The following is a 132,500-nucleotide window of genomic DNA, read 5'->3' as shown; positions in this document are numbered from 1 at the left end:
TGTCCTAGTTTCAGGGGGAAGCTTGTTCCACCATTGGGGTGCCAGGACAGAGAAGAGCTTTGGCTGGGCTGAGTGGGAGCTGTAGGGTGGGGAGGGCCAAGATACCAGAGGTGGCAGAACTGAGTACTCCGGTTGGAGTGTAGAGTAGTTGAGTGTCATCCACACAGTATTGATAGGAGAGACCATGTGAGGATATGACGGAGCTGAGTGACTTGGCGTATAGAGAGAAGAGGAGAGGGCCTAGAACGGAGCCCTGGGGGACACCAGTAGTGAGAGTATATGGTGCAGACACAGATCCTCTCCACGTCACCTGGTCTCAATGTTTTTAGCTCTTAGGAAACTTTGCACTATTTTGTTTTTTATGTATTATTTCTTACATTGTTAGCCCAGAAAATGTTTTGTGTTATTACATACAGCTGGACCATATATTTTTTAATTACATTCCTTTACTTATATGCGTGTGTATTGGGTATATGTTGTGGAATTGTTAGCTATTACTTGTTAGTTATTACTGCACTGTCGGAGCTAGAGACAGAAGCATTTCACTACACCCACAATAACGTCTGCTAAACACGTGTATGTTACCGATAACAGGCAGTCTTTTCTCTCTGTTTCTCCTTAGTGAAGCTAGCCAATGAGAAGATCTCTGTTCCCATCACCTGTAAGATCCGTGTGTTTAACAAGATGGAGGAGACTGTTCAGTACGCTCAGATGCTGGAGAAGGCTGGCTGCCAGGTAGGAAACATCACACACACAAGTGTTTTATTTTGATCTTCTATGAAACATGACCTAAAATGAGCCAGATTATATTTAGAGGTTCTATGCACCTGGGATGGGAACACCATGGAGTTGTCAACTGTGATTGAGAGGTCTTGGAGCAGGCAGGCCTTTCCCGGAAGGAAGAGCAGCTCCGTCTTGTCGAGGTTGAGCTTGAGGTGGTGGAGGTAGTTTGTGTAGTCTAGTATGTCTCTGCTGTGTAGTTGGAGGTAGTTTGTCTATCTGGGTGATGTTTTCTCTCTCTCCTGAATGATCTGAATGTAGGAATACAGGGACAAAATTGAGGCTATGATTAACAAGTTGGAGCTCTTCTCTGTCTGCATTAACAAGGACAACACACAGGTCTTTCCATCATTGTATGATTTTTTTGTGTTCTAAATGAACTCAAGCTTACGGACAATGTAAAATGTGATTTAGCGAAGCACCTGAGTGAGTTGGGGGGTGCAATGACGCAGGTTCTTTCCCGAAACGAATGACACAAACAACTGGATTCGTTATCCCTTTCATGCCCTGCCTCCAGTCCACTTACCGATATCTGAACAAGAGAGCCTCATCAAAAACTTTCCTTGTAGTACTGCAGTGTCACCTATGCTGTCTCCATAGCAACACACAGACAGACTCATTTAATTTTATTTGTAATTTAATTTTTATTTAATCGGGTAGGAAGTCTTTTCATTCAGACCTCTCCATCTCTGTCTCAGCTGCTGACCGTTCACGGTCGGACCAAGGACCAGAAAGGACCCGCGACAGGCATCGCTAGCTGGGAACACATCAAGGCTGTACGGTAAGCACACTGCAGTTCCCTCACAGTTCAATTAAGACTACAGAGAATAACCAATATTATGTTTGTCAGGTAGAAACAGTTTGTGTAGTCTAGTAGGTCTCTGCTGTGTAGTTGGAGGTAGTTTGTGTAATCTCGTAGGTCTCTGCTGTGTAGTTGGAGACCGTTTGTGTAGTCTAGTAGGTCTCTGCTGTGTAGTTGGAGACCGTTTGTGTAGTCTAGTAGGTCTCTGCTGTGTAGTTGGAGGTAGTTTGTGTAGTCTCGTAGGTCTCTGCTGTGTAGTTGGAAACAGTTTGTAGTCTAGTAGGTCTCTGCTGTGTAGTTGGAGGTAGTTTGTGTAGTCTAGTAGGTCTCTGCTGTGTAGTTGGAGGTAGTTTGTAGTCTAGTAGGTCTCTGCTGTGTAGTTGGAAACAGTTTGTAGTCTCGTAGGTCTCTGCTGTGTAGTTGGAAACAGTTTGTAGTCTAGTAGGTCTCTGCTGTGTAGTTGGAGGTAGTTTGTGTAGTCTAGTAGGTCTCTGCTGTGTAGTTGGAGGTGGTTTGTAGTCTAGTAGGTCTCTGCTGTGTAGTTGGAAACAGTTTGTAGTCTCGTAGGTCTCTGCTGTGTAGTTGGAGACAGTTTGTAGTCTAGTAGGTCTCTGCTGTGTAGTTGGAGGTAGTTTGTGTAGTCTAGTAGGTCTCTGCTGTGTAGTTGGAGGTAGTTTGTAGTCTAGTAGGTCTCTGCTGTGTAGTTGGAAACAGTTTGTAGTCTCGTAGGTCTCTGCTGTGTAGTTGGAGACAGTTTGTGTAGTCTCGTAGGTCTCTGCTGTGTAGTTGGAGACAGTTTGTGTAGTCTAGTAGGTCTCTGCTGTGTAGTTGGAGACAGTTTGTGTAGTCTAGTAGGTCTCTGCTGTGTAGTTTGTGTAGTCTAGTAGGTCTGCTGTGTAGTTGGATACAGTTTGTGTAGTCTAGTAGGTCTCTGCTGTGTAGTTGGAGACAGTTTGTAGTCTAGTAGGTCTCTGCTGTGTAGTTGGAGACAGTTTGTGTAGTCTAGTAGGTCTCTGTTGTGTAGTTGGAGACAGTTTGTGTAGTCTAGTAGGTCTCTGCTGTGTAGTTGGAGACAGTTTGTGTAGTCTAGTAGATCTCTGCTGTGTAGTTGGAGGTAGTTTGTGTAGTCTAGTAGATCTCCAAGAAGTTTCTTCACAGGAAAACATTATATTATATTCTACTGTACAGTACTCTATTCTATTGTCACATAGCTGACCATGTGATTGTACTGGGTTTATTAAACAGTCTCTCTATCTCTCTCTGTGTTGTTGCTATAGGAACGCTGTTAACATCCCTGTGTTCGCTAACGGTAACATCCAACACCTGAGTGATGTGGAGCAGTGTATGGAGGAGACTGGAGTACAAGGGGTGATGAGTGCAGGTACACACCTCCGCCTCACCTTGAGTAATTAGTCTTCCAAGAGTCATAACACCTACTAATTTGTGTTTATCACTTTCTCTCTCTCTCTCTCTCTCTCTCTCATGTGTCTGTGTGTGTGTGTGTGGTTCTCTGTGTGTTTCTCTCTTTCTCTGTGTTTCTCTCTCTCTCTGTGTTCCTCTCTCTGTGTGTGTTCCTCTCTCTGTGTGTGTTTCTCTCTCTGTGTGTTTCTCTCTCTCTGTGTGTTTCTCTCTCTCTCTCTCTCGCTCTCCCTCTCTGTGTTTCTCTCTCTGTGTGTGTTCCTCTCTCTCTGTGTTTCTCTTTCTCTCTCTGTGTGTTTCTCTGTGTTTCTCTCTCTCTCTGTGTGTTTCTCTCTTTCTCTGTGTGTGTTTCTCTCTTTCTCTGTGTGTGTTTCTCTGTTTCTCTGTGTTTCTCTCTTTCTGTGTGTTTCTCTCTTTCTCTCTGTTTCTCTCTCTGTGTGTTTCTCTCTCTCTCTCTCTGTGTGTTTCTCTCTCTCTCTCTCTCTGTTTTTCTCTCTCTGTTTATCTCTTTCTCTGTGTGTGCTTCTCTCTTTCTCTGTGTGTGTGTGTGTTTGTGTGTGGTTCTCTCTGTGTTTCTCTCTCTCTCTCTCTCTCTCTGTGTTCCTCTCTCTGTGTGTGTTTCTCTCTCTGTGTGTGTTTCTCTCTCTCTGTGTGTTTCTCTCTCTCTCTCTCTCTCTCTCTCTCTCTCTCTCTCTCTGTGTGTTTCTCTCTCTCTGTGTGTTTCTCTCTCTCTCTGTGTGTTTCTCTCTCTCTCTCTGTGTATGTTTCTCTCTCTCTCTGTGTTTCTCTCTCTCTGTGTGTATGTTTCTCTCTCTCTGTGTGTATGTTTCTCTCTCTCTGTGTGTGTGTTTCTCTCTCTGTGTGTTTCTCTCCCTGTTGTGTTTCTCTCTCTCTGTGTGTGTGTTTCTCTCTCTCTGTGTGTGTTTCTCTCTCTCTCTGTGTGTGTGTTTCTCTCTCTCTGTGTGTTTCTCTCTCTCTGTGTGTTTCTCTCTCTCTGTGTGTGTGTTTCTCTCTCTCTGTGTGTGTGTTTCTCTCTCTCTCTCTCTGTTTCTCTCTCTCTCTGTGTTTCTCTCTCTCTGTGTGTATGTTTCTCTCTCTCTGTGTGTATGTTTCTCTCTCTCTGTGTGTGTGTTTCTCTCTCTGTGTGTTTCTCTCCCTGTTGTGTTTCTCTCTCTCTGTGTGTGTGTTTCTCTCTCTCTGTGTGTGTTTCTCTCTCTCTCTGTGTGTGTGTTTCTCTCTCTCTGTGTGTTTCTCTCTCTCTCTGTGTGTTTCTCTCTCTCTCTGTGTGTTTCTCTCTCTCTGTGTGTATGTTTCTCTCTCTCTGTGTGTATGTTTCTCTCTCTCTGTGTGTGTGTTTCTCTCTCTGTGTGTTTCTCTCCCTGTTGTGTTTCTCTCTCTCTGTGTGTGTGTTTCTCTCTCTCTCTCTGTTTCTCTCTCTCTGTGTGTTTCTCTCTCTCTGTGTGTTTCTCTCTCTCTCTGTGTGTTTCTCTCTCTCTCTGTGTGTTTCTCTCTCTCTCTGTGTGTTTCTCTCTCTCTCTGTGTGTGTGTTTCTCTCTCTCTCTCTGTTTCTCTCTCTCTGTGTGTTTCTCTCTCTCTGTGTGTTTCTCTCTCTCTCTGTGTGTTTCTCTCTCTCTCTGTGTGTTTCTCTCTCTCTCTCTGTTTCTCTCTCTCTGTGTGTTTCTCTCTCTCTCTGTGTGTTTCTCTCTCTCTCTGTGTGTTTCTCTCTCTCTCTGTGTGTTTCTCTCTCTCTCTGTGTGTTTCTCTCTCTCTCTGTGTGTTTCTCTCTCTCTGTGTGTTTCTCTCTCTCTCTGTGTGTTTCTCTCTCTCTCTGTGTGTTTCTCTCTCTCTCTGTGTGTCTCTTTCTCTGTGTGTGTTTCCAGAGGGGAACCTCCATAACCCAGCTCTGTTTGAGGGCCACAGCCCTCCTGTATGGGAGATGGCTGAGGAGTATCTAGAGGTGGTCAGTCAGTACCCTCCCTGTACCCTGTCCTATGTCAGAGCACATCTCTTCAAGCTCTGGCACCACACGTATGTAACACACACACCCAGAGGGACACACACACACACACACACACACACACACACCCAGAGGGACACACACACACACACCCACTCAGTACTTCACTATCGCCACAATCTGTGTGTGTGTTTTATTTGTTAGTGTTTCTCCAGGCTGCAGATCCACAAGGACCTGAGAGAGGAGCTGGCCAAGGTGAAGAACCTGCAGGGGCTGACAGAGGTCAGCAGACAACTCAGACTACGCTGCCAGGTACCTAGGGTTAGCTACGCTGTCAGGTACCTAGGGTTAGCTACGCTGTCAGGTACCTAGGGTTAGCTACGCTGTCAGGTACCTAGGGTTAGGGTTAGCTACGCTGTCAGGTACCTAGGGTTAGCTACGCTGTCAGGTACCTAGGGTTAGCTACGCTGTCAGGTACCTAGGGTTAGCTACGCTGTCAGGTACCTAGGGTTAGCTACGCTGTCAGGTACCTAGGGTTAGCTACGCTGTCAGGTACCTAGGGTTAGCTACGCTGTCAGGTACCTAGGGTTAGCTACGCTGTCAGGTACCTAGGGTTAGCTACGCTGTCAGGTACCTAGGGTTAGCTACGCTGTCAGGTACCTAGGGTTAGCTATGCTGTCAGGTACCTAGGGTTAGCTACGCTGTCAGGTACCTAGGGTTAGGGTTAGCTACGCTGTCAGGTACCTAGGGTTAGCTACGCTGTCAGGTACCTAGGGTTAGCTACGCTGTCAGGTACCTAGGGTTAGCTATGCTGTCAGGTACCTAGGGTTAGCTACGCTGTCAGGTACCTAGGGTTAGCTACGCTGTCAGGTACCTAGGGTTAGCTACGCTGTCAGGTACCTAGGGTTAGCTACGCTGTCAGGTACCTAGGGTTAGGGTTAGCTACGCTGCCAGGTACCTAGGGTTAGCTACGCTGTCAGGTACCTAGGGTTAGCTACGCTGTCAGGTACCTAGGGTTAGCTACGCTGTCAGGTACCTAGGGTTAGCTACGCTGTCAGGTACCTAGGGTTAGCTACGCTGTCAGGTACCTAGGGTTAGCTACGCTGTCAGGTACCTAGGGTTAGCTACGCTGTCAGGTACCTAGGGTTAGGGTTAGCTACGCTGCCAGGTACCTAGGGTTAGCTACGCTGTCAGGTACCTAGGGTTAGCTACGCTGTCAGGTACCTAGGGTTAGCTACGCTGTCAGGTACCTAGGGTTAGGGTTAGCTACGCTGTCAGGTACCTAGGGTTAGCTACGCTGTCAGGTACCTAGGGTTAGGGTTAGCTATGCTGTCAGGTACCTAGGGTTAGCTACGCTGTCAGGTACCTAGGGTTAGGGTTAGCTACGCTGCCAGGTACCTAGGGTTAGCTACGCTGTCAGGTACCTAGGGTTAGCTACGCTGTCAGGTACCTAGGGTTAGGGTTAGCTACGCTGTCAGGTACCTAGGGTTAGCTACGCTGTCAGGTACCTAGGGTTAGCTACGCTGTCAGGTACCTAGGGTTCATTCTTTCCTTCCCTCCTCCCCAAAATGTTTTACTCCTTTTTAGTTTCTCTTCCTCACCAATTGCTCCTCCTCTTTTTCCAATCTTCTCCCCCTTCCCCCTCTTCTCCCCCCTCCCCCTCTTCTCCCTCCTCCCCCTCTTCTCCCTCCTCCCCCTCTTCTCCCCCCTCCCCCTCTTCCCCCTCTTCTCCCCCTCTCCCTCTTCTCCCTCCTCCCCTTCTTCACCCTTCTCCCTCTTCTCCCCCCTCCCCCTCTTCTCCCTCCTCCCCTTCTTCACTCTTCTTCCCCTTCTCCCTCTTCTCCCCCCTCCCCCTCTTCTTCACCCTTCTCCCCTCCTCTCCCCCTCCCCCTCTTCTTCACCCTTCTCCCCTCTTCTCCCTCCTCCCCTTCTTCACCCTTCTCCCCTCTTCTCCCTCCTCCCTCTTCTTCACCCTTCTCCCTCTTCTCCCCCCTCCCCCTCTTCTTCACCCTTCTCCCCTCTTCTCCCTCCTCCCTCTTCTTCACCCTTCTCCCCTCTTCTCCCTCCTCCTCTTCTTCACCCTTCTCCCCTTCTTCACCCTTCTCCCCTCTTCTCCCTCTTCCCCTTCTTCACCCTTCTCCCCTCTTCTCCCTTCTCCCCTTCTTCACCCTTCTCCCCTCTTCTCCCTCTTCCCCTTCTTCACCCTTCTCCCCTCTTCTCCCTCCTCCCCTTCTTCACCCTTCTCCCCTCTTCTCCCTTCTCCCCTTCTTCACCCTTCTCCCCTCTTCTCCCTCCTCCCCTTCTTCACCCTTCTCCCCTCTTCTCCCTCCTCCCTCTTCTTCACCCTTCTCCCTCTTCTCCCCCCTCCCCCTCTTCTTCACCCTTCTCCCCTCTTCTCCCTCCTCCGTCTTCTTCACCCTTCTCCCTCTTCTCCCCCTCCCCCTCTTCTTCACCCTTCTCCCCTCTTCTCCCTCCTCCCTCTTCTTCACCCTTCTCCCCTCTTCTCCCTCCTCCCCTTCTTCACCCTTCTCCCCTCTTCTCCCTTCTCCCCTTCTTCACCCTTCTCCCCTTCTTCACCCTTCTCCCCTTCTTCACCCTTCTCCCCTCTTCTCCCTCCTCCCCTTCACCCTTCTCCCCTCTTCTCCCTCCTCCCCTTCTTCACCCTTCTCCCCTCTTCTCCCTCCTCCCCTTCTTCACCCTTCTCCCCTCTTCTCCCTCCTCCCTCTTCTTCACCCTTCTCCCCTCTTCTCCCTCCTCCCCTTCTTCACCCTTCTTCCCTCTTCTCCCTCCTCCTCTTCTTCACCCTTCTCCCTCTTCTCCCCCCTCCCCCTCTTCTTCACCCTTCTCCCCTCTTCTCCCTCCTCCCTCTTCTTCACCCTTCTCCCCTCTTCTCCCTCCTCCTCTTCTTCACCCTTCTCCCCTCTTCTCCCTCCTCCCCTTCTCCCCCCTCCCCCTCTTCTCCCCCCTCCCCCTCTTCTCCCTCTTCCCCTTCTTCACTCTTCTTCCCCTTCTCCCTCTTCTCCCCCCTCCCCCTCTTCTCCCTCCTCCCCTTCTTCACTCTTCTTCCCCTTCTCCCTCTTCTCCCCCCTCCCCCTCTTCTTCACCTTTCTCCCCTCTTCTCCCTCCTCCCCTTCTTCACCCTTCTCCCCTCTTCTCCCCTCTTCTCCCTCTTCCCCTTCTTCCCCTTCTCCCTCTTCTCCCCCCTCCCCCTCTTCTTCACCCTTCTCCCCTCTTCTCCCTCCTCCTCTTCTTCACCCTTCTCCCCTCTTCTCCCTCTTCCCCTTCTTCACCCTTCTCCCTTCTTCTCCCTCCTCCTCTTCTTCACCCTTCTCCCCTTTTCTCCCTCCTCCCCTTCTTCACCCTTCTCCCCTCTTCTCCCTCCTCCTCTTCTTCACCCTTCTCCCCTCTTCTCCCTCTTCCCCTTCTTCACCCTTCTCCCCTCTTCTCCCTCCTCCTCTTCTTCACCCTTCTCCCTTCTTCTCCCTTCTCCCCTCTTCTCCCTCCTCCCCTTCTTCACCCTTCTCCCCTCTTCTCCCTCTTCCCCTTCTTCCCCTTCTCCCTCTTCTCCCCCCTCCCCCTCTTCTTCACCCTCCTCCCCTTCTTCTCCCTCCTCCCCTTCTTCACCCTTCTCCCCTCTTCTCCCCTCTTCTCCCCTCTTCACCCTTCTCCCCTTCTTCACCCTTCTCCCCTCTTCTCCCTCCTCCCCTTCTTCACCCTTCTCCCCTCTTCTCCCTCCTCCCCTTCTTCACCCTTCTCCCCTTCTTCACCCTTCTCCCCTCTTCTCCCTCCTCCCTCTTCTTCACCCTTCTCCCCTCTTCTCCCTCCTCCCCTTCTTCACCCTTCTTCCCTCTTCTCCCTCCTCCTCTTCTTCACCCTTCTCCCTCTTCTCCCCCTCCCCCTCTTCTTCACCCTTCTCCCCTCTTCTCCCTCCTCCCTCTTCTTCACCCTTCTCCCCTCTTCTCCCTCCTCCTCTTCTTCACCCTTCTCCCCTCTTCTCCCTCCTCCCCTTCTTCACCCTTCTCCCTCTTCTCCCCCCTCCCCCTCTTCTCCCTCTTCCCCTTCTTCACTCTTCTTCCCCTTCTCCCTCTTCTCCCCCCTCCCCCTCTTCTCCCTCCTCCCCTTCTTCACTCTTCTTCCCCTTCTCCCTCTTCTCCCCCCTCCCCCTCTTCTTCACCTTTCTCCCCTCTTCTCCCTCCTCCCCTTCTTCACCCTTCTCCCCTCTTCTCCCTCTTCCCCTTCTTCCCCTTCTCCCTCTTCTCCCCCCTCCCCCTCTTCTTCACCCTTCTCCCCTCTTCTCCCTCCTCCTCTTCTTCACCCTTCTCCCCTCTTCTCCCTCTTCCCCTTCTTCACCCTTCTCCCTTCTTCTCCCTCCTCCTCTTCTTCACCCTTCTCCCCTCTTCTCCCTCCTCCCCTTCTTCACCCTTCTCCCCTCTTCTCCCTCCTCCTCTTCTTCACCCTTCTCCCCTCTTCTCCCTCTTCCCCTTCTTCACCCTTCTCCCCTCTTCTCCCTCCTCCTCTTCTTCACCCTTCTCCCTTCTTCTCCCTTCTCCCCTCTTCTCCCTCCTCCCCTTCTTCACCCTTCTCCCCTCTTCTCCCTCTTCCCCTTCTTCCCCTTCTCCCTCTTCTCCCCCCTCCCCCTCTTCTTCACCCTTCTCCCCTCTTCTCCCTCCTCCCCTTCTTCACCCTTCTCCCCTCTTCTCCCCTCTTCTCCCCTCTTCTCCCTCCCCCTCTTCTTCACCCTTCTCCCCTCTTCTCCCTCTTCCCCTTCTTCACTCTTCTTCCCCTTCTCCCTCTTCTCCCCCCTCCCCCTCTTCTTCACCCTTCTCCCCTCTTCTCCCTCCTCCCCTTCTTCTCCCTCCTCCCTCTTCTTCACCCTTCTCCCTCTTCTCCCTCCTCCCTCTTCTTCACCCTTCTCCAATCTTCTCCCTCCTCCTCTTCTTCACCCTTCTCCCCTCTTCTCCCTCCCCCTCTTCTCCCTCTTCCCCTTCTTCACTCTTCTTCCCCTTCTCCCTCTTCTCCCCCCTCCCCCTCTTCTCCCCCCTCCCCCTCTTCTCCCTCCTCCCCTTCTTCACTCTTCTTCCCCTTCTCCCTCTTCTCCCCCCTCCCCCTCTTCTTCACCCTTCTCCCCTCTTCTCCCTCCTCCCCTTCTTCACCCTTCTCCCCTCTTCTCCCCTCTTCTCCCTCTTCCCCTTCTTCCCCTTCTCCCTCTTCTCCCCCCTCCCCCTCTTCTTCACCCTTCTCCCCTCTTCTCCCTCCTCCCCTTCTTCACCCTTCTCCCCTCTTCTCCCTCCTCCTCTTCTTCACCCTTCTCCCCTCTTCTCCCTCTTCCCCTTCTTCACCCTTCTCCCTTCTTCTCCCTCCTCCTCTTCTTCACCATTCTCCCCTCTTCTCCCTCCTCCCCTTCTTCACCCTTCTCCCCTCTTCTCCCTCCTCCTCTTCTTCTCCCTTCTCCCCTCTTCTCCCTCTTCCCCTTCTCCCCTCTTCTCCCTCCTCCTCTTCTTCACCCTTCTCCCTTCTCCCCTCTTCTCCCTCCTCCTCTTCTTCACCCTTCTCCCCTCTTCTCCCTCTTCCCCTTCTTCACCCTTCTCCCCTCTTCTCCCTCCTCCTCTTCTTCACCCTTCTTCCCTCTTCTCCCTCTTCCCCTTCTTCACCCTTCTTCCCTCTTCTCCCTCCTCCCCTTCTTCACCCTTCTCCCCTCTTCTCCCTCCTCCTCTTCTTCACCCTTCTCCCCTCTTCTCCCTCCTCCTCTTCTTCACCCTTCTCCCCTCTTCTCCCTCTTCCCCTTCTTCACCCTTCTTCCCTCTTCTCCCTCTTCCCCTTCTTCACCCTTCTCCCCTCTTCCCCTTCTTCACCCTTCTTCCCTCTTCTCCCTCTTCCCCTTCTTCACCCTTCTTCCCTCTTCTCCCTCCTCCCCTTCTTCACCCTTCTCCCCTCTTCTCCCTCCTCCTCTTCTTCACCCTTCTTCCCTCTTCTCCCTCCTCCTCTTCTTCACCCTTCTTCCCTCTTCTCCCTCCTCCCCTTCTTCACCCTTCTCCCCTCTTCTCCCTCCTCCTCTTCTTCACCCTTCTTCCCTCTTCTCCCTCCTCCTCTTCTTCACCCTTCTTCCCTCTTCTCCCTCCTCCCCTTCTTCACCCTTCTCCCCTCTTCTCCCTCTTCCCCTTCTTCACCCTTCTCCCCTCTTCTCCCTCTTCCCCTTCTTCACCCTTCTCCCCTCGTCTCCCTCCTCCTCTTCTTCACCCTTCTTCCCTCTTCTCCCTCCTCCTCTTCTTCACCCTTCTTCCCTCTTCTCCCTCCTCCTCTTCTTCACCCTTCTTCCCTCTTCTCCCTCCTCCCCTTCTTCACCCTTCTCCCCTCTTCTCCCTCTTCCCCTTCTTCACCCTCTCCTCTCTTCTCCCTCCTCCTCTTCTTCACCCTTCTCCCCTCTTCTCCCTCCTCCCCTTCTTCACCCTTCTCCCCTTCTTCACCCTTCTCCCCTCTTCTCCCTCTTCCCCTTCTTCACCCTCTCCTCTCTTCTCCCTCCTCCTCTTCTTCACCCTTCTCCCCTCTTCTCCCTCTTCCCCTTCTTCACCCTTCTCCCCTCTTCTCCCTCCTCCTCTTCTTCACCCTTCTCCCCTCTTCTCCCTCCTCCCCTTCTTCACCCTCTCCTCTCTTCTCCCTCTTCCCCTTCTTCACCCTTCTCCCTTCTTCTCCCTCCTCCTCTTCTTCACCCTTCTCCCCTCTTCTCCCTCTTCCCCTTCTTCACCCTCTCCTCTCTTCTCCCTCCTCCTCTTCTTCACCCTTCTCCCCTCTTCCCCTTCTTCCCTCTTCTCCCCTCTTCTCCCTCCTCCTCTTCTTTACCCTTCTTCACTCTTCTTCCCTCTTCTCCCTCCTCCCCTTCTTCACCCTTCTCCCCTCTTCTCCCTCTTCCCCTTCTTCACCCTCTCCTCTCTTCTCCCTCCTCCTCTTCTTCACCCTTCTCCCCTCTTCTCCCTCTTCCCCTTCTTCACCCTTCTCCCCTCTTCTCCCTCCTCCCCTTCTTCACCCTTCTCCCCTCTTCTCCCTCCTCCCCTTCTTCACCCTTCTCCCCTCTTCTCCCTCCTCCCCTTCTTCACCCTTCTCCCCTCTTCTCCCTCTTCCCCTTCTTCACCCTTCTCCCCTCTTCTCCCTCCTCCCCTTCTTCACCCTTCTTCCCCCTCTCCCTCTTCTCCCCCCTCCCCCTCTTCTCTCTCCTCCCAACACAGCTAGATGATGACACTGGTTCTTTTCTCATTTGTTTAACCTCTGCAGGAGGAGATAACCAATGGAGGAGAGGAGGCGGGGCAGGTGGTTGGGCTGCCATTCCCTCATTGGATCTGCCAGCCGTACGTCAGACCAGTGTGAGTGACAATTTCCTGTTGAGAATCCTAACTTGAGATCTGTGTACATTCCTTCACTGAGATGTGTGTGTATCAGGTAGTTGTTGTGAAATTATTAGATACTACTGCACTGCAGTCGGAACTAGAAGTACAAGCATTTCACTACACTCGCATTAACATCTGCTGACCGTGTGTATGTGACCAAAACACCTGCTGACCGTGTGTACGTGACCATTGACATCTGCTGACCGTGTGTACGTGACCATTGACATCTGCTGACCGTGTGTACGTGACCAATAACACCTGCTGACCGTGTGTACGTGACCATTGACATCTGCTGACCGTGTGTACGTGACCATTGACATCTGCTGACCGTGTGTACGTGACCAATAACACCTGCTGACCGTGTGTACGTGACCATTAACATCTGCTGACCGTGTGTATGTGACCATTAACATCTGCTGACCGTGTGTATGTGACCAATAACATCTGCTGACCGTGTGTACGTGACCAATAACAATTAGAAGATCAAAGTCGTCAAGTCCACACACACATAGAAACCGTAACGCGTTGCCATGACGATGAACATTGTTCCTGCCAGGCCGAAGGCTCCGGTTGCTAACAGCAACGGTACGGAGGTGAAGGCAGTGTGTCACAAGAGGGCGTTGTCACAGGAGGACTCGGACGGGGCGAGCGATGCCCTCTCCAAAAACAAACAGAAGAAGAAAGCCAGAAACCCCTACAAGAACTTCTGTCCCGAGCAGAAACGTGAGTTATTTTTCCTCGTAGTACTGCAGTTACCTAGACTCTCTACCCAGTCTAATTAAGCAATGAGGCTTTTAGCCGTGGGATATTGGCCATATACCACACACCCCCAACGTGCCTTATTGCTGTTATAAACTGGTTATCAACATAAGTAGGGCAGTGAAACGAAATGTTTTGTCATACCCGTGGTGTACGGTGACACCAGCTGTCAGCCAATCAGCATTCAGGGCTCGAACCACCCAGTGTATGACAAAACATTTGTTTTAACTGCTCTAATTACGTTGGTAACCAGTTTATAACGGCAATAAGACGCCTCTGGGGATCGTGGTATACGGCCAATATACCACGGCTAAGGCCTGTGTCCAGACACTCAGCGTTGCGTCGTGCGTAAGAACAGCCCTTAGCGGTGGTATATTGGTATATGTTTTGTCATACCCGTGGTATGCGGTCTGATATACCACGGCTGTCAGCCAATCAGCATTCAGGGCTGGAACCACCCAGTTTATAATGCTACAGAATGTACAGAGCCTCAGCCGACACAAACAGTACAGTAGATAACCTCTGTTTTACCCTTGTTTTCTCTGCAGCAAAGTACATCAAGTGTGAGCAGTGTGGAAATCCAAAGGTGAGTGGAGGGACGACCTCTTCACCCTGTTCCTCCTCTTCACCCTGTTCCTCCTCTTCACCCTGTTCCTCATTACCATGTGGAGCAACCTCTTCACCCTGTTCCTCCTCTTCACCCTGTTCCTCCGCTTCACCCTGTTCCTCATTACCATGTTCCTCATTACCATGTGGAAACACCTCTTCACCCTGTTCCTCATTACCATGTGTAAACACCTCTTCACCCTGTTCCTCATTACCATGTGGAGCAACCTCTTCACCCTGTTCCTCATTACCACGTGGAGCAACCTCTTCACCCTGTTCCTCATTACCATGTGTAAACACCTCTTCACCCTGTTCCTCATTACCATGTGCAGCAACCTCTTCACCCTGTTCCTCATTACCATGTGGAGCAACCTCTTCACCCTGTTCCTCATTACCATGTGGAGCAACCTCTTCACCCTGTTCCTCATTACCACGTGGAGCAATCTCTTCACCCTGTTCCTCATTACCATGTGTAAACACCTCTTCACCCTGTTCCTCATTACCATGTGTAAACACCTCTTCACCCTGTTCCTCATTACCATGTGGAGCAACCTCTTCACCCTGTTCCTCATTACCACGTGGAGCAACCTCTTCACCCTGTTCCTCATTACCATGTGTAAACACCTCTTCACCCTGTTCCTCATTACCATGTGGAGCAACCTCTTCACCCTGTTCCTCATTACCATGTGGAGCAACCTCTTCACCCTGTTCCTCATTACCCTGTTCCTCATTACCATGTGGAGCAACCTCTTCACCCTGTTCCTCATTACCATGTGGAGCAACCTCTTCACCCTGTTCCTCATTACCATGTGGAGCAATCTCTTCACCCTGTTCCTCATTACCCTGTTCCTCATTACCATGTGGAGCAACCTCTTCACCCTGTTCCTCATTACCATGTGGAGCAACCTCTTCACCCTGTTCCTCATTACCCTGTTCCTCATTACAGATGAAGTTTAGCCCTGGACTAAGAAACGTTCAATGGAGAACCTGTCCTGACTGTGTATAGTGGTGTTACGTATGCAGGTCAGATTCTTAGGAGCTAGAAGCAGAGCTGCCATGTCTGTTGGCGCAATTTTGTACTTCCAGGTCCCTAACCCGTCTCTCCCCCTCTCCGGGTCCCTAACCCGTCTACCCCCTCTCCCTCTCTCCAAGTCCCTAACCTGTCTCCCTCCCGCTCTCTCCTGGGCCCTAACCTCCTCTTCTGGGCCCTAACCGCCCCCCTTCTCTCCAGGTCCCTAAACCCCTCTCTCTCTGTAGGGTAATCGGTGTGTATTCAACCTCTCTCTCTCTCTGTAGGGTAATCAGTGTGTATTCAACCTGTCTCTCTCTGTAGGGTAATCATTGTGTATTCAACCTGTCTCTCTCTCTGTAGGGTAATCAGTGTGTATTCAACCTCTCTCGCTCTCTGTAGGGTAATCAGTGTGTATTCAACCTGTCTCTCTCTCTGTAGGGTAATCAGTGTGTATTCAACCTGTCTCTCTCTGTAGGGTAATCATTGTGTATTCAACCTGTCTCTCTCTCTGTAGGGTAATCAGTGTGTATTCAACCTCTCTCGCTCTCTGTAGGGTAATCAGTGTGTATTCAACCTGTCTCTCTCTCTGTAGGGTAATCAGTGTGTTTTCAACCTCTCTCTCTCTGTAGGGTAATCAGTGTGTATTCAACCTGTCTCTCTCTCTCTGTAGGGTAATCATTGTGTATTCTACCTCTCTCTCTCTGTAGGGTAATCAGTGTGTATTCAACCTGTCTCTCTCTCTGTAGGGTAATCAGTGTGTATTCAACCTGTCTCTCTCTGTAGGGTAATCAGTGTGTATTCAACCTCTCTCTCTCTCTGTAGGGTAATCAGTGTGTATTCAACCTCTCTCTCTCTGTAGGGTAATCAGTGTGTATTCAACCTCTCTCTCTCTGTAGGGTAATCATTGTGTATTCAACCTCTCTCGCTCTGTAGGGTAATCATTGTGTATTCAACCTCTCTCTCGCTGTAGGGTAATCAGTGTGTATTCAACCTGTCTCTCTCTCTGTAGGGTAATCAGTGTGTATTCAACCTCTCTCTCTCTGTAGGGTAATCAGTGTGTATTCAACCTCTCTCTCTCTCTGTAGGGTAATCATTGTGTATTCAACCTGTGTCGAGGCTGCTGTAAAAAGAAGGCCCACAAGGAGGTGGCAGACTGCCCAAGTGAGTCCCTCCCCCCCACGCCACACACACACACACACACACACACACACACACACACACAGCTGTCTTTCTCAGATATATCATTTATTTCCTCTCGTCTGGTTTAAAGGTCACGGGCTGAGGTTCAAGACCAAGGCAGAGAAACAGAAGTCAGAGCGGCAAGAGGAGGAGGAGGAGGGAAAGAGCAGAGGATTACAGGAGGAAGAGGATGGAGGATTGTTGAACGGGACCCCCAGCCCCCCAACAGACCCCCCACAGAGGACAGACTGTGGCCTGAGACATGGACTAACAGGGACATAGACATCCATTCATACGTAGAGCAGTACACACACACACACACACACACACACACACACACACACACACACACACACACACCAGGATGTGAGAAACTTTATCCATCAACAGTATACAGAGACACAAGAACGTATTGTAAGGAACACACGCGTGCATCCATACTGTCTCAGACATACTCACCACTGTCCTCCATTGCTGCTGTGCTGAACTGGCTTTGATGGGGTTTCACCACTACACCCTCCTCCTACCTGACTGACTGGGGGAGTCTTCCTGGACTGATGTAATGGATAGACTCCTCCTACCTGACTGACTGGGGAGTCTTCCTGGACTGATGTAATGGATAGACTCCTCCTACCTGACTGACTGGGGGAGTCTTCCTGGACTGATGTAATGGATAGACTCCTCCTACCTGACTGACTGGGGGAGTCTTCCTGGACTGATGTAATGGATAGACTCCTCCTACCTGACTGGGGGGGAGTCTTCCTGGACTAATTCCTCTCTTGGACTTTAGCATAACAAGTTAAGCTTTGAAGTCAACGGGAGATTCACCCCAAAAAGTCCAGTTCCAAGTGGGTCTTCCTCGTTGGTCTGCAGCCGTTTCTGGAAGAAGGAAGAGCTCATGGAGTCGTAACAGTACAGGAAGGAGGAAGAGCTCATGGAGTCGTAACAGTGCAGGAAGGAGGAAGAGTTCATGGAGTCGTAACAGTACAGGAAGGAGGAAGAGCTCATGGAGTCGTAACAGTACAGGAAGGAGGAAGAGCTCATGGAGTCGTAACAGTACAGGAAGGAGGAAGAGCTCATGGAGTCGTAACAGTACTGCTCAATCTCTACATTTATTTGTCATTTTGGTTGTGGTCAATAATGGGACTATTTCCTGGTGATCTTTGTCATGTTTTTTCTCCCCCTCTGAACTAGAAGGATATTTTATCACCTGACTGTTAGAATGGCGACAGTCTGTTTTTCATATCATTTTTCATCAAGCTCCTCGTCTTAATGTGTGCCTGTGTGATGATGTGTAGGGCTTGGAGTTTGTTTTTTTCTAGGCCTGTCTCCAGAAAGTATTTTAGGGTAGGGATGCTGATCTGAGATCTGTTCAATATAATCATATTCATTATTGTTGGGGCGGCAGGTAGTCTAGTGGTTAGAGCGTTGGGCCAGTAACCGAAAGGTTGCTGGATCGAATCCCTGAGCTGACAAGGTAAAAATCTGTTGTTCTGTCCCTGAACAAGGCAGTTAACACACTGTTCCTAGGCCGTCATTGTAAATAAGAATTTGTTCTTAACTGACTTGCATAGTAAAATAAAGGTTAAAAAAATAAATTTGACCCATACAAACACAGAATATCATTCACTACATGGAACAATGGATAGTCCCCCAAAAAACAACCAAAATACAGTTTGTTCTGAAGTGTCTGACCCATAAGAAAATGATCTGAGATCTGTCCATAATCATTATGATCTGAAAGGCTAAACTGATCCTAGATCAGCACTCCTACTCTGAGACGCTTGGTGGATACGGGCCCTGGTCTGGCCATGAGGTGAAACTCCTGGTCATTCTGATGGTGCATTCATGACAAGTCGGAAACGTTAAACTTTGAGTTATTTGCATAGAGCTTCCTATTTGTTGATTCTGATATTTTCCAAGTGGGGAACCTGGGGCCTCATCTTTCTTCAAGTTTCCAAGTCGTCTTGAACACAGCAGTACTAGGAACCAAACGTAACAAAACGTTTTCCATTGTGAAATAGTTTTGCTATGGTTTGCACAAATGAATACACCCCAGGTGAGAACTCCATGCCAAATCACACGTGGAAACTATTTCACTTCAAATAATATATAAATGATTTATGAGTCATATTTGATTTTAATTTCTCTTTGTGGTGGTTTTATTTATTTTATGGTGGTTGGGGGGGGGGGGGTTGCTTGCATTGAGTTCAGTGCCTTCTGGTAGACATAACACTTGGCCTATCCAGTCATACAGTGCCTTGCGAAAGTATTCGGCCCCCTTGAACTTTGCGACCTTTTGCCACATTTCAGGCTTCAAACATAAAGATATAAAACTGTATTTTTTTGTGAAGAATCAACAACAAGTGGGACACAATCATGAAGTGGAACGACATTTATTGGATATTTCAAACTTTTTTAACAAATCAAAAACTGAAAAATTGGGCGTGCAAAATGATTCAGCCCCCTTAAGTTAATACTTTGTAGCGCCACCTTTTGCTGCGATTACAGCTGTAAGTCGCTTGGGGTATGTCTCTATCAGTTTTGCACATCGAGAGACTGAAATTTTTTCCCATTCCTCCTTGCAAAACAGCTCGAGCTCAGTGAGGTTGGATGGAGAGCATTTGTGAACAGCAGTTTTCAGTTCTTTCCACAGATTCTCGATTGGATTCAGGTCTGGACTTTGACTTGGCCATTCTAACACCTGGATATGTTTATTTTTGAACCATTCCATTGTAGATTTTGCTTTATGTTTTGGATCATTGTCTTGTTGGAAGACAAATCTCCGTCCCAGTCTCAGGTCTTTTGCAGACTCCATCAGGTTTTCTTCCAGAATGGTCCTGTATTTGGCTCCATCCATCTTCCCATCAATTTTAACCATCTTCCCTGTCCCTGCTGAAGAAAAGCAGGCCCAAACCATGATGCTGCCACCACCATGTTTGACAGTGGGGATGGTGTGTTCAGCTGTGTTGCTTTTACGCCAAACATAACGTTTTGCATTGTTGCCAAAAAGTTCAATTTTGGTTTCATCTGACCAGAGCACCTTCTTCCACGTGTTTGGTGTGTCTCCCAGGTGGCTTGTGGCAAACTTTAAACTACACTTTTTATGGATATCTTTAAGAAATGGCTTTCTTCTTGCCACTCTTCCATAAAGGCCAGATTTGTGCAATATACGACTGATTGTTGTCCTATGGACAGAGTCTCCCACCTCCGCTGTAGATCTCTGCAGTTCATCCAGAGTGATCATGGGCCTCTTGGCTGCATCTCTGATCAGTCTTCTCCTTGTATGAGCTGAAAGTTTAGAGGGACGGCCAGGTCTTGGTAGATTTGCAGTGGTCTGATACTCCTTCCATTTCAATATTATCGCTTGCACAGTGCTCCTTGGGATGTTTAAAGCTTGGGAAATCTTTTTGTATCCAAATCCGGCTTTAAACTTCTTCACAACAGTATCTCGGACCTGCCTGGTGTGTTCCTTGTTCTTCATGGTGCTCTCTGCGCTTTTAACGGACCTCTGAGACTATCACAGTGCAGGTGCATTTATACGGAGACTTGATTACACACAGGTGGATTGTATTTATCATCATTAGTCATTTAGGTCAACATTGGATCATTCAGAGATCCTCACTGAACTTCTGGAGAGAGTTTGCTGCACTGAAAGTAAAGGGGCTGAATAATTTTGCACGCCCAATTTTTCAGTTTTTGATTTGTTAAAAAAGTTTGAAATATCCAATAATGTCGTTCCACTTCATGATTGTGTCCCACTTGTTGTTGATTCTTCACAAAAAAATACAGTTTTATATCTTTATGTTTGAAGCCTGAAATGTGGCAAAAGGTCGCAAAGTTCAAGGGGGCCGAATACTTCCGCAAGGCACTGTAGATGAACTTGAGGTTAAATAAATGGAAGTGAGAAATGGTGCATTTGATATTTCTCTCTTAACTATGATTTCTCCGTTCATACATTTTTGGTGCCAAAATGAGCCCCTTTGGACCTTTCTGCTGAATATCAAACTGACACGTCATCTTGTATTTTTTATTGTGGATTTATTTTGAAATGAAAGAAATCTTTGGAAAGAAATAATCCCCATCTGTATCGCAAGTAGTAGTAGATTTAATTACCATCCTGCATTCTATTTGCTAGGTAAAGCCCCGCCTTATCTCAGCTCACTGGTTACCATAGCAACACCCACGCATAGGACACTCTCCAGCGGGTGTATTTCACTGGTCATCCCCAAAGCCAACTCTTCCTTTGGCCGCCTTTCCTTCCAGTTCTCTGCTGCCAATGATTGGAACGAATTGCAAAAAAATCTCCCTCTCTTAACTTTAAGCATCAGCTGTCAGAGCAGCTTACCTTTCTATTTCTCTTTGTGTTATTGTGTGTTATTGACTCTACGTTTGTTTATGTGTAACTCTGTGCTGTTTTTGTCACACTGCTTTGCTTTATCTTGGCCAGGTCGCAGTTGTTAAATAAATGTAAAATAAGATGACTTTTATTTTGAAAGTCGTGAGTATCAGACGAGACGTCATTCCCGAAATCCCACACTTGTAGCGTTTTTATCAACGTAAATTCAGGCGGATTAGAGCAGAAAGTTTTGGTGGACTTTTGGCTAAACATTCTAGCAAAGAAAGTAAAACGGATCCAAATGGATAAAACGAACGGTCCGACGTTTATTGCCCCCGAAATGTCCAAACTACAGTGGTTAAACGTGTTCCTCACGGAGCGGCTAACCGCAGCTGCTATAGGGATTTTTGGCGCCGTGGAAAAAACGATACTCGAGTATCAGGAAGAGATCGTCCGTTTGAGACAGGAGAACAGTCGCCTACGGCCTAATAACGCATTGATCCAACCAGAGAAGTTACCAGACCCCCAGCAGCAGCTCACGTTCTCCGTCTCCGAAGAGGTTCTCCTGGACTTGGGAGGAGCAGCACGGTGAGCAGAGCCAGAGGTGGAGCGCCATTCTGGGGAACGAGGGCCCAGAACCCACACAGAGTCAGACAGAGGAGGAACAGGATTGCATGACCAGCACAGCTTCAACAACTGGAGTTTGCTATCAAATCGACTCCTGTCTATCGTGTGGAAAATTACTGTGATCAGGACCAACCTCAGCCCGGTACACCTTGACCTGCCACAGACTGTGGAGCTTCTGTCTCAGAAGATAATGGAAGTAAAATGTAATACAGACTGCACTTCATGGGAGAAAGTAGAACAAAATGGGTATAAATCACCCAGCCACACACACAACATATCCACCAGCTCACCATGGAGTTGACAACCCAGCAGCTACACCAGCTGAGGTATCAAACATCCAGATCTACAGAGCTGTCATGAATCTGAGCCCAACGACAGCTCAGGTGACAGATGACTTGAACTGTGTGGTTGAAGGACTGAAAGAACACGCCGTCTCACTGAGACTCCAACCCTGGTCCTCCAGTATCCCCCAACCCTGGTCCTCCAGTATCCCCCAACCCTGGTCCTCCAGTATCCCCCAACCCTGGTCCTCCAGTATCCCCCAACCCTGGTCCTCCAGTATCCCCAACAGTGTTTCCCAACTCAGAGTTGGGGGTACTGGAGGACCAGGGTTGGGGGTACTGGAGGACCAGGGTTGGGAACCACTGCTCTAGATTACCTTAACGTAATTGTGGTAACAGGAATCTGTGGCTGTATTGGAAACTTCATCTAAACACCACCAAAGAAAGAGTCCGTCTCATTTAGTATGTATCTTTATTAAAAGCTTGTTCTGTGTCCAGGTTGTGTTTTTCCCTCCCAATGTGTAGTCAGTGTTTGTCACCAGGTACAGAGCAAAGTGCATCTCTTTACAAAGAACCAGCCAGCTACAGCTGGAAGTGCCTCGTCTCTTCCAAAACGTTCCATTTATTTTAACTTCATTTGAGTAAACAAGGTGTTGTTGGGTCTCGTGTGTCAACAGACATCGTATCTTCACCAACTTAAAGTATTTTCATTGTGTTTGTTCTCGTCTTCTCTCCCGCCAGGAAACGTAGGCCCTGGTAAAAAGTAGAGCACCATAGGGAACAGGGGGCCGTTCGAGAGGACGGGGGGGGCGTTTGAGGGGGGGGGGGCGTTTGAGGGGACGGGGGGGGGCCGTTTGAGGGGACGCAGGTGTTTTTTTTGCTAACGTTGGGGCCATGTCATAGGCTGCTTCTCAAATGACACCATGTGCCCCACTGTTGGCCAGACTCCAGCTTAGCAGTTGTAGCTTTGACTTGGCCAAAAGAAGGACCTGAGGCCTGTTGTGGACAGGCACCCCACACTCCCTCTGTTCATTCAAAGGCACCAGGTATCGTCTGTGTACCAAATGGCACCCTATTCCCTACATAGCGCCCTACTTTTGACCAGGGTCCCATAGGGTAGTGCACTACATAGAGAGCAGAGTGCCAGACACAGCCAGCGATGGTGTCATGACGGGACGTCCCTGTCACATGGTGCTGCTCATCCTGGTTGTTTGGCTGTTGGCTGTTGATAGCTCCCCCAGGTTGCCTTCTCTAGGAGGGGACTGAGGGAGGAAGAGGGAAGGGAGAGAGGAGAAGGATGAGAAGAGGGAAGGGAGGGAGAGCGGAGGAGAAGAGGGAAGGGAGGGAGAGAGGATGAGAAGAGGGAAGGGAGAGAGGAGGAGGAGAAGGATGAGAAGAGGGAAGGGAGGGAGAGCGGAGGAGAAGAGGGAAGGGAGGGAGAGAGGAGGAGAGAGAGAGGATGAGAAGAGGGAAGGGAGGGAGAGAGGAGGAGAAGAGGGAAGGGAGGGAGAGAGGAGGAGAGAGGATGAGAAGAGGGAAAGGGAAGGGAAGGGAGGGAGAGAGGAGGAGAGGGAAGGGAGGGAGAGAGGAGGAGAGAGAGAGGATGAGAAGAGGGAATGGAGGGAGAGGAGGAGAAGAGGGAAGGGAGGGAGAGAGGAGGAGAGGGAAGGGAGGGAGAGGAGGAGAGAGAGAGGATGAGAAGAGGGAAGGGAGGGAGAGAGGAGGAGAGGGAAGGGAGGGATAGAGGAGGAGAGAGAGAGGATGAGAAGAGGGAAGGGAGGGAGAGGAGGAGAGGGAAGGGAGGGAGAGGAGGAGAGGGAAGGGAGGGAGAGAGGAGGAGAGGGAGAGGATGAGAAGAGGGAAGGGAGGGAGAGAGGAGGAGAAGAGGGAAGGGAGTGAGAGAGGAGGAGGAGGAGAGAGAGAGAAGTGAACAAATGTAGACTTAACAGTGAAATGTTTAGAGAGGAGAGAGAGGTGGATAAATTGTCTCGAGGGGCACACAACAGTTGATTTCAAACTGACACAGTACTAAAACAATACATCACCTGATAAATGAAAAGCTCTGACAACATGATCAAAACACCCGGTGAACTATCCCAAGGTTTCCCCATAAACTGAGGGATATAGAGGAAGCAGCTTAATCCCCAGGGGTCCGGTTTCCCAGACATAGATTAAACCTAGTCCTGGAGTGAAGAATCTCCATTGACAATGCTTCTATTCAGGACTTCATGTGTGTCTGGGAAAGATCCATCTCAGTAGTCTAGACTGGGGCAGTGTGGTAACAGCTGTAGTCTAGACTGGGGCCGCGTGGTAACAGCTGTAGTCTAGACTGGGGCCGCGTGGTAACAGCTGTAGTCTAGACTGGGGCCGCGTGGTAACAGCTGTAGTCTAGACTGGGGCCGTATAGTAACAGCTGTAGTCTAGACTGGGGCCGTATAGTAACAGCTGTAGTCTAGACTGGGGCCGTATAGTAACAGCTGTAGTCTAGACTGGGGCCGTATAGTAACAGCTGTAGTCTAGACTGGGGCCGTATAGTAACAGCTGTAGTCTAGACTGGGGCCGTATAGTAACAGCTGTGGTCTAGACTGGGGCCGTATAGTAACAGCTGTAGTCTAGACTGGGGCCGTATAGTAACAGCTGTGGTCTAGACTGGGGCCGTATAGTAACAGCTGTGGTCTAGACTGGGGCCGTATAGTAACAGCTGTGGTCTAGACTGGGGCCGTATAGTAACAGCTGTAGTCTAGACTTAGGCCGCGTGGTAACAGCTGTAGTCTAGACTGGGGCCAGGTGGTAACAGCTGTGGTCTAGACTGGGGCCAGGTGGTAACAGCTGTAGTCTAGACTGGGGCCGTATAGTAACAGCTGTGGTCTAGACTGGGGCCGTATAGTAACAGCTGTGGTCTAGACTGGGGCCGTATAGTAACAGCTGTGGTCTAGACTGGGGCCGTATAGTAACAGCTGTAGTCTAGACTGGGGCCGCGTGGTAACAGCTGTAGTCTAGACTGGGGCCAGGTGGTAACAGCTGTGGTCTAGACTGGGGCCAGGTGGTAACAGCTGTAGTCTAGACTGGGGCCGTATAGTAACAGCTGTAGTCTAGACTGGGGCCGTATAGTAACAGCTGTAGTCTAGACTGGGGCCGTATAGTAACAGCTGTAGTCTAGACTGGGGCCGTATAGTAACAGCTGTGGTCTAGACTGGGGCCGTATAGTAACAGCTGTGGTCTAGACTGGGGCCGTATAGTAACAGCTGTGGTCTAGACTGGGGCCGTATAGTAACAGCTGTGGTCTAGACTGGGGCCGTATAGTAACAGCTGTGGTCTAGACTGGGGCCGTATAGTAACAGCTGTGGTCTAGACTGGGGCCGTATAGTAACAGCTGTGGTCTAGACTGGGGCCGTATAGTAACAGCTGTAGTCTAGACTGGGGCCGTATAGTAACAGCTGTAGTCTAGACTGGGGCCGTATAGTAACAGCTGTGGTCTAGACTGGGGCCGTATAGTAACAGCTGTAGTCTAGACTGGGGCCGTATAGTAACAGCTGTAGTCTAGACTGGGGCCGCGTGGTAACAGCTGTAGTCTAGACTGGGGCCGTATAGTAACAGCTGTAGTCTAGACTGGGGCCGCGTGGTAACAGCTGTAGTCTAGACTGGCCGTATAGTAACAGCTGTAGTCTAGACTGGGGCCGCGTGGTAACAGCTGTAGTCTAGACTGGGGCCGTATAGTAACAGCTGTAGTCTAGACTGGGGCCGTATAGTAACAGCTGTATTCTAGACTGGGGCCGTATAGTAACAGCTGTAGTCTAGACTGGGGCAGTGTGGTAACAGCGGTAGTCTAGACTGGGGCCGTGTGGTAACAGCGGTAGTCTAGACTGGGGCCGTATAGTAACAGCTGTAGTCTAGACTGGGGCCAGGTGGTAACAGCTGTAGTCTAGACTGGGGCCGTATAGTAACAGCTGTGGTCTAGACTGGGGCCGTATAGTAACAGCTGTAGTCTAGACTGGGGCCAGGTGGTAACAGCTGTAGTCTAGACTGGGGCCAGGTGGTAACAGCGGTAGTCTAGACTGGGGCCGTGTGGTAACAGCGGTAGTCTAGACTGGGGCCGTATAGTAACAGCTGTAGTCTAGACTGGGGCAGTGTGGTAACAGCTGTAGTCTAGACTGGGGCCGTATAGTAACAGCTGTGGTCTAGACTGGGGCCGTATAGTAACAGCTGTAGTCTAGACTGGGGCAGTGTGGTAACAGCTGTAGTCTAGACTGGGGCAGTGTGGTAACAGCTGTAGTCTAGACTGGGGCCGTATAGTAACAGCTGTAGTCTAGACTGGGGCCGTATAGTAACAGCTGTAGTCTAGACTGGGGCCAGGTGGTAACAGCTGTAGTCTAGACTGGGGCCAGGTGGTAACAGCTGTAGTCTAGACTGGGGCCAGGTGGTAACAGCTGTAGTCTAGACTGGGGCCAGGTGGTAACAGCTGTAGTCTAGACTGGGGCCGTGTGGTAACAGCTGTAGTCTAGACTGGGGCCGTATAGTAACAGCTGTAGTCTAGACTGGGGCCGTATAGTAACAGCTGTGGTCTAGACTGGGGCCGCGTGGTAACAGCTGTAGTCTAGACTAGGGCCGTGTGGTAACAGCTGTAGTCTAGACTGGGGCCGCGTGGTAACAGCTGTAGTCTAGACTGGGGCCGTATAGTAACAGCTGTAGTCTAGACTGGGGCCGTATAGTAACAGCTGTAGTCTAGACTGGGGCCGTGTGGTAACAGCTGTAGTCTAGACTGGGGCCGCGTGGTAACAGCTGTAGTCTAGACTGGGGCCGTATAGTAACAGCTGTAGTCTAGACTGGGGCCAGGTGGTAACAGCTGTAGTCTAGACTGGGGCCGTATAGTAACAGCTGTAGTCTAGACTGGGGCCGTGTGGTAACAGCTGTAGTCTAGACTGGGGCCGTATAGTAACAGCTGTAGTCTAGACTGGGGCCGTATAGTAACAGCTGTGGTCTAGACTGGGGCCGCGTGGTAACAGCTGTAGTCTAGACTGGGGCCGTGTGGTAACAGCTGTAGTCTAGACTGGGGCCGTATAGTAACAGCTGTAGTCTAGACTGGGGCCGTATAGTAACAGCTGTGGTCTAGACTGGGGCCGTATAGTAACAGCTGTAGTCTAGACTGGGGCCGTATAGTAACAGCTGTGGTCTAGACTGGGGCCGTATAGTAACAGCTGTGGTCTAGACTGGGGCCGTATAGTAACAGCTGTGGTCTAGACTGGGGCCGTATAGTAACAGCTGTAGTCTAGACTGGGGCCGCGTGGTAACAGCTGTAGTCTAGACTGGGGCCAGGTGGTAACAGCTGTGGTCTAGACTGGGGCCAGGTGGTAACAGCTGTAGTCTAGACTGGGGCCGTATAGTAACAGCTGTAGTCTAGACTGGGGCCGTATAGTAACAGCTGTGGTCTAGACTGGGGCCGTATAGTAACAGCTGTGGTCTAGACTGGGGCCGTATAGTAACAGCTGTGGTCTAGATTGGGGCCGTATAGTAACAGCTGTGGTCTAGACTGGGGCCGTATAGTAACAGCTGTAGTCTAGACTGGGCCCGTATAGTAACAGCTGTAGTCTAGACTGGGGCCGCGTGGTAACAGCTGTAGTCTAGACTGGGGCCGTATAGTAACAGCTGTAGTCTAGACTGGGGCCGTATAGTAACAGCTGTAGTCTAGACTGGGGCCGTATAGTAACAGCTGTGGTCTAGACTGGGGCCGTATAGTAACAGCTGTAGTCTAGACTGGGGCCGCGTGGTAACAGCTGTAGTCTAGACTGGGGCCGTATAGTAACAGCTGTGGTCTAGACTGGGGCCGTATAGTAACAGCTGTAGTCTAGACTGGGGCCGTATAGTAACAGCTGTAGTCTAGACTGGGGCCAGGTGGTAACAGCTGTGGTCTAGACTGGGGCCGTATGGTAACAGCTGTAGTCTAGACTGGGGCCGTGTGGTAACAGCTGTAGTCTAGACTGGGGCCGTATAGTAACAGCTGTAGTCTAGACTGGGGCCGTATAGTAACAGCTGTAGTCTAGACTGGGGCCGTATAGTAACAGCTGTAGTCTAGACTGGGGCCGTATAGTAACAGCTGTGGTCTAGACTGGGGCCAGGTGGTAACAGCTGTAGTCTAGACTGGGGCCGTATAGTAACAGCTGTAGTCTAGACTGGGGCCGCGTGGTAACAGCTGTAGTCTAGACTGGGGCCGTATAGTAACAGCTGTATTCTAGACTGGGGCCGTATAGTAACAGCTGTAGTCTAGACTGGGGCCGTATAGTAACAGCTGTAGTCTAGACTGGGGCCGTATAGTAACAGCTGTAGTCTAGACTGGGGCCGTATAGTAACAGCTGTAGTCTAGACTGGGGCCGTATAGTAACAGCTGTATTCTAGACTGGGGCCGTATAGTAACAGCTGTAGTCTAGACTGGGGCCGTATAGTAACAGCTGTAGTCTAGACTGGGGCCGTATAGTAACAGCTGTAGTCTAGACTGGGGCAGTGTGGTAACAGCTGTAGTCTAGACTGGGGCCGTATAGTAACAGCTGTAGTCTAGACTGGGGCAGTGTGGTAACAGCGGTAGTCTAGACTGGGGCCGTGTGGTAACAGCGGTAGTCTAGACTGGGGCCGTATAGTAACAGCTGTAGTCTAGACTGGGGCAGTGTGGTAAAAGCTGTAGTCTAGACTGGGGCCGTATAGTAACAGCTGTGGTCTAGACTGGGGCCGTATAGTAACAGCTGTAGTCTAGACTGGGGCCAGGTGGTAACAGCTGTAGTCTAGACTGGGGCCAGGTGGTAACAGCTGTAGTCTAGACTGGGGCCAGGTGGTAACAGCTGTAGTCTAGACTGGGGCCGTATAGTAACAGCTGTAGTCTAGACTTGGGCCGTATAGTAACAGCTGTAGTCTAGACTGGGGCCGTGTGGTAACAGCGGTAGTCTAGACTGGGGCCGTATAGTAACAGCTGTAGTCTAGACTGGGGCCGTATAGTAACAGCTGTAGTCTAGACTGGGGCCGTATAGTAACAGCTGTAGTCTAGACTGGGGCCGCGTGGTAACAGCTGTAGTCTAGACTGGGGCCGTATAGTAACAGCTGTATTCTAGACTGGGGCAGTGTGGTAACAGCTGTAGTCTAGACTGGGGCCGTATAGTAACAGCTGTGGTCTAGACTGGGGCCGTATAGTAACAGCTGTAGTCTAGACTGGGGCCAGGTGGTAACAGCTGTAGTCTAGACTGGGGCCAGGTGGTAACAGCTGTAGTCTAGACTGGGGCCAGGTGGTAACAGCTGTAGTCTAGACTGGGGCCGTATAGTAACAGCTGTAGTCTAGACTTGGGCCGTTTAGTAACAGCTGTAGTCTAGACTGGGGCCGTGTGGTAACAGCTGTAGTCTAGACTGGGGCCGTATAGTAACAGCTGTAGTCTAGACTGGGGCCGTATAGTAACAGCTGTGGTCTAGACTGGGGCCGCGTGGTAACAGCTGTAGTCTAGACTGGGGCCGTGTGGTAACAGCTGTAGTCTAGACTGGGGCCGTATAGTAACAGCTGTATTCTAGACTGGGGCCGTATAGTAACAGCTGTAGTCTAGACTGGGGCCGTGTGGTAACAGCTGTAGTCTAGACTGGGGCCGTATAGTAACAGCTGTAGTCTAGACTGGGGCCGTATAGTAACAGCTGTAGTCTAGACTGGGGCCGTATAGTAACAGCTGTAGTCTAGACTGGGGCCGTATAGTAACAGCTGTAGTCTAGACTGGGGCCGTATAGTAACAGCTGTAGTCTAGACTGGGGCCGTATAGTAACAGCTGTAGTCTAGACTGGGGCCGTATAGTAACAGCTGTAGTCTAGACTGGGGCCGTATAGTAACAGCTGTAGTCTAGACTGGGGCAGTGTGGTAACAGCTGTAGTCTAGACTGGGGCCGTATAGTAACAGCTGTAGTCTAGACTGGGGCAGTGTGGTAACAGCTGTAGTCTAGACTGGGGCAGTGTGGTAACAGCTGTAGTCTAGACTGGGGCCGTATAGTAACAGCTGTAGTCTAGACTGGGGCCGTGTGGTAACAGCGGTAGTCTAGACTGGGGCCGTATAGTAACAGCTGTGGTCTAGACTGGGGCCGTATAGTAACAGCTGTGGTCTAGACTGGGGCCGCGTGGTAACAGCTGTGGTCTAGACTGGGGCCTCGTGGTAACAGCAGTAGTCTAGACTGGGGCCGTATAGTAACAGCTGTGGTCTAGACTGGGGCCGTATAGTAACAGCTGTAGTCTAGACTGGGGCCGTATAGTAACAGCTGTGGTCTAGACTGGGGCCGTATAGTAACAGCTGTAGTCTAGACTGGGGTCGTATAGTAACAGCTGTAGTCTAGACTGGGGCCGTATAGTAACAGCTGTAGTCTAGACTGGGGCCGTATAGTAACAGCTGTGGTCTAGACTGGGGCCGTATAGTAACAGCTGTAGTCTAGACTGGGGCCGTGTGGTAACAGCTGTGGTCTAGACTGGGGCCGTGTGGTAACAGCTGTGGTCTAGACTGGGGCCGTATAGTAACAGCTGTAGTCTAGACTGGGGCCGTGTGGTAACAGCTGTGGTCTAGACTGGGGCCGTGTGGTAACAGCTGTGGTCTAGACTGGGGCCGCGTGGTAACAGCTGTGGTCACCTTGACGTGTATCTGGTTGCGCAGCACAGCAGCTCTGAGGATCGTGGCTTTGGCTCGTCTCTGGAACTCCTTGCCCATGTGGACAGACTTCTCAAATGTGTGGCCCCTCTGGTCCACGTCCCTCGCATACAGGATCTGACATCACACATACAGGAAACAGGAAGTTACTTACTCACACGGGAACTGGGGAGAGACTGGTGTGTACCTCTGTAGTGATAGTTGATGTGTAGAGAGACTGGTCTACGGCTAGTGTGTGTGACCTTGCTGTGCGAGTCTATACGTGCGCGTGTGTGTGTGTGTGTTACGTTGCTGTGAGAGTCTATACGTGTGTGACCTTGCTGTGTGAGTCTATATGTGTGTGTTACCTTGCTGTGAGAGTCTATACGTGTGTGTGTGTGTTACCTTGCTGTGAGAGTCTATACGTGCATGTGTGTGTGTGTTACCTTGCTGTGAGAGTCTATATATGTGTGTGTGTTACGTTGCTGTGTGAGTCTATACGTGTGTGTGTGTGTGACGTTGCTGTGTGAGTCTATACGTGTGTGTTACCTTGCTGTGTGAGTCTATATGTGTGTGTGTTACCTTGCTGTGAGAGTCTATACGTGTGTGTGTGTGTGTGTGTTACCTTGATGTGAAAGTCTATACGTGTGTGTGTTACCTTGCTGTGAGAGTCTATACGTGTGTGTTACCTTGCTGTGAGAGTCTATACGTGTGTTACCTTGCTGTGAGAGTCTATACGTGTGTGTTACCTTGCTGTGAGAGTCTATACGTGTGTGTTACCTTGCTGTGAGAGTCTATACATGTGTGTGTTACTTTGCTGTGAGAGTCTATACGTGTGTGTGTGTGTGTGTGTTACCTTGCTGTGAGAGTGTGTGTGTGTTACCTTGCTGTGAGAGTCTATACGTGCGTGTGTGTGTGTGTTACCTTGCTGTGAGAGTCTATACGTGCGTTGATCAGTCCCTCCAGTATGAGCTGGGTCAGTTCATCCTCCAGAGATAACACTGTGGTGTTGAAGGACTGGGACATCTTAGTCATGTTTGCAGACACATACGGGCTGAAGTACTGACACACACACACACACACACACACACCGGGTTAACAACTTGGGCTGAAGTACTGACTCAGGACTCAGGTTAACAACTTGGGCTGAGGTACTGACTCAGGTTAACAACTTGGGCTGAGGTACTGACTCAGGTTAACAACTTGGGCTGAAGTACTGACTCAGGACACAGGTTAACAACTTGGGCTGAGGTACTTACTCAGGACACAGGTTAACAACTTGGGCTGAGGTACTGACTGACTCAGGTTAACAACTTGGGCTGAAGTACTGACTCAGGACACAGGTTAACAACTTGGGCTGAGGTACTGACTCAGGACACAGGTTAACAACTTGGGCTGAAGTACTGACTCAGGTTAACAACTTGGGCTGAGGTACTGACTCAGGTTAACAACTTGGGCTGAAGTACTGACTCAGGACACAGGTTAACAACTTGGGCTGAAGTACTGACTCAGGACACAGGTTAACAACTTGGGCTTAAGTACTGACTCAGGACACAGGTTAACAACTTGGGCTGAAGTACTGACTCAGGACACAGGTTAACAACTTGGGCTGAAGTACTGACTCAGGTTAACAACGTGGGCTGAGGTACTGACTCAGGTTAACAACTTGGGCTGAGGTACTGACTCAGGACACAGGTTAACAACTTGGGCTGAAGTACTGACTCAGGGCACAGGTGATGTAGGGATATGAAGGAAAGGAATCCAGGTGTAAAACACTGTTGTCATGGTGCCATGACGGTCTCACCTGTATAAGGGCTCTGTTTCTGATCTGTGTGTACAGTGTTCTAACGTGGGGGGCCAGGTACAGGTCCAATAGAAGGTTATCCTGCAGGAGAGAGAGGAAGGGTATTGGTGTTCGGTGCATGGAGCGGCAGGAAGCCTAGTGGTTAGAGCAGGTAGCCTAGTGGTTAGAGGGGCGGCAGGTAGCCTAGTGGTTAGAGCAGGTAGCCTAGTGGTTAGAGGGGCGGCAGGTAGCCTAGTGGTTAGAGCAGGTAGCCTAGTGGTTAGAGCAGGTAGCCTAGTGGTTAGAGGGGCGGCAGGTAGCCTAGTGGTTAGAGGGGCCGCAGGTAGCCTAGTGGTTAGAGGGGCGGCAGGTAGCCTAGTGGTTAGAGCAGGTAGCCTAGTGGTTAGAGCAGGTAGCCTAGTGGTTAGAGGGGCGGCAGGTAGCCTAGTGGTTAGAGCAGGTAGCCTAGTGGTTAGAGGGGCGGCAGGTAGCCTAGTGGTTAGAGCAGGTAGCCTAGTGGTTAGAGCAGGTAGCCTAGTGGTTAGAGGGGCGGCAGGTAGCCTAGTGGTTAGAGCAGGTAGCCTAGTGGTTAGAGGGGCGGCAGGTAGCCTAGTGGTTAGAGCAGGTAGCCTAGTGGTTAGAGCAGGTAGCCTAGTGGTTAGAGGGGCGGCAGGTAGCCTAGTGGTTAGAGCAGGTAGCCTAGTGGTTAGAGGGGCGGCAGGTAGCCTAGTGGTTAGAGCAGGTAGCCTAGTGGTTAGAGCAGGTAGCCTAGTGGTTAGAGGGGCGGCAGGTAGCCTAGTGGTTAGAGGGGCGGCAGGTAGCCTAGTGGTTAGAGCAGGTAGCCTAGTGGTTAGAGCAGGTAGCCTAGTGGTTAGAGCAGGTAGCCTAGTGGTTAGAGCAGGTAGCCTAGTGGTTAGAGCAGGTAGCCTAGTGGTTAGAGCAGGTAGCCTAGTGGTTAGAGCAGGTAGCCTAGTGGTTAGAGCAGGTAGCCTAGTGGTTAGAGCAGGTAGCCTAGTGGTTAGAGGGGCGGCAGGTAGCCTAGTGGTTAGAGCAGGTAGCCTAGTGGTTAGAGGGGCGGCAGGTAGCCTAGTGGTTAGAGCAGGTAGCCTAGTGGTTAGAGCAGGTAGCCTAGTGGTTAGAGCAGGTAGCCTAGTGGTTAGAGCAGGTAGCCTAGTGGTTTAGAGGGGCAGCAGGTAGCCTAGTGGTTAGAGGGGCGGCCTAGTGGTTAGAGCAGGTAGCCTAGTGGTTAGAGGGGCGGCAGGTATCCTAGTGGTTAGAGCAGGTAGCCTAGTGGTTAGAGCAGGTAGCCTAGTGGTTAGAGCAGGTAGCCTAGTGGTTAGAGGGGTGGCAGGTAGCCTAGTGGTTTAGAGGGGCGGCAGGTAGCCTAGTGGGTAGAGGGGCGGCAGGTAGCCTAGTGGTTAGAGGGGCGGCAGGTAGCCTAGTGGTTAGAGGGGCGGCAGGTAGCCTAGTGGTTAGAGCGTTGGGCCAGTAACCAAAAGGTTGCTGGATCGAATCCCTGAGCTGACAAGGTAAAAATCTGTTGTTCTGCCCCTGAACAAGGCAGTTAATTAACCCACTGTTCCTAGACCGTCAATGTAAATAAGAATTTGTTATTAACTGACTTGCCTAGTTAAATAATAAAGGTTAAATTACATTTTAAAAACAACCCCAAGACTAATTCAATCAACATTACTGAGTGGCAATATAGTTTTCCCATTTATATTTAGCAGTTAGCCTGTAACAGCCAGCTCTGTCTTCTCCATTATCATCTAGTCAGCCTGTAACTGTCCACATTAAACTGTCTTCTCCATTATCATCTAGTCAGCCTGTAACTGTCTTCTCCATTATCATATAGTCAGCCTGTAACTGTCCACATTAAACTGTCTTCTCCATTATCATCTAGTCAGCCTGTAACTGTCTTCTCCATTATCATATAGTCAGCCTGTAACTGACCACATTAAACTGTTTTCTTCCTTACCTTCATCTCATCCAGTAGTTTCAGACAGGATGCGTACTTTGATTCGTAAAACTTGAAGATTATGTCACGCACCTGGGGCTCCAACTCTAAAAACAACTTAAAGGAGCTGGAGAGAGAAGAGACAGGGAGAGAGACAGGGAGAAAGAGAGAGAGAGACAGGGAGAGAGAGAAAGAGAGAGGGAGAGAAGAGACAGGGAGAGAGACAGGGAGAAAGAGAGAGAGAGACAGGGAGAGAGACAGGGAGAAAGAGAGAGAGAGACAGGGAGAGAGAGAAAGAGAGAGGGAGAGAAGAGACAGGGAGAAAAAGAGAGTGAAAGAGAGAGAGAGACAGGGAGAGAAAGAGAGACAGAGACAGGGAGAAAGAGAGAGAGAGACAGGGAGACAGGGAGAGAGAGAGACAGGGAGAGAGAGACAGGGAGACAGGGAGAGAGAGAGACAGGGAGGGAGAGAGAGAGAGACAGGGAGAAAGAGAGACACAGGGAGAAAGAGAGAGACACAGGGAGAGAGAGAGAAAGAAAGAGAACAGAGAGAGAGAACAGAGAGAGAGAGAGAGAGAACAGAGAGAGAGACAGGGAGAAAGAGAGAGAGACACAGGGAGAGAGAGAGAAAGAGAGAGAGAACAGAGAGAGAGAGAACAGAGAGAAAGAGAGAGAGATGCTGACGTTTCAATATGTACTGAAATCTGTCATCACCCAACAAGCTGCTCCTCTCCATAACAGTTCTCATCAAGGCCTTCACTTGGAGAGAACAATGAAGCTCTTCAAATAACAACAGTTAGCATTTACCTGAAGTGTACTTCTTAGGAGGGGACGACTAAGTGTGGTGCACACTGCGTAGGGAGCCTACCTGCTTGAGATGATGTTCTTCTGTAGTTCCTGTCTGTCGAAGGTGGCCAGGGCACACATCCCTCCATACAACGCTACATTACTGGGGGACAGGAGCTGGGGAGGGGGTCCACAACAGGTTACAACTCCTCAATCCTAAAACACTCCATGTACACAGCAACATCATGGCTCAGACCAGATATGGTGGAGTTGGGGGGGGGCGGGGTCAGGTGGGTTGGGGCCGGGGTCAGGCGAGTTGGGAGCGGGGTCAGGTGAGTCGGGGGCAGGGTCAGGTGAGTTGGGGGCAGGGTCAGGTGAGTTGGGGGGCAGGGTCAAGTGAGTAGGGGTCAGAGATAGGGGGATATATTGATATCTGACCTCTGGGAAGTCGCAGTGGTCAAATGAAGCCTGGAGGAAGCACTTGGCGGCCGGTTTATACTTTCTAGAGGCCAGCTCTGCCAAACCTGGAGGGGGTGGGGTTAAGACAAACATTAGAAAGCACAACTCACAATTTAAAAATAGGTTTAATGACCTATTATGACCTAAGACTTCAGTGGTCCTCCTAACAGTATAGTATAATGTCTTAGCTGTAGACTTCAGTGGTCCTAACAGTATAGTATAATGTCTTAGCTGTAGACTTCAGTGGTCCTCCTAACAGTACAGTATAATGTCTTAGCTGTAGACTTCAGTGGTCCTCCTAACAGTATAATGTCTTAGCTGTAGACTTCAGTGGTCCTCCTAACAGTACAGTATAATGTCTTAGCTGTAGACTTCAGTGGTCCTCCTAACAGTATAGTATAATGTCTTAGCTGTAGACTTCAGCGGTCCTCCTAACAGTACAGTATAATGTCTTAGCTGTAGACTTCAGTGATCCTCCTAACAGTACAGTATAATGTCTTAGCAGTAGACTTCAGTGGTCCTCCTAACAGTACAGTATAATGTCTTAGCTGTAGACTTCAGTGGTCCTAACAGTACAGTACAATGTCTTAGCTGTAGACTTCAGTGGTCCTCCTAACAGTACAGTATAATGTCTTAGCTGTAGACTTCAGTGGTCCTCCTAACAGTACAGTATAATGTCTTAGCTGTAGACTTCAGTGGTCCTAACAGTACAGTATAATGTCTTAGCAGTAGACTTCAGTGGTCCTCCTAACAGTACAGTATAATGTCTTAGCTGTAGACTTCAGTGGTCCTAACAGTACAGTATAATGTCTTAGCTGTAGACTTCAGTGGTCCTCCTAACAGTACAGTATAATGTCTTAGCTGTAGACTTCAGTGGTCCTCCTAACAGTACAGTATGAGGTCTTAGCTGTAGACTTCAGCGGTCCTAACAGTACAGTATAATGTCTTAGCTGTAGACTTCAGTGGTCCTAAGAACAGTACAGTATAATGTCTTAGCTGTAGACTTCAGTGGTCCTCCTAACAGTACAGTATGAGGTCTTAGCTGTAGACTTCAGTGGTCCTCCTAACAGTACAGTATGAGGTCTTAGCTGTAGACTTCAGCGGTCCTCCTAACAGTACAGTATAATGTCTTAGCTGTAGACTTCAGTGGTCTTCCTAACAGTACAGTATAATGTCTTAGCTGTAGACTTCAGTGGTCCTCCTAACAGTATAGTATAATGTCTTAGCTGTAGACTTCAGCGGTCCTCCTAACAGTACAGTATAATGTCTTAGCTGTAGACTTCAGTGGTCCTCCTAACAGTATAGTATAATGTCTTAGCTGTAGACTTCAGCGGTCCTCCTAACAGTACAGTATAATGTCTTAGCTGTAGACTTCAGCGGTCCTCCTAACAGTATAGTATAATGTCTTAGCTGTAGACTTCAGCGGTCCTCCTAACAGTACAGTATAATGTCTTAGCTGTAGACTTCAGTGGTCCTCCTAACAGTATAGTATAATGTCTTAGCTGTATACTTCAGTGGTCCTCCTAACAGTACAGTATAATGTCTTAGCTGTAGACTTCAGTGGTCCTCCTAACAGTATAATGTCTTAGCTGTAGACTTCAGTGGTCCTAACAGTACAGTATAATGTCTTACCCGCAGCACATTTTAGTTTGGTGAGGACAGATTGGTTCTGACTGTCTCTCTCTCCTCGTTGCTAGAAGAACAAGCAAGCGGGAGGTAAGTCAGTGATTTTCTCTCAGTGTGAAGGCTATATTAGAGTCTACTATACACACACACACAACAATTTAAAAAGGAGAACATCTATTGAACAAATTCTCATACTGCTTGGTTTGACAAGTTTCTCTCACTAGGAAGGTACGATGGAAAGGTCATATTTCATGTGATTCAGTACTAACCTCAGCTATCTCTGGAGTGGATTCTGCCTTGCTGACGTAGCTAAGCACATGGGACCAGTTCTGGAGGTAAACGCTAACCTAGCGAGAGAGAAATACACAGAGAGAGACATGAGACAGACAGAGGAGAGAAAAGGTTTGAGAAAACTTCCAAGGATGTTAGGTCAAGACAATCCACGTTTATAGACTTGACCAAGTGAAGACACAACTTGACGATAAAAGTTGACATGAACATTCATAAACATTCATTCCGGAGGCACCGTGTTGATGATGTCATAGTACCTTGATGACGTTCAGACACATGTTGATGACATGCTTGGCACTAGTGCAGTAGTCTCGGGCTCGGCTGTAACACTTCAGGGCGTTGCTGAGATCTCCACAGTCTAAATAGTGGTCCCCAAGGTCATCATGACCCCGCCTGAACAGACAGAGAGGGAGGGGAGAGGGGGAGGAGGAGGGGGAGGAGAGAGAAGGGGAGGAGGAGGAGAGAGAAGGGGAGGAGAGAGAGGGGGAGGAGGAGGAGAGAGAAGGGAGGGGAGGAGAGAGAAGGGGAGGAGGAGGAGAGAGAAGGGAGGAGAGAGAGGGGGAGGAGGGGAGGACGAGAGAGGGGGAGAGGGAGGGGAGGAGAGAGAAGAGGAGGAGGAGGAGAGAGAAGGGAGGAGAGAGAAGGGAGGAGAGAGGGAGAGAGAAGGGAGGAGAGAGGGGGGGAGGAGAGAGAAGGGAGGAGAGAGGGGGTGAGGAGAGAGAAGGGAGGAGAGAGGGGGGATAGGGGGAGGAGAGAGAAGGAGGAGAGAGGGCGGAGGATAGGGGGAGAGGAGAGGGGGAGAGGAGAGGGGGGAGGATGAGAGAGAGAGGGGGAGGGAGGAGAGGGGCGAGGATGAGAGAGAGGGGGAGGGAGGATGAGAGAGAGAGGGGGAGGGAGGAGGAGAGAGGGGGAGGGGGAGGGAGGAGGAGAGACGAGGAGGGGAGAGGGGGAGGGAGGAGAGAGAGGGAGGGGGGGATCCAGAGAGAGAACTTGTTGAGTAGTAGACTGGTTCCATTTGGGTTTTGAGGCCCTTCCTCTCCCCTACCACATCACTGGCTGTGTCCACATCCTCCAACCTTATCCCAAAGCGTGCACTTTATTTAACCAGGTAGGCTAGTTACACAGGGAATAAACAAAACATGTTCTACTGTATTATTGACTAAAAGAAAACAAAAAGTCTATATACAGTGAGTGCAAATGAGGTAAGATAAGGGAGTTAAGGCAATAAATAGGCCATGGTGGCGAAGTAATTACAATATAGCAATTAAACACTGGAATGGTAGATGTGCAGAAGATGAATGTGCAAGTAGAGATACTGGGGCGTGAAGGAGCAAGATAAATAAATAAACACAGTATGGGGATGAGGTAGGTGGGCTGTTTAGAGATGGGCTGTGTACAGGTGCAGTGATCTGTGAGCTGCTCTGACAGCTGGTGCTTAAAGCTAGTGAGGGAGATGAGAGTCTCTAGCTTCAGAGATTTTTGCAGTTGGTTCCAGTCATGGGCAGCAGAGAACTGGAAGGAAAGACGCCGCTCCCTCTCATGGAGCTGAAATCACTGGGTGTGTGTAAACCCAGCAGATGTCCTAGGTTCTAGCCATGCATGTTGTCCGAGTTCCATCTCCACTGCTTGTGACACAGTCGAGTTCCATCTCTACTGCTTGTGACACAGTCGAGTTCCATCTCCACTGCTTGTGACACAGTCGAGTTCCATCTCCACTGCTTGTGACACAGTCGAGTTCCATCTCCACTGCTTGTGACACAGTCGAGTTCCATCTCCACTGCTTGTGACACAGTCGAGTTCCATCTCCACTGCTTGTGACACAGTCGAGTTCCATCTCCACTGCTTGTAACACAGTCGAGTTCCATCTCCACTGCTTGTGACACAGTCGAGTTCCATCTCCACTGCTTGTGACACAGTCGAGTTCCATCTCCACTGCTTGTGACACAGTCGAGTTCCATCTCCACTGCTTGTGACACAGTAGAGTTCCATCTCCACTGCTTGTGACACAGTCGAGTTCCATCTCCACTGCTTGTGACACAGTCGAGTTCCATCTCCACTGCTTGTGACACAGTCGAGTTCCATCTCCACTGCTTGTGACACAGTAGAGTTCCATCTCCACTGCTTGTGACACAGTCGAGTTCCATCTCCACTGCTTGTGACACAGTCGAGTTCCATCTCCACTGCTTGTAACACAGTCGAGTTCCATCTCCACTGCTTGTGACCCACATGTAACACAGTGAAAACAATGTCTACTTGAGTCCCCCCCCCCCCCCCCCCCTCCCCGTAGCTAGTTACCTGATGGAGTTCCCCTCCCCGTAGCTAGTTACCTGATGCTCTCTTTGATGGAGTTCCCTCCCCGTAGCTAGTTACCTGATGCTCTCTTTGATGGAGTTCCCTCCCCGTAGCTAGTTACCTGATGCTCTCTTCGATGGAGTTTCCCCCCCGTAGCTAGTTACCTGATGCTCTCTTTGATGGAGTTCCCTCCCCGTAGCTAGTTACCTGATGCTCTCTTTGATGGAGTTCCCCTTGTAGTTCTTGAGGTCAGTGTCCAGCTTCTCCAGTTTGAGAAGGGCCTTTTTCCTGGTGCTCTCTGCCCAGGCTGTGTCCAGGAGAGGGGCCTCCGCCGGCCCATCAGGCACCGCGTCAGGGACACCCTGCGCCTGTCTGGGGAATAGACAGAGATGTTAGGGTCGTATGCACACATGCGGGATCTCTCACACACACACACACACACACACTTTTGTACCTTATATAGGCTCCACTTCACTCTCACACACACTCTTTCTCCTCACCGCTTGGCGTCGGAGAGTCTGCGGTGGATCTCCTCGTACACGTCTACGTTGAAGGTCCTCTGGACGAAGGACAGGGCCATCTTCAGGGCCTCGGCACGGAGCTGGGGACAATGTTGTGCTATGAACTGCAGTCTCTCAATACGCATCAGACCGCTGTAGCTGGAGGCAAACTGCTCCAGGTCCTAGAGAGGGAGACCAGGAGAGATGAAAGACAGGGAGACAAAAGAGGGTTTTTGTGAATTGTGAGTGAGACAGCGAGAGGCAGTGAGACAGGGAGATTGAGAGAAAAACAGAGAGAGAGACAGAGAGCGAGAGACAGCGAGATTGAGAGAGAGAGAAAGAGACAAAACAGTGAAAAGATAACACATGATAGGAGTAGACCACCATGTGACAGACTGACTTCATTTAGTTCAGTGTTCAGCATAGAATATAGAAGAAGAACTACAAAGCTAAGGAAGATACTGTCAGTAACGTCCCAGTGCTAGGGCTAGCTTAGTGCTATAGTAATGTACCAGTGCTAGGGCTAGCTTAGTGCTATAGTAATGTACCAGTGCTAGGGCTAGCTTAGTGCTATAGTAATGTACCAGTGCTAGCTTAGTGCTATAGTAACGTCCCAGTGCTAGGGCTAGTTTAGTGCTATAGTAATGTACCAGTGCTAGGGTTAGCTTAGTGCTATAGTAACGTACCAGTGCTAGGGCTAGCTTAGTGCTATAGTAATGTACCAGTGCTAGCTTAGTGCTATAGTAACGTACCAGTGCTAGCTTAGTGCTATAGTAACTTACCAGTGCTAGCTTAGTGCTATAGTAACGTATCAGTGCTAGGGCTAGTTTAGTGCTATAGTAACGTACCAGTGCTAGCTTAGTGCTATAGTAACGTACCAGTGCTAGCTTAGTGCTATAGTAACGTACCAGTGCTAGGGCTAGCTTAGTGCAATAGTAACGTACCAGTGCTAGGGCTAGCTTAGTGCTATAGTAACATACCAGTGTGGGGTTTTCCACCACATAGTTGGTGTCTGGAGCATTCTGCTGGTCTTCCTGGGGGTCAGCATCGATCTGCATCGGCTCAACAGCCCCCTGGAGGAGAGAGAGGGATGGAGAGAGAGAGAGAGAGAGCGGGGGAGATGGAGAGAGAGAGAGAGCGGGGGAGATGGAGAGAGAGCGAGCAGGGGAGATGGAGAGAGAGCGAGCAGGGGAGATGGAGAGAGAGCGAGCGGGGGAGATGGAGAGAGAGCGAGCGGGGGAGATGAAGAGAGAGAGGGATGGAAGGGAGCGGGAGAGAGACGGTGAGATGGAGAGGGAGCGAGCGGGGGAGAGAGAGAGACTTTTAGAGGTTAACCCCCTAAGGTCAATGTCCGGGCACCTACTGAAATCAAATTAGCATTTAAAAAAAGAAAGAAATCCATCCATTTCAGCTAGAGCAGTGTTTGTCCGACCACGAGACATCCCAATTGGTCTTCTCACTTCTGTAGCGTCCGAACAGCCTACAAACGATTGACCCTTCAATGGAAAGATGAGACCCTCACAAACATGACGGTGTTCTCCGTTTTGATCTATGACCCCGACAAGCTACTTGGGACTCATCTGGAGTCGGTACAGCCGATCTGCCAACTGTCTGAAGTGTCTGAACAGTTTGGCCTAGACACTAGACCCTCACACACATTCTCACCTGGTGGTTTTGTTCTAGGAAGCCCACAGGCCTCACAAGACTGATCTGAAGGTCCCCAGGTACGAAGTTAAAAACATTTATGGAAGTATATATGGAGACTGGATTAGTACCAAAAATATGGGGTTAAATACATGTCAAAAACAACATTTTTATTTAAACTAGGCAAATCAGTGAAGAACACATTCTTATGTTCAATGGTGGCCTAGGAACAGTGGGTTAACTGGTCTAGGAACAGGGGGTTAACTGGTCTAGGAACAGTGGGTTAACTGGTCTAGGAACAGTGGGTTAACTGGTCTAGGAACAGTGGGTTAACTGGTCTAGGAACAGTGGATTAACTGGTCTAGGAACAGTGGATTAACTGGTCTAGGAACAGTGGGTTAACTGGTCTAGGAACAGTGGATTAACTGGTCTAGGAACAGTGGGTTAACTGGTCTAGGAACAGTGGGTTAACTGGTCTAGGAACAGTGGATTAACTGGTCTAGGAACAGTGGGTTAACTGGTCTAGGAACAGTGGGTTAACTGGTCTAGGAACAGTGGGTTAACTGGTCTAGGAACAGTGGGTTAACTGGTCTAGGAACAGTGGATTAACTGGTCTAGGAACAGTGGGTTAACTGGTCTAGGAACAGTGGGTTAACTGGTCTAGGAACAGTGGGTTAACTGGTCTAGGAACAGTGGGTTAACTGGTCTAGGAACAGTGGGTTAACTGGTCTAGGAACAGTGGGTTAACTGGTCTAGGAACAGTGGGTTAACTGGTCTAGGAACAGTGGGTTAACTGGTCTAGGAACAGTGGGTTAACTGGTCTAGGAACAGTGGGTTAACTGGTCTAGGAACAGTGGGTTAACTGGTCTAGGAACAGTGGGTTAACTGGTCTAGGAACAGTGGGTTAACTGGTCTAGGAACAGTGGGTTAACTGGTCTAGGAACAGTGGATTAATTGGTCTAGGAACAGTGGATTAACTGCCTTGTTCAGGTGCTTTGTCGGAACCTTGTCGGCTCGGGGATTCGATCTTGAAACCTTCCGGTTACTAGTCCAACGCTCTCTTACAGGGCAGACACTTCAGAACAAACTGTCTTTTGGTTGTTTTTTGGGGGACTATCCATTGTTCCATGTAGTGAATTATATTCTGTGTTTGTATGGGCCAATTTTTAAACCTTTATTTAACTAGGAAAGTCAGTTAATAACAAATTCTTACAGTGGAGGGGAGGCAGGAGAGGGGGAGATGGAGGGGAGGCGGGAGAGGGGGGAGATGCAGGGAAGGCGGGAGAGGGGGAGATGCAGGGAAGGAAGGGGGAGATGCAGGGAAGGCGGGAGAGGGGGAGATGCAGGGAAGGAGGGGGCAGAAGAGTGATTTCTGTCCTTGATGACTGCCTTGTTCAGGGGCAGAACAACCGATTTTTACCTTGTCAGCTCGGGGATTTGATCCAGCAACCTTTTGGTTACTGGCCCAACGCTCTAACCACTAGGCTACCTGCTCTAACCACTAGGCTACCTGCCGCCCCTCTAACCACTAGGCTACCTGCTCTAACCACTAGGCTACCTGCTCTAACCACTAGGCTACCTGCTCTAACCACTAGGCTACCTGCTCTAACCACTAGGCTACCTGCCGCCCCTCTAACCACTAGGCTACCTGCCGCCCCTCTAACCACTAGGCTACCTGCCGCCCCTCTAACCACTAGGCTACCTGCCGCCCCTCTAACCACTAGGCTACCTGCCGCCCCTCTAACCACTAGGCTACCTGCCGCCCCTCTAACCACTAGGCTACCTGCCGCCCCTCTAACCACTAGGCTACCTGCCGCCCCTCTAACCACTAGGCTACCTGCCGCCCCTCTAACCACTAGGCTACCTGCCGCCCCTCTAACCACTAGGCTACCTGCCGCCCCTCTAACCACTAGGCTACCTGCCGCCCCTCTAACCACTAGGCTACCTGCCGCCCCTCTAACCACTAGGCTACCTGCCGCCCCTCTAACCACTAGGCTACCTGCCGCCCCTCTAACCACTAGGCTACCTGCCGCCCCTCTAACCACTAGGCTACCTGCCGCCCCTCTAACCACTAGGCTACCTGCTCTAACCACTAGGCTACCTGCTCTAACCACTAGGCTACCTGCTCTAACCACTAGGCTACCTGCTCTAAGCACTAGGCTACCTGCTCTAAGCACTAGGCTACCTGCTCTAACCACTAGGCTACCTGCTCTAACCACTAGGCTACCCTGCTCTAACCACTAGGCTACCCTGCTCTAACCACTAGGCTACCTGCTCTAACCACTAGGCTACCTGCTCTAACCACTAGGCTACCTGCTCTAACCACTAGGCTACCTGCTCTAACCACTAGGCTACCTGCTCTAACCACTAGGCTACCTGCTCTAACCACTAGGCTACCTGCTCTAACCACTAGGCTACCTGCTCTAACCACTAGGCTACCTGCTCTAACCACTAGGCTACCTGCTCTAACCACTAGGCTACCTGCCGCCCTAATAGCAGTAAGGACAAAAATGATTTATCAAAAAAACATGTTTTCGATTTTATTTTATACTTTAAAGGGTCTTAAAATTCAATATGAAATAGCAAAATGATCCTTGGTAATGACCTTAATACAACTCCATATATCAGAGCTTCGCTCTGTCTGCTCTGGTGGTCCTACCTCTGGGAGCAGGGAGCATGCTGAGAGGCTGGAGCTGAGGACGTAGTCCCCTGCAGTGAACGCTGACAGCTGATTGGGTCTGCTGCTGCTATGGGCGGTACAGGGAAGCTCTGAGGCCGAGGTCTGGGCCAAGCTAGCCCTACTCTTATCCCTGTCTCTGGCCATGGCCCTGTCTCTTACGCTGTCCTGAGCCTGAGCTTGTTCTGCCCCTGCGGCAACCTCCAGCTCTGACACTGAGCTGTCCTGGAGTAGGGAGGGGAGGTGGGAGATGGAGGGGAGGCGGGAGAGGGGAGATGGAGGGGAGGCGGGAGAGGGGAGATGGAGGGGAGGCGGGAGAGGGGAGATGGAGGGGAGGCGGGAGAGGGGAAATGGAGGCAGGAGAGGGGGGAGATGCAGGGAAGGGGGGGGGGCAGAAGAGTGATTTCTGTCCTTGATGACTTAAAGCACTTTGCATGATAAGTCATGTCAGTTAGCTAGCCAGAACTCTCACCACATTAGCTGGATGTTATTTGGGGTTGTGTATTGTAAGTAATTGCCTACCTCCTCATGCCTTTTGCACACAATGTATATAGACTCTTTAAAAAAATTATACTGTGTTATTGACTTGTTTATTGTTTACTCCATGTGTAACTCTGTGTTGCTGTCTGTTCACACTGCTATGCATTTATCTTGGCCAGGTCGCAGTTGTAAATGAGAACTTGTTCTCAACTAGCCTACCTGGTTAAATAAAGGTGAAATAAATAAATAAATAAATAAATAAAATAAACTACATGACCAAAAGTATGTGGACACCTCCTTGTCAAACATCTTATTCCATAATCATGGAGTTGGTCCCCCTTTTGTTGCTATGACAGCCTCCACTCCTCTGGGAAGGCTTTCCACTAGATGTTGGAACATTGCTGCTATAACAGCCTCCACTCTTCAATTCAGCCACAAGAGCATTAGTGAGGTTGGGCACTGATGTTGGGCGATTAGGCCTGGCTCGCAGTCGGCGTTCCAATTCAATTCGATGGGCTTGAGGTCAGGGCTCTGTGTAGGCTAGTCAAGTTCTTCCACACCCATCGACAAACCATTTCTGTATGGACCTCGCTTGGTGCACGGGGGCATTGTCATGCTGAAACAGGAAAGGGCCTTCCTCAAACTGTTGCCACAAAAAAATAAGCTACTGTTGCGTAAACATTTCCCTTCACTGTAACTAAGGGGCCTAGCCTGAACCATGAAAAACAGCCCCAGACCATTATTCTTTCTCCACCAAACTTTACAGTTGGCACTATGCTTTGGGACAGGGAACATTCTCCTTGCATCCACCAAACCCAGTTGGACTGCCAGAAGGTGAAGTGTGATTCATCACTCCAGAGAACACGTTTCCACTGCTCCAGATTCCAATGGCAGTGAGCTTTACACGACTCAACAAAAAAATGTAACGGGTTTCCATGGCCGAGCAGTCGCACACCAAGATCACAATGCCAAGCGTCAGCATGGAAACCCATAGAATTTTTTTTTTTTTTAACCAGGCAAGTCAGTTACGAACAAATTCTTATTTACAATGTCAGCCTACACCAGCCAAACCCGAACGACGCTGGGCCAATTGTGCGCCGCCCTATGGGACTTGGTCGGTTGTGATACAGCCTGGAAACAAACCAGGGTCTGTAGTGACACCTCTAGCACCAAGATGCAGTGCCTTAGACCGCTGCGCCACTCGAGAGCCCAAGAAGCTCCCGACGAACAGTTCTTGTGCTGACGTTGCTTCCAGAGGCAGTTTGGAACTTAGTAGTGCTTCAGTGGTCCCAGCCTGTGATCTTGTGAGGCCTACCACTTCGCGGCCGAGCCGTTGTTGCTCCTAGACATTTTCACTTCACATTATCAGCACTTACATTTGTCCAGGGCAGCTCTAGCAGGGTAGAAATTTTACAAACGGACTTGTTGGAATAGTGGCATCTTATGACGGTGCAACGTTGAAAGCCACTAAGCTCTTCAGTACGGGTCATTCTACTGCCAATGTTTGTCTATGAAGATTGCATGGCTGTGTGCTCGATTTTATACACCTGTCAGCAACGGGTGTGGCTGAAATAGCAGAATCCACTAATTTTAAGAGGTGTCCACATACTTTTGGTGATGTAGTGTATATTTGTTGCTGTACAAACAAGGTGGGTCACACATGTGAATTGGTGGAAGAAGCAAGGTCTGAGACATAATAAGAAACATGGAAGTCCTGCTTCTTGCATAAAAGGGATGTCAATTAATGCGTTGTATCTACAGCGCCTAAACTGAACTGCAAGGGTTGGTGAAAGGTTTCAGGGTGATAGTAACTTCTGCCAGTCCGGTGGACGTTGTTTATCTAGTTGATTATAACAGATAATTTAAGAATTGTTTCCATGGCAATCTTCTCTAGCGAACTAAATTTTTATTTAGCTAGCTAAATAGCTTGCATTTTAGGTGGCCACGCTAACGTTTGACACAGATGTAGCTATGCTAGTAAGGAATTACTAACTGCAGTCAGGTTTATTTTTAAATGAGCAAATTACAGTAACGACTCAACACGAGCCATCAAACTGTCTGTTTACATTTTCTATAACTAATTTAGCTACACCTGCTTTTTCTATAAATAAAGATTTATAATTATAATAAACCTAGTTCAATCCGCCCTAACGCTAAATTTATTAGCTAATAAGGACTAACTTGATGTTGAGACCCCAGCATAGCTTCTTAGCTAACATTAGCTAGCAAGATTAGCTTGTTAGCTAACTCTAGTTGAAAACACTTTGTTGGAGGACCAAATAGATCAACTCAATCTAAACAAAAAATATAGTCATTCAAACGTGTTCCCGGTTATATAAACTGTTGAAAACACAAGTTTACCTGAAAGTTAAAGACCTGTACGGGCAGAGGCATCTCCTTCTCTGCCGACACAAACACAATAATCACATCCGGGGTATGGGAGTGCAACTTGTATCCAAATCCCTGTGGAGCAAAAGTCACTGCCTAAAATCAAAATATGGCTAGCTGGAACAAACCCAACTTTGGCGCTGTTATGAAACATTTTAATACCCACAGTCATACATTATCACACATGGTTACAACGCCTAGTATATTGGACTAGTAAATAAAGCCTAGTATCCGCCGACTGGTTAGCTATACACCGCATTCGGGAAGTATTCAGACACCTACACTTTTTCCACATTTTGTTACGTGACAGCCTTATTCCCTCAAAACCAAGAATTCCTGATTAGTCAGGGAAAACCCCATGTCTAGTTGACTGTGAGCATCCGAAATGTCACCCTAATCCCTATATACAGTGGATTCAGAAAGTATTCAAAACCCTTGACTTTTTCAAATATTTTGTTATGTTATTCAGTTGATTGGACATGATTTGGAAAGGCACACACCTGTCTATAAAAGGTCCCACAGTTGACAGTGAATGTCAGAGCAAAAACCAAGCCATGAGTTTGAAGGAATTGTTTCGAGGCACAGGTTTGGGGAAGGGTACCAAAACATTTATTTATCATTGAAGGTCCCCAGGGACACAGTGGCCTCTATCATTATTAAATTGAAGAACTTTGGAACCACCTAGACTCTTCCTAGAGCTGGCTGCCCGGCCAAACTGAGCAATCAGGGGAGAAGGGCCTTGATCAGGGAGATGACCAAGAACCCAATGATCACTTTGACAGAGCTCCAGAGTTCCTCTGTGGAGATGGGAGAGCCTTCTAGAAAGATAACCATCTCTGCAACACTCCACCAATCAGGCCATTTTGGTAGAGTGGCCAGACAGAAGCCACTCCTCATTAAAAGGCTCATGACAGTCCGCTTGGAGTTTGTCATAAAGCACCTAGAGAACTCTCAGACCGTGAGAAACAAGATTCTCTGGTCTGATGAAACCGAATGCCAAGTGTCACGTCTGGAGGAAACCTGCCACCATCCCTACGGTGAAGCATGGTGGTAGCAGCACCATGCTGTGGGGATGTTTTTCAGCGGAAGGGACTGGGAGACTAGTCAGGATCGAGGCAAAAATGAACGGCCCACAGTACAGAGAGATCCTTGATAAAAACCTGCTCCATAGAGCTCAGGACCTCAGACTGGGGCAAAGGTTCACCTTCCAACAGGACAACGACCCTAAGCACACAGCCAAGACAACACAGGAGTGGCTTCGGAACAAGTCTCTGAATGTTCTTGAGTGGCCCGGACTTGAACCCAATCGAATATCACTGGAGTGACCTGAAAATAGGTGTCTGACAGAGTTTGACAGGATCTCCAGAGAAGAACGGGAGAAACTCCCCAAATGCAGGTGTGCCAAACTTGTAGCATCATACCCAAGAAGACTGTTGTTATCGCTGTTATCCAAAGGTGCTTGAACAAAGTACTGAGTAAAAGGTCTACATTCTTATGTAAATGCAATATTTCCATTTTTTGTATTTGTATACATTTGCAAAAAATATCTAAAAGCCTGTTTTTGCTTTGTCATTATGGGGTATTGTGATGTCATTATGGGGTGTTGTGATGTCATTATGGGGTATTGTGATGTCATTATGGGGTATTGTGATGTCATTATGGGGTATTGTGATGTCATTATGGGGCGTTGTGATGTCATTATGGGGTATTGTGATATCATTATGGGGTATTGTGATGTCATTATGGGGTATTGTGATGTCATTATGGGGTATTGTGATGTCATTATGGGGTATTGTGATGTCATTATGGGGTGTTGTGATGTCATTATGGGGTATTGTGATGTCATTATGGGGCATTGTGATGTCATTATGGGGCACCTGTGTGTCAGTATAACTGGGGATAGTTAGTCTACTGGAGGCTCACACAGCGTATGGATCTGTGCAGACTGCTGCAGAAAGTGTATAGATTTTACCCTACGGATAGTAAGGCTTTTCAAGAGCTGATAAGTACTATACTGAATGAAAATATATAAACTCAACATACAACAATTTAACTGATTTTACTGAGTTATAGTTCATATAAGGAAATCAGTCAATTTAAATGAATTCATTAGGCCCTAATCTATGGATTTCACATGACTGGCAATACAGATATGCATCTGTTGATCACAGATACCTCTAATGGGCCTCAGGATCTCGTCACTGTATTTTTCTGCATCGAAATTGCCATCGATAAAATGCAATTGTGTTTTCGTTGTCCGTAGTTTATGCCTGCCTATACCATAACCCCACCGCCACCATGGGGCACTCTGTTCACATCGTTGACATCAGTAAACCCGCTCGCTCACACGACGCCATACAACGCTGTCTGCGGTTGTGAGGCCTGATGGACCTACTGCCAAATCCTCTAAAACAACATTGAAGGAGGTAAAGAAATTAACATTAAGTTCTCTGGCAACAACTCTGCTGGACATTCCTGCGTTCAGCATGCAAATTGCACGCTCCCTCAACTTGAGACATCTGCACATTTTAGAGTGGCCTTTTATTGTCCCCAGCACAAGGTGCACCTGTGTAATGAGCATGCTGTTTAATCAGCTTTTTGATATGCCACACCTGGTCCTGTGGATGGATTATCTTGTCAAAGGAGAAATGCTCACTAACAGGGATGTAAACAAGTTTGTGCACAAAAAATTGAGAGAAATACGTTTTTTTGTGCGTATGGAACATTTCTGGGATCTTTTATTTCCGCTTATGAAACATGGGACCAACACTTTACATGTTGAGTTTATATTTTTGTTCAGTGTGTATATATGAAGGTTAGCACTTATTAGTGTTCACTAATACGACCCCTTTTTTAAATCACAAGTTCAGTGAAGAGCTATCTTTTGGCAACATTAAAACAGGGGTGTATTCATTCCACCAATTCTGCTGCACAACGGAACGTTTTGTAACTGTTTGGAGTTTCTATTGGACAAATCCAGGTAAGTCTCTCCCCGTTTTGTTCCGTCTGCTTCCGTTTAAGAAATGTTTTGCAACAGAATCAGCATAATGAATACACCCCTGGTCATCAAAAACAGACTGTTCCTTTTTTCTGTTAAATGTTACATTTGTTGTTTTTGTTCCCGAGTTCTTCCTTTAATCAAAGTTCAGTAGAATATCACTGATGCAACAACACAGAAGCACGGAGCTGGTAAAAACAACACAGAAGCATGGAGCTGGTCAAAACAACACAGAAATCCTACTGCTAAAATAAATAACACTGGCAAAGGAACATCTCTCACCCTCTCTTTCTCCCTCCCTTAACCCCCTCTCTTTCTCCCTCCCTTAACCCCCTCTCTTTCTCTCTCCCTCCCTCCCTTAACCCCCTCTCTTTCTCTCTCCCTTCCTTAACCCCCTCTCTTTCTCTTTCTCTCCCTCCCTCTACCCCCTCTCTCTCTCTCTCCCTCCCTCTACCCCCTCTCTCTCTCTCTCCCTCCCTCTACCCCCTCTCTCTCTCTCTACCCCCCTCTCTCTCTCCCTCCCTCTACCCCCTCTCCCTCCCTCTACCCCCTCTCTCTCTCTCTACCCCCCTCTCTCTACCCCCCTCTCTCTCTCCCTCCCTCTACCCCCTCTCTCTCTCTCTCCCTCCCTCTACCCCCTCTCTCTCTCCCTCCCTCTACCCCCTCTCTCTCTCTCTACCCCCCTCTCTCTCTCCCTCCCTCTACCCCCTCTCCCTCCCTCTACCCCCTCTCTCTCTCTCTACCCCCCTCTCTCTCCCTCCCTCTACCCCCTCTCCCTCCCTCTACCCCCTCTCTCTCTCTCTACCCCCCTCTCTCTCCCTCCCTCTACCCCCTCTCCCTCCCTCTACCCCCTCTCCCTCCCTCTACCCCCTCTCTCTCTCTCTACCCCCCTCTCTCTCCCTCCCTCTACCCCCTCTCCCTCCCTCTACCCCCTCTCTCTCTCTCTACCCCCTCTCTCTCTCTCTACCCCCCCCCCCTCTCTCTACCCCCCCTCTCTCTCCTTCCCTCCCTCTACCCCCCTCTCTCTCCCTCCCTCTACCCCCCCTCTCTCTCCCATCATCTCTCATATGATTAGAGCAAACTATCAAAAGATGGAAAACTGAAAACCCAAGGTAATTGGGGCTGCAAACAGACATCGTCCTCTGACACTGGTGCACAGTGCTCTGACACATCTCCGTCAAGCTCTGATACCTCAGCCTGCCATCTCCTTTTCACTTTGTTGTTTCTGCCGGACTCTCTCTTCTCTCTCGTCCTCTGCAGCTCCTCCCTCTTCCTCTTCCTCTCCTGCTTCTCCTTCTCTCCAGCCTCCTGTTGATGAAGGAGTTTGTTGTACTCCTCCGGCAGGAGGAGTCGACGCTTCACTTTCTGCCGGTTAGATGTTTGGAAGACTGGGGGCACCAGGACATTGGCCGGGTCTGGAGAGACGAGTCCTGCGGCCACCAAAGGGTTTGTGGGAGGGGCACGCTGCCCGCAGGTCGAACAGCAGCCACCCGGGACAAGAAATGTGGTCGTTGCTGGGGTTGCGGGGGTCTCTGCTGCTTTGGAGTCGGGGGTTCCTGCAGTGGCCTCTGAGGTTGATGCATTGGGGTCGGGGGTGGTCGGCTCCAGCTTCACCAGCTGGCAGGAGTCAAAGGCCTCTCTGTTGAGAGGGAAAATCCCTGCCTTCTTGAACCCAGCGATAATGTTTTTTTTAGTGACCGCCTGGGGATAGGCCTCTCGCAGCATGGCGGAGAAGTGCTTCTTGCCGATGACAAGATCGCCCCGCACCAGACCTAGACGTGCAGCATTCCTGCCGAACACAGTCTTCAGTGGGCCAAAGACGCTGATTTCCAATGGCTGCAACACGTGGGTATTCGCCGGCAGACAGACCACCTCCACCTGATTTTCCCGGCAGAACTTGACCACCTCCCTGGACAGATGAGTTTTATGGTGGTCCACTACGAGCACCAGGGGCCTCTCCTTTGGGGCGTGCTTCACGAAGAAGAGCAGCCACTTCAGGAAAAGTTCGGCGTCCACGTAGCCTTTAGGGGACACACCATACAGGGCCTTCGGTGGACCCTCGAGGGCATAGGCCGTACTGGGGAGGCGTTTGTGGAAGATTATAAAGGGCGGGATACTCTCACCAGCTGCACTCACACAGCAGCGCATGGTAATATGTTCCCTAGTGGTGTGCTGCTGCTGCTGTCGTTGATAGATGTGTTTCCTGCCTTTTCCACAGAGAACCTTCTCCCCGGACTTGAGCTCGTCCGAAAACCCCATCTCGTCGCAGTTGAAGATGAGGTGCGGCTTGTGTTCTAAGCCGTGGCTGACGAAGATAGGCTCGTAGACATCAAAGAAGCCCTTGATGGCGGCAGGAGTAGCTCCCTGTACCCTGGCCCGGTGGAGCGGGTCGGGCACCCTGGCGCTCAGCTCAGGGTGGCGAGCCCTGAATCTAGACCACCAGTTGTCACTCAGTCCCCTTTCCAGATTGACGACGGTGCTACGGCCACTCTCCTTGATAATGGCCACAGCCAGAGCCTTCACCACAGTCCTGCTGATAGGGAACGCATGGTCGGCCATCCAGAGGACATACGATATTAAGGAGTGCTCTTCCTCTGTGGTTATTGCCAGGTTGGGGTGAGGGGCAAAGGCATATTTGTTCTTTTTGTGATCTTGGAGAGTGGTGTGAGGAATCCCTGACTCACGGGAAGCTTCTCTAAGGCTCATTCCAGCTTTTACTTTTTCTACAGCTGTCTCTAGTGCCTCCCTGGAATATTGTCTCCTTTTTGCGGTCCCTTTCTTTCCATGTCCTCTTTCATTTCTACTTCCATTTAGTGACATTATTTCCTTTCAAAATAAAATCGGTTTCGTTTAACGTTATTTATTATACAACGGTAATATTTCTAAAATAATAAACATTTACAATTACCTTCGCCTTCCTTAGGCTAAACATAGATCATCTAACGTTCTCCCGATTATACAAAACGGTGCGCCGCGAAAATAGTTTGAAAAAAGTTGCTCAAGTCACTTCCGGGTCACGAAATTGTAGCATTTCAAAATAATAGTCCCCGATGTCATAGTGAAAAGTGTTTAAAAAATATAGATGTTTATGACTTATGAAAAACGTCTATTAATTAACAATGATTCATGTTTGTTTATATTTAAGTGATATTTTGGTTTTAAAAAATGTCCGTGGTTAAATAAAATAATAACACATTACTGTATATAGTGAGCTGATACAAAACACACGTGTGTCCCATAAAGCTGTAGTTCAGTCTACTCACTTGAGTCCACACAGTATCCAAAAACTAGTGTTTGAACATAAAGCTGTGTCATAGCAGGACACTGTTATTATAAACCAAATAGCATAGAAAGGCATCACTGGGTCATATGTAAAAGAAAATATGTACATTAGATATTTATTTGGTAAATGTTTAATATTTCATATATATTTTTACTACCATAATTTACCAGCAGGGGGAGGTTACTGTAATCTAATATATATATATATATATATATATAATATATATATATATATATATAGGATGCTACAATGCACTACAGTACTGTTGAGTGAAAACCAGAATCAATACTGCAACACCAGATGATTACATTAGCACATCATCATCATCATCATTAATATGTTTCTAGGCTGTATCTTTTACTCTCTCTCTGCATGCGTGCGTGCGTGCGTGCGTGCGTGTGCGTGCGTGCGTGCGTGCGTGTGTGTGTGTGTGTGTGCGTGCGTGCGTGTGTGTGTATGTGTCACAAGCACAACAAAGAAAACAGAGCTACAGCGTTTGATACTTTCAGATGTTTATTTATTAATAGATTATTAAAATCACTTTATACACATGTTTAATGAAGATGTTTATTTATTAATAGATTATTAAAATCACTTTATACACATGTTTAATGAAGATGTTTATTTTGGCAAACATTATGGCAGATATTAAAAACAGACCTTTGTTTGTTTAGAGTTGTTTCTTAATCAAAGTTCAGACAATCGCAGAAGCATGATGGGGGATAATTAACAAATATACACTCTCTATCTCTCTCACACACACACACACACACACACACACACAGAGAGAGAGTAAAAGATACAGCCTAGAAACATATTAAGACCGCATGTCCTCTTGGGAGCCTTTAAAGGAGATAGGATGTATCCCAAATGGCCACCTATATCCTATATAGTGCACAACTTTGGACCAGGACACATAGAGACATATATAGGTAATAGGGTCGCCATTGGAGACACACCCATACTTAAGTAGTCTGGGTTCTCTAGCGAGAGAGAGAGAGAGAGAGAGAGAGAGAGACATAGAGAGAGAGAGAGAGAGACATAGAGAGAGAGAGAGAGAGAGACATAGAGAGAGAGAGAGAGAGAGAGAGACAGAGAGAGAGAGAGAGAGAGAGACATAGAGAGAGAGCTCATCACGATTTGGCACGCTAGTTCCACAAAACAGTCTTCACTATGGCACATTGACAACCTTTTCCCCTTTAGTGGGTTTCAAACGGAGCGGTTTAACTGACCCTGAATAACTGCCGAGCAGGCAGGGAACAAAGAAAGGAAGAACATAACAAGGTCTCGTTGTTCTGTACAAACTGGCATCCCGGCTGTACGATACCTCCTGGGCCTGTATGTCTCAAGAGTCTCAGAGATAAAGAACACTGATCTTGAATCAGTTTTATACATTATAATGATTAAGATTATACGGGCCAAAGGGAAGAACTGATCGTAGATCAGCACACCTACTCCGAGAGGCTTTGTGAATACGGGCCTTGGTCCCTACGGTAGGAGAGTTCCTGTCCGTAGACATTAACGTTGAGAGTTGCACTGTTGGTTAAAGGTAAGGTCTACACTGTTGGTTAAAGGTAAGGTTTACACTGTTGGTTAAAGGGGGGCTTGTAGGTAAGCGTTTCACGGTAAGGTTTACACTGTTGGTTAAAGGTAAGGTCTGCACTGTTGGTTAAAGGGGGGCTTGTAGGTAAGCGTTTCACGGTAAGGTTTACACTGTTGGTTAAAGGTAAGGTCTGCACTGTTGGTTAAAGGGGGGCTTGTAGGTAAGCGTTTCACGGTAAGGTTTACACTGTTGGTTAAAGGTAAGGTCTGCACTGTTGGTTAAAGGGGGGCTTGTAGGTAAGCGTTTCACGGTAAGGTCTACACATGTTGTATTCGACTCATGTGACAAATAAAGTTTGATTTGATTTCAAGACGTCGGAGAGCTTTTATCAATGACTACGTTTTGGTTTGCACTGGCAGGACGTGAACAAACTCAAACATAAAATAAATACAAATCAATAAAAAATAACACGTTTTAAGGAAACAAATCACAGATGTTTTGGGCCCATTTCTTGAGGATTCATTTTCTGTCACATTGGCCACAGAGGCCACTTGTTATGGGTAAGAGTTGTTCCTGACCATGTGACCTGAACCGGCCAGTAAAATCACCTGGTACTACAGTACTGTACTGGTTACAGACATAAACCAATCACCTGGTACTACAGTACTGTACTGGTTATAGACATAAACCAATCACCTGGTACTACAGTACTGTACTGGTTATAGACATAAACCAATCACCTGGTACTACAGTACTGTACTGGTTACAGACATAAACCAATCACCTGTGTGTGTCTGTGTGAGTTCTGTATTTTGTCTTATAAAGGAAAGAAGTTGAGTTAATCAGGACAGTATCAGATTTACAACCCATTATGGTTGTTCCTCCATCTCCATCTCTAGAATGGCCTCTCTCTCTGAGACACTGACCTGTTCAATGGCCTCTCTCTCTGAGACACTGACTTGTTCAATGGCCTCTCTCTCTGAGACACTGACCTGTTCCATTTACCCAGAATGGCCTCTCTCTCTGAGACACTGACCCGTTCCATTTACCCAGAATTTCCTCTCTCTCTGGGACACTGACCCATTCCATTTACCCAGAATGGCCTCTCTCTCTGAGACACTGACCTGTTCAATGGCCTCTCTCTCTGAGACACTGACCCGTTCCATTTACCCAGAATGGCCTCTCTCTCTGAGACACTGACCTGTTCAATGGCCTCTCTCTCTGAGACACTGACCCGTTCAATTTACCCAATTGATTTAAGGCATCGGTCACAAAAAAGTCCTAAAGAGGAGTTCAATTAATTGTGCCTTAGTCTGTTTCCCAAATGGCACCCTATTCCCTATGTGGGCCCTGGTCAAAAGTAGTGCACCCTATTCCCTATGTGGGCCCTGGTCAAAAGTAGTGCACCCTATTCCCTATGTGGGCCCTGGTCAAAAGTAGTGCACTATTTAAGGAATCAGGTGCAATTTGGGACACACATTTCAAGTTCAACCTATATCTGTGAAGCGTTGCCTATTCCCTACATAGTGCACTACTGCTCCTTTACAAACAACAACCCTATTCCCTACATAGTGCACTACTGCTCCTTTACAAACAACAACCCTATTCCCTACATAGTGCACTACTACTCCCTTACAAACAACAACCCTATTCCCTACATAGTGCACTACTACTCCCTTACAAACACCAACCCTATTCCCTACATAGTGCACTACTACTCCTTTACAAATAACAACCCTATTCCCTACATAGTGCACTACTACTCTCTTACAAACAACAACCCTATTCCCTACATAGTGCACTACTACTCTCTTACAAACAACAACCCTATTCCCTACATAGTGCACTACTGCTCTCTTACAAACAACAACCCTATTCCCTACATAGTGCACTACTACTCTCTTACAAACAACAACCCTATTCCCTACATAGTGCACTACTACTCCTTTACAAATAACAACCCTATTCCCTACATAGTGCACTACTACTCTCTTACAAACAACAACCCTATTCCCTACATAGTGCACTACTACTCTCTTACAAACAACAACCCTATTCCCTACATAGTGCACTACTACTCTCTTACAAACAACAACCCTATTCCCTACATAGTGCACTACTACTCCTTTACAAACAACAACCCTATTCCCTACATAGTGCACTACTGCTCTCTTACAAACAACAACCCTATTCCCTACATAGTGCACTACTACTCTCTTACAAACAACAACCCTATTCCCTACATAGTGCACTACTACTCCTTTACAAACAACAACCCTATTCCCTACATAGTGCACTACTGCTCTCTTACAAATAACAACCCTATTCCCTACATAGTGCACTACCGCTCTCTTACAAACAACAACCCTGTTCCCTACATAGTGCACTACTACTCCCTTACAAATAACAACCCTATTCCCTACATAGTGCACTACTTTTGGCCAGTGTTAAAGGGGGACTAGGGTAGTATTTGAGACACTGACAGATTAGCAGTAGATTCAGTTTTAATTTCTTGCAGACCCCCTCCTCCTCCACCCCTCTCAGAAGAGGGTGCACTTCTTGCGCCTCTTTTTGATTGGTGGCGGGCACAGGACGGCCCGGATGGCCTCGTCGAAAACCGTCTTCAGCCCCCTCTGGGTCAGGGCTGAGCACTCCAGGTACTTCACCGCACCTGTAGGGGACAGGAGACAGCCAATCAGAGAAGAGGATGAGGACAGACACACACATCCAATTGGTCAGTCAGAAACTTGGGACGCAAAAATAGGTGAGTTCACACACAGGTGAACACTGGAGCTCAAAGAAGCTGTCAGAAACACATTCAGACACACCACATCCTCGCTCTCGTTCTCAAACTAAAACACCACCCTCCACAGACACCCACCTATCTCCCGTGCCATGGCCAGGCCTTGAGGGTAGGTGATTGGGGACAACTTCTAAAACGCCACCCTCCACAGACACCCACCTATCTCCCGTGCCATGGCCAGGCCCTGAGGGTAGGTGATTGGGGACAACTTCTAAAACGCCACCCTCCACAGACACCCACCTATCTCCCGTGCCATGGCCAGGCCCTGAGGGTAGGTGATTGGGGACAACTTCTTGTCCCTCAGCCTCTCAATAGTGTCCTTGTCGTCCCTCAGGTCCAGCTTCGTGCCCACCAGGATGATGGGGGTGTTGGGGCAGTGGTGACGCACTTCCGGGTACCACTGTTCAAGGTCACATTGAGGTCAAAGGTCAAAGGTTCACTTTCATTTAATTTGAACCTTTATTTAACTAGTCAAGTCAGTTAAGAACAAATTCTTATTTACAATGACGGCCTACCCCGGCCAAACCCAGACGACGCTGGGCCAATTGTACGCTGCCCTATGGGACTCCCAATCACAGCCAGTTGTGATACAGCCTGGATTCGAACCAGGTTGTCTGTCGTGACGCCTCTACCACTGAGATGCAGTGCCTTAGACCATCATTGTAAATAAGAATTTGTTCTTAACTGACTTGCCTAGTTCCATTTTTTTTAAATGTAATAAAAATTAACCCTTGACCTCTATGTGACCTTGAACAGTGGTACCCGGAAGTGCCACTGTTAAGATCATGAAGGTCAAAGGGTTATAAGGTCTTAAAAGGTCGACCTACATAAAGGAGGTTGCGGAGTTGGGCCAACAGCCCCAACAGCAACATGAATAAACACAATGTAACACTGTACAATGTGGAGCTGACCATATTAGGGATATTACCATTACTGTTATTTAGCAGGGCGATAGAGACACTCACCTTAGCTCTGACGTTCTCAAAGGAGGCAGGGCTCACCAGAGAGAAGCATGTCAGGAACACGTCCTGTTTCGGACAATACACAGAAAACAGACAGTATATTAAACAGGCTGACTAACAAGAAACACTGCATGGAAAAACAATGAGTGGCTCTCTAGGTTCTGTATAGAAAGAGACTACAGGGTGAGTTGGACTCTGACTCAGTGACTCTCTAGGTTCTGTATAGAAAGAGACTACAGGGTGAGTTGGACTCTGTGACTCTCTAGGTTCTGTATAGAAAGAGACTACAGGGTGAGTTGGACTCTGTGACTCAGTGACTCTAGGTTCTGTATAGAAAGAGACTACAGGGTGAGTTGGACTCTGACTCAGTGACTCTCTAGGTTCTGTATAGAAAGAGACTACAGGGTGCGTTGGACTCTGTGACTCAGTGACTCTCTAGGTTCTGTATAGAAAGAGACTACAAGGTGCGTTGGACTCTGTGACTCAGTGACTCTCTAGGTTCTGTATAGAAAGAGACTACAGGGTGAGTTGGACTCTGACTCAGTGACTCTAGGTTCTGTATAGAAAGAGACTACAGGGTGAGTTGGACTCTGACTCAGTGACTCTCTAGGTTCTGTATAGAAAGAGACTACAGGGTGAGTTGGACTCTGACTCAGTGACTCTCTAGGTTCTGTATAGAAAGAGACTACAGGGTGAGTTGGACTCTGACTCAGTGACTCTCTAGGTTCTGTATAGAAAGAGACTACAGGGTGAGTTGGACTCTGACTCAGTGACTCTCTAGGTTCTGTATAGAAAGAGACTACAGGGTGAGTTGGACTCTGTGACTCAGTGACTCTCTAGGTTCTGTATAGAATAGGACAGCAGCTGGAGAGACTACAGGATGTGTTGGTATTCAGAGCAGGTACGGGAGGGAGCCTTACAGAGGAGCTAGAGGAGTCTGGAGCTGGGGCCTCGCAATGCAACAGCAGTGTGTGTGTGTGTGTGTGTGTGTGTGTGTGTGTGTGTGTGTGTGTGTGTGTGTGTGTGTGTGTGTGTGTGTGTGTGTGCAGGGGTTCCTCTGGACAGGGAGGCAGACAGGATGTGGCAGACTGGATGTATTAATGAGGCAGACAGGATGTGTTAATGAGGCAGACAGGATGTGTTAATGAGGCAGACAGGATGTATTAATGAGGCAGACAGGATGTGTTAATGAGGCAGACAGGGTGTATTAATGAGGCAGACAGGATGTGTTAATGAGGCAGACAGGATGTATTAATGAGGCAGACAGGATGTGTTAATGAGGCAGACAGGATGTGTGAATGAGGCAGACAGGATGTATTAATGAGACAGACAGGATGTATTAATGAGGCAGACATGATGTATTAATGAGGCAGACAGGATGTATTAATGAGGCAGACAGGATGTGTTAATGAGGCAGACAGGATGAGGTTAATGAGGCAGACAGGATGTGTTAATGAGGCAGACAGGATGTATTAATGAGGCAGACATGATGTGTTAATGAGGCAGACAGGATGTGTTAATGAGGCAGACAGGCTGTATTAATGAGGCAGACAGGATATATTAATGAGGCAGACAGGATGTATTAATGAGGCAGACAGAATGTATTAATGGGGCAGACAGGATGTGTTAATGAGGCAGACAGGATGAGGTTAATGAGGCAGACAGGATGTATTAATGAGGCAGACAGGATGTGTTAATGAGGCAGACATGATGTGTTACCTGGCCAAGATAAAGCAAAGCAGTGCGACAAAAACAACAGCACAGAGTTACACATGGAATAAACAAACGTACAGTCAATAACACAATAGGAAAATCTATGTACAGTGTGTGCAAATGTAGTAAGATTAGGGAGGTAAAGGCAATAAATAGGCCATAGAGGCAAAATAATTACAATTTAGCATTAACTCTGGAGTGATAGATGTGCAGATGATGATGTGCAAGTAGAGATACTGGGGTGAAAAAGAGCAACAACAAAATAATAATAATAACAATATGGGGATGAGGTAGTTGGGTGTGTTGTTTACAGATGGGCTGTGTACAGGTACAGTGATCGGTAAGCTGCTCTGACAGCTGATGCTTAAAGTTAGAGAGGGAGATATACAGTGCCTTGCGAAAGTATTCGGCCCCCTTGAACTTTGCGACCTTTTGCCACATTTCAGGCTTCAAACATAAAGATATAAAACTGTATTTTTTGTGAAGAATCAACAACAAGTGGGACACAATCATGAAGTGGAACGACATTTATTGGATATTTCAAACTTTTTTAACAAATCAAAAACTGAAAAATTTGGCGTGCAAAATTATTCAGCCCCTTTACTTTTAGTGCAGCAAACTCTCTCCAGAAGTTCAGTGAGGATCTCTGAATGATCCAATGTTGACCTAAATGACTAATGATGATAAATACAATCCACCTGTGTGTAATCAAGTCTCCGTATAAATGCACCTGCACTGTGATAGTCTCAGAGGTCCGTTAAAAGCGCAGAGAGCATCATGAAGAACAAGGAACACACCAGGCAGGTCCGAGATACTGTTGTGAAGAAGTTTAAAGCCGGATTTGGATACAAAAAGATTTCCCAAGCTTTAAACATCCCAAGGAGCACTGTGCAAGCGATAATATTGAAATGGAAGGAGTATCAGACCACTGCAAATCTACCAAGACCTGGCCGTCCCTCTAAACTTTCAGCTCATACAAGGAGAAGACTGATCAGAGATGCAGCCAAGAGGCCCATGATCACTCTGGATGAACTGCAGAGATCTACAGCTGAGGTGGGAGACTCTGTCCATAGGACAACAATCAGTCGTATATTGCACAAATCTGGCCTTTATGGAAGAGTGGCAAGAAGAAAGCCATTTCTTAAAGATATCCATAAAAAGTGTTGTTTAAAGTTTGCCACAAGCCACCTGGGAGACACACCAAACATGTGGAAGAAACCAAAATTGAACTTTTTGGCAACAATGCAAAACGTTATGTTTGGCGTAAAAGCAACACAGCTGAACACACCATCCCCACTGTCAAACATGGTGGTGGCAGCATCATGGTTTGGGCCTGCTTTTCTTCAGCAGGGACAGGGAAGATGGTTAAAATTGATGGGAAGATGGATGGAGCCAAATACAGGACCATTCTGGAAGAAAACCTGATGGAGACTGCAAAAAGACCTGAGACTGGGACGGAGATTTGTCTTCCAACAAGACAATGATCCAAAACATTAAGCAAAATCTACAATGGAATGGTTCAAAAATAAACATATCCAGGTGTTAGAATGGCCAAGTCAAAGTCCAGACCTGAATCCAATCGAGAATCTGTGGAAAGAACTGAAAACTGCTGTTCACAAATGCTCTCCATCCAACCTCACTGAGCTCGAGCTGTTTTGCAAGGAGGAATGGGAAAAAATGTCAGTCTCTCGATGTGCAAAACTGATAGAGACATACCCCAAGCGACTTACAGCTGTAATCGCAGCAAAAGGTGGCGCTACAAAGTATTAACTTAAGGGGGCTGAATAATTTTGCACGCCCAATTTTTCAGTTTGTGATTTGTTAAAAAAGTTTGAAATATCCAATAATTGTCGTTCCACTTCATGATTGTGTCCCACTTGTTGTTGATTCTTCACAAAAAATACAGTTTTATATCTTTATGTTTGAAGCCTGAAATGTGGCAAAAGGTCGCAAAGTTCAAGGGGGCCGAATACTTTCGCAAGGCACTGTAAATCTCCAGCTTCAGTGATTTTTGCAATTCGTTCCAGTCATTGGCAGCAGAGAGCTGGAAGGAAAGGCGGCCAGAGGAAGTGTTGGCTTTGGGGATGACCAGTGAAATATACCTTCTGGAGTGTGTGCTACGGGTGGGAGTTGTTATGGTGACCAGTGAGCTGGGATATGGCGGGGCTTTACCTAGCAAAGACTTATAGATGACCTGGAACCTGTGGGTTTGGCGACGAATATGTAGCGAGGGCTAGCCAACGAGAGCATATAGGTCACAGTGGTGGGTAGTATATGGGGCTTTGGTGACAAAACGGATGGCACTGTGATAGGCTACAGCCAATTTGATGAGTAGAGTGTTGGAGGCTATTTTGTAAATGACATCGCCGAAGTTAAGGATCGGTGGGATAGTCAGTTTTACGAGGGCATGTTTGGCAGCATAAGTGAAGGAGGCTTTGTTGTGAAATACGAAGCCAATTCTAGATTTAATTTTGGATTGGAGATGCTTAATGTGAGTCTGGAACGAGAGTTTACAGTCTAACCAAACACCTAGGTATTTGTAGTTGTCCACACATTGTCCACAAGTCAGAACAGTCCAGAGTAGTGATGATGATGATGCTAGTCGGGCGGGCAGGTGCAGGCAGCGATCGGTTGAAGAGCATGCATTTAGTTTTCCTAGCATTTAAAAGCAGTTGGAGGCCACGGAAGGAGAGTTGTATGGCATTTAAGCTCGTTTGGAGGTTTGTTAACACAGTGTCCAAAGAAGGGCCAGATGTTGGCAGAATGGTGTCGCCTGCGTAGAGGTGGATTAGAGAGTCACCAGCAGCAAGAGCGACATAATTTATGTATACAGAGAAAAGAGTCGGCCCAATAATTGAACCCTGTGGCACCCCCATAGAGACTGCCAGAGGTCCGGACAACAGGCCCTCCGATTTGACACACTGAACTCTGTCTGAGAAGTATTTGGTGAACCAGGCGAGGCAGTCATTTGAGAAATCAAGGCTATTGAGTCTACCAATAAGAATGCGGTGATTGACAGTCGAAAGCCTTGGCCAGGTCGATGAAGACGGCTGCACAGTACTGTCTTTTATCGATGGTGGTTATGATATCGTTTAGGACCTGGAGCGTGGCTGAGGTGCACCCATGACCAGCTCTGAAACCAGATTGCATAGCGGAGAAGGTACGGTGGGATTCAAAATGGTCGGGGATCTGTTTGTTAACTTGGCTTTCGAAGATTTTAGAAAGGCAGGGTAGGATGGATATAGGTCTGTAGCAGTTTGGGTCAAGAGTGTCCCCCCATTTGAAGAGGAGGATGGCCGCGGCAGCTTTCCAATCTTTGGGGATCTCAGACGATACGAAAGAGAGGTTGAACAGGCTAGTAATAGGGATTGCAACAATTTCGGTGGATAATTTTAAAAAGAGAGGGTCCAGATTGTCTAGCCCGGCTGATTTGTAGGGATCCAGATTTTGCAGCTCTTTCAGAACATCAGCTGTCTGGATTTGGGTGAAGGAGACGCGGAGGGGACTTGGGCAAGTTTCTGCCGAGAGTGCAGAGCTGTTGGCCGGGGTAGGGGTAGCCAGGTGGAAAGCATGGCCAGCCGTAGAAAAGTGCTTATTGAAATGATCGATTATCGTAGATTTATCGGTGGTGACAGTGTTTCCTAGCCTCAGTGCAGTGGGCAGCTGGGAGGAGGTGCTCTTATTCTCCATGGATTTTACAGTGTCTCAAAACTTTTTGGAATTAGTGCTACAGGATGCAAATGTATGTTTGAAAAAGCTAGCCTTTGCTTTCCTAACTGACTGTGCATATTGGTTCCTGACTTCCCTGAAAAGTTGCATATCACGGGGCTATTCGATGCTAATGCAAAACGCCACAGGATGTTTTTGTGCTGGTCGAGGGCAGTCAAGTCTAGGGTGAACCAAGGGCTATATCTGTTCTTAGTTCTACATTTTCTGAACGGGGCATGCTTATTTAAGATGGTGAGGAAAGCACTTTTAAAGAGCAAACAGGCATCCTCTACTGACGGGATGAGGTCAATATCCTTCCAGGATACCTGGGCCAGGTCGATTAGAAAGGCCTGCTCGCTGAAGTGTTTTAGGGAGCGTTTGACAGTGATTAGGGGTGGTTGTTTGATCGTGGACCCATTACGGACGCAGGCAATGAGGCAGTGATCGCTGAGATCCTGGTTGAAGACAGTAGAGGTGTATTTAGAGGGCAAGTTGGTCAGGATGATATCTATGAGGGTGCCCGTGGTTACGGATTTAGGGTTGTACCTGGTAGGTTCCTTGATAATTTGTGTGAGAATATGACTATTCTCCTCTCTGGCTGGGATGGGTGAACCGCTCAAATAGCCCCCCTAATCATTTTCTCTGAAGCAGCAGCCAGGCAGGCAGGGAGCTGTGTTTCTGACGGAGCCGCCACTGGCGAGATAATGAGGAAAACAGTGGAATAACAGGAAACTGTGTGGAGAATGAGTTAAGCAGAACCAGGAAGACACAAGATGGAGGATGTGGAATGTGTATGAGTGATAATGAATGAGAGATGGGGGTGAGTGAGTGAGTGAGTTACCGTCTGTGGATAGGACAGTGGTCTGAGCCTGTCGTAGTCCTCCTGTCCTGCAGTATCCCACAGTCCCAGATTCACTGGTTTCCCATCGACCATCACATTGGCAGAGTAGTTGTCAAACCTGAGAGGACAGGATGTTGTTCAGAGAAGTACACACACACACACACACACACACATACACACAAACAGGCATGCACGCACACACACACACACACACACACACAGGCATGCACAAACATACGCACACACACACAAAAACAGGCATGCACACACACAAAAACAGGCATGCACACACACAAAAACAGGCATGCACACACACACACACACACACACAATCATTGTAGTGCAGCTTCATGCTATGATACTCACACTGTGGGGATGTATTCTCCAGGGAAGGCATTGGTGGTATAGCTGATGAGAAGACATGTCTTTCCCACCGCTCTGAGAGACAAAGTTTATTTTGCTTTTGTTTATTATCTATTTCACTTGCTTTGGCAATGTAAACATATGTTTCCCATGACAATAAAAGCCCTTAAATTGAAAAATAAATATATAAATATATATATATAGAGAGAGAGGGATAGAGAGAGAGAGAGAGAGAGAGAGATAGAGAGAGAGAGAGGGATAGAGAGAGAGAGAGAGAGAGAGAGATAGAGAGAGAGAGAGGGATAGAGAGAGAGAGAGAGAGAGTAATAATCAAATCAATAAATAAAGGCTGTGTATGGTTGTTTGGCAGTGTGTGTGTGTGTGTGTGTGTGTGTGTATGTGTGTGTGTGTGTGTGAACACTGTCCTACATAGACTTTTGGCTGGGGGGCACATTGGCAGACCACAGCTGCCTTGCTATGTTGTTGTCTTTATAGGTCTCTCTTTATGGACTGTTGTGTTGTCTCTCGTCGTGATGTGTGTTTGGTCCGATATTTTTATTTTAATCCCAGCCCCCGTCCACGCAGGGTAGGGGGCTGGTAGGCTGTCATTGTAAATAAGAATTTGTTCTTAACTGACTTGCCTAGTTAAATAAAAATAGAAATATCAGAGAGGGGGGCCTGCTATCTGAAGACTCCACATCATTACCTGTGTGTGTGTGTGTGTGTGTGTGTGTGTGTGTGTGTGTGTGTGTGTGTGTGTGTGTGTGTGTGTGTGTGTGTGTGTGTGTGTGTGTGTGTGGACATGTTTATAGCTATACTTGAAGTCCTTACAAGAACAGTAAACAAAACTTTGACCAACTGGGGACATTTTGTTGGTCCCCACAAGGTCAAATGCTGTTTCTAGGGGGTTTATAATTAGGTTGAGGGTTAGGAGCTCAAATCAAATCAAATTGTATTTGTAACGTGCGCCGAATACAACAGGTGTAGGTAGACCTTACAGTGAAATGCTGAATACAACAGGTGTAGTAGACCTTACAGTGAATATGCTGAATAAAACAGGTGTAGTAGACCTTACAGTGAAATGCTGAATACAACAGGTGTAGTAGACCTTACAGTGAAATGCTGAATACAACAGGTGTAGGTAGACCTTACAGTGAAATGCTGAATACAACAGGTGTAGTAGACCTTACAGTGAAATGCTGAATACAACAGGTGTAGTAGACCTTACAGTGAAATGCTGAATACAACAGGTGTAGTAGACCTTACAGTGAAATGCTGAATACAACAGGTGTAGTAGACCTTACAGTGAAATGCTGAATACAACAGGTGTAGTAGACCTTACAATGAAATGCTGAATACAACAGGTGTAGTAGACCTTACAGTGAAATGCTGAATACAACAGGTGTAGTAGACCTTACAGTGAAATGCTGAATACAACAGGTGTAGGTAGACCTTACAGTGAAATGCTGAATACAACAGGTGTAGGTAGACCTTACAGTGAAATGCTTACTTTACAAGCCCTTAACCAACAATGCTTTAAGAAGTTAAGAAAATAAAAATAAGTGTTAAGTAAAAAATTTAAAATAAAAGTAACAAATAATTAAACAGCAGCAGCAAAATAAGAAGTGAGACTATATACAGGGTGTTACGGTACAGAGTCAATGTGGAGGCTATATACAGGGTGTTACGGTACAGAGTCAATGTGGAGGCTATATACAGGGTGTTACGGTACAGAGTCAATGTGGAGGCTATATACAGGGTGTTACGGTACAGAGTCAATGTGGAGGCTATATACAGGGTGTTACGGTACAGAGTCAATGTGGAGGCTATATACAGGGTGTTACGGTACAGAGTCAATGTGGAGGCTATATACAGGGTGTTACGGTACAGAGTCAATGTGGAGGCTATATACAGGGTGTTACGGTACAGAGTGGAGACTATATACAGGGTGTTACGGTACAGAGTCAATGTGGAGACTATATACAGGGTATTACGGTACAGAGTCAATGTGGAGGCTATATACAGGGTGTTACGGTACAGAGTCAATGTGGAGACTATATACAGGGTGTTACGGTACAGAGTCAATGTGGAGGCTATATACAGGGTGTTACGGTACAGAGTCAATGTGGAGGCTATATACAGGGTGTTACGGTACAGAGTCAATGTGGAGGCTATATACAGGGTGTTACGGTACAGAGTCAACGTGGAGGCTATATACAGGGGGTACCGGTACAGAGTCAACGTGGAGGCTATATACAGGGGGTACCAGTACAGAGTCAATGTGGAGGCTATATACAGGGTGTTACGGTACAGAGTCAATGTGGAGGCTATATACAGGGGGTACTGGTACAGAGTCAATGTGGAGACTATATACAGGGTGTTACGGTACAGCGTCAATGTGGAGGCTATATACAGGGTGTTACGGTACAGAGTCAATGTGGAGGCTATATACAGGGTGTTACGGTACAGAGTCAATGTGGAGGCAATATACAGGGTGTTACGGTACAGAGTCAATGTGGAGGCTATATACAGGGTGTTACGGTACAGAGTCAATGTGGAGGCTATATACAGGGTGTTATGGTACAGAGTCAATGTGGAGGCTATATACAGGGTGTTACGGTACAGAGTCAATGTGGAGGCTATATACAGGGTGTTACGGTACAAAGTCAATGTGGAGGCTATATACAGGGGGTACCGGTACAGAGTCAATGTGGAGGCTATATACAGGGGGTACCGGTACAGAGTCAATGTGGAGGCTATATACAGGGTATTATGGTACAGAGTCAATGTGGAGGCTATATACAGGGGGTACCGGTACAGAGTCAATGTGGAGACTATATACAGGGGGTACCGGTACAGGGTCAATGTGGAGGCTATATAGAGGGGGTACCGGTACAGAGTCAATGTGGAGGCTATATACAGGGGGTTACGGTGCAGAGTCAATGTGGAGGCTATATACAGGGTGTTACTGGTACAGAGTCAATGTGGAGGCTATATACAGGGTGTTACGGTACAGAGTCAATGTGGAGGCTATATACAGGGTGTTACGGTACAGAGTCAATGTGGAGGCTATATACAGGGTATTACGGTACAGAGTCAATGTGGAGGCTATATACAGGGGGTACCGGTACAGAGTCAATGTGGAGGTTATATACAGGGGGTACCGGTACAGAGTCAATGTGGAGACTATATACAGGGGGTACCGGTACAGGGTCAATGTGGAGGCTATATACAGAGGGTACCGGTACAGAGTCAATGTGGAGGTTATATACAGGGGGTACCGGTACAGAGTCAATGTGGAGGCTATATACAGGGGGTACCGGTACAGAGTCAATGTGGAGGCTATATACAGGGGGTACCAGTTCAGAGTCAATGTGGAGGCTATATACAGGGGGTTACGGTGCAGAGTCAATGTGGAGGCTATATACAGGGTGTTACGGTACAGAGTCAATGTGGAGGCTATATACAGGGTGTTACGGTACAGAGTCAATGTGGAGGCTAAATACCGGGTGTTACGGTACAGAGTCAATGTGGAGGCTATATACAGGGTGTTACGGTACAAAGTCAATGTGGAGGCTATATACAGGGGGTACCGGTACAGAGTCAATGTGGAGGCTATATACAGGGGGTACCGGTACAGAGTCAATGTGGAGGCTATATACAGGGTATTATGGTACAGAGTCAATGTGGAGGCTATATACAGGGGGTACCGGTACAGAGTCAATGTGGAGGTTATATACAGGGGGTACCGGTACAGAGTCAATGTGGAGACTATATACAGGGGGTACCGGTACAGGGTCAATGTGGAGGCTATATAGAGGGGGTACCGGTACAGAGTCAATGTGGAGGCTATATACAGGGGGTTACGGTGCAGAGTCAATGTGGAGGCTATATACAGGGTGTTACTGGTACAGAGTCAATGTGGAGGCTATATACAGGGTGTTACGGTACAGAGTCAATGTGGAGGCTATATACAGGGTGTTACGGTACAGAGTCAATGTGGAGGCTATATACAGGGTGTTACGGTACAGAGTCAATGTGGAGGCTATATACAGGGTGTTACGGTACAGAGTCAGTGTGGAGGCTATATACAGGGGGTACTGGTACAGGGTCAATGTGGAGGCTATATACAGGGTGTTACGGTACAGAGTCAATGTGGAGGCTATATACAGGGGGTACTGGTACAGAGTCAATGTGGAGACTATATACAGGGTGTTACGGTACAGCGTCAATGTGGAGGCTATATACAGGGTGTTACGGTACAGAGTCAATGTGGAGGCTATATACAGGGTGTTACGGTACAGAGTCAATGTGGAGGCAATATACAGGGTGTTACGGTACAGAGTCAATGTGGAGGCTATATACAGGGTGTTACGGTACAGAGTCAATGTGGAGGCTATATACAGGGTGTTATGGTACAGAGTCAATGTGCTGGCTATATACAGGGTGTTACGGTACAGAGTCAATGTGGAGGCTATATACAGGGTGTTACGGTACAGAGTCAATGTGGAGGCTATATACAGGGGGAACCAGTACAGAGTCAATGTGGAGGCTATATACAGGGGGTACCGGTACAGAGTCAATGTGGAGGCTATATACAGGGGGTACCGGTACAGAGTCAATGTGGAGGCTATATACAGGGGGTACCGGTACAGAGTCAATGTGGAGGCTATATACAGGGTATTACGGTACAGAGTCAATGTGGAGGCTATATACAGGGGGTACCGGTACAGAGTCAATGTGGAGGTTATATACAGGGGGTACCGGTACAGAGTCAATGTGGAGACTATATACAGGGGGTACCGGTACAGGGTCAATGTGGAGGCTATATACAGAGGGTACCGGTACAGAGCCAATGTGGAGGTTATATACAGGGGGTACCGGTACAGAGTCAATGTGGAGGCAATATACAGGGTGTTACGGTACAGAGTCAATGTGGAGGCTATATACAGGGTGTTACGGTACAGAGTCAATGTGGAGGCTATATACAGGGTGTTATGGTACAGAGTCAATGTGCTGGCTATATACAGGGTGTTACGGTACAGAGTCAATGTGGAGGCTATATACAGGGTGTTACGGTACAGAGTCAATGTGGAGGCTATATACAGGGGGAACCAGTACAGAGTCAATGTGGAGGCTATATACAGGGGGTACCGGTACAGAGTCAATGTGGAGGCTATATACAGGGGGTACCGGTACAGAGTCAATGTGGAGGCTATATACAGGGGGTACCGGTACAGAGTCAATGTGGAGGCTATATACAGGGTATTACGGTACAGAGTCAATGTGGAGGCTATATACAGGGGGTACCGGTACAGAGTCAATGTGGAGGTTATATACAGGGGGTACCGGTACAGAGTCAATGTGGAGACTATATACAGGGGGTACCGGTACAGGGTCAATGTGGAGGCTATATACAGAGGGTACCGGTACAGAGTCAATGTGGAGGTTATATACAGGGGGTACCGGTACAGAGTCAATGTGGAGGCTATATACAGGGGGTTACGGTGCAGAGTCAATGTGGAGGCTATATACAGGGTGTTACGGTACAGAGTCAATGTGGAGGCTTTATACAGAGGGTACCGGTACAGAGTCAATGAGCGGGGGCACGGTTAGCTGAGGTAATATGTACACGTAGGTAGAGTTAAAGTGACTATACATAGATAATAAACAGAGAGTAGCAGCAGTGTTAAAGAGGGTCTGGGTAGCCCTTTGATTAGCTGGTCAGGAGTTTTATGTCTTGGGGGTAGAAGCTGTTAAGAAGCCTTTTGGACCTAGACTAGGGTTAGTTTTAGGGTTAGGGAAAATATGACTTTGAATGGGACTGAATTACCTGTCCCCACAAGGTTAGTTGTACAATGTTGCGCATGTGTGTGTGTGTGTTGCCCATCCCCTAAAAAAATCCTAGACAGGCCCCCCCCCACACCCCTGTTTAGCTATGCTATGCAGTCCAGTGCACCCTACCTCCACACACTACCCAAAATCTACGCCGCATCCGCACCGCATCACAATGTTGCAGAAGTCAAATAAACCTGTCTTTCAAAGATGTCTATGGTAGAAAGGCTATATAAAACACGGCATTTTGCATAGGTGTCCATGCCCATCCGTAGCCCGTGCCTCCGTAGGAGCTGGCTGTGTAGGTGTGAAAGCATGACATCATTTAATGAGTCTCAGCCAAGCCCTCCCAGCGACATTTCTGCAACTATGCACATATTAATGTATATTTCACAATTCTGCTCAACCCCCCCCCCCCCCGACAAATATGGGTTTCCAAATGTTGTTAATCCGAGAAGCTTTAGTTAGTTATTGTTTTTATATTTCAATGAAACGTTCAAATAGCATTAGTTCAATTTCAGACAGAATATTTCACACCCGAACTTATAAATGCATTGCTAACATGAAATCACAGAGTAGGCTAACAAAATAAAAAATGTATAATTGCTCCACATTCATTTCACGCTCACGCACTGATGAGAGAGCGGATTGTAGAGAAGTGAACGCCGACCCATTCAACCCGCTATAGCCCCAGCCCTTACTGCAACAATTGCCCTCACAGACTCGGAAAAAGGACACATTTTCAGCCTAAACACACACACAAAAGGTCTTACCCATCGCCCACCACGACGCATTTGATGGCCTGCATTTCGCAGAGGGTGGTGGTATATCCAACGACGGACTATTCCCTGGTTTTAAAATGGCAAATTGTTTATAGTTTCTGATATCGCTAATAATAAGTGAATTGGTACAGCTCCTCGCGACCAGGCTGCAGTAGCGGAGGGAGGCAGTGTCGAATCCCGGCGGAACCTCCCGGAAAAGACCGAACGTGTTTAAAGGGAAAGTTGTTTTTTTTTCCCCCGACAGCAGTTGAACTCCGTAAATGACAATGTGTTCTTCCCAAAATCACACCCTATTCCCTATGTAGTACACTACAGGCCCAATGGGTTCTGGTCAAAAGTAGTGCACACATAGGGATTAAGGGGCAATTTGGGACATATGACATGTGTCCAGTGGGTTCCTCTGTAGTGACTATTGTGCAGAGTTCTGGTGATGAAGGACTTCAGAATGGACATACACACACAGAGAGAACGAGACACACCTCAGACAAACCATCAATAACCACAGGTGACACACTTTGTAAGAATGTATTTGATTTATTGCTTGACCTGCCATTAGGAAACAACCAAAAGGATTAGAACTGAGCACAAACAGTAAAGCAAACCTTGTACAGTCATCATCATCATCATAATAAAATGGTCCTCTGGCCACCCTATTCCCTACATAGACCCCTTCCTCTTCCCTAAACAGACACCCTATTCCCTACATAGACCCCTTCCTCTTCCCTAAACAGACACCCTATTCCGTACATAGACCCCTTCCTCTTCCCTAAACAGACACCCTATTCCCTACATAGACCCCTTCTTATTCCCTAAACAGACACCCTAATTCCCTACATAGACCCCTTCCTCTTCCCTAAACAGACACCCTATTCCCTACATAGACCACTTCGTTTGACCAGAGCCCTCTTCCTCTTCCCTAAACAGACACCCTATTCCTGACCAGGGCTCTAGAGTAGTGCACTATAGAAGGAACAAGGTTCCATTTGGGATGCATCCCACAGGCCTTGTCAAACGTCAATGAGAGCTTGAAGGCCACATCCCGAATCACCACCCTTTTTTTCCCCTCTCCTGAAGTGTGCACTTGCACACTTTTTTTTGTTGTTGCATGGACTTAGCTGGACTCCCTGTCGTAGATTTTAAAAGCATGTGATTGGTATAAGCATTGGCTGGAAACTTCCCTCCTCCCTCCAGCCAATGCTTATACCAATCACATGCTTTTAAAATCTACGACAGGGAGTGTGCAAGCCAAGTGGACACACTATGTGAGCAAGGAAGAGAATTGGGACGAAGGCAAAGAATTGGGAGCACTAAACAGAATCCTAAACCAAAAACCTTGACCCCTATTCCCTACTCTGGATAGGAAAGGATTGGATAGGTACAAGCCATATGGTAACAGCTCCACCGTGCCCTCTGATAGGTGGAGTTTTGCGCCACCTCGATGACACCGTGCTGCCTGTCTGCCCCTGGACTTTCTCCAGAGACCATCCACGCCTTTCCCCTCCGACAGCCTCCCTCCGATGACACCTCAACTCATCCACGCCTTTCCCCTCCGATGACACCTCAACCCATCCACGCCTTTCCCCTCCGATGACCCCTCAACTCATCCACGCCTTTCCCCTCCGATGACCCCTCAACTCATCCACGCCTTTCCCCTCCGATGACCCCTCAACTCATCCACGCCTTTCCCCTCCGATGACCCCTCAACCCATCCACGCCGTTCCCCTCCGATGACCCCTCAACCCATCCACGCCTTTCCCCTCCGATGACCCCTCAACCCATCCAAGCCGTTCCCCTCCGATGACCCCTCAACCCATCCACGCCTTTCCCCTCCGACAGCCTCCCTCCGATGACCCCTCAACCCGTGAACTTCCCGACCCTCTCATGAACTCCCCATCTCATGAACGATGTTGTTTTCTACATTTCTAGTCTTTTTGTTGTTGTTGTTGTGTGTGTTGCTTTTAAAGCACTTTGAGATTCTTTATGTAATAACGAATAGCACTATAAGAGTTTAATAAATTATTATATTGCTGATACCCATCCAATCCTCTCAGTTCTGTACTAGTGCCCCAAAAGGGTAGGATGTAGGAATAGGGGCTAGGGGTTGATTTGGGACACAGATTATGACTCTAAAGCAGGGGTGCCCAGCTGCGGTCTCGGGGGCCACCTGCGGTCCCGGGGGCCACCTGCGGTCCCGGGGGCCACCTGCGGTCCCGGGGGCCATCTGCATGCTGCTTTCCTTACTAACCGTTTAAAGGTGGCCTCAGTGATGTGTCAGAGACGTAGACAGCACAGTGGGTCAATTTACACAACTAAGAGCACTGAAGCACGAGGCTCAACTTGTCCCCTGTTTTGGTGGTTTTTCCATCTCAAATTTCATTGACATTCTCCTCCCGACCAATCAATGGCAAGCTCCTGTCCCTCACGCCTCTACACACACACACAGTTTCCATTCTGTTTCTACAAAGAAATCATGTCCACCAAGCTAGAAGCAACATCACTCTGAAGTGAACACGTGTACGTGCACAGATACCGTGTGTGACTGTGTGAGAGAGAAGTGTTGCATCTCGCTCATCTTAGTATCTGCGGTGTTGCTCGTGGCAACATCATTTCACAGAGTCTAACTTTAAACAACAGACTAATTTTGACCTGGGCCACCAGTGTGTGTGTGTGTACTCTATCCAATCAATTATATTACTTAATCAACTTAGTGCCAGGGGACAAATGAAAACCTGAGCTGTGGACCTCTGTTCTATAAGCCATGATCACATGACCGAAGGCAAAACTATAGTCAACGTCTCGGACTGTTTGGGTTCTCGTACATACTGCACCTTACAGTTACTGTACTTACAAACAGTGGCTGTGTCGCACACAGACCCTGGTAAAGCTATAATGGTGATTGCTGTTAGTCAGTGTGTCAGAAACACCTTACTGACCGTTCATCTATAGACAGAACACTAGTTAGTAAGGTTTCAGAATGACGGTAACTTTCCCAAGTTTCCCCAGAACTCCAACCAGGAAAACAACCTGAATTTTGCAACCCTGGTTGTTAGACTGAATGATCTACAAATACATTAAAACCATGGAATGAGACACAAACCACTAATATAAAAGGGATAGAAAGCTGTTTGACTCTGATTGCAACATAACACATCAAATCAGTATGTGAGAAAGCGATGACAATAGCCACCCATTCTAGATTCCCCCAAGTCCTCCCACTGCCAGAGTTCTAGATTCCCCCAAGTCCTCCCACTGCCAGAGTTCTAGATTCCCCCAAGTCCTCCCACTGCCAGACTTCTAGATTCCCCCAAGTCCTCCCACTGCCAGAGTTCTAGATTCCCCCAAGTCCTCCCACTGCTAGACTTCTAGATTCCCCCAAGTCCTCCCACTGCTAGAGTTCTAGATTCCCCCAGGTCCTCCCACTGCCAGAGTTCTAGATTCCCCCAAGTCCTCCCACTGCTAGACTTCTAGATTCCCCCAAGTCCTCCCACTGCTAGAGTTCTAGATTCCCCCAAGTCCTCCCACTGCCAGAGTTCTAGATTCCCCCAAGTCCTCCCACTGCCAGAGTTCTAGATTCCCCCAAGTCCTCCCACTGCTAGAGTTCTAGATTCCCCCAAGTCCTCCCACTGCTAGAGTTCTAGATTCCCCCAAGTCCTCCCACTGCTAGAGTTCTAGATTCCCCCAAGTCCTCCCACTGCTAGACTTCTAGATTCCCCCCATGAAAACCATCAACTAACATTATTTCAACATTGGGTGCAGGGCATCAACTAGATACACTGTGTGTCTGAAAAGGCACCCTATTCCCTATAAAGTGCACTACTTTTGACCAGAGACCAATGACACCCTATATAGTGCACTACTTTTGACCAGAGACTATGGGGCTTTATATATAGGAAACAGAGTGACATTTCAGACACGCACACAGCCTGACAAATAAAAGTCTCATTTATTAAACACAAGACACCAAGGACAGTTGAACAGTAAAAATTTAAAAACACCAGAAATGGATCAACCATGAGATGCAGCAGGGCCGTGTCCATTCCAGCCTGATCCTAGTTCAGCTGGAGACGCCTTATCCAGGACTACACACCACGGTGAAAATAAAACCCTGCCCGCCTCCAAAATGGCACCCCTATTGCCTATATAGTGCACTACTTAGTCAAAGGCATCCACCACTGAATAGGGTTCCATTTGGAACACATCCACCACTGAATAGGGTTCCATTTGGAACACACCCACCACTGAATAGGGTTCCATTTGGAACACATCCACCACTGAATAGGGTTCCATTTAGAACACATCCACCACTGAATAGGGCTCCATTTGGAACACATCCACCGCTGAATAGGGTTCCATTTGGAACACATCCACCACTGAATAGGGCTCCATTTGGAACACATACACCGCTGAATAGGGTTCCATTTGGAACACATACACCACTGAATAGGGTTCCATTTGGAACACATCCACCGCTGAATAGGGTTCCATTTGGAACACATTCACCATTGAATAGGGTTCCATTTGGAACACATCCACCACTGAATAGGGTTCCATTTGGAACACATCCACCACTGAATAGGGTTCCATTTGGAACACATCCACCACTGAATAGGGTTCCATTTGGAACACATCCACCACTGAATAGGGCTCCATTTGGAACACATCCACCGCTGAATAGGGTTCCATTTGGAACACATCCACCGCTGAATAGGGTTCCATTTGGAACACATCCATAACAACAGATTAATTCAAACAGTTCCTTTCAGAGGACTAGTCTATACAGGACTGATTTGTATCCACATCTCTATACATCACAGTTTTGATGGATTCCTTTATAATGTCCATAAAAATAACAGCGGTAACACGTTGGACAGCGTTGGGCTGGAGAGAGGGAGTCTTACGCTAACCGTATACTATATAGTACATTACAAAATATTCATCAAAATTCAAAAAAAAAAAAAAATGGCAAATGTCCAGTTGACAACAATATACTGTAGTTGGGATTAGAACAAAACATGGGTTTTTCAAAACACAACAGGAATGGTTCAAACTATAAAATGGTTAGATAAAGGTTAGACCCCAAACATTGAAAACACTTGAGACTCCATGACGGTGTGGAACCGGAATGCTTTAGGTTCTAATTGTGAATTCTAAGAGAGAGTGTCGATAGAACTCAACCAGGCACTTCTCAAAGATAGTTTATATAATGAGGGTTCAGTCTTGTAACTAACAGTTCAACGAAGGGGTGAAAAACAGCCGCTCTCAGAAACAGACCGCCCCCATGTCAAAAACATTAGAAAAATATGGGGGTGTTTAGGAAGCCATGTGTGACACTGGACATGTACCATCCACGGGATGAAACACTGTTAAACCCACCAGGGTTGATATCAGAACGGTCCACATTCTCCATTCAACTAGAGGAGGTTGAAGTAACGTTGAGTTGTATAACATGCTTTCCTCACAACCATCACCTGTTATAAAAAACCTCTTATTTAGAAGCTAAATGGCGACACATGAAGCACGAAGTGAAATACTGAATATCCCTTAAGACTGATCACCCCGGCTAGAGGAACTCGATGTTCATTCCAGATCTGCTTTCTGTGACCAGTAAAAAGGCAGAGTAGAATAAAGGTAGTTTTCCCTTTTCCTGAACGGAGCATTTGAAACACACCTAGACACAATGACATGTATAAGATCTATCCCAACGACCAGGGTGGGAGAAGGGGGGGGGGGGGGAAACCAGATGGGAAAGAGAGAGAAAGGGGGGTAGAGAAATAGAATAACTTCCAATAGGGAAAGAGCAGCCACACCCCTGGACCTGGGACACCCTCCCTCAAAATCATGGTGTAAAAACCACAGCCAACAGGGAGAGAGCAGCCACACCCCTGGACCCGGGACACCCTCCCTCAACATCAACCTCATGGTGTAAAAACCACAGCTTCTTAGTACCCTCAAAGAACATTCCAGAAAACAACTATACAAAGTATAAGAACACAGATCTCAGATCTATTCAAAACAACATTTCTCTAAGACTCATGGTGTCTCTAGACAACACACTACAAGGTCTTCTGGATCCTAACCAGGACAGAGTCGTGGTGTCTCTAGACAACACACTACAAGGTCTTCTGGATCCTAACCAGGACAGCCTCATGGTGTCTCTAGACAACACACTACAAGGTCTTCTGGATCCTAACCAGGACAGCCTCATGGTGTCTCTAGACAACACACTACAAGGTCTTCTGGATCCTAACCAGGACAGACTCATGGTGTCTCTAGTCCAGACATTACAAGGTCTTCTGGATCCTAACCAGGACAGCCTCATGGTGTCTCTAGACAACACACTACAAGGTCTTCTGGATCCTAACCAGGACAGACTCATGGTGTCTCTAGACAACACACTACAAGGTCTTCTGGATCCTAACCAGGACAGACTCATGGTGTCTCTAGTCCAGACATTACAAGGTCTTCTGGATCCTAACCAGGACAGCCTCATGGTGTCTCTAGTCCAGACACTACAAGGTCTTGTGGATCCTAACCAGGACAGACTCATGGTGTCTCTAGTCCAGACATTACAAGGTCTTGTGGATCCTAACCAGGACAGCCTCATGGTGTCTCTAGACAACACACTACAAGGTCTTCTGGATCCTAACCAGGACAGCCTCATGGTGTCTCTAGACAACACACTACAAGGTCTTCTGGATCCTAACCAGGACAGCCTCATGGTGTCTCTAGTCCAGACATTACAAGGTCTTCTGGATCCTAACCAGGACAGACTCATGGTGTCTCTAGTCCAGACATTACAAGGTCTTCTGGATCCTAACCAGGACAGACTCATGGTGTCTCTAGACAACACACTACAAGGTCTTCTGGATCCTAACCAGGACAGCCTCATGGTGTCTCTAGTCCAGACATTACAAGGTCTTCTGGATCCTAACCAGGACAGAGTCGTGGTGTCTCATCAACACATGACAAGGTCTTGTGGATCCTAACCAGGACAGACTCATGGTGTCTCTAGTCCAGACATTACAAGGTCTTCTGGATCCTAACCAGGACAGACTCATGGTGTCTCTAGACCAGACATTACACAGTCTTGTGGATCCTAACCAGGACAGACTCATGGTGTCTCTAGTCCAGACACTACAAGGTCTTGTGGATCCTAACCAGGACAGCCTCATGGTGTCTCTAGTCCAGACATTACAAGGTCTTCTGGATCCTAACCAGGACAGACTCATGGTGTCTCTAGTCCAGACAGTGTCTCTAGTCCACACATGACAAGGTCTTCTGGATCCTAACCAGGACAGACTCATGGTGTCTCTAGTCCAGACATGACAAGGTATTCTGGATCCTAACCAGGACAGCCTCATGGTGTCTCATCAACACATTACAAGGTCTTCTGGATCCTAACCAGGACAGCCTCATGGTGTCTCTAGTCCAGACATTACAAGGTCTTGTGGATCCTAACCAGGACAGACTCATGGTGTCTCTAGTCCAGACATTACAAGGTCTTCTGGATCCTAACCAGGACAGACTCATGGTGTCTCTAGTCCAGACATTACAAGGTCTTCTGGATCCTAACCAGGACAGCCTCATGGTGTCTCTAGTCCAGACATTACAAGGTCTTGTGGATCCTAACCAGGACAGCCTCATGGTGTCTCTAGTCCAGACACTACAAGGTCTTCTGGATCCTAACCAGGACAGACTCGTGGTGTCTCATCAACACATGACAAGGTCTTGTGGATCCTAACCAGGACAGACTCATGGTGTCTCTAGTCCAGACACTACAAGGTCTTCTGGATCCTAACCAGGACAGAGTCGTGGTGTCTCATCAACACATGACAAGGTCTTGTGGATCCTAACCAGGACAGACTCATGGTGTCTCTAGTCCAGACATTACAAGGTCTTCTGGATCCTAACCAGGACAGAGTCGTGGTGTCTCATCAACACATGACAAGGTCTTCTGGATCCTAACCAGGACAGCCTCATGGTGTCTCTAGTCCAGACATTACAAGGTCTTCTGGATCCTAACCAGGACAGACTCGTGGTGTCTCCGGTCCACACATGACGCGGTCTTCGTTTTGACCCGGTGTCAGAGAGAACACTGTGTGAACAGTAATGGAACCCCAACGGAACCACATTGTAATTCCGTTGGAACCCTGGGTCTGAACAGACCCTCTCGGGTCACGTTTTGACCCCTCCCTGACCTGCTGCCGTCTGAACACGACAGAGACAACTCATCCTGCCCTCATAGTCGACATTAAAATACTACAGAAATATTGTGCCCCCCAACAGAGTTCATCACATACGTGTCCAATCAAATTAATCTGGGTTCATAGCAAAATACAATAACACCAGTTCAACAACAAAGTCCCGGCCAAGTGATCTGGAGCCCCGGGTGGAGGGGTAGAAACATGAAGGAAACAAACAGATCATTGGTGGAACCCGTTGTTAAGGAAGGAGGGAGGAGGGAGGAGCCAGGGGTGGAGGGGTAGAAACATGAAGAAAACAAACAGATCATTGGTGGAACCCGTTGTTAAGGAAGGAGGGAGGAGCCAGGGGGTGGGGCAAAGGAGGGAGGAGCCGGGGGTGGGGCAAAGGAGGGAGGAGCTGAAGGAGGGCGAGATGGAGCGATAGAAGAATGGAGGGACAGAGAGAGAGAGAGAGAGAGAGAGAGATAGAGGAACGGAGGGACTCAGACGGAGAGAGAGACGAAGCTGTTGTACTGCTGAATGTTCCTCTTCAGGATGTCTGAGCAGGGCCCCAGAACGCGTTCGAACCGCGGGCGGTCCAGCTTCACACACTTCAGAGGGCCGCGGGAGACCACGGTCGCAGCACGGGGGCGGTTCATCAACAGGGCGATCTCACCTGGGACAGACGGGGGAGAGGACAACTATTAGAAACAACACTGGAAGAGAGGACAACTATTAGAAACAACAACACTGGAAGAGAGGACAACTATTAGAAACACTGGAAGAGAGGACAACTATTAGAAACACTGGAAGAGAGGACAACTATTAGAAACAACACTGGAGGAGAGGACAACTATTAGAAACACTGGAAGAGAGGACAACTATTAGAAACACTGGAAGAGAGGACAACTATTAGAAACACTGGAGGAGAGGACAACTATTAGAAACACTGGAAGAGAGGACAACTATTAGAAACAACACTGGAGGAGAGGACAACTATTAGAAACAACACTGGAAGAGAGGACAACTATTAGAAACAACACTGGAGGACAACTATTAGAAACAACAACACTGGAAGAGAGGACAACTATTAGAAACAACAACACTGGAAGAGAGGACAACTATTAGAAACAACAACACTGGAGGAGAGGACAACTATTAGAAACAACAACACTGGAGGAGAGGACAACTATTAGAAACAACAACACTGGAGGAGAGGACAACTATTAGAAACAACAACACTGGAGGAGAGGACAACTATTAGAAACAACAACACTGGAGGAGAGGACAACTATTAGAAACAACACTGGAGGAGAGGACAACTATTAGAAACACTGGAGGAGAGGACAACTATTAGAAACACTGGAGGAGAGGACAACTATTAGAAACAACACTGGAGGAGAGGACAACTATTAGAAACACTGGAGGAGAGGACAACTATTAGAAACAACAACACTGGAGGAGAGGACAACTATTAGAAACAACAACACTGGAGGAGAGGACAACTATTAGAAACAACAACACTGGAGGAGAGGACAACTATTAGAAACAACAACACTGGAAGAGAGGACAACTATTAGAAACACTGGAAGAGAGGACAACTATTAGAAACAACACTGGAGGAGAGGACAACTATTAGAAACAACAACACTGGAGGAGAGGACAACTATTAGAAACAACAACACTGGAGGAGAGGACAACTATTAGAAACAACAACACTGGAGGAGAGGACAACTATTAGAAACAACAACACTGGAAGAGAGGACAACTATTAGAAACAACAACACTGGAAGAGAGGACAACTATTAGAAACAACAACACTGGAGGAGAGGACAACTATTAGAAACAACAACACTGGAGAAGAGGACAACTATTAGAAACAACAACACTGGAGGAGAGGACAACTATTAGAAACAACAACACTGGAAGAGAGGACAACTATTAGAAACACTGGAAGAGAGGACAACTATTAGAAACACTGGAAGAGAGGACAACTATTAGAAACACTGGAAGAGAGGACAACTATTAGAAACACTGGAAGAGAGGACAACTATTAGAAACAACAACACTGGAGGAGAGGACAACTATTAGAAACAACAACACTGGAGGAGAGGACAACTATTAGAAACAACACTGGAGGAGAGGACAACTATTAGAAACAACACTGGAGGAGAGGACAACTATTAGAAACAACAACACTGGAGGAGAGGACAACTATTAGAAACAACAACACTGGAGGAGAGGACAACTATTAGAAACAACAACACTGGAGGAGAGGACAACTATTAGAAACAACAACACTGGAGGAGAGGACAACTATTAGAAACAACAACACTGGAGGAGAGGACAACTATTAGAAACAACAACACTGGAGGAGGGGAAGAAAAGGAACAATGATCCCCACAGCTCCACATCCCCACAGCTCCACATCTTTACCCCCCCCCCCCCCCCAGCTCCACATCCCCACATCTTTACCCCCCCCCCCCAGCTCCACAGCTCCACATCTTTACCCCCCCCCCCAGCTCCACATCCCCACAGCTCCACATCTTTACCCCCCCCCCTCCACATCCCCACAGCTCCACATCTTTACCCCCCCCCCCCCAGCTCCACATCCCCACAGCTCCACATATTTACCCCCCCCCCAGCTCCACATCCCCACAGCTCCACATCTTTACCCCCCCTCCCCCCAGCTCCACATCCCCACAGCTCCACACCCACACACACCCAGCGCCACACCCACACAGCGCCACACCCAGCGCCACACCCAGCTCCACACCTTTACAATCAGGGCGGTTGGTGCCATCATGAAAACTCCCCGTCACATGCCACACACTGACAGCAATGGACCAGGCTATCGAAGGAGACCCCAGATCTGTGACCAGGCTATCGGAGGAGACCCCCGATCTGTGACCAGGCTAACGGAGGAGACCCCCGATCTGTGACCAGGCTACCGGAGGAGACCCCCGATCTGTGACCAGGCTATAAGAGGAGACCCCGATCTGGGACCAGGCTATAAGAGGAGACCCCCGATCTGGGACCAGGCTATAAGAGGAGACCCCCGATCTGGGACCAGGCTATAGAAGGAGACCCCCGATCTGGGACCAGTCTATAGAAGGAGACCACTGATCTGGGACCAGGCTATAGAAGGAGACAACAGATCTGGGACCAGGCTATAGGAGGAGACCCCTGATCTGGGACCAGGCTATAGGAGGAGACCACTGATCTGGGACCAGGCTATAGAAGGAGACCACTGATCTGGGACCAGGCTAGCGGATCTCCACTACTGAGGTTGTCCAGTCAGTCCACTCACCAAAATAGTCGGAGGGCCCCAGTCTGCCCACCTCCACAAACTCTTCATTCTCTGACCGTCTCTGGAGCACAGCCGCTGAACCCTGAACACACACAGGAAGAGAAAAACTCAGGAACAAAAAAAGCAGATAACCCCAGAATGACCTGTGAGGGTGAGAGGGCACAACACAGCCCAAAGTTGAGGTGAAAAGATGGTGATACCTTGTTGATGCCGTTTCCCTGAGAGAGAGAGAGAGAGAGACAGAGAGAGAGACAGAGAGAGAGACAGAGAGAGAGACAGAGAGAGAGACAGAGAGAGAGACAGAGAGAGAGACAGAGACAGAGACAGAGAGACAGACAGAGAGACAGACAGAGAGACAGACAGAGACAGAACTCCCAAGCTCTTAACACGGAAAACAAAAGTGTACAAGTTGAAAGACGGCATCTAGAAATAAAACACTACAGAACAGGTTTGGCGTAACATATTTCCCATCAGATATTCAAGGTGCTTCTTCTCTGGTCTAACGATACAGGAAGAGAAAAGTAAACCTACACCTCTATTCTCAAGGAAACTAACTGGCTCCCGAGGGGCGGCAGCGGTCGAAGGCCCTGCATCTCAGTGGTAGAGTCACTACAGACCCTGGTTCCAATCCAGACTGTATCACAGAGGTCTAAGACCCTGCATCTCAGTACTAGAAGAGTCACTACAGTCCCTGGTTCTCAGTACTAGAGGAGTCACTACAGTCCCTGGTTCTCAGTTCTAGAGGAGTCATTACAGGCCCTGGTTCTCAGTACTAGAGGAGTCACTACAGTCCCTGGTTCTCAGTTCTAGAGGAGTCACTACAGGCCCTGGTTCTCAGTACTAGAGGAGTCACTACAGGCCCTGGTTCTCAGTTCTAGAGGAGTCACTACAGTCCCTGGTTCTCAGTTCTAGAGGAGTCACTACAGTCCCTGGTTCCAGTCCAGGCTGTATCACAACCGGCCGTGGTTGGGAGTTCCATAGGGCGGAGCACAATTGGCCCAGCGTCGTCCGGATCTGGCCGGGGTATTCCCTGGTAGGCCGTCATTGTAAATAAGACATTTGTTCTTAACCGACTTGCCTAGTTAAATAGAAGGTTAAATACAATCCAAAAAGACAGCCAGCATTAATGCAGAGATAATCCTACCTCCAGGATGATGAAGAACTCATCTCCAGGTTCACCCTGAACCACGATCTTCTGTCCATCTTCAAACTGAACGTTCTCCAGAGAATCAGCTACCGTCAGCCTCTCCCACTTGTCCAGAGACTCTGTAGAGGACCACATACTAAAGTCAGCCTCTCCCACTTGTCCAGAGACTCTGTAGAGGACCACATACTAAAGTCAGCCTCTCCCACTTGTCCAGAGACTCTGTAGAGGACCACACACTAAAGTCAGCCTCTCCCACTTGTCCAGACTCTGTAGAGGACCACATACTAAAGTCAGCCTCTCCCACTTGTCCAGAGACTCTGTAGAGGACCACACACTAAAGTCAGCCTCTCCCGCTTGTCCAGAGACTCTGTAGAGGATCACATACTAAAGTCAGCCTCTCCCACTTGTCCAGAGACTCTGTAGAGGATCACATACTAAAGTCAGCCTCTCCCACTTGTCCAGAGACTCTGTAGAGGACCACACACTAAAGTCAGCCTCTCCCACTTGTCCAGAGACTCTGTAGAGGACCACACACTAAAGTCAGCCTCTCCCACTTGTCCAGAGACTCTGTAGAGGACCACACACTAAAGTCAGCCTCTCCCACTTGTCCAGACTCTGTAGAGGACCACATACTAAAGTCAGCATCTCCCACTTGTCCAGACTCCGTAGAGGACCACATACTAAAGTCAGCCTCTCCCACTTGTCCAGAGACTCCGTAGAGGATCACATACTAAAGTCAGCCTCTCCCACTTGTCCAGAGACTCTGTAGAGGATCACATACTAAAGTCAGCCTCTCCCACTTGTCCAGAGACTCTGTAGAGGACCACATACTAAAGTCAGCCTCTCCCACTTGTCCAGAGACTCTGTAGAGGACCACATACTAAAGTCAGCCTCTCCCACTTGTCCAGAGACTCTGTAGAGGACCACACACTAAAGTCAGCCTCTCCCACTTGTCCAGAGACTCTGTAGAGGACCACAGACACACACTAAAGTCAGCCTCTCCCACTTGTCCAGACTCTGTAGAGGACCACATACTAAAGTCAGCATCTCCCACTTGTCCAGACTCTGTAGAGGACCACATACTAAAGTCAGCCTCTCCCACTTGTCCAGAGACTCTGTAGAGGATCACATACTAAAGTCAGCCTCTCCCACTTGTCCAGAGACTCTGTAGAGGACCACATACTAAAGTCAGCCTCTCCCACTTGTCCAGAGACTCTGTAGAGGACCACATACTAAAGTCAGCCTCTCCCACTTGTCCAGAGACTCTGTAGAGGACCACATACTAAAGTCAGCCTCTCCCACTTGTCCAGAGACTCTGTAGAGGACCACAGACTAAAGTCAGCCTCTCCCACTTGTCCAGAGACTCTGTAGAGGATCACATACTAAAGTCAGCCTCTCCCACTTGTCCAGAGACTCTGTAGAGGATCACATACTAAAGTCAGCCTCTCCCACTTGTCCAGAGACTCTGTAGAGGACCACACACTAAAGTCAGCCTCTCCCACTTGTCCAGAGACTCTGTAGAGGACCACATACTAAAGTCAGCCTCTCCCACTTGTCCAGACTCTGTAGAGGACCACATACTAAAGTCAGCATCTCCCACTTGTCCAGACTCTGTAGAGGACCACATACTAAAGTCAGCATCTCCCACTTGTCCAGACTCTGTAGAGGACCACATACTAAAGTCAGCCTCTCCCACTTGTCCAGAGACTCTGTAGAGGATCACATACTAAAGTCAGCCTCTCCCACTTGTCCAGAGACTCTGTAGAGGACCACATACTAAAGTCAGCCTCTCCCACTTGTCCAGAGACTCTGTAGAGGACCACATACTAAAGTCAGCCTCTCCCACTTGTCCAGAGACTCTGTAGAGGACCACATACTAAAGTCAGCCTCTCCCACTTGTCCAGAGACTCTGTAGAGGACCACAGACTAAAGTCAGCCTCTCCCACTTGTCCAGAGACTCTGTAGAGGATCACATACTAAAGTCAGCCTCTCCCACTTGTCCAGAGACTCTGTAGAGGATCACATACTAAAGTCAGCCTCTCCCACTTGTCCAGAGACTCTGTAGAGGACCACACACTAAAGTCAGCCTCTCCCACTTGTCCAGAGACTCTGTAGAGGACCACATACTAAAGTCAGCCTCTCCCACTTGTCCAGACTCTGTAGAGGACCACATACTAAAGTCAGCATCTCCCACTTGTCCAGACTCTGTAGAGGACCACATACTAAAGTCAGCCTCTCCCACTTGTCCAGAGACTCTGTAGAGGATCACATACTAAAGTCAGCCTCTCCCACTTGTCCAGAGACTCTGTAGAGGATCACATACTAAAGTCAGCCTCTCCCACTTGTCCAGAGACTCTGTAGAGGACCACATACTAAAGTCAGCCTCTCCCACTTGTCCAGAGACTCTGTAGAGGACCACATACTAAAGTCAGCCTCTCCCACTTGTCCAGAGACTCTGTAGAGGACCACACACTAAAGTCAGCCTCTCCCACTTGTCCAGAGACTCTGTAGAGGACCACAGACACACACTAAAGTCAGCCTCTCCCACTTGTCCAGAGACTCAGTAGAGGACCACAGACACATACTAAAGTCAGCCTCTCCCACTTGTCCAGAGACTCAGTAGAGGACCACAGACACATACTAAAGTCAGCTTCTCCCACTTGTCCAGAGACTCTGTAGAGGACCACAGACACACACTAAAGTCAGCCTCTCCCACTTGTCCAGAGACTCTGTAGAGGATCACACACTAAAGTCAGCCTCTCCCACTTGTCCAGACTCTGTAGAGGACCACAGACACACACTAAATTCAGCCTCTCCCACTTGTCCAGAGACTATGTAGAGGATCACACACTAAAGTCAGCCTCTCCCACTTGTCCAGACTCTGTAGAGGACCACAGACACACACTAAAGTCAGCCTCTCCCACTTGTCTAGGGAATTTGTAGCTGGCAGATGTTGATACACACACTGGCCACAGGGTGGCGCCACACAACACCACTCACTCAACAACACAGCAGAGGGGGAATGACAGGAAAGATCACAGGCTGGGTTTGTTTGTAGCAACTCGATTCCATACATAGCCACCTACACTAAATAGGTAGGTAGGTAGGTAAATAGGTAGGTAAATAGGTAAATAAATAGGTAGGTAAATAGGTAAATAAATAGGTAGGTAAATAGGTAAATAAATAGGTAGGTAGGTGAATAGGTAGGTAAATAGGTGGGTAGGTAAATAGGTAGGTAAATAGGTGGGTAGGTAAATAGGTAGGTAAATAGGTGGGTAGGTAAATAGGTAGGTAAATAGGTAGGTAGGTAAATAGGTAGGTAGGTAAATAGGTGGGTAGGTAAATAGGTGGGTAGGTAAATAGGTAAATAAATAGGTAGGTAGGTAAATAGGTAAATAGGTAGGTAGGTAGGTAAATAGGTAGGTAGGTAGGTAAATAGGTAGGTAGGTAAATAGGTAGGTAAATAGGTAGGTAAATAGGTAGGTAAATAGGTAGGTAAATAGGTAGGTAAATAGGTAGGTAAATAGGTAGGTAGGTAAATAGGTAGGTAGGTAAATAGGTAGGTAGGTAAATAGGTAGGTAGGTAAATAGGTGGGTAGGTAAATAGGTAAATAAATAGGTAGGTAGGTAAATAGGTGGGTAGGTAAATAGGTAAATAAATAGGTAGGTAGGTAAATAGGTGGGTAGGTAAATAGGTAGGTAAATAAATAGGTAGGTAGGTAAATAGGTAGGTAGGTAAATAGGTAAATAGGTAGGTAGGTAGGTAGGTAAATAGGTAGGTAGGTAGGTAGGTAAATGGGTAGGTAAATAGGTAGGTAGGTAGGTAAATATGTAGGTAAATAGGTAGGTAAATATGTAGGTAGGTAGGTGGGTAAATAGGTAGGTGGGTAAATAGGTAGGTAGGTAAATATGTAGGTAGGTAGGTAAATATGTAGGTAGGTAGGTAAATATGTAGGTAGGTAGGTAAATATGTAGGTAGGTAGGTAAATATGTAGGTAGGTAGGTAAATATGTAGGTAGGTAGGTAAATATGTAGGTAGGTAGGTAAATATGTAGGTAGGTAGGTAAATATGTAGGTAGGTAGGTAAATATGTAGGTAGGTAGGTAAATATGTAGGTAGGTAGGTAAATATGTAGGTAGGTAGGTAAATAGGTAGGTAGGTAGGTAAATAGGTAGGTAGGTAGGTAAATAGGTAGGTAAATAGGTAGGTAGGTAGGTAAATATGTAGGTAAATATGTAGGTAGGTAAATATGTAGGTAGGTAGGTAGGTAGGTAAATAGGTAGGTAGGTAAATATGTAGGTAGGTAAATATGTAGGTAGGTAGGTAAATATGTAGGTAGGTAGGTAAATATGTAGGTAGGTAGGTAAATAGGTAGGTAGGTAAATAGGTAGGTAGGTAGGTAAATAGGTAGGTAGGTAAATAGGTAGGTAAATAGGTAGGTAGGTAAATAGGTGGGTAGGTAAATAGGTAGGTAAATAGGTAAATAAATAGGTAGGTAGGTAAATAGGTAGGTAGGTAAATAGGTAGGTAAATAGGTAGGTAGGTAGGTAAATAGGTAGGTAGGTAAATAGGTGGGTAGGTAAATAGGTAGGTAGGTAAATAGGTAAATAAATAGGTAGGTAGGTAGGTAAATAGGTAGGTAGGTAAATAGGTAGGTAAATAGGTAAATAGGTAGGTAGGTAAATAGGTAGGTAGGTAGGTAAATAGGTAGGTAGGTAAATATGTAGGTAGGTAGGTAAATATGTAGGTAGGTAGGTAAATATGTAGGTAGGTAGGTAAATAGGTAGGTAGGTAGGTAAATATGTAGGTAGGTAGGTAAATAGGTAGGTAGGTAAATAGGTAGGTAGGTAAATAGGTAGGTAGGTAAATAGGTAGGTAGGTAAATAGGTAGGTAGGTAGGTAGGTAGGAAAATAGGTAGGTAGGTAAATAGGTGGGTAGGTAAATAGGTAGGTAAATAGGTAAATAAATAGGTAGGTAGGTAGGTAAATAGGTAGGTAGGTAAATAGGTAGGTAGGTAAATAGGTAGGTAAATAGGTAGGTAAATAGGTAGGTAAATAGGTAAATAGGTAGGTAAATAGGTAAATAGGTAGGTAGGTAAATAGGTAGGTAGGTAAATAGGTGGGTAGGTAAATAGGTGGGTAGGTAGGTAGGTAAATAGGTAGGTAGGTAAATAGGTAGGTAGGTAAATAGGTGGGTAGGTAAATAGGTAAATAAATAGGTAGGTAGGTAAATAGGTAGGTAGGTAGGTAAATAGGTAGGTAGGTAAATAGGTAGGTAGGTAAATAGGTAGGTAAATAGGTAGGTAGGTAAATAGGTAGGTAGGTAAATAGGTAGGTAAATAGGTAGGTAGGTAAATAGGTAGGTAAATAGGTAGGTAAATAGGTAGGTAGGTAAATAGGTGGGTAGGTAAATAGGTAAATAAATAGGTAGGTAGGTAAATAGGTGGGTAGGTAAATAGGTAGGTAAATAAATAGGTAGGTAGGTAAATAGGTAGGTAGGTAAATAGGTAGGTAGGTAAATAGGTAGGTAGGTAAATAGGTAGGTAGGTAAATAGGTAGGTAGGTAGGTAAATAGGTAGGTAGGTAGGTAAATAGGTAGGTAGGTAGGTAAATAGGTAGGTAGGTAGGTAAATAGGTAGGTAAATAGGTAGGTAAATAGGTAGGTAGGTAAATATGTAGGTAAATAGGTAGGTAAATATGTAGGTAGGTAGGTGGGTAAATAGGTAGGTGGGTAAATAGGTAGGTGGGTAAATAGGTAGGTGGGTAAATAGGTAGGTAGGTAAATATGTAGGTAGGTAGGTAAATATGTATGTAGGTAGGTAAATATGTATGTAGGTAGGTAAATATGTAGGTAAGTAGGTAAATATGTAGGTAGGTAGGTAAATATGTAGGTAAGTAGGTAAATATGTAGGTAGGTAGGTAAATATGTAGGTAGGTAGGTAAATATGTAGGTAGGTAGGTAAATATGTAGGTAGGTAGGTAAATATGTAGGTAGGTAGGTAAATATGTAGGTAGGTAGGTAAATATGTAGTTAGGTAGGTAAATATGTAGGTAGGTAGGTAAATAGGTAGGTAGGTAAATAGGTAGGTAGGTAGGTAAATAGGTAGGTAGGTAAATATGTAGGTAGGTAGGTAAATATGTAGGTAGGTAAATAGGTAGGTAGGTAAATAGGTAGGTAGGTAAATAGGTAGGTAAATATGTAGGTAGGTAAATATGTAGGTAGGTAGGTAAATATGTAGGTAGGTAGGTAAATAGGTAGGTAGGTAAATAGGTAGGTAGGTAAATAGGTAGGTAGGTAAATAGGTAGGTAGGTAGGTAGGTAAATAGGTAGGTAGGTAAATAGGTAGGTAGGTAAATAGGTGGGTAGGTAAATAGGTAGGTAGGTAAATAGGTAAATAAATAGGTAGGTAGGTAGGTAAATAGGTAGGTAAATAGGTAGGTAGGTAAATAGGTAGGTAGGTAAATAGGTGGGTAGGTAAATAGGTAGGTAGGTAAATAGGTAAATAAATAGGTAGGTAGGTAAATAGGTAGGTAGGTAAATAGGTAGGTAGGTAAATATGTAGGTAGGTAGGTAAATATGTAGGTAGGTAGGTAAATAGGTAGGTAGGTAGGTAAATAGGTAGGTAGGTAGGTAAATAGGTAGGTAGGTAGGTAAATAGGTAGGTAGGTAGGTAAATAGGTAGGTAGGTAAATAGGTAGGTAGGTAAATAGGTAGGTAGGTAAATAGGTAGGTAGGTAAATAGGTAGGTAGGTAAATAGGTAAATAGGTAAATAGGTAGGTAGGTAAATAGGTAGGTAGGTAAATAGGTAGGTAGGTAGGTAAATAGGTAGGTAAATAGGTAGGTAGGTAAATAGGTAGGTAGGTAAATAGGTAGGTAAATAGGTAAATAGGTAGGTAAATAGGTAAATAGGTAGGTAGGTAGGTAAATAGGTAGGTAGGTAGGTAAATAGGTAGGTAGGTAAATAGGTAGGTAGGTAAATAGGTAGGTAGGTAAATAGGTAGGTAAATAGGTAGGTAAATAGGTAAATAAATAGGTAGGTAAATAGGTAAATAAATAGGTAGGTAAATAGGTAAATAAATAGGTAGGTAGGTAAATAGGTAAATAGGTAGGTAAATAGGTAGGTAGGTAAATAGGTAGGTAAATAGGTAGGTAGGTAAATAGGTAGGTAGGTAAATAGGTGGGTAGGTAAATAGGTGGGTAGGTAAATAGGTAAATAAATAGGTAGGTAAATAGGTGGGTAGGTAAATAGGTAGGTAGGTAAATAGGTAGGTAGGTAGGTAAATAGGTAGGTAGGTAAATAGGTAGGTAGGTAAATAGGTAGGTAAATAGGTAGGTAGGTAAATAGGTAGGTAAATAGGTAGGTAGGTAAATAGGTAGGTAAATAGGTAAATAGGTAGGTAGGTAAATAGGTGGGTAGGTAAATAGGTGGGTAGGTAAATAGGTAAATAAATAGGTAGGTAAATAGGTGGGTAGGTAAATAGGTAAATAAATAGGTAGGTAGGTAAATAGGTAGGTAGGTAAATAGGTAGGTAGGTAAATAGGTAGGTAGGTAAATAGGTGGGTAGGTAAATAGGTGGGTAGGTAAATAGGTGGGTAGGTAAATAGGTAAATAAATAGGTAGGTAGGTAAATAGGTGGGTAGGTAAATAGGTAAATAAATAGGTAGGTAAATAGGTAGGTAGGTAAATAGGTAGGTAGGTAAATAGGTAGGTAAATATGTAGGTAGGTAGGTAAATATGTAGGTAGGTAGGTAAATAGGTAGGTGGGTAAATAGGTAGGTAGGTAAATAGGTAAATAGTTGGGTAGGTAAATAGGTGGGTAGGTAAATAGGTAAATAAATAGGTAGGTAAATAGGTGGGTAGGTAAATAGGTAAATAAATAGGTAGGTAGGTAAATAGGTAGGTAGGTAAATAGGTAGGTAGGTAAATAGGTGGGTAGGTAAATAGGTGGGTAGGTAAATAGGTGGGTAGGTAAATAGGTAAATAAATAGGTAGGTAGGTAAATAGGTGGGTAGGTAAATAGGTAAATAAATAGGTAGGTAGGTAAATAGGTAGGTAGGTAAATAGGTAGGTAGGTAAATAGGTAGGTAAATATGTAGGTAGGTAGGTAAATATGTAGGTAGGTAGGTAGGTAAATAGGTAGGTGGGTAAATAGGTAGGTAGGTAAATATGTAGGTAGGTAGGTAAATATGTAGGTAGGTAGGTAAATATGTAGGTAGGTAGGTAAATATGTAGGTAGGTAAATATGTAGGTAGGTAAATATGTAGGTAGGTAAATATGTAGGTAGGTAGGTAAATATGTAGGTAGGTAGGTAAATATGTAGGTAGGTAGGTAAATATGTAGGTAGGTAGGTAAATATGTAGGTAGGTAGGTAAATAGGTAGGTAGGTAGGTAAATAGGTAGGTAGGTAAATAGGTAGGTAGGTAAATAGGTAGGTAGGTAGGTAAATAGGTAGGTAGGTAAATATGTAGGTAGGTAAATATGTAGGTAGGTAGGTAAATATGTAGGTAGGTAGGTAAATAGGTAGGTAGGTAGGTAAATAGGTAGGTAGGTAGGTAAATAGGTAGGTAGGTAGGTAAATAGGTAGGTAGGTAGGTAAATAGGTAGGTAGGTAAATAGGTAGGTAGGTAAATATGTAGGTAGGTAGGTAAATAGGTAGATAGGTAAATAGGTAGGTAGGTAAATAGGTAGGTAGGTAAATAGGTAGGTAGGTAGGTAGGTAAATAGGTAGGTAGGTAGGTAAATAGGTAGGTAGGTAAATAGGTGGGTAGGTAAATAGGTAGGTAAATAGGTAGGTAGGTAGGTAGGTAGGTAGGTAGGTAAATAGGTAGGTAGGTAAATAGGTAGGTAGGTAAATAGGTAGGTAGGTAAATAGGTAGGTAAATAGGTAGGTAGGTAGGTAGGTAGGTAAATAGGTAGGTAGGTAAATAGGTGGGTAGGTAAATAGGTAGGTAGGTAAATAGGTAAATAAATAGGTAGGTAGGTAAATAGGTAGGTAGGTAAATAGGTAGGTAGGTAAATAGGTAAATAGGTAGGTAAATAGGTAAATAGGTAGGTAGGTAAATAGGTAGGTAGGTAGGTAAATAGGTAGGTAGGTAAATAGGTAGGTAGGTAGGTAAATAGGTAGGTAGGTAGGTAAATAGGTAGGTAGGTAGGTAAATATGTAGGTAGGTAGGTAAATATGTAGGTAGGTAGGTAAATATGTAGGTAGGTAGGTAAATATGTAGGTAGGTAGGTAAATATGTAGGTAGGTAGGTAAATATGTAGGTAGGTAGGTAAATAGGTAGGTAGGTAAATAGGTAGGTAGGTAGGTAGGTAAATAGGTAGGTAGGTAAATAGGTAGGTAGGTAAATAGGTAGGTAGGTAAATAGGTAGGTAGGTAAATAGGTAGGTAGGTAAATAGGTAGGTAGGTAAATAGGTAGGTAAATAGGTAGGTAGGTAAATAGGTAGGTAGGTAAATAGGTAAATAGGTAGGTAGGTAAATAGGTGGGTAGGTAAATAGGTAGGTAAATAAATAGGTAGGTAGGTAGGTAAATAGGTAAATAGGTAGGTAAATAGGTAGGTAAATAGGTAAATAGGTAGGTAAATAGGTAAATAGGTAGGTAAATAGGTAGGTAAATAGGTAGGTAAATAGGTAGGTAAATAAATAGGTAGGTAGGTAAATAGGTAAATAGGTAGGTAAATAGGTAGGTAAATAGGTAGGTAAATAGGTAGGTAAATAGGTAGGTAAATAGGTAGGTAAATAGGTAGGTAAATAGGTAAATAGGTAGGTAAATAGGTAAATAGGTAGGTAGGTAAATAGGTAGGTAGGTAAATATGTAGGTAGGTAGGTAAATATGTAGGTAGGTAGGTAAATAGGTAGGTAGGGTAGGTAGGTAAGGTAGGTATGTAGGTAGGTAGGTAAATATGTAGGTAGGTAGGTAAATATGTAGGTAGGTAGGTAAATATGTAGGTAGGTAGGTAAATATGTAGGTAGGTAGGTAAATAGGTAGGTAGGTAAATAGGTAGGTAGGTAAATAGGTAGGTAGGTAAATAGGTGTAAATAGGTAGGTAAATAGGTAGGTAGGTAAATAGGTAGGTAGGTAAATAGGTAAATACGTAGGTAGGTAAATAGGTGGGTAGGTAAATAGGTAGGTAAATAAATAGGTAGGTAGGTAGGTAAATAGGTAAATAGGTAGGTAAATAGGTAGGTAAATAGGTAAATAGGTAGGTAAATAGGTAAATAGGTAGGTAAATAGGTAGGTAAATAAATAGGTAGGTAGGTAAATAGGTAAATAGGTAGGTAAATAGGTAGGTAAATAGGTAGGTAAATAGGTAGGTAAATAGGTAAATATGTAGGTAAATAGGTAGGTAAATAGGTAAATAGGTAGGTAGGTAAATAGGTAGGTAGGTAAATAGGTAGGTAGGTAAATAGGTAGGTAGGTAAATATGTAGGTAGGTAGGTAAATATGTAGGTAGGTAGGTAAATATGTAGGTAGGTAGGTAAATATGTAGGTAGGTAGGTAAATAGGTAGGTAGGTAAATAGGTAGGTAGGTAAATATGTAGGTAGGTAGGTAAATAGGTGGGTAAATAGGTAAATAGGTAGGTAAATAGGTAAATAGGTAGGTAAATAGGTAGGTAGGTAAATAGGTAGGTAGGTAGGTAAATAGGTAGGTAGGTAGGTAAATAGGTAGGTAGGTAAATAGGTAGGTAGGTAAATAGGTAGGTAGGTAAATAGGTAGGTAGGTAAATAGGTAGGTAGGTAAATCGGTAGGTAGGTAAATCGGTAGGTAGGTAAATAGGTAGGTAGGTAAATAGGTAGGTAGGTAAGTAGGCAGGTAAATAGGTAGGTAGGTAGGTAAATAGGTAGGTAGGTAAATAGGTAGGTAGGTAAATATGTAGGTAGGTAGGTAAATATGTAGGTAGGTAGGTAAATAGGTAGGTAGGTAAATAGGTGGGTAGGTAAATAGGTGGGTAGGTAAATAGGTGGGTAGGTAAATAGGTAAATAAATAGGTAGGTAGGTAAATAGGTGGGTAGGTAAATAGGTAAATAAATAGGTAGGTAAATAGGTAGGTAGGTAAATAGGTAGGTAGGTAAATAGGTAGGTAAATATGTAGGTAGGTAGGTAAATATGTAGGTAGGTAGGTAAATAGGTAGGTGGGTAAATAGGTAGGTAGGTAAATAGGTAGGTAGGTAAATAGGTAGGTAGGTAAATAGGTGGGTAGGTAAATAGGTAAATAAATAGGTAGGTAAATAGGTGGGTAGGTAAATAGGTAAATAAATAGGTAGGTAGGTAAATAGGTAGGTAGGTAAATAGGTAGGTAGGTAAATAGGTAGGTAGGTAAATAGGTGGGTAGGTAAATAGGTGGGTAGGTAAATAGGTAAATAAATAGGTAGGTAGGTAAATAGGTGGGTAGGTAAATAGGTAAATAAATAGGTAGGTAGGTAAATAGGTAGGTAGGTAAATAGGTAGGTAGGTAAATAGGTAGGTAAATATGTAGGTAGGTAGGTAAATATGTAGGTAGGTAGGTAAATAGGTAGGTGGGTAAATAGGTAGGTAGGTAAATAGGTAGGTAGGTAAATATGTAGGTAGGTAGGTAAATATGTAGGTAGGTAGGTAAATATGTAGGTAGGTAGGTAAATATGTAGGTAGGTAAATATGTAGGTAGGTAAATATGTAGGTAGGTAGGTAAATATGTAGGTAGGTAGGTAAATATGTAGGTAGGTAGGTAAATAGGTAGGTAGGTAGGTAAATAGGTAGGTAGGTAAATAGGTAGGTAGGTAAATAGGTAGGTAAATAGGTAGGTAGGTAGGTAAATAGGTAGGTAGGTAAATATGTAGGTAGGTAGGTAAATATGTAGGTAGGTAGGTAAATATGTAGGTAGGTAGGTAAATAGGTAGGTAGGTAGGTAAATAGGTAGGTAGGTAGGTAAATAGGTAGGTAGGTAGGTAAATAGGTAGGTAGGTAAATAGGTAGGTAGGTAGGTAAATAGGTAAATATGTAGGTAGGTAGGTAAATAGGTAGATAGGTAAATAGGTAGGTAGGTAAATAGGTAGGTAGGTAAATAGGTAGGTAGGTAGGTAGGTAGGTAAATAGGTAGGTAGGTAAATAGGTAGGTAGGTAAATAGGTGGGTAGGTAAATAGGTAGGTAAATAGGTAAATAAATAGGTAGGTAGGTAGGTAGGTAGGTAGGTAAATAGGTAGGTAGGTAAATAGGTAGGTAGGTAAATAGGTAGGTAAATAGGTAGGTAGGTAAATAGGTGGGTAGGTAAATAGGTAGGTAGGTAAATAGGTAAATAAATAGGTAGGTAGGTAAATAGGTAGGTAGGTAAATAGGTAGGTAGGTAAATAGGTAAATAGGTAGGTAAATAGGTAAATAGGTAGGTAGGTAAATAGGTAGGTAGGTAGGTAGGTAGGTAAATAGGTAGGTAGGTAGGTAAATAGGTAGGTAGGTAGGTAAATATGTAGGTAGGTAGGTAAATATGTAGGTAGGTAGGTAAATATGTAGGTAGGTAGGTAAATATGTAGGTAGGTAGGTAAATATGTAGGTAGGTAGGTAAATAGGTAGGTAGGTAGGTAGGTAGTTAGGTAGGTAGGTAGGTAGGTAAATAGGTAGGTAGGTAAATAGGTAGGTAGGTAAATAGGTAGGTAGGTAAATAGGTAGGTAGGTAAATAGGTAGGTAGGTAAATAGGTAGGTAGGTAAATAGGTAGGTAGGTAAATAGGTAAATAGGTAGGTAGGTAAATAGGTGGGTAGGTAAATAGGTAGGTAAATAAATAGGTAGGTAGGTAGGTAAATAGGTAAATAGGTAGGTAAATAGGTAGGTAAATAGGTAAATAGGTAGGTAAATAGGTAGGTAAATAGGTAGGTAAATAGGTAGGTAAATAGGTAGGTAAATAGGTAGGTAAATAAATAGGTAGGTAGGTAAATAGGTAAATAGGTAGGTAAATAGGTAGGTAAATAGGTAGGTAAATAGGTAGGTAAATAGGTAAATATGTAGGTAAATAGGTAAATAGGTAGGTAAATAGGTAAATAGGTAGGTAGGTAAATAGGTAGGTAGGTAAATAGGTAGGTAGGTAAATATGTAGGTAGGTAGGTAAATATGTAGGTAGGTAGGTAAATATGTAGGTAGGTAGGTAAATATGTAGGTAGGTAGGTAAATAGGTAGGTAGGTAAATAGGTAGGTAGGTAAATATGTAGGTAGGTAGGTAATAGGTAGGTAGGTAGGTAAATAGGTAAATAGGTAGGTAAATAGGTAAATAGGTAGGTAAATAGGTAAATAGGTAGGTAAATAGGTAGGTAGGTAAATAGGTAGGTAGGTAAATAGGTAGGTAGGTAAATAGGTAGGTAGGTAAATCGGTAGGTAGGTAAATAGGTAGGTAGGTAAATAGGTAGGTAGGTAAATAGGTAGGTAGGTAAGTAGGCAGGTAAATAGGTAGGTAGGTAGGTAAATAGGTAGGTAGGTAAATAGGTAGGTAGGTAAATATGTAGGTAGGTAGGTAAATATGTAGGTAGGTAGGTAAATAGGTAGGTAGGTAAATAGGTAGGTAGGTAAATAGGTAGGTAGGTAAATAGGTAGTTAGCATGTTGTTAGACTGTTCTCCAACTGTTTGAACAGCTTGTTGGTTGGAGTAGTCATGTGTAGAATGTGCGACTCCTCACCTAAAATGGACACCTTGCTGAGGAATTCCTCATACATCTTACGCTTTCTCAAAGTGCTTCCCTGAAAGACACAGAGAGAGACAGACACAGAGAGAGTGAGAGACAGAGAGCAAGAGAGAGCGAGAGACACAGAGAGAGCGAGAGACACAGAGAGAGCGAGAGACAGGGAGAACGAGAGACACAGGGACAGGGAGAACGAGAGACACAGGGACAGAGACAACGAGAGACACAGAGACAGAGCGAGAGACACAGAGACAGAGCGAGAGACACAGAGACAGAGCGAGAGACACAGAGACAGAGCGAGAGACACAGAGACAGAGCGAGAGACACAGAGACAGAGCGAGAGACACAGAGACAGAGCGAGAGACACAGAGACAGAGCGAGAGACACAGAGACAGAGCGAGAGACACAGAGACAGAGCGAGAGACACAGAGAGAGCGAGAGACACAGAGAGAGCGAGAGACACAGAGACACAGACAGACACACAGAGAGAGAGAGAGACACAGAGACAGAGCATGTTAAGTCCCATAATAACAGCCAAATGTGTACTAACTGTGTTCAGATTTAGCCCCAGACATCTGGTATTGCTACCATTGTTAGAGACGGCTGAACTGACGCCGTGTGGAGGCTCAGTAAACTATATGGAGCTGATCTGTTCAAACCAATGTCTCCCAATAATGTTGTTGCCGGGGAAAATAACACCTCATAACATTGTAGAATTATCATATATCTACATAGAGCTGAATTAACTCAGCCAGCCAGCCAGCCCGTCAGCCAGCCCGTCAGTCAGCCCGTCAGTCAGCCCGTCAGTCAGCCCGTCAGTCAGCCCGTCAGTCAGCCCGTCAGTCATTCATTCATTCAGCCAGTCATTCATTCATTCAGCCAGTCAGTCATTCATTCAGCCAGTCAGTCATTCATTCAGCCAGTCAGTCATTCATTCAGCCAGTCAGTCATTCATTCAGCCAGTCAGTCATTCATTCAGCCAGTCAGTCATTCATTCATTCAGCCAGTCAGTCATTCATTCAGCCAGTCAGTCATTCATTCAGCCAGTCAGTCATTCATTCAGCCAGTCAGTCATTCATTCAGCCAGTCAGTCATTCATTCAGCCAGTCAGTCATTCATTCAGCCAGTCAGTCATTCATTCAGCCAGTCAGTCATTCATTCAGCCAGCCAGTCATTCATTCAGCCAGTCATTCATTCAGCCAGTCATTCATTCAGCCAGTCATTCATTCAGCCAGCCAGCCAGCCAGCCAGCCAGTCAGTCAGCCAGTCTCACCATGAGTATCCTCCTGTAACTGTCTCTGTCGATGCCCCACAGTTTGACGTTGCTCTTGGCTCGGACCGTGGCGGCCCTGGGGGTCCCATAGATCAGGGCCAGCTCGCCAAAGCTGCCCCCCTCCCCAATATTGGTCACCCACTCATTGTTCACATACACCTGTGAGAGAGAGAGAGGCGGGAGGGAGAGAGGCGAGAGGGAGGGAGAGAGGCGAGAGGGAGGGAGAGAGAGAGAACAACAACCTTACCGATGGAAATAGCTTTCCCTACAGTATGAACTGTCAGTATTTTGTCTTAAAATATAATGTATTTTTAACAAACAGATGTACCACTATATAGACCATAGACAGGTAGTCTGTCTTCCCTACTGTACATAACAGATGTACCACTATATAGACCATATAAAAGGTAGTCTGTACATAACAGATGTACCACTATATAGACCATAGACAGGTGGTCTGTCTTCCCTACTGTACATAACAGATGTACCACTATATAGACCATAGACAGGTGGTCTGTCTTCCCTACTGTACATAACAGATGTACCACTATATAGACCATAGACAGGTGGTCTGTCTTCCCTACTGTACATAACAGATGTACCACTATATAGACCATAGACAGGTGGTCTGTCTTCCCTACTGTACATAACAGATGTACCACTATATAGACCATAGACAGGTAGTCTGTCTTCCCTACTGTACATAACAGATGTACCACTATATAGACCATAGACAGGTAGTCTGTCTTCCCTACTGTACACAACAGATGTACCACTATAGACCATAGACAGGTAGTCTGTCTTCCCTACTGTACACAACAGATGTACCACTATAGACCATAGACAGGTAGTCTGTACACAACAGATGTACCACTATATAGACAGGTAGTCTGTACACAACATATGTACCACTATATAGACCATAGACAGGTGGTCTGTCTTCCCTACTGTACATAACAGATGTACCACTATAGAGACCATAGACAGGTAGTCTGTCTTCCCTACTGTACATAACAGTTGGCCTGGCAGACAGACAACAGGGACGTACATCCATCTCTCCCTGGTCAACGACGTAGAAGTTGTCTCCCTCGTCACCTGGTGGAAAACAACAGCTGTGAGCCACACTCTGACCCAGCGGTGATGATGGTCATGTGATCATGTTGGAACGACAGCCGGGAGATTTTCCCTGGACAGGCCACGTGGTCATTAAAAAATAAAAAAAACTTCCCCATGACTTCACGCCAAAGTGAAAAAAGGTCAAATGTCATACCTTGCTGAATGACCGTCTCCCCGGTGATGTAGGTAACAGAAAACATGGCGTCAAAGATGTCGCTGTGAAGAGCGGAGGGAGGTGGTCGACACGGTGACAGGATCAACATCACATCATACTTTCATTGCACAGCACCAGGAGAACACTAATCGTTTAGCACACAATCCGTGAGCACACAGTTCGTACCTTCTCTCGTTGTCGTCCAGGTGAGCAAACAGCACGTTCTTCTCAATGGCTTTAGCCAGGGCGGCCATCGTTTTGTAGTCTTTAGGAATAACCTGCAGAGGCAGAAAGGAACGGCTTCATTGATCACAAGCAAACTGCCTTCAGTCGTTAAAGATTATTATTGATCAGATTGAAGTAGTGGCCGAGGCCCGATTCTCCACCCTTCTCCTGAAGTGTACACTCCTACACTTTATCTGCATGGACTTTACCATGGTAAAGCCAATGCTTTACCCCCCCAATCCTATGCTTTTAAATGCATGATGGGTAATGTGCAAGGTGACACTTGTGGAAAAGGGTGAATGATCAGGAAGTAGCCAGGAAGAAGTTGGTTAGTAACAACTGTAGGGTCAGGTGCACCTGTAGCGATGCGTGATTGGCTGAGGGCTGACCCCCCCTGACCTTTCTGACGTAGGAGGCGGCGTCTTCCTCCGTGTAGACCTCGGCGCTGATGGCACCGCGCCGCCGCCGCCCCTTCACCACGGGATTCATGGGAGGAGACACCTCATCCTCACGGGAGTCGGAGCGAGAGTTGGACTTCTGCTGCTGTAGGATCTGCTTAGCCTCCTCCTGGTGAGGGAGGGAGGGGTCAGTTATAGTAGAATAGAACTGAGATCTTCTGCTGCTGTAGGATCTGCTTATCCTCCTGGTGAGGGAGGGGGGGGGGGGGGGGGGGGCAGTTATAGTAGAATAGAACAGAGATCTTCTGCTGCTGTAGGATCTGCTTAACCTCCTCCTGGTGAGGGAGGAGGGGGGGGGGGTCAGTTATAGTAGAATAGAACAGAGATCTTCTGCTGCTGTAGGATCTGCTTATCCTCCTGGTGAGGGAGGGAGGGGGGGGGGTCAGTTATAGTAGAATAGAACAGAGATCCTCTGCTGCTGTAGGATCTGCTTAGCCTCCTCCTGGTGAGGGGGGGGGGGGGGGGTCAGTTATAGTAGAATAGAACTGAGATCTTCTGCTGCTGTAGAATCTGCTTATCCTCCTGGTGAGGGAGGGAGGGGGGGCGGGGGGGGGTCAGTTATAGTAGAATAGAACTGAGATCTTCTGCTGCTGTAGGATCTGCTTATCCTCCTGGTGAGGGAGGGAGGGAGGGGTCAGTTATAGTAGAATAGAACTGAGATCTTCTGCTGCTATAGAATCTGCTTATCCTCCTGGTGAGGGAGGGAGGGGGGGCGGGGGGGGGGTCAGTTATAGTAGAATAGAACTGAGATCTTCTGCTGCTGTAGGATCTGCTTAGCCTCCTGGTGAGGGAGGGGGGGGGGGTCAGTTATAGTAGAATAGAACAGAGATCTTCTGCTGCTGTAGGATCTGCTTATCCTCCTGGTGAGGGAGGGAGGGGGGGGGGGGGGGTCAGTTATAGTAGAATAGAACAGAGATCCTCTGCTGCTGTAGGATCTGCTTAGCCTCCTCCTGGTGAGGGAGGGAGGGGGGGTCAGTTATAGTAGAATAGAACTGAGATCTTCTGCTGCTGTAGGATCCGCTTAACCTCCTCCTGGTGAGGGAGTGAGGGGGGGGCGGGGGGGTCAGTTATAGTAGAATAGAACAGATCTTCACGGGTCCAAAAATGGAGCTGGGGCTTACCCACCCAGACCCGATATACATAGATAATAATACGCTCTGACACTCGTGGAGGGAGGGCGGGAGAGAGACGAGAGGACAGCATAAAAACCAAGTTGACCTGAGCTATAGTAGACCAATAGCTGCCATAGCTGGTTAATTTATCATGGACTAGGGTTATATTGTACCCAGTCTCAACTGCATCAAACCCGGGAGAAGCTAGTTTAGCTAGCTAGGCTAACTGAGGCTGTGTGACCTTTCTCATCCTACATTTACAAACAACAACAACTCCATTCAGAATATGAAGTAGCAGCCTGCCTGTTGGCTCTTGGTCGTTGTAGCCCACCTTTCACCTCTAATGCTGTCATTTTAATTCAGTCTTCGGTTGAGTAAATATCTCCTAACTTTTGCCTCACACAGAGCGAGGCTCTATGACCATAGTCTATTGGCGCTTTGATGACTTCTGATTGGCCAACAACAAGCTACAGACGTAAAGCTCCACATTTGTGAAAAGCAAGAGCAGCATCTCTCCCTCCCTTATTTAGGAGCACCTTGCACACCTAGAAAAATGAAGGATTCTAAAAATTCTTATTACCTCCAAAATGGTTCATTGTGCTCCTAAATGTCCTTGTGTGCGCCAACATTTTTTCCAACTTAGGCTCCTTGTAAAAAAAAGGTCAGTGTAGAGCCCTGAAACAGTGCATTCGGAAAGTATTCAGACTCCATGACTCTGGAGATCCTCTGTCAGGTTGGATGAGAAGTGTTGCTGCACAGCTATCTGCAGGTCTCTCCAGAGATGTTAAATCGTGTTCAAGTCTAGGCTCTGGCTGGGCCACTCAAGGACACTCAGAGACTTGTCCCGAAGACACTCCTGCGTTGTCTTAGCTATGTGCTTAGGGTCGCTATCCTGTTAGAAGGTGAACCTTCGCCTCAGTCTGAGGTCCTGAACACTCTGGAGCAGGTTTTCATCAAGGATCTCTGTACTTTGCTCCATTCAGCTTTCCCCTCGATCCTGACTAGTCTCCCAGTCCCTGTAGCTGAAAAACATCCCCACAGCATGATGCTGCCACCACCATGCTTCACCGTAGGGATGGTGCCAGGTTTCCTCCAGACGTGACACTTGGCATTCAGGCCAAAGAGTTCAATCTTGGTTTCATCAGATCAGAGAATCTTGTTTCTCAAGGTCTGACAGTCCTTTAGGAGCCTTTTGGCAAACTCCAAGCGGGCTGTCATGTGCCTTTCACTGAGCAGTGGCTTCCATCTGGCCACTCTACCAGAAAGGCCTGATTGGTGGAGTGCTGCACAGATGGTTGTCCTTCTAGAAGGTTCTCCCATCTCCACAGAGGAACTCTGGAGCTCTGTCAGAGTGATCATTGTGTTCTAGGTCACCTACCCGACCAAGGCCCTTCTCTCCGATTGCTCCTTTTGGCCAGGCGTCCATCTCTAGGAAGAGTCTTAGTGGTTCCAAACTTCTTCCATTTAATAATGATGGAGGCCACTGTGTTCTTGGGGACCTTCAACACGGCAGACTTGTTTTAGTACCCTTTGTGCCTCGACACAATCCTGTCATCGAGCTCTATGGACAATTACCTCAACCTCATGGCTTGGTTTTTGCTCTGATATGCGCTGTCAACTGTGGGACCTTATATTGACAGGTGTGCGCCTTTCTAAATCACGTCCAATCAATTTAAATTGTACTACATTTTCTTCAATCAAGTTGTAGAAACATCTCAAGGATGATCAATGGAAACGGGATGCACCTGAGCTCAATTTCAAGTCTCATAGCAAAGGGTCTGAATGTAAATGGGGCGGCAGGGCAGCCTAGTGGTTAGAGCGTTGGACTAGTAACCGGAAGGTTGCAAGTTCAAACCCCCGAGCTGACAAGGTCGTTCTGCCCCTGAACAGGCAGTTAACCCACTGTTCCCCACTAGGCCGTCATTGAAAATAAGAATTTGTTCTTAACTGACTTGCCTAGTTAAATTAAGGTTAAATAAAAATAAGGTTTCTGTTTATTATACATTTGCAAAAAATAAATAAATCTAAAGACCTGTTTTGGTCATTACGGGGTATTGTGTGTAGATTGATATGTAATCCATATTAGAATGAGGCTGTAAATGTAACAAAATGTGGAAATAGTCAAGGGGTCGGAATACTTTCCCAATGCAGTATATAATATATCAGTATTTACCTTCTTAGTAGAGAACAGAGTAGAATAGAGTATTACTGTATACCCTTCTAGTGGGGAACACAGTAGAATAGAGTATTACTGTATACCCTTCTAGTGGGGAACACAGTAGAATAGAGTATTACTGTATACCCTTCTAGTGGGGAACACAGTAGAATAGAGTATTACTGTATACCCTTCTAGTGGGAACAGAGAGTAGAATAGAGTATTACTGTATACCCTTCTAGTGGGAACAGAGAGTAGAATAGAGTATTACTGTATACCCTTCTAGTGGGGAACACAGTAGAATAGAGTATTACTGTATACCCTTCTAGTGGGGAACACAGTAGAATAGAGCTCTATTACTGTATACCCTTCTAGTGGAGAACACAGTAGAATAGAGTATTACTGTATAACCTTCTAGTGGGGAACACAGTAGAATAGAGTATTACTGTATACCCTTCTAGTGGGAACACAGTAGAATAGAGCTCTATTACTGTATACCCTTCTAGTGGAGAACACAGTAGAATAGAGTATTACTGTATACCCTTCTAGTGGGAACACAGTAGAATAGAGTATTACTGTATACCCTTCTAGTGGGAACACAGAGTAGAATAGAGCTCTATTACTGTATACCCTTCTAGTGGGAACACAGTAGAATAGAGTATTACTGTATACCCTTCTAGTGGGAACACAGTAGAATAGAGTATTACTGTATACCCTTCTAGTGGGAACACAGTAGAATAGAGTATTACTGTATACCCTTCTAGTGGGAACACAGTAGAATAGAGCTCTATTACTGTATACCCTTCTAGTGGGAACACAGTAGAATATAGTATTACTGTATACCCTTCTAGAGGAAACACAGTAGAATAGAGCTCTATTACTGTATACCCTTCTAGTGGGAACACAGTAGAATAGAGTATTACTGTATACCCTTCTAGTGGGAACACAGTAGAATAGAGTATTACTGTATACCCTTCTAGTGGGAACAGAGAGTAAAATAGAGTATTACTGTATACCCTTCTAGTGGGGAACACAGTAGAATAGAGTATTACTGTATACCCTTCTAGTGGGAACAGAGAGTAGAATAGAGTATTACTGTATACCCTTCTAGTGGGAACACAGTAGAATAGAGTATTACTGTATACCCTTCTAGTGGGAACACAGTAGAATAGAGTATTACTGTATACCCTTCTAGTGGGAACAGAGAGTAGAATAGAGTATTACTGTATACCCTTCTAGTGGGAACACAGTAGAATAGAGTATTACTGTATACCCTTCTAGTGGGAACACAGTAGAATAGAGCTCTATTACTGTATACCCTTCTAGTGGGGAACACAGTAGAATAGAGCTCTATTACTGTATACCCTTCTAGTGGGAACACAGAGTAGAATATAATAGAGTTGTATTACTGTATACCCTTCTAGTGGGGACAGAGAGTAGAATATAATAGAGTTGTATTACTGTATACCCTTCTAGTGGGGAACACAGTAGAATATAATAGAGTTGTATTACTGTATACCCTTCTAGTGGGGACAGAGAGTAGAATATAATAGAGTTGTATTACTGTATACCATTCTAGTGGGAACACAGTAGAATATAATAGAGTTGTATTACTGTATACCCTTCTAGTGGGGAACACAGTAGAATATAATAGAGTTGTATTACTGTATACCCTTCTAGTGGGGACAGAGAGTAGAATATAATAGAGTTGTATTACTGTATACCCTTCTAGTGGGAACACAGTAGAATATAATAGAGTTGTATTACTGTATACCCTTCTAGTGGGGAACACAGTAGAATATAATAGAGTTGTATTACTGTATACCCTTCTAGTGGGGACAGAGAGTAGAATATAATAGAGTTGTATTACTGTATACCCTTCTAGTGGGGACAGAGAGTAGAATATAATAGAGTTGTATTACTGTATACCATTCTAGTGGGAACACAGTAGAATATAATAGAGTTGTATTACTGTATACCCTTCTAGTGGGAACACAGTAGAATATAATAGAGTTGTATTACTGTATACCCTTCTAGTGGGGACAGAGAGTAGAATATAATAGAGTTGTATTACTGTATACCCTTCTAGTGGGAACACAGTAGAATATAATAGAGTTGTATTACTGTATACCCTTCTAGTGGGAACACAGAGAGTAGAATATAATAGAGTTGTATTACTGTATACCCTTCTAGTGGGGACACAGAGAGTAGAATATAATAGAGTTGTATTACTGTATACCCTTCTAGTGGGGAACAGAGAGTAGAATATAATAGAGTTGTATTACTGTATATCCTTCTAGTGGGGACAGAGAGTAGAATATAATAGAGTTGTATTACTGTATACCCTTCTAGTGGGAACACAGAGAGTAGAATATAATAGAGTTGTATTACTGTAAACCATTAGAGCAGAGTAGGATTGGACTTTTCTTTGAGATGGATACCTGCCTTTGTTTACAAATATCAGCACACACACACGACCCTGCCCACCTAGACTCACCTTCTCCAGCCTCTCGAAGTACTCTCTGAGGAAGGCCATGGGTCTGTCTGGCCGGGAGGTACATAGCTGTACGATGCAGTCCTTCAACAGCTGTTGGATGTTATGTTTCTGCACATACAGCTCACACTCCCTCAGACTCCTCTCCTCCTCACTGCTCGTACTGCCCGACGCCATCACACTCACAACCTATTGACCTGGGGACACAGACAGACAGAGATAAACACAGAGAAAATACATGCACAGGGAGACAGGTGTAGCAGGAGAGAGGGGGTAGTGTTTGATAGAGAGAAGTAGAAACAGAGGACAGTGAGGAGAAGAGAACATGAGGGTGTAGAGATAAAAAGAGAGCATAATGATAAACAGAGTGAGGGAGGGAGAGAAACTTAACAAGGGTGTGAAAAGTGGGGAGAGAGGACAAAACATGATTGGTTTAGAGCAAGGGTGGGCGTTTTGAGAGCGTAAGAGGGGGGAGAGCGAGGGGGTGGGGGAGAGAGGGAGAGCGAGGGTGGATAAACTCCCATATCTATTGGGTGAAATACCACAGTAGCATGATTTGTGACCTGTTGCCACAAGAAAAGGGCAACCAGTGAAGAACAATCACCATTGTCAATACAACCCATATTTATGTTTATTTATTTTCCACAGAGCGAAAGAGAAAGGGGGGGGAAGAGACAGACTTGACACAAAGCTCCATTGTATCATACCAACTCAATCTCAGGATAGTCGTAGACCACACCACTGAACCAATGGACTAAACTCTCACTCGCATTCAACGGACATTGCAATGCATTGTGGCAATCAAATCAAATGTATTTATAAAGCCCTTCTTACATCAGCTGATATCTCAAAGTGCTGTACAGAAACCCAGCCAAAAACCCAAAAACAGCAAGCAATGCAGGTGTAGAAGCACGTTGGCTAGGAAAAACTCTACAAAGGTCCAAACCTAGGAAGAAACCTGGAGAGGAACCAGGCTATGAGGGGTGGCCAGTCCTCTTCTGGCTGTGCCGGATGGAGATAACAGAACATGGCCAAGATGTTCAAATGTTCACAAATGACCAGCATGATCAAATAATAATCATCACAGTAGTTGTCACGGGTGCAACAAGTCAGCACCTCAGGAGTAAATGTCAGTTGGCTTTTCATAGCCGATCATTAAGAGTAGCTCTACCGCTCCTGCTGTCTCTAGAGAGTTGAAAACAGAATGTCTGGGACAGGTAGCACGTCCGGTGAACAGGTCAGGGTTCCATAGCCGCAGGCAGAACAGTTGAAACTGGAGCAGCAGCACGGCCAGGTGCAGTTTAGTTCGCCACATTCGCCAACTCTCCTTATATTGCTAACGTTAGTAGGAGAGAGTGTGAACGCTACAAAACCATGACAGCAGCAGACAGGCATGTGACACCAGGGTGCAACAGAATTTTTCATAACCTGATTTATGGTGTGTGTGTGTGTGTGTGTGTGTGTACCCTACTGTATACTGAAAATGAGAATTAAACATCGATAAAATATGAATATATTTCAACATGGAGAGAGATGTCCATAATCCCTATAAATTACTCAATTTGGGACTTTGTCAATTATCAAAATTAAATTCATCACATATCTTACAAGGGCAAACAAACTAAACTTGAGGCAACTACCTAGATAGATAATGTAAACTGGTGAGTGTTGGCAAGTTACCCAACTACTTAGTAACTTCCACCATACGACAAAACTACTGTCACAATAAACACCAAAGTGAAATGCTAGCTAGCTAATGGTAGTTAGCTGTGTCTTTCGAGTGCAGGCAACCATTCGTCCTGTAGCTCGCAGCGGACCCTTGCTTGATATTCAGAAATGATGCATTTCATTTTTAATAACTGTTTGGAAAGCACAGGGAATTAATATTCTGAGAAATTCTGAAACGATTAACGTTAGCTAAAAGGCCCGCAGAGGTATTTTCATAAAAACAGCCATCTTGGAAACCTAGCTATCTTGCTAGTAACGTTAGCCAACTTGCGTTATCATAACAAACGGGAAGACCGCGAGATACAGGTTATAATCAAGCAATGTCCTCATACCTGCAGCGCTCCAACACATACATCGCGATTATGTAGAACAAAATTAAGACAAACCTCTTACCAAACCTGATTGAAATGCTGTCTTTATTTCGGGAAACTGACAGTTCTTCGTCCCTGTTTTCCCCCTCAGTCCTGAGTTGGACGGCTGCCCTCTACCGGAATCAGGTTTGGACCAATCGCTGCCTCGTTCTGGTATATACGTCAGTTTAACTACCTTAAAGGGCAAGGCCTTTTTTTGTTCTGCCAACACTTCACAGAGTGTTTTGATAACAGTATTTCGTTTACTGCATATCAATTGATAGATTTGTTATTTTTTTTATTTTTACAAAATACAACATTTGTAGGGGCAGCAAGAATATTCAAATAGACTTGTCTCTCTTGTCCCTTGAGAAGTTGAGTTTTTACATTGGCTTACCATTATAGGTAGAATTCTTGCTGTAATCTCAATGGATAAAAAACGTATTCAGTATCAGAACAAACCGAATAATATGATTTCGTCATGCATGCTTTCATAAATAATCTAATGCGTCTGATCTCCAAACATTATGCTCACTGAAGATTTACAACATTTGTGATAGATTTAAACCAGAAAACAGGTGTCAACATGTTCCTTGTTCAATCAAACTACTACAGGTGTCCTGTTGAGGGAGAGTCTCAGTCAAACTACTACAGGTGTCCTGTTGAGGAAACGTCTTATTCTGTTAAACTACTACAGGTGTCCTGTTGAGGAAACGTCTTATTCTGTTAAACTACTACAGGTGTACTGTTGAGGGAAAGTCTCAGTCAAACTACTACAGGTGTACTGTTGAGGAAAAGTCTCAGTCAGACTACTACAGGTGTACTGTTGAGGGGAAGTCTCAGTCAAACTACTACAGGTGTACTGTTGAGGAAAAGTCTCAGTCAAACTACTACAGGTGTACTGTTGGGGGAGAGTCTCAGTCAGACTACTACAGGTGTACTGTTGGGGGAAAGTCTTATTCTGTTAAACTACTACAGGTGTACTGTTGAGGGAAAGTCTCAGTCAAACTACTACAGGTGTACTGTTGAGGAAAAGTCTCAGTCAGACTACTACAGGTGTACTGTTGAGGGAAAGTCTCAGTCAAACTACTACAGGTGTACTGTTGAGGAAAAGTCTCAGTCAGACTACTACAGGTGTACTGTTGGGGGAAAGTCTTATTCTGTTAAACTACTACAGGTGTACTGTTGAGGGAAAGTCTCAGTCAAACTACTACAGGTGTACTGTTGAGGGAGGTCACCTGACTACTACAGGTGTCCTGTTGGGGGAGAGTCTCAGTCAAACTACTACAGGTGTACTGTTGAGGGAAAGTCTCAGTCAAACTACTACAGGTGTACTGTTGAGGGAGAGTCTCAGTCAAACTACTACAGGTGTACTGTTGAGGGAAAGTCTCAGTCAAACTACTACAGGTGTACTGTTGAGGAAAAGTCTCAGTCAGACTACTACAGGTGTACTGTTGGGGGAGGTCACCTGACTACTACAAGTGTACTGTTGAGGGGAAGTCTCAGTCAAACTACTACAGGTGTACTGTTGGGGGAGGTCACCTGACTACTACAAGTGTACTGTTGATGGAGAGTCTCAGTCAAACTACTACAAGTGTACTGTTGGGGGGAAGTCTCAGTCAAACTACTACAGGTGTACTGTTGAGGGAGAGTCTCAGTCAAACTACTACAAGTGTACTGTTGGGGGGAAGTCTCAGTCAAACTACTACAGGTGTACTGTTGAGGGAGAGTCTCAGTCAAACTACTACAGGTGTACTGTTGAGGGAGAGTCTCAGTCAAACTACTACAGGTGTACTGTTGAGGGGAAGTCTCAGTCAAACTACTACAGGTGTACTGTTGAGGGAGAGTCTCAGTCAAACTACTACAGGTGTACTGTTGAGGGGAAGTCTCAGTCAAACTACTACAGGTGTACTGTTGAGGGAGAGTCTCAGTCAAACTACTACAGGTGTACTGTTGAGGGGAAGTCTCAGTCAAACTACTACAGGTGTACTGTTGGGGGAAGTCACCTGACTACTACAGGTGTACTGTTGAGGGAGAGTCATCAAACTACTACAGGTGTACTGTTGAGGGGAAGTCTCAGTCAAACTACTACAGGTGTACTGTTGAGGGAGAGTCATCAAACTACTACAGGTGTCCTGTTGAGGGAAAGTCTCAGTCAAACTACTATAGGTGTACTGTTGAGGAAACGTCTCAGTCAAACTACTACAGGTGTACTGTTGGGGGAAAGTCACCTGACAGTCTGCATGTTATCTTCATCCTCCACCCAACCTTTGTCCCAGGTGCTTGCGCAATAGCTGAATACGCAGACACACCCTCGTCTCTCCTTCTCTCTCTCTGTGTGTCTCTCAATCTCGCTCTACTTCCTCTTCTTGTGTCCTCTCCAGTCCTGCACTGCACTGCTTCATTCGTGTCGACTGCCCAGAGTCCGCGAATACAACCCTGCTACAACCACACACACAGAGACGTTGGCTTACATCATCTTATCGTTCTTGTCCACTGGAGGAAGGAGAGGTAGGAGGGAGAGACTGGGGGTTTTGGTTGACATTCCCTTGTTTCTTAGTTGCATTGGGTTTCATATGGTTTTCTATGGCGTGGTCTTTCCTGTTTGAGTGTGTGTCTGCGTGTGTATCTGTGTCTGTGTGTGTATCTTTGTCTGTGTGTGTATCTGTGTCTGCGTGTGTTTGATCTCTATGCTAATTAAGTGTGATAAGAAAGCACTCTCAGTTCAGTTCCTTGTCAGATACTGGGACTGGGAGGCATTGCAGAAAGGTCTTATAATGCCACGTATCAAGGGCATCAAGAATGTAGGAGTGACAGTATGAGAGGCATAGCGCAATGGAGGCCAATAGAGCCATACCATTAAGGGTCTGCAATGGAACCAGTCTAATGTTGTTGTGCATATAGGATCAATCAGAAAGTCCTTCTGGTCTTCTGAGTTTCTCCCACCAAGTGGAAGGAAGATACAAATCTCTACCTATACAAATAATATATACTGTAGGGTTAACTGTATCTGAATGCAATGGTTTTTCCCACTATGTCAACACAGCTAGCAGGCAACAACAACCATGTAAAGATGAAAGGTAGCCATTTTGTGTTTACAAAGTATGTGCCAACGCTGACGACCAACGTCCACAGTTAGTTTCCTTGCTCAACTCGTTGCTCAACTCAACAAAAGTCGACGCTCAACTTAATATTTACCTAAACGGGCACGATTATAGTAAGATACAACTAAAAAAAACTATTCAGTCATTCAACCAGTTTCTGAAATACACTTGGGGTTGAGTTGCTTGGGGGCAAATTTGCCTCCTAGAGTATAGCCTAGGCCTACAATCTAACTTTATCTAACCCAATCTTTCTCACTTTTAACCCTCCCTTCCTGGTTTTACTACAGTAGAGTTCCAACCAATCCCTGACAAGAAGAAGACATTCCGTTCCCAGCCACATTCCAGAACCCTGTGGACCCCTTGTTGAAGCATGTCTCTGTACAGCTTTGGGTTGGAGCCTCTCTCCTGTCATGCCTGGAATAAGGACAGGACACGTAAGTAGTCCTGCAGTAATACTTAAACCAGTCTGCCCACATTTCAATACACACACACACGCGCGCGCACAGGCACGCGCGCACACACACACACACACACACACACACACACACACACACACACACACACACACACACACACACACACACACACACACACACACACACACACACACACACACACACCTCTCTTTCTCCCGGTCTATACCTCCATTAGCTGGCCTGCTGGCTCCTCGGAAGCGTCCCAAATTCCCTATACAGTGCACTACAATTTGACCAGGGCCCATAGGGTTCTAGTCATACGTAGTGCACTATGTAGCGAATAGGGAGCCCGTTGAGACGCAAACCCCTCGTGTAGTTTGCTGTCTGCAGATGCACTTCCTCTTCCTCCTCTAATTGCTGTCCATTAAAAAATGTCTGAAGATCTGGGGAATGTGATTATCAACAGAGGAAATGTTAGCAGAGATGTAAGGAGCTCCATACTGTAGTGTCGGCCCAAATGGTACCCTATTCCCTATATAGTGCACTACTTTGTACCAGGACCCAAAGAGCATTATGTAGGGAATAGGGTGCCATTTGGGACACATTAGACTTCACTCTTCTTCTTCGTCTCCTTTACTAGTCTAACTCTACCCTTTTAGTATTCTGTTAAATTACAAAGATGGAACATGAACATTGTGATTTATCTACAGTATGTATCTCTACATTAAACAAGTTATCTTTGACGTAGAGAGAAATTTGTAGGTAAACATGCTAATCTGGTCCCAAGCCGGATCTCCTTCTCTTCAACGTCTATATGCAGTAACAATAGAGCCCGAGGACAAGGTTAAGAAAATGCCATTGCTACACAGTAAATTGGCCAGTGTTACCTAATGTAGATGTTTTTCAGTGTAATATTACTGTTGGTTCAGGTGTTAAATTAACTCTATTAGTGTAGACAACCCCAGTGTTGATGTTAATAACCAGTGTTGACTGTGAGAGTGTGATTGTGCCAGGTTTACCAGAGATCATTATATAATGACTAGAGGCTAACAATGGGAGCCATTGTCCCAAAGGTGGGAAGGCAGGAAGTCTGCTTATCAGTCTGCTCATTAAGCCCACAGAAACTCATTGAATAACGCTGTATTCCCGCGTGGACAGATTTTGGTGAGAGTGAAATCTCTCTCTTTGCCTCATCCTCTCTGGTTTTACTCTGTGGAGAGTATAACGTTCCCATCAAAACCACGGCCATTATTATCATATTTCCCAGCATGCTCTACTGCAGGTAGATTTTTTTTAATGATTGTTTTTTTTAATACTTTTGTTTTTGTTTGTACACTGATTGATTGATTCATATTATGCTACTCAAAGACAAATAACAACCCTTTTTCAAAACGAATAAAATCAGTTAATTATATTTGCACCCGTTACTGAAAAGGTTGTTCCCTTCTTAAATGAGTTAGATACTCTCCTCTCAACGTTGCTAACCCAAGCAGTCATTCTGTCTGGGTTCCTGATAGGAATTACAAATCACTTTGCAAACCAGCATAGTGTGACTTGCAGGTAAGGGTTGCAAAATTCTGGTCAAAAATCTTGCCATAATTTCCAGATTTTTCAGAAGTCGCGGTTGGAAGATTCCTGGAAATGGAAGGAAATAATTAAAAAATCCAACCGGGATGTCTGGGAATTTGGGGAAAGTTACCTACCCTACTTCAAGGCCTGATGTGGCCTGTAAAACCATGAGTTTCAGACCTTTTTACTAGGGTGAAACTAGGCCTAATTAGTGTAATTGTTAAAAAATACTATGAGGTGTCATTGCAAACACCATTTCCTTTAACAACGATTTAACACTGAAAAGCGTGGACACTTATACACACTGGAGAATTTGCTGTGTATACATATACAATGTACTGTATGTTTCTGTACGGGTCGTATATGATACGTCAATGCATTATAGACATCTCTCCTCCACATAATATGCAATGTTGTGTGTGTCCGTGTGCGCTTGCGTGTGTGTGTGTGTGTGTGCGTGCATGCGTGTGTGTCTGTGTGTCTGTGTGCATTTGCGTGTGTGTGTGTGTGTGTGTGTGTGTGTGTGTGTGTGTGTGTGTGTGTGTGTGTGTGTGTGTGTGTGTGTGTGTGTGTGTGTGTGCTATATTGCTGTGTATTAGTTGTTGTTAATCAAGATATTGTAGTGACGTAAAGATGTCTCTCCTCTCTCCAGATATTGCTGTGTATTAGTTGTTGTTAATCAAGATAGTGTAGTGACATAATGATGTCTATCTCCAGAGATTGCTGTCAGCCCCAACAGCAGTGTGGTGATCATCTATGAGAAGAAGGGGACCGAGTGGGCCAAGATCCACGAGCTGACTGAGCACAGTGGACGAATCACAGGTACCCACATACAATGAGACCCAAAGGACGAATCACAGGTACCCACATATAATGAGACCTAAAGGACGAATCACAGGTACCCACATATAATGAGACCCAAATGGCTCCATATTCCCTATAGTGTACTAGTGTAGACCAGGGCCATATTCCCTATAGTGTACTAGTGTAGACCAGGGCCATATTCCCTATAGTGTACTAGGGTAGACCAGGGCCATATTCCCTATAGTGTACTAGTGTAGACCAGGGTCCTATTCCCTATAGTGTACTAGTGTAGACCAGGGCCCTATTCCCTATAGTGTACTAGTGTAGACCAGGGCCCATAAGCCGTTTGGGACTCAGCCATAGACAGCCAGGAAGTGAAACATCATTGGTTAGTCAGTAACTCCACTGAACACACACACACACACACACACACACACACACACACACACACACACACACACACACACACACACACACACACACACACACACACACACACACACACACACACACACACACACACACACACACACACACACACACACACACAAGGTGCTAGCCTGAACATGTTGCATCACAAGGCATTATGGGATTCCAACTGCATCATTCTCTTCATTGTCTCCTTCTCCTAAAAACCTTCCAGGCATCGACTGGGCTCCGGATTCGAACCGCATCGTGACATGTGCATCGGACCGTAATGCGTACGTGTGGACCCTGAAGGACAAGGTGTGGAAGCCCACTCTGGTGTTGGTGAGGATCAACCGGGCTGCTACTTTCGTCAAGTGGTCCCCTCTGGAGAATAAGTTTGCCCTGGGCAGCGGAGCTCGCCTCATCTCTGTCTGCTACTTCGAGAAGGAGAACGACTGGTGAGAGACACGGAACACGTTCAGTCAGTTGGACGGACGGACGGTCGGTCACTCACTCACTCACTCACTCACTCACTCACTCACTCACTCACTCACTCACTCACTCTCACTGTACCCTCTTACTAATACTGTTATTGTGACTGTTACTACAGTAGTACACTATAGGCTGGAAGTGAGGCACCATTTGAGATGTTCCCAGAAATAATCTACTGTGACCTTTCCCCTCTGACCCTGTTATGGCTCAGTAGTGTCTTGAGATTTGTCCAGTATGAATCTATTGCAACCTTTGACCTTTGAGACCTCTGTTACCTCTGGACCCTGCAGGTGGCTCAGTAAGCACATAAAGAAGAGCATCCGGTCCACGGTGATGTGTCTGGACTGGCACCCCAACAACATCCTGTTGGCTGCAGGATCCTCTGACTTCCACTGCAGGTCAGAACCAACAGATAGTAACTGTCTCTAAGGCCTCCACTGCAGGTCAGAACCAACAGATAGTAACTGTCTCTAAGGCTTCCACTGCAGGTCAGAACCAACACATAGTAACTGTCTCTAAGGCTTCCACTGCAGGTCAGAACCAACAGATCGTAACTGTCTCTAAGGCGTCCACTGCAGGTCAGAACCAACACATAGTAACTGTCTCTAAGGCTTCCACTGCAGGTCAGAACCAACACATAGTAACTGTCTCTAAGGCTTCCACTGCAGGTCAGAACCAACACATAGTAACTGTCTCTAAGGCTTCCACTGCAGGTCAGAACCAACAGATAGTAACTGTCTCTAAGGCCTCCACTGCAGGTCAGAACCAACACATAGTAACTGTCTCTAAGGCTTCCACTGCAGGTCAGAACCAACAGATAGTAACTGTCTCTAAGGCCTCCACTGCAGGTCAGAACCAACACATAGTAACTGTCTCTAAGGCTTCCACTGCAGGTCAGAACCAACAGATAGTAACTGTCTCTAAGGCCTCCAATGCAGGTCAGAACCAACAGATAGTAACTGTCTCTAAGGCCTCCACTGCAGGTCAGAACCAACAGATAGTAACTGTCTCTAAGGCTTCCACTGCAGGTCAGAACCAACAGATAGTAACTGTCTCTAAGGCTTCCACTGCAGGTCAGAACCAACAGATAGTAACTGTCTCTAAGGCCTCCACTGCAGGTCAGAACCAACAGATAGTAACTGTCTCTAAGGCTTCCACTGCAGGTCAGAACCAACAGATAGTAACTGTCTCTAAGGCTTCCACTGCAGGTCAGAACCAACAGATAGTAACTGTCTCTAAGGCCTCCACTGCAGGTCAGAACCAACAGATAGTAACTGTCTCTAAGGCTTCCACTGCAGGTCAGAACCAACAGATAGTAACTGTCTCTAAGGCTTCCACTGCAGGTCAGAACCAACAGATAGTAACTGTCTCTAATGCTTCCACTGCAGGTCAGAACCAACAGATAGTAACTGTCGCTAAGGCTTCCACTGCAGGGTCAGAACCAACAGATAGTAACTGTCTCTAAGGCTTCCACTGCAGGTCAGAACCAACAGATAGTAACTGTCTCTAAGGCTTCCACTGCAGGTCAGAACCAACAGATAGTAACTGTCTCTAAGGCTTCCACTGCAGGTCAGAACCAACAGATAGTAACTGTCTCTAAGGCTTCCACTGCAGGTCAGAACCAACAGATAGTAACTGTCTCTAATGCTTCCACTGCAGGTCAGAACCAACAGATAGTAACTGTCTCTAAGGCTTCCACTGCAGGGTCAGAACCAACAGATAGTAACTGTCTCTAAGGCTTCCACTTCCAGGTCAGAACCAACAGATAGTAACTGTCTCTAAGGCTTCCACTGCAGGTCAGAACCAACAGATAGTAACTGTCTCTAAGGCTTCCACTGCAGGTCAGAACCAACAGATAGTAACTGTCTCTAAGGCTTCCACTGCAGGTCAGAACCAACAGATAGTAACTGTCTCTAAGGCTTCCACTGCAGGTCAGAACCAACAGCTAGTAACTGTCTCTAAGGCTTCCACTGCAGGTCAGAACCAACAGATAGTAACTGTCTCTAAGGCTTCCACTGCAGGTCAGAACCAACAGATAGTAACTGTCTCTAAGGCTTCCACTGCAGGTCAGAACCAACAGATAGTAACTGTCTCTAAGGCTTCCACTGCAGGTCAGAACCAACAGATAGTAACTGTCTCTAAGGCTTCCACTGCAGGTCAGAACCAACAGATAGTAACTGTCTCTAAGGCTTCCACTGCAGGTCAGAACCAACAGATAGTAACTGTCTCTAATGCTTCCACTGCAGGTCAGAACCAACAGATAGTAACTGTCTCTAAGGCTTCCACTGCAGGTCAGAACCAACAGATAGTAACTGTCTCTAAGGCTTCCACTGCAGGTCAGAACCAACAGATAGTAACTGTCTCTAAGGCTTCCACTGCAGGTCAGAACCAACAGATAGTAACTGTCTCTAAGGCTTCCACTGCAGGTCAGAACCAACAGATAGTAACTGTCTCTAATGCTTCCACTGCAGGTCAGAACCAACAGATAGTAACTGTCTCTAAGGCCTCCAATGCAGGTCAGAACCAACAGATAGTAACTGTCTCTAAGGCTTCCACTGCAGGTCAGAACCAACAGATAGTAACTGTCTCTAAGGCTTCCACTGCAGGTCAGAACCAACAGATAGTAACTGTCTCTAAGGCCTCCACTGCAGGTCAGAACCAACAGATAGTAACTGTCTCTAATGCTTCCACTGCAGGTCAGAACCAACAGATAGTAACTGTCTCTAAGGCTTCCACTGCAGGTCAGAACCAACAGATAGTAACTGTCTCTAAGGCTTCCACTGCAGGTCAGAACCAACAGATAGCAACTGTCTCTAAGGCTTCCACTGCAGGTCAGAACCAACAGATAGTAACTGTCTCTAAGGCTTCCACTGCAGGTCAGAACCAACAGATAGTAACTGTCTCTAATGCTGTTGATGCTATTGCTTTGCCGATTCTTATTTATTCAACCTTTATCTAGGTAATTATCGGGTCAGATTATTTATTTTCTAATACTTGGTCAAGGAGCTGTTACAAAACTATGACAATGTAATTACATCTGTACAGCACTTCTGCTGTACAGCAAATCCTGCACCAGCAAATCCTGCACCACCTTTGAATTGAATCTGATGTCATTTCGCAAACAATTTTGCCATAGTTTTGTGTTTTCTCACAACAGGTTTCTTTACCATGCAATCTTAGAGAAAAAAAGGTGCTATCTAGAACCTAAAAGGTTGATTCGGGCTGTCCCCATAGGAGAACCGTTTGGAAAAGCTGTTAGGGTTCCATGTAGAACCCTTTCCACCGAAAATTCTACATGGATCCCAAAAGGGGTCAAGTGGAACCAAAAATGGTTCTTCTACAGGGAAGAACCCTTTCGGAACCCTTTCTTCTAGGTGTGAGTCATAATATGGTGGTTGATTTTTTTTTTTATACCAATGTATATACAGTCTGTTATTACTATAACACTATTTAAAAATACTCTCTCACACGTTCTCTCTCTCTCTTTGTGATCCAAAATAAGCAGGTATTAAAGTAACGCTGTGCGAGCCGGATAGTGATACAAACATGACAATTCCCAAATACTCTTCATGCAGGATCTTCTCTGCCTACATCAAGGAAATCGAGGACAAGCCAGGCCCGACAGCTTGGGGGGCTAAGATGCCATTTGGGGAGATGCTGCTGGAGACCAAGGACTGTGGAGGTTGGGTACACAGTGTCTCCTTCTCCCCCAGCGGAGACCACCTGGCCTGGGTCGCTCACAACAGCAGCATCAGTGTGGCCGACGCCACCCAGGGGAAAGAGTGAGTGAAAGAGTGAAGGGGGAAAGAGTGAAGGGGGAAACAGTGAAGGGGGAAAGAGTGAAGGGGGAAACAGTGAAGGGGGAAAGAGTGAAGGGGAAAGAGTGAAGGGGGAAAGAGTGAAGGGGTGAAAGAGTGAAGGGGGAAAGAGTGAAGGGGGAAAGAGTGAAGGGGGAAAGAGTGAGTGAAAGAGTGAAGGGGTGAAAGAGTGAAGGGGAAAGAGTGAAGGGGAAAGAGTGAAGGGGGAAAGAGTGAAGGGGAAAGAGTGAAGGGGGAAAGAGTGAAGGGGTGAAAGAGCAAAGGGGGAAAGAGCGAGTAGCTATCACTGACAGAAAGGGTGCTTCTCAGTCTTTTCCTCTACTACTGTCGTCCTCTCGCCTCCTCTCCTGAAAATGGAAAAGGGAAGCCATTAGAGCCTTGGAGGAGATCCTTGAAAAGGAACCTTGTGTCCTTCTGATGTTCTGAGGAAGAGGCTAGGAGAAAGGGATGAGAGGAATCTTTCATTTAGAGATTCACACAAAGAGAGGAACATGTCATTGACCCCATGACTCTTGATCTCTGGCCTCGTGTCGATTGACAGGGTGACTCAGCTGACAACGGACCGCCTCCCTCTAGTGAGCGTGCTCTATGTGAGCCCCACAGAGATGGTTGCCGCGGTAAGAAAACACACCTCTCATCACTCTCTTCATTTGTGACCGACCAGAACCATAGCAAGGTTACTCAACATGTGAGCCCAGTTCACCGAACCACTTCATTGAATAAGTACACTATCCCAGATGGAACACTGTCCCCTATATATAGGCTTTACAGGATCCCTTGTGGCCTGGTATTCTACAGTTCGCTCCTATCGGTCCTGGTCAAAAGCAGTGCATTATATAAAGGCAATAGGGTTCCATTTGGGACTCAGTAATAAGGCAATATCATACATACCCTGCATACTATGTTCCTATCATGCATACCTAATGTCTAAACCTTCTATGTTCCTATCATACATACCCTGCATACCTAATGTCTAAACCCTCTATGTTCCTATCATACATACCCTGCATACCTAATGTCTAAACCCTCTATGTTCCTATCATGCATACCTAATGTCTAAACCTTCTATGTTCCTATCATACATACTCTGCATACCTAATGTCTAAACCTTCTATGTTCCTATCATACATACCCTGCATACCTAATGTCTAAACCTTCTATGTTCCTATCATACATACCCTGCATACCTAATGTCTAAACCCTCTATGTTCCTATCATACATACCCTGCATACCTAATGTCTAAACCCTCTATGTTCCTATCATACATGCCCTGCATACCTAATGTCTAAACCCTCTATGTTCCTATTATACATACACTGCATACCTAATGTCTAAACCCTCTATGTTCCTATCATACATACCCTGAATACCTAATGTCTAAACCCTCTATGTTCCTATTATACATACACTGCATACCTAATGTCTAAACCCTCTATGTTCCTATCATACATACTCTGCATACTATGTTCCTATCATACATACTCTGCATACCTAATGTCTAAACCCTCTATGTTCCTATCATACATACTCTGCATACCTAATGTCTAAACCCTCTATGTTCCTATGCATACCTAATGTCTAAACCCTCTATGTTCCTATCATACATACTCTGCATACCTAATGTCTAAACCCTCTGTTTCAGGGCCATGACTGCTGTCCGTTTCAGTTCTCCTATAAGGGCCCAGGCAGTCTGAAGTTTGTTAAGAAGCTGGACATCCCCAAGCAGACCTCTAGGGGCAGCATGTCCGCCATGCAACACTTCCGCAATCTGGATAAGAAGGCTACTGACGACGAGAGCAACGAGCTGGGCTGCCTGCACCAGAACAGCATCACGTGAGGAGAGAGGGAGTGTGTGTGTTGTGTGTTGTGTGTGTGTTGTGTGTTGTGTGTTGTGTGTTGTGTGTGTGTGTGTGTGTGTGTGTGTTGTATGTTGTGTGTGTGTGTTGTGTGTTGTGTGTGTGTGTGTGTGTGTGTGTGTGTTGTATGTTGTGTGTGTATGTTGTGTGTGTGTGTTGTGTGTGTGTGTGTTGTGTGTTGTGTGTTGTGTGTGTGTTGTGTGTTGTGTGTGTCACATACACGTGTTTAGCAGATGTTATTGCGTATGTAGCGAAATGCTTGTAGAGTATGCTGAATCTCTCTGCTCCTGTGTCTCCCTCCAGTCAGCTGTGTATCGTGTCAGGAACTAAGGCCCACGTGGACAAGTACAGCAGTGTGGGTCTGGACGGAGCTATGGTCCTCTGGGACTTCAAGGTACTGCCTACATACACCACATATACAAAAGGATGTGGACACCCCGTCAAATGAGTAGATTTGGCTATTTCAGCCACACCCATTGCTGATAGATGGATATAATTGAGCACACAGCCATGCAATCTCCATAGACAAACAGTGGCAGTAGAATGGCCGTACTGAAGAGCTCAGTGACTTTCAACGTGGCACCGTCATAGGATGCCACCTTTTCAACAAGTCAGTTTGTCAAATTTCTGCTCTGCTAGAGCTTCCCTGGTCAACTGTAAGTGCTGTTATTGTGAAGTGGAAACGTCTAGGAGCAACAACGCCTCAGCTGTGAAGTGGTAGGCCACACAAGCTCACAGAACGGGACCACCGAGTGTTGAAGCACGTAACGCGTAAAAATCGTCAGTCCTCGGTTGCAACACTCCCTACCGAGTTCCAAACTACAGTGCCTTGCGAAAGTATTCGGCCCCCTTGAACTTTGCGACCTTTTGCCACATTTCAGGCTTCAAAAACATAGATATAAAACTGTATTTTTTTGTGAAGAATCAACAACAAGTGGGACACAATCATGAAGTGGAACGACATTTATTTGATATTTCAAACTTTTTTAACAAATCAAAAACTGAAAAATTGGGCGTGCAAAATTATTCAGCCCCCTTAAGTTAATACTTTGTAGCGCCACCTTTTGCTGCGATTACAGCTGTAAGTCGCTTGGGGTATGTCTCTATCAGTTTTGCACATCGAGAGACTGACATTTTTTCCCATTCCTCCTTGCAAAACAGCTCGAGCTCAGTGAGGTTGGATGGAGAGATTTGTGAACAGTAGTTTTCAGTTCTTTCCACAGACTCTCAATTGGATTCAGGTCTGGACTTTGACTTGGCCATTCTAACACCTGGATATGTTTATTTTTGAACCATTCCATTGTAGATTTTGCTTTATGTTTTGGATCATTGTCTTGTTGGAAGACAAATCTCCGTCCCAGTCTCAGGTCTTTTGCAGACTCCATCAGGTTTTCTTCCAGAATGGTCCTGTATTTGGCTCCATCCATCTTCCCATCAATTTTAACCATCTTCCCTGTCCCTGCTGAAGAAAAGCAGGCCCAAACCATGATGCTGCCACCACCATGTTTGACAGTGGGGATGGTGTGTTCAGCTGTGTTGCTTTTACGCCAAACATAACGTTTTGCATTGTTGCCAAAAAGTTCAATTTTGGTTTCATCTGACCAGAGCACCTTCTTCCACATGTTTGGTGTGTCTCCCAGGTGGCTTGTGGCAAACTTTAAACGACACTTTTTATGGATATCTTTAAGAAATGGCTTTCTTCTTGCCACTCTTCCATAAAGGCCAGATTTGTGCAATATATGACTGATTGTTGTCCTATGGACAGAGTCTCCCACCTCAGCTGTAGATCTCTGCAGTTCATCCAGAGTGATCATGGGCCTCTTGGCTGCATCTCTGATCAGTCTTCTCCTTGTATGAGCTGAAAGTTTAGAGGGACGGCCAGGTCTTGGTAGATTTGCAGTGGTCTGATACTCCTTCCATTTCAATATTATCGCTTGCACAGTGCTCCTTGGGATGTTTAAAGCTTGGGAAATCTTTTTGTATCCAAATCCGGCTTTAAACTTCTTCACAACAGTATCTCGGACCTGCCTGGTGTGTTCCTTGTTCTTCATGATGCTCTCTGCGCTTTTAACGGACCTCTGAGACTATCACAGTGCAGGTGCATTTATACGGAGACTTGATTACACACAGGTGGATTGTATTTATCATCATTAGTCATTTAGGTCAACATTGGATCATTCAGAGATCCTCACTGAACTTCAGGAGAGAGTTTGCTGCACTGAAAGTAAAGGGGCTGAATAATTTTGCACGCCTAATTTTTCAGTTTTTGATTTGTTAAAAAAGTTTGAAATATCCAATAAATGTCGTTCCACTTCATGATTGTGTCCCACTTGTTGTTGATTCTTCACAAAAAAATACAGTTTTATATCTTTATGTTTGAAGCCTGAAATGTGGCAAAAGGTCGCAAAGTTCAAGGGGGCCGAATACTTTCGCAAGGCACTGTACCTCTGGAAGCAACGTCAACTCAAGAACTGTTCGTCGGGAGCTTCATGAAATGGGTTTCCATGGTGAAGAGATGGGTTTCCATGGTGAAGAGATGGGTTTCCATGGCCGAGCAGCCGCACACAAGCCTAAGATCACTGTGCACAGTGCCAAGCGTCAGCTGGAGTGGTGTAAAGCTCACAGCCATTAGTCTCTGGAGCAGTGGAAACACGTTCTCTGGACTGATGAATCACGATTCACCATTTGGCAGTTTGACGGATGAATCTGGGTTTGGCGGATTCCAGGAGAACGCTACCTGCCCCAATACATAGTGCCAACTGTGAAGTTTGGTGGAGGAGGAATTAATTATTCGGGCTAGGCCCTTTAGTTCCAGTGAAGGGAAATCTTAATGCTACAGGATACGATTCTGTGCTTTCAACTTTGTGGCAACAGTTTAGGGAAGGCCCTTCCTGATTCAGCATGAAAATGCCCTCGTGCACAAAGCCAGGTCCATACAGCAATGGTTTGTTGAGATCGGTGTGGAAGAACTTGACTGGCCTGCAAAGAGCCCTGACCTCATCCCATCAAGCCAGGCCTAATCGGCCAACATCAGTGCCCAAACTCACTAATGCTCACCGTGATTTTGGAATGAGTTGTTTGACGAGCAGGTGTCCACATACTTTTGGTAATGTAGTGTACATGACATGACATTCAGAGACTCAGGAACCAATGGGGATTCAGTATTCTACTCAAAGATCAATTCAAAGGCACAGGGTGTGTCTGAAATGGCATCCTCATCCATAGTGTTACGAAATTCTGTCTAGGGGTCCTAGCTACATGTAACCTGACTCATTATGTCTAGGGGTCCTAGCTGCATGTAACCTGACTCATTCTGTCTAGGAGTCCTAGCTACATGTAACCTGACTCATTATGTCTAGGGGTCCTAGCTACATGTAACCTGACTCATTATGTCTAGGGGTCCTAGCTACGTGATCTGTAACCTGACTCATTAAGTCTAGGGGTCCTAGCTACATGGTGTGTAACTTGACTCATTATGTCTAGGGGTCCTAGTTACGTGGTCTGTAACCTGACTCATTATGTCTAGGGATCCTAGCTACATGGTGTGTAACTTGACTCATTAAGTCTAGGGGTCCTAGCTACATGGTGTGTAACTTGACTCATGATGTCTAGGGATCCTAGCTACGTGGTCTGTAACCTGAGTTGATGTGTGTATAAATATGAGAAGTCAGCTTATTCAGCCAGGTGTTGAATGTACCCAGGAGACAGTAATTTACCTCTTGATCGGCCAGTCTAAGCAAATTATCCATATGTTTATGGTGACAAAGTAAATATGAACAGAAACCACACTACAAAAATAAATGCCCAACTAAAGAGGTTTTCTAACACAACAAAAACAAATAAAATCCGACTGAGAGGCTTCTATCCTCCTCTCTCTCTCTCCCAGACTGCCAATCACCTTCATTGGCTGCACCTGATGTGCTTATCAAGGCTTAGCTCAGCACCTAGACCCTGTTGGTGCTGCCCCCTGGGGGCGGAGTGTGGAAGTGTATCCTGGATAGTGTGTTTGCCTTTGTTCCAACACTAACCTTTCCCCCCATATCATTACACAGCATAGTGCACTACTGTTGACCAGAGCCTTATGGGTAAAACTCAGGCTGTTCTACTCTGTTTACATGACATTTATTCACTGGTTTTTCTTCTTCTCTCTGTTTTCCCTGCAGCACTGAGTTCATGGAGGATGCTAGAGCCATAGGCTGTGTCTTGCCATCTGTGCGGTCAGCATTACTCCAGATGACCATGGGACTAACCACTACCAGTTGTTATTAACATCTACATTAAGCAGTTAGTCACACCAGGGTTGGGGTCAATTCCATTTCAATTCCAGTCAATTCGGAAAGTAAACCAAATTCCAATTCCATTTTTTTTTAAATTCCTCATTGAAAAGCATTGCCTGGAAGTGACTGGAATTGAAATGGAATTGACCCCAACACACAGTCACACCACTGTCAAGTGACCTATTATTTTACACAGATAGATGTGTTATCATGTGTATTCATTTTCAACTGGAACAGAAGACACTTCTGCAGCTTCAAGATGTTTTACAATAAATCATGTTGTTTTGCGCTGGGTTTCAATCAATGAATCAATATTTTTTTGAGTAAAATAAACATGCTTTCTACAGATTCTGGTGGACTGAGTTTTCATATTGTACCGTGGTTCCTATGTGATAAATGAACTCACACCCAAGTGGTACGTGTATATTTCTAATACTGTAATAAATCATAACGTCCATCCCTGGCTGAGTGCTACACTTCAACAAGGTATTGTGTCTATGGCAGTATGGCTACAGTGACTCTACACTCCAGAACTGTTATAAATGGTACATAGTTCCATATAAATACAGATATACAAAATACAAAGTAACACGTGGAAGCAAAAGGCTGCTGCAGGTGCTTGAGGGTCGCTCAAGGAGAGGTCAAGGAGAGGTCAATGTTTTGCCAGCTGTTACTACTGTAAATGAATAGCGTTTCCTTGTCTACATGGGAGCAAGAGGAAGAGGCGGAGCCAGAGGGTTTACTCACGTCAAAGTCTGTCCACGGAGAGTACAGCGTTATTCACTGTGTTTCTATAGGTTTAATAAGCAGATCGATAGATAGCTTGTCACCTGCCTTCCCGCCTCCGGGACAACAACTCATTTATATACAGTGTCTCTGCTACTACTGCATAGATTTAAACTAGGGGCGTTACCCGACCTCCCTTTCCCCAAGAGGAGCCAATCAAGACAAACCTTATTTTTTTCCTCCACCTGACCATAGATAATGATAGAGAAAGCACTGAGTATGCAAATCATTTAAGAACACCTGTTGTATCCATGACACAGACTGACCAGGTGAATCCAGGTGAAAGATATGATCCCTTATTGATGTCACCTGTTGTATCCATGACACAGACTGACCAGGTGAATCCAGGTGAAAGATATGATCCCTTATTAATGTCACCTGTTGTATCCATGACATAGACTGACCAGGTGAATCCAGGTGAAAGATATGATCCCTTATTGATGTCACCTGTTGTATCCATGACACAGACTGACCAGGTGAATCCAGGTGAAAGGTATGATCCCTTATTAATGTCACCTGTTAAATCCACTGCAATCAGTGTAGATGAAGGGGAGGAGACCTGGTTAAAGAAGGAGTTTTAAGCCTTGAGACAATTGAGACATGGATTGCACATGTGTTCCATCCAGAGGGTGAATGGGAAGAACACCATATTCTAGTGCCTTTGAACGGGGTAGGGTAGTAGGTGCCAGTCACACCGGTTTGTGTCAAGAACTGCAACGCTGCTGGGTTTTTCACACTCAACAGTTTCCCATGTGTATCAAGAATGGTCCACCACCCTACGAACATCCAGACAACTGGACACAACTGTGGGAAGCATTGGAGTCAACATGGGAGTCAGCATCCCTGTGGAACCCTTTCAACACCTTGTAGAGTCCACGCCCCAACGAATTGAGGCTGTTCTGAGGGCCAACTCAACATGACGAAGGTGTTCCTAATGTTTGGTATACTCAGTGTATGCAGTAGTTATTAAGCAATAAGTCCCGAGGGGGTGTGGTGTATGACCAATATACCACGGCTAAGGGCTGTTCTTATCATGATGCAATGCAGAGTGGCTGGATACAACCCTTAGCTGTGGTATATTGGTCATATACACAAATCCCCCGAGGTGCCTAATTGCTGTTATAAACTGGTTACCAACGTAAGTACAGCAGCAAAAATACACGTTTTGTCATACCCGGTCTGATTTACCACAGCTTTCAGCCAATCAGCATTAAGGGTTCAAACCAACCTAGTTTATAATTCCCATTATAGCATCTGTGTGTTCGGGGCAGCGCCATTGAGGCAATCTCCATTTTGAAGTAGTACATTGAGGAGGGATCAGCCAATGAATTTGGAAGTCCCACCCAGTTGACTACATTAATATGGTGGAAGCCAAGAATGTCTATTATTTAGTCATGTGACCGCTCTAACAATGGAAATACATGTCTTCAAAGATGGAAGGCAGGCGGGAGGAGGCGGGATCAGGTGGGACCATTCTAGCCAATGAGAGGGCAGATACACGTGAACAGGCCATAGAGATCGACAGAGGTCTCATCTTTGTACCTGTGCCGTGAAGATGTAAAGGCCTGAGCTGCTGTGAAGCCTTTTCATGGCCTCCAGACCAATTCTGATATTTTGTGTGGGTTTTTTTTTCTTCCCCCGTTGATCTTAACTTTTTGTTTTACATAATATCTCCGTCTTCATTTCCTATGACCGAAAACAGCTTCTGGACGTCTGAACAGTGATCACTAACCTACAATTTGGATGACAATTTTATACTTCAAGGAGTCGTCAGCTCTGGACGTTCTGTTTACTCCGGACCAGGCGCTAATTCCCTCAGGAACTGGAAAAAGGAAGTGACGCCGCAAGAAGAGGCAGAAGAGTTGGCATCCTGACTAAACTACTTTGTCGGGTAAATAAACCACCTATACCCTCCGTTCTATTGGCTAACGGAATATTCTATGTTGTCGGGTAAATAAACCACCTATACCCTCCGTTCTATTGGCTAACGGAATATTCTATGTTGTCGGGTAAATAAACCGCCTATACCCTCCGTTCTATTGGCTAACGGAATATTATATGTTGTCGGGTAAATAAACCGCCTATACCCTCCGTTCTATTGGCTAACGGAATATTCTATGTTGTCGGGTAAATCAAACCGCCTATACCCTCCGTTCTATTGGCTAACGGAATATTCTATGTTGTCGGGTAAATCAAACACCTATACCCTCCGTTCTATTGGCTAACGGAATATTCTATGTTGGCGGGTAAAAAAAACGCCTATACCCTCCGTTCTATTGGCTAACGGAATATTCTATGTTGGCGGGTAAATAAACCGCCTATACCCTCCGTTCTATTGGCTAACGGAATATTCTATGTTGTCGGGTAAATAAACCGCCTATACCCTCCGTTCTATTGGCTAACGGAATATTCTATGTTGGCGGGTAAATAAACCGCCTATACCCTCCGTTCTATTGGCTAACGGAATATTCTATGTTGGCGGGTAAATAAACCGCCTATACCCTCCGTTCTATTGGCTAACGGAATATTCTATGTTGTCGGGTAAATAAACCGCCTATACCCTCCGTTCTATTGGCTAACGGAATATTCTATGTTGTCGGGTAAATAAACCGCCTATACCCTCCGTTCTATTGGCTAACGGAATATTCTATGTTGGCGGGTAAATCAAACACCTATACCCTCCGTTCTATTGGCTAACGGAATATTCTATGTTGTCGGGTAAATCAAACACCTATACCCTCCGTTCTATTGGCTAACGGAATATTCTATGTTGGCGGGTAAATAAACCGCCTATACCCTCCGTTCTATTGGCTAACGGAATATTCTATGTTGGCGGGTAAATAAACCGCCTATACCCTCCGTTCTATTGGCTAACGGAATATTCTATGTTGGCGGGTAAATAAACCGCCTATACCCTCCGTTCTATTGGCTAACGGAATATTCTATGTTGTCGGGTAAATCAAACACCTATACCCTCCGTTCTATTGGCTAACGTAATATTCTATGTTGGCGGGTAAATAAACCGCCTATACCCTCCGTTCTATTGGCTAACGGAATATTCTATGTTGTCGGGCAAATAAAACACCTATACCCTCCGTTCTATTGGCTAACGGAATATTCTATGTTGTCGGGTAAATCAAACACCTATACCCTCCGTTCTATTGGCTAACGTAATATTCTATGTTGGCGGGTAAATAAACCACCTATACCCTCCGTTCTATTGGCTAACGTAATATTCTATGTTGGCGGGTAAATAAACCGCCTATACCCTCCGTTCTATTGGCTAACGGAATATTCTATGTTGTCGGGTAAATAAACCGCCTATACCCTCCATTCTATTGGCTAACGGAATATTCTATGTTGTCGGGTAAATAAACCGCCTATACCCTCCGTTCTATTGGCTAACGGAATATTCTATGTTGGCGGGTAAATCAAACACCTAGACCCTCCGTTCTATTGGCTAACGGAATATTCTATGTTGTCGGGTAAATAAACCACCTATACCCTCCGTTCTATTGGCTAACGGAATATTCTATGCTGTCGGGTAAATAAAACACCTATACCCTCCGTTCTATTGGCTAACGGAATATTCTATGTTGTCGGGCAAATAAAACACCTATACCCTCCGTTCTATTGGCTAACGGAATATTCTATGTTGTCGGGTAAATCAAACACCTATACCCTCCGTTCTATTGGCTAACGTAATATTCTATGTTGCCGGGTAAATAAACCGCCTATACCCTCCGTTCTATTGGCTAACGTAATATTCTATGTTGCCGGGTAAATAAACCGGCTAACTGAAGAACAAGCTGGGCGAGTTCCGTTAGAGACTATTCTATCAACGTGACCTGAACAGCTTGTTTGGTTTTCTGAGTCGTGGCTGAACAAGGACATGGATAATATACATCTTGCTGTTTTTCCATCGTCATGACCAGTCGGCAGCCTCGGGTAAGATGACAGGGGGGAGGAGTCTCTTTGTTAGCTGGTTTTTCCATGTCATGACCGGATGGCAGCCCCGGGTAAGATGACAGGGGGGAGGAGTCTCTTTGTTAGCTGGTTTTTCCATGTCACGACCAGTCGGCAGCCTCGGGTAAGATGAGAGGGGGAGGAGTCTCTTTGTTAGCTGGTTTTTCCATGTCACGACCAGTCGGCAGCCTCGGGTAAGATGAGAGGGGGAGGAGTCTCTTTGTTAGCTGGTGCGTGATCTCTAATGTTAAGGAAGTCTTGATATTTTTTGCTTGTCAGAGTTAGAATACCTCATGATAAGCTGCAGACCATACTATTTACCAAGAAAGTTTGCTTCTATATTTTTTCGTAGATATCTATTTACCACCACAAACCAATGCTGGCACTAAGATTGCATTCAACGAGCTGTATAGGGCCATGAGCAAACGAGAAAATGCACATCCAGAGGCGGCGCTACTCGTTCATCGTGATTATAATGCATGGAAACTGAAATATGTTTTACCTCATTTCTACCAGCATTTCACTTGTGCAACTAACTAAATGCATACAAGGCTCTCCCTTGCCCTCCCTTTGGCAAATCTGATCATAACTCCTGATTCTTCCTGATTCCTGTTTCCAAGCAAAACCTAAAACAGGAAGTAGCAGTGATGCGTTCGATACTGAAGCGGTGGAATAAAGCGGATGCTAAGCTACAGGACAGTTTCGCTACTGGAATATGTTCATCCGATAACATTGAGGAGTTTACCACATCAGTCACCGGCTTCATGAATAAGTGCATCGACGACGTCATCCCCACAGTGTACCGTACGTACATATCCCAACCAGAAGCCATGGATTACAGGCAACATCCACACTGAGCTAAAGGCTAAAGCTGCTGCTTTCAAGGAGCGGGACACTAATTCGGTAGCTTATAAGAGATCACGTTAAACCTCCGATGAGCCATCAAACAGACAAAGTCTCAATATAGGACTAAAATCGGATCATACTACGTCGGCTCTAATGCTCGTCTGATTTGGGAGTGTTTGCAATCCAATTTGCATACCGCACCAACAGATCCATAGATGACACAATCTCTATCGCACTCCACACTGCACTCTCCCACCTGGACAAGAGGAACACCTATGTGAGAATGATGTTCATCGACAACAGCTCAGCGTTCAACCTCATAGTGCCCTCCAAGATCATCACTGAGCTCAGGACCTGAGACTGAACACCTCCTTCTGCAACTGGATACTGTATTTCCTGATGGGCCGCCCCCAGGTGGTGACGGTAGGCAACAACACATCCGCCACGCTTTGCCTCAACGTGAGGCACCTCAGGGGTGCGTGCTTAGTCCCCTCCTGTACTCCCTGTTCACCCATGGCCACGCACGACTCCAACACCATCATTAAGTTTGCTGACAACACAACAGTGGTAGGCCTGATCACCGACAACAACGAGACAGCCTATAGGGAGGAGGACAGTGACCTGACCTGGACAATAACCTCTCCCTCAACATCAGAAAGACAAAAGAGCTGATTGTGGACTACAGGAAACAGATGGCCGAGCACGCCCCTATTCACATCAACGGAGCTCTAGTGGAGTGGGTCGAGAGATTCAAGTTCCTATGTGTCCATGTCACTAAGGACTTCATCTGGTCCATACACACACCAAGACAGTCGTGAAGAGGGTACGACAACGCCTCTTCCCCCTCAGGAGACTGAAAAGATTTGGCATGGGTCCTCAGACCCTCAAAAGGTTCTACAGCTGCACCATTGAGAGCATCTTGATTGGCTGCATCACCGCTTGATATGACAACTGCTTGACATCTGACCTCAAGTCGCACCAGAGGGTAGTGAGTACGGCCCAGTACATCACTAGGGCAGAGCTCCCTGCCATCCAGGACCTCTATACCAGGCGGTGCCCTAAAACTTGTCAAAGACGCTACCCGTACTATCCGTATGGAACCTTTTTGCAGCTCTTTTGACTCATCACGCTGCTGCTATTGTTTATTATATATCCTATTGCCAAGTCAACTTACCATCTTACCAACTTACCACCTGGACATATCTTTCTCAATTACCTCCTACCCCTGCACATCGACTGGGCACTGGTACCCGTGTATATAACCAAGTTATCATTGACTAGGTACTGGTACCCTGTGTATATAACCAAGTTATCATTGACTAGGT

General features: G+C 46.4%; 5 protein-coding genes across 8 annotated transcripts in view; 2 read left to right on the top strand and 3 right to left on the bottom strand.

Annotated features, from left to right (window-relative positions):
- LOC139421649 (tRNA-dihydrouridine(16/17) synthase [NAD(P)(+)]-like) overlaps positions 1-16,659 on the top strand; it is a 21,396-nt gene extending 4,737 nt beyond the window's left edge. The window contains 11 exon segments of the mRNA XM_071172734.1: positions 623-735; positions 1,479-1,561; positions 2,860-2,963; positions 4,882-5,029; positions 5,174-5,270; positions 12,225-12,313; positions 12,894-13,060; positions 13,645-13,682; positions 15,800-15,875; positions 15,985-16,124; positions 16,126-16,659. Of these exon segments, the coding sequence (XP_071028835.1) occupies positions 623-735; positions 1,479-1,561; positions 2,860-2,963; positions 4,882-5,029; positions 5,174-5,270; positions 12,225-12,313; positions 12,894-13,060; positions 13,645-13,682; positions 15,800-15,875; positions 15,985-16,124; positions 16,126-16,152 (1,082 nt within the window). The 3' untranslated portion in view covers positions 16,153-16,659.
- Positions 16,660-21,595: 4,936 nt separating this feature from the next.
- LOC139421648 (COP9 signalosome complex subunit 1-like) lies at positions 21,596-46,731 on the bottom strand. 2 transcript variants are annotated; one of them, XM_071172733.1, is made up of 14 exons: positions 46,622-46,731; positions 40,440-40,532; positions 39,460-39,641; positions 39,167-39,331; positions 36,925-37,060; positions 36,646-36,723; positions 36,383-36,443; positions 34,730-34,815; positions 34,374-34,468; positions 33,528-33,633; positions 31,571-31,651; positions 30,691-30,828; positions 29,770-29,904; positions 21,596-22,402 (listed from the first exon to the last, which is right to left on the bottom strand). In XM_071172733.1, exons 1-14 carry the CDS (start codon positions 46,652-46,654, stop codon positions 22,325-22,327), a joined length of 1,467 nt encoding a protein of 488 aa, XP_071028834.1. In that variant the 5' UTR covers positions 46,655-46,731; the 3' UTR covers positions 21,596-22,324. The 2 variants fall into 2 exon arrangements, with proteins under 2 accessions (XP_071028834.1, XP_071028833.1); XM_071172732.1 differs by lacking the exon at positions 46,622-46,731 and adding an exon at positions 43,763-43,999.
- A 10,109-nt stretch (positions 46,732-56,840) lies between these two features.
- Positions 56,841-71,705, bottom strand: LOC139421652 (ras-related C3 botulinum toxin substrate 3-like). The gene is made up of 6 exons (XM_071172738.1): positions 71,471-71,705; positions 64,866-64,937; positions 64,500-64,617; positions 58,241-58,303; positions 57,516-57,675; positions 56,841-57,143 (listed from the first exon to the last, which is right to left on the bottom strand). Exons 1-6 carry the CDS (start codon positions 71,503-71,505, stop codon positions 57,013-57,015), a joined length of 579 nt encoding a protein of 192 aa, XP_071028839.1. The 5' UTR covers positions 71,506-71,705; the 3' UTR covers positions 56,841-57,012.
- An 8,401-nt stretch (positions 71,706-80,106) lies between these two features.
- Positions 80,107-108,973, bottom strand: LOC139421650 (cAMP-dependent protein kinase type I-alpha regulatory subunit). 2 transcript variants are annotated; one of them, XM_071172735.1, is made up of 11 exons: positions 108,876-108,973; positions 106,758-106,951; positions 100,893-101,102; positions 100,497-100,588; positions 100,311-100,372; positions 100,089-100,135; positions 99,041-99,199; positions 97,765-97,825; positions 84,117-84,238; positions 82,973-83,054; positions 80,107-80,338 (listed from the first exon to the last, which is right to left on the bottom strand). In XM_071172735.1, the coding sequence occupies exons 2-11, from the start codon at positions 106,929-106,931 to the stop codon at positions 80,166-80,168; spliced, it is 1,182 nt and encodes a 393-aa protein (XP_071028836.1). In that variant the 5' UTR covers positions 106,932-106,951; positions 108,876-108,973; the 3' UTR covers positions 80,107-80,165. The 2 variants fall into 2 exon arrangements, with proteins under 2 accessions (XP_071028836.1, XP_071028837.1); XM_071172736.1 differs by having other exon boundaries at positions 100,935-101,102.
- A 2,187-nt stretch (positions 108,974-111,160) lies between these two features.
- On the top strand, positions 111,161-125,925 carry LOC139421645 (actin-related protein 2/3 complex subunit 1A-A-like). 2 transcript variants are annotated; one of them, XM_071172726.1, is made up of 10 exons: positions 111,161-111,343; positions 112,224-112,370; positions 114,639-114,743; positions 115,369-115,591; positions 115,916-116,023; positions 119,201-119,407; positions 119,985-120,060; positions 121,087-121,277; positions 121,604-121,694; positions 125,464-125,925. In XM_071172726.1, the coding sequence occupies exons 2-10, from the start codon at positions 112,307-112,309 to the stop codon at positions 125,467-125,469; spliced, it is 1,071 nt and encodes a 356-aa protein (XP_071028827.1). In that variant the 5' UTR covers positions 111,161-111,343; positions 112,224-112,306; the 3' UTR covers positions 125,470-125,925. The 2 variants fall into 2 exon arrangements, with proteins under 2 accessions (XP_071028827.1, XP_071028828.1); XM_071172727.1 differs by having other exon boundaries at positions 111,186-111,343; positions 112,227-112,370.
- Positions 125,926-132,500: the final 6,575 nt, after the last annotated feature.

The sequence above is a fragment of the Oncorhynchus clarkii genome, chromosome 12 (assembly GCF_045791955.1).
Source record: "Oncorhynchus clarkii lewisi isolate Uvic-CL-2024 chromosome 12, UVic_Ocla_1.0, whole genome shotgun sequence".
Lineage (NCBI taxonomy): Eukaryota > Metazoa > Chordata > Actinopteri > Salmoniformes > Salmonidae > Oncorhynchus > Oncorhynchus clarkii.
This window is presented reverse-complemented; position numbering and strand designations above follow the sequence as displayed.

Bases quoted from the DNA above. Each gene is read 5' to 3' on its own strand.
- LOC139421648 (XM_071172732.1), bottom strand. From the start codon at position 43,927: ATGGCCAGAGACAGGGATAAGAGTAGGGCTAGCTTGGCCCAGACCTCG. The intron at 39,642-40,439 runs GTATGTTACTAT...CTCCCTCTCTAG, and splicing joins TGGTGGAAAACCCCACACTG to GACCTGGAGCAGTTTGCCTC. The intron at 22,403-29,769 runs GTGACCACAGCT...TTCCTCCCTCAG, and splicing joins GCAACCAGATACACGTCAAG to TCCCCTCCTAGAGAAGGCAA.
- LOC139421652 (XM_071172738.1), bottom strand. From the start codon at position 71,505: ATGCAGGCCATCAAATGCGTCGTGGTGGGCGATGG. The intron at 64,938-71,470 runs GTAAGACCTTTT...TTTGTCTCTCAG, and splicing joins TGCGTCGTGGTGGGCGATGG to AGCGGTGGGAAAGACATGTC. The intron at 57,676-58,240 runs GTGAGTGTCTCT...GACCTTGAACAG, and splicing joins TTGAGAACGTCAGAGCTAAG to TGGTACCCGGAAGTGCGTCA.
- LOC139421645 (XM_071172726.1), top strand. From the start codon at position 112,307: ATGTCTCTGTACAGCTTTGGGTTGGAGCCTCTCTCCTGTCATGCCTGG. The intron at 112,371-114,638 runs GTAAGTAGTCCT...GTCTATCTCCAG, and splicing joins CTGGAATAAGGACAGGACAC to AGATTGCTGTCAGCCCCAAC. The intron at 119,408-119,984 runs GTGAGTGAAAGA...GTCGATTGACAG, and splicing joins GACGCCACCCAGGGGAAAGA to GGTGACTCAGCTGACAACGG.
- LOC139421650 (XM_071172735.1), bottom strand. From the start codon at position 106,931: ATGGCGTCGGGCAGTACGAGCAGTGAGGAGGAGAGGAGTCTGAGGGAG. The intron at 100,136-100,310 runs GTATGACATTTG...GTTTTCCACCAG, and splicing joins GGAGACGGTCATTCAGCAAG to GTGACGAGGGAGACAACTTC. The intron at 80,339-82,972 runs GTGAGTGGACTG...CGTCTGTCCCAG, and splicing joins GGGGCCCTCCGACTATTTTG to GTGAGATCGCCCTGTTGATG.